The sequence below is a fragment of the Saccoglossus kowalevskii genome, chromosome 20, assembly GCF_978046115.1.
Source record: "Saccoglossus kowalevskii chromosome 20, keSacKowa6.1, whole genome shotgun sequence".
In the NCBI taxonomy this organism is placed as follows: Eukaryota; Metazoa; Hemichordata; class Enteropneusta; family Harrimaniidae; genus Saccoglossus; species Saccoglossus kowalevskii.
The window spans coordinates 22,690,833-22,835,011 of NC_140660.1; the positions used below are offsets into that span (position 1 = coordinate 22,690,833).

The 144,179-nt window shown below is 37.0% G+C and overlaps 3 protein-coding genes and 2 long non-coding RNA genes across 5 annotated transcripts; 3 read left to right on the forward strand and 2 right to left on the reverse strand.

Moving 5' to 3' along the window:
- Window positions 1-36,921: 36,921 nt before the first annotated feature.
- hox11/13a (homeobox 11/13a) lies at window positions 36,922-43,070 on the forward strand (the record flags this gene model as incomplete). The annotated part of the gene is given in 2 exon segments (NM_001164941.1): window positions 36,922-37,678; window positions 41,960-43,070. Coding segments are annotated over 2 exon segments (684 nt in total). The 3' UTR covers window positions 42,259-43,070.
- Window positions 43,071-49,435: 6,365 nt separating this feature from the next.
- On the reverse strand, window positions 49,436-74,629 carry LOC102808320 (uncharacterized). Its single transcript, XR_013420164.2, has 2 exons — window positions 74,328-74,629; window positions 49,436-49,750 (listed from the first exon to the last, which is right to left on the reverse strand). It is a non-coding gene; the product is annotated as an uncharacterized LOC102808320 (long non-coding RNA).
- Window positions 63,832-87,556, forward strand: hox9/10 (homeobox 9/10). The gene is given in 4 exon segments (NM_001164940.1): window positions 63,832-64,004; window positions 64,506-64,601; window positions 74,780-75,608; window positions 86,130-87,556. Coding segments are annotated over 2 exon segments (1,020 nt in total). The 5' UTR covers window positions 63,832-64,004; window positions 64,506-64,601; window positions 74,780-74,857; the 3' UTR covers window positions 86,399-87,556.
- A 7,489-nt stretch (window positions 87,557-95,045) lies between these two features.
- Window positions 95,046-109,622, reverse strand: LOC144350130 (uncharacterized). Its single transcript, XR_013420177.1, has 2 exons — window positions 109,516-109,622; window positions 95,046-95,298 (listed from the first exon to the last, which is right to left on the reverse strand). It is a non-coding gene; the product is annotated as an uncharacterized LOC144350130 (long non-coding RNA).
- Window positions 109,623-110,326: 704 nt separating this feature from the next.
- Window positions 110,327-113,568, forward strand: LOC100371193 (homeobox protein Hox-A7). The gene is made up of 2 exons (XM_002730729.2): window positions 110,327-110,816; window positions 113,270-113,568. Exons 1-2 carry the CDS (start codon window positions 110,357-110,359, stop codon window positions 113,566-113,568), a joined length of 759 nt encoding a protein of 252 aa, XP_002730775.1. The 5' UTR covers window positions 110,327-110,356.
- Window positions 113,569-144,179: the final 30,611 nt, after the last annotated feature.

Genomic DNA, 144,179 nt, shown 5'->3' on the forward strand with positions numbered 1-144,179 from the left:
TGGACTGACTAGGAGTGTCTCATTTACTGGCCAATAGTACACTGTATTGAATTGGAATGATTCTATTATTGACCAATTCTATATTGGACTGACTAGGAGTGTCTCATTTATTGGCCAGTAGTACACTGGATTGAATTGGAATGGTTCTAGTATTGACCAATACTGTATTGGACTGACTAGGAGTGTCTCCTTTATTGGCCAGTAGTATACTGGATTGAATTGGAATGATTCTATTATTGACAAATACTATATTGGATTGACTAGGAGTGCCTTATTTATTGGGCAGTAGTGCACTGGCTGGAATTGGAATGATTCTATTATTGACAAATACTATATTGGACTGACTAGGAGTGCCTTATTTATTGGGCAGTAGTGCACTGGCTGGAATTGGAATGATTCTATTATTGATCTATACTGTATTGGACTGACTAGGAGTGTCTTATTATTTATTGGCCAGTAGTACACTGGATTGAATTGGAATGATTATATTATTGACCAATACTGTATTGGACTGACTAGTAGTGTCTTATTTATTTTCCAGTAGTACACTGGATTGAATTGGAATGATTCTATTATTGACCAATACTGTATTGGACTGACTAGTAGTGTCTTATTTATTGGCCAGTAGTACACTGGATTGAATTGGAATGGTTCTGTTATTGACCAATACTGTATTGGACTGACTAGGAGTGTCTCATTTATTGCCCAGTAGTACACTGGATTGAATTGGAATGGTTCTATTATTGACCATTACTGCATTGAACTGACTAGGAGTGTCTTATTTATTGGCCAGTAGTACACTGGATTGAATTGGAATGATTCTATTATTGACCAATACTGTATTGGACTGACTAGGAGTGTCTTATTTATTGGCCAGTAGTACACTGGATTGAATTGGAATGATTCTATTATTGACCAATACTGTATTGGACTGACTAGTTGGTGTCTTATTTATTGGGCCGTAGTACACTGGATTCAATTGGAATGATTCTATTATTGACAAATACTATATTGGACTGACTAGGAGTGTCTTATTTATTGGGCAGTAGTGCACTGGCTGGAATTGGAATGATTCTATTATTGACCAGTACTGTATTGGACTGACTAGGAGTGTCTTATTTATTGGCCAGTAGTACACTGGATTGAATAGGAATGATTCTATTATTGACCTATACTGTATTGGACTGACTAGGAGTGTCTTATTATTTATTGGCCAGTAGTACACTGGATTCAATTGGAATGATTCTATTATTGACAAATACTATATTGGACTGACTAGGAGTGTCTTATTTATTGGGCAGTAGTACACTGTACTGAATTGAAATGATTCTATTATTGACAAATACTATATTGGACTGACTAGGAGTGTCTTATTTATTGGGCAGTAGTGCACTGGCTGGAATTGGAATGATTCTATTATTGACCAGTACTGTATTGGACTGACTAGGAGTGTCTCATTTACTGGGCAATAGTACACTTGATTGAATTGGAATGATTCTATTATTGACCTATACTGTATTGGACTGACTAGGAGTGTCTTATTATTTATTGGCCAGTAGTACACTGGATTGAATTGGAATGATTCTATTATTGACCAATACTGTATTGGACTGACTAGTACTGTCTTATTTATTGGCCAGTAGTATACTGGATTGAATTGGAATGATTCTATTATTGACAAATACTATATTGGATTGACTAGGAGTGCCTTATTTATTGGGCATTAGTACACTGTATTGAATTGAAATGATTCTATTATTGACAAATACTATATTGGACTGACTAGGAGTGTCTTAATTATTGGGCAGTAGTACACTGGATTGAATTGGAATGATTCTATTATTGACCTATACTGTATTGGACTGACTAGGAGTGTCTTATTATTTATTGGCCAGTAGTACACTGGATTGAATTGGAATGATTCTATTATTGACCAATACTGTATTGGACTGACTAGTAGTGTCTTATTTATTGGGCAGTAGTACACTGGATTCAATTGGAATGATTCTATTATTGACAAATACTATATTGGACTGACTAGGAGTGTCTTATTTATTGGGCAGTAGTACACTGTATTGAATTGAAATGATTCTATTATTGACAAATACTATATTGGACTGACTAGGAGTGTCTTATTTATTGGGCAGTAGTGCACTGGCTGGAATTGGAATGATTCTATTATTGACCAGTACTGTATTGGACTGACTAGGAGTGTCTTATTTATTGGCCAGTAGTACACTGGATTGAATAGGAATGATTCTATTATTGACCTATACTGTATTGGACTGACTAGGAGTGTCTTATTATTCATTGGCCAGTAGTACACTGGATTCAATTGGAATGATTCTATTATTGACAAATACTATATTGGACTGACTAAGAGTGTCTTATTTATTGGGCAGTAGTACACTGTATTGAATTGAAATGATTCTATTATTGACAAATACTATATTGGACTGACTAGGAGTGTCTTATTTATTGGGCAGTAGTGCACTGGCTGGAATTGGAATGATTCTATTATTGACCAGTCCTGTATTGGACTGACTGGGAGTGTCTCATTTATTGGCCAATAGTACACTGTATTGAATTGGAATGATTCTATTATTGACAAATACTATATTGGATTGACTAGGAGTGCCTTATTTATTGGGCATTAGTACACTGTATTGAATTGAAATGATTCTATTATTGATAAAATACTATATTGGACTGACTAGGAGTGTCTTAATTATTGGGCAGTAGTACACTGGATTGAATTGGAATGATTCTATTATTGACCTATACTGTATTGGACTGACTAGGAGTGTCTTATTATTTATTGGCCAGTAGTACACTGGATTGAATTGGAATGATTCTATTATTGACCAATACTGTATTGGACTGACTAGTACTGTCTTATTTATTGGCCAGTAGTACACTGGATTGAATTGGAATGATACTATTATTGACCTATACTGTATTGGACTGACTAGGAGTGTCTTATTATTTATTGGCCAGTAGTACACTGGATTGAATTGGAATGATTCTATTATTGACCAATACTGTATTGTACTGACTAGTAGTGTCTAATTTATTGGCCAGTAGTACACTGGATTGAATTGGAATGATTTTATTATTGACCAATACTGTATTGAACTGACTAGGAGTGTCTTATTTATTGGCCAGTAGTGCGCTGGATTGAATTGGAATTGTTCTATTATTGACTATTACTGCATTGAACTGACTAGGAGTGTCTTATTTATTGGCCAGTAGTACACTGGATTGAATAGGAATGATTCTATTATTGACCAATACTGTATTGGACTGACTAGTTGGTGTCTTATTTATTGGGCAGTAGTACACTGGATTCAATTGGAATGATTCTATTATTGACAAATACTATATTGGACTGACTAGGAGTGTCTTATTTATTGGGCAGTAGTGCACTGGCTGGAATTGGAATGATTCTATTATTGACCAGTACTGTATTGGACTGACTAGGAGTGTCTCATTTATTGGCCAATAGTACACTGGATTCAATTGGAATGATTCTATAATAGTCCAGTACTGTATTGGACTGACTAGGAGTGTCTCATTTATTGGCCAATAGTACACTGGATTGAATAGGAATGATTCTATTATTGACCAATACTGTATTTAACTGACTAGAAGTGTCTCATTTATTGGCCAATAGTTCACTGTATTGAATTGGAATGATTCTATTATAGTCCAGTACTGTATTGGACTGACTAGGAGTGTCTCATTTATTGGCCAGTAGTGTACTGGATTGAATAGGTATGATTCTATTATTGACCAATACTGTATTTAACTGACTAGAAGTGTCTCATTTATTGGCCAATAGTACACTGTATTGAATTGGAATGATTCTATTATTGACCAATTCTATATTGGACTGACTAGGAGTGTCTCATTTATTGGCCAGTAGAAAACTGGATTGAATTGGAATGGTTCTAGTATTGACCAATACTGTATTGGACTGACTAGGAGTGTCTCCTTTATTGGCCAGTAGTATACTGGATTGAATTGGAATGATTCTATTATTGACAAATACTATATTGGACTGACTAGTAGTGTCTTATTTATTGGGCAGTAGTATACTGGATTGAATTGGAATGATTCTATTATTGACCTATACTGTATTTAACTGACTAGAAGTGTCTCATTTATTGGCCAGTAGTACACTGGATTGAATTGGAATGATTCTATTATTGACCAATTCTATATTGGACTGACTAGGAGTGTCTCATTTATTGGCCAGTAGTACACTGGATTGAATTGGAATGGTTCTAGTATTGACCAATACTGTATTGGACTGACTAGGAGTGTCTCCTTTATTGGCCAGTAGTATACTGGATTGAATTGGAATGATTCTATTATTGACAAATACTATATTGGATTGACTAGGAGTGCCTTATTTATTGGGCATTAGTACACTGTATTGAATTGAAATGATTCTATTATTGACAAATACTATATTGGACTGACTAAGAGTGTCTTATTTATTGGGCAGTAGTACACTGGATTGAATTGGAATGATTCTATTATTGACCTATACTGTATTGGACTGACTAGGAGTGTTTCATTTATTGGCCAGTAGTACACTGGATTGAATTGGAATGATTCTATTATACTCCAGTACTGTATTGCACTGACTAGGAGTGTCTCATTTATTGGCCAGTAGTACACTGGATTGAATTGGAATGATTCTATTATAGTCCAGTACTGTATTGGACTGACTAGGAGTGTCTCATTTATTGGCCAGTAGTACACTGGATTCAATTGGAATGATTCTATTATAGTCCAGTACTGTATTGGACTGACTAGGAGTGTCTCAGTTATTGGCCTGTAGTACACTGGATTGAATTGGAATGATTCTATTATAGTCCAGTACTGTATTGAACTGACTAGGAGTGTCTCATTTATTGGCCAGTAGTACACTGGATTCAATTGGAATGATTCTATTATAGTCCAGTACTGTATTGGACTGACTAGGAGTGTGTCATTTATTGGCCAGTAGTACACTGGATTCAATTGGAATGATTCTATTATAGTCCAGTACTGTATTGAACTGACTAGGAGTGTCTCATTTATTGGCCAATAGTACACTGGATTGAATTGGAATGATTCTATTATAGTCCAGTACTGTATTGAACTGACTAGAAGTGTTTCATTTATTGGGCAGTAGTACACTGGATTCAATTGGAATGATTCTATTATAGTCCAGTACTGTATTGAACTGATTAGGAGTGTCTCATTTATTGGCCAGTAGTACACTGGATTGAATTGGAATGATTCTATTATAGTCCAGTACTGTATTGAACTGACTAGAAGTGTCTCAGTTATTGGCCAGTAGTACACTGTATTCAATTGGAATGATTCTATTATAGTCCAGTACTGTATTGGACTGACTAGGAGTGTCTCATTTATTGGGAGTAGTACACTGGATTCAATTGGAATGATTCTATTATAGTCCAGTACTGTATTGGACTGACTAGGAGTGTCTCATTTATTGGCCAGTAGTACACTGGATTGAATTGGAATGATTCTATTATAGTCCAGTACTGTATTGGAGTGACTAGGAGTGTCTCATTTATTGGCCAGTAGTACACTGGATTGAATTGGAATGATTCTATTATAGTCCAGTACTGTATTGGACTGACTAGGAGTGTCTTATTTCTTGGCAAATAGTACACTGAATTGAATTGGAATGATTCTATTATTGACCAATACTGTATTGGACTGACTAGGAGTGTCTCATTTATTGACCAATAGTACACTGGATTGAATTGGAATGATTCTATTATAGACCTATACTGTATTGGACTGACTAGGAGTGTCTCATTTATTGGCCAATAGTACACTGAATTGAATTGGAATGATTCTAGTATTGACCAATACTGTATTGGACTGACTAGGAGTGTCTTATTTATTGGCCAATAGTACACTGGATTGAATTGGAATGATTCTATTATTGACCAATACTGTATTGGACTGACTAGGAGTGTCTCATTTATTGGCCAATAGTACACTGGATTCAATTGGAATGATTCTATTATAGTCCAGTACTGTATTGGACTGACTAGGAGTGTCTTAGTTCTTGGCCAATAGTACACTGGATTGAATTGGAATGATTCTATTATTGACCAATACGGTATTGGACTGACTAGGAGTGTCTCATTTATTGGCCAATAGTACACTGGATTGATTTGGAATGATTCTATTATAGTCCAGTACTGTATTGGACTGACTAGGAGTGTCTCATTTATTGGCCAGTAGTACACTGGATTGAATTGGAATGATTCTATTATAGTCCAGTACTGTATTGGAGTGACTAGGAGTGTCTCATTTATTGGCCAGTAGTACACTGGATTCAATTGGAATGATTCTATTATAGTCCAGTACTGTATTGGACTGACTAGGAGTGTCTTAGTTCTTGGCCAATAGTACACTGGATTGAATTGGAATGATTCTATTATTGACCAATACTGTATTGGACTGACTAGGAGTGTCTCATTTATTGACCAATAGCACACTGGATTGAATTGGATTGATTCTATTATAGTCCAGTACTGTATTGGACTGACTAGGAGTGTCTCATTTATTGGCCAGTAGTACATTGGATTCAATTGGAATGATTCTATTATAGTCCAGTACTGTATTGGACTGACTAGGAGTGTCTCAGTTATTGGCCTGTAGTACACTGGATTGAATTGGAATGATTCTATTATAGTCCAGTACTGTATTGGACTGACTAGGAGTGTCTCATTTATTGGCCAGTAGTACACTGGATTCAATTGGAATGATTCTATTATAGTCCAGTACTGTATTGGACTGACTAGGAGTGTCTCATTTATTGGCCAGTAGTACACTGGATTGAATTGGAATGATTCTATTATAGTCCAGTACTATATTGGACTGACTAGGAGTGTCTCATTTATTGGCCAATAGTACACTGGATTCAATTGTAATGATTCTATTATAGTCCAGTATTGTATTGAACTGACTAGGAGTGTCGCATTTATTGGCCAGTAGTACACTGGATTGAATTGGAATGATTCTATTATAGTCCAGTACTGTATTGAACTGTCTAGGAGTGTCTCATTTATTGGCCAATAGTACAATGGATTGAATTGGAATGATTCTATTATTGACCAATACTGTATTGGACTGACTAGGAGTGTCTTATTTATTGGCCAATAGTACACTGGATTGAATTGGAATGATTCTATTATTGACCAATACTGTATTAGACTGACTAGGAGTGTCTCATTTATTGGCCAATAGTACACTGGATTGAATTGGAATGATTCTATTATAGTCCAGTACTGTATTGGACTGACTAGGAGTGTCTCATTTATTGGCCAGTAGTACACTGGATTGAATTGGAATGATTCTATTATAGTCCAGTACTGTATTGGACTGACTAGGAGTGTCTTATTTCTTGGCAAATAGTACACTGAATTGAATTGGAATGATTCTATTATTGACCAATACTGTATTGGACTGACTAGGAGTGTCTCATTTATTGACCAATAGTACACTGGATTGAATTGGAATGATTCTATTATAGACCTATACTGTATTGGACTGACTAGGAGTGTCTCATTTATTGGCCAATAGTACACTGAATTGAATTGGAATGATTCTAGTATTGACCAATACTGTATTGGACTGACTAGGAGTGTCTTATTTATTGGCCAATAGTACACTGGATTGAATTGGAATGATTCTAGTATTGACCAATACTGTATTGGACTGACTAGGAGTGTCTCATTTATTGACCAATAGTACACTGGATTCAATTGGAATGATTCTATTATAGTCCAGTACTGTATTGGACTGACTAGGAGTGTCTTAGTTCTTGGCCAATAGTACACTGGATTGAATTGGAATGATTCTATTATTGACCAATACTGTATTGGACTGACTAGGAGTGTCTCATTTATTGGCCAATAGTACACTGGATTGATTTGGAATGATTCTATTATAGTCCAGTACTGTATTGGACTGACTAGGAGAGTCTCATTTATTGGCCAGTAGTACACTGGATTGAATTGGAATGATTCTATTATAGTCCAGTACTGTATTGGAGTGACTAGGAGTGTCTCATTTATTGGCCAGTAGTACACTGGATTCAATTGGAATGATTCTATTATAGTCCAGTACTGTATTGGACTGACTAGGAGTGTCTCATTTATTGGCCAGTAGTACACTGGATTGAATTGGAATGATTCTATTATAGTCCAGTACTATATTGGACTGACTAGGAGTGTCTCATTTATTGGCCAATAGTACACTGGATTCAATTGTAATGATTCTATTATAGTCCAGTATTGTATTGAACTGACTAGGAGTGTCGCATTTATTGGCCAGTAGTACACTGGATTGAATTGGAATGATTCTATTATAGTCCAGTACTGTATTGAACTGTCTAGGAGTGTCTCATTTATTGGCCAATAGTACAATGGATTGAATTGGAATGATTCTATTATTGACCAATACTGTATTGGACTGACTAGGAGTGTCTTATTTATTGGCCAATAGTACACTGGATTGAATTGGAATGATTCTATTATTGACCAATACTGTATTAGACTGACTAGGAGTGTCTCATGTATTGGCCAATAGTACACTGGATTGAATTGGAATGATTCTATTATAGTCCAGTACTGTATTGGACTGACTAGGAGTGTCTCATTTATTGGCCAGTAGTACACTGGATTGAATTGGAATGATTCTATTATAGTCCAGTACTGTATTGGACTGACTAGGAGTGTCTTATTTCTTGGCAAATAGTACACTGAATTGAATTGGAATGATTCTATTATTGACCAATACTGTATTGGACTGACTAGGAGTGTCTCATTTATTGACCAATAGTACACTGGATTGAATTGGAATGATTCTATTATAGACCTATACTGTATTGGACTGACTAGGAGTGTCTCATTTATTGGCTAATAGTACACTGAATTGAATTGGAATGATTCTAGTATTGACCAATACTGTATTGGACTGACTAGGAGTGTCTTATTTATTGGCCAATAGTACACTGGATTGAATTGGAATGATTCTATTATTGACCAATACTGTATTGGACTGACTAGGAGTGTCTCATTTATTGACCAATAGTACACTGGATTCAATTGGAATGATTCTATTATAGTCCAGTACTGTATTGGACTGACTAGGAGTGTCTTAGTTCTTGGCCAATAGTACACTGGATTGAATTGGAATGATTCTATTATTGACCAATACTGTATTGGACTGACTATGAGTGTCTCATTTATTGGCCAATAGTACACTGGATTGATTTGGAATGATTCTATTATAGTCCAGTACTGTATTGGACTGACTAGGAGAGTCTCATTTATTGGCCAGTAGTACACTGGATTGAATTGGAATGATTCTATTATAGTCCAGTACTGTATTGGAGTGACTAGGAGTGTCTCATTTATTGGCCAGTAGTACACTGGATTCAATTGGAATGATTCTATTATAGTTCAGTACTGTATTGGACTGACTAGGAGTGTCTCATTTATTGGCCAGTAGTACACTGGATTGAATTGGAATGATTCTATTATAGTCCAGTACTATATTGGACTGACTAGGAGTGTCTCATTTATTGGCCAATAGTACACTGGATTCAATTGTAATGATTCTATTATAGTCCAGTATTGTATTGAACTGACTAGGAGTGTCGCATTTATTGGCCAGTAGTACACTGGATTGAATTGGAATGATTCTATTATAGTCCAGTACTGTATTGAACTGTCTAGGAGTGTCTCATTTATTGGCCAATAGTACAATGGATTGAATTGGAATGATTCTATTATTGACCAATACTGTATTGGACTGACTAGGAGTGTCTTATTTATTGGCCAATAGTACACTGGATTGAATTGGAATGATTCTATTATTGACCAATACTGTATTAGACTGACTAGGAGTGTCTCATGTATTGGCCAATAGTACACTGGATTGAATTGGAATGATTCTATTATAGTCCAGTACTGTATTGGACTGACTAGGAGTGTCTCATTTATTGGCCAGTAGTACACTGGATTGAATTGGAATGATTCTATTATAGTCCAGTACTGTATTGGACTGACTAGGAGTGTCTTATTTCTTGGCAAATAGTACACTGAATTGAATTGGAATGATTCTATTATTGACCAATACTGTATTGGACTGACTAGGAGTGTCTCATTTATTGACCAATAGTACACTGGATTGAATTGGAATGATTCTATTATAGACCTATACTGTATTGGACTGACTAGGAGTGTCTCATTTATTGGCCAATAGTACACTGAATTGAATTGGAATGATTCTATTATAGTCCAGTACTGTATTGGACTGACTAGGAGTGTCTTATTTCTTGTCAAATAGTACACTGAATTGAATTGGAATGATTCTATTATTGACCAATACTGTATTGGACTGACTAGGAGTGTCTTATTTATTGGCCAATAGTACACTGGATTGAATTGGAATGATTCTATTATTGACCAATACTGTATTGGACTGACTAGGAGTGTCCCATTTATTGGCCAATAGTACACTGGATTCAATTGGAATGATTCTATTATAGTCCAGTACTGTATTGGACTGACTAGGAGTGTCTTAGTTCTTGGCCAATAGTACACTGGATTGAATTGGAATGATTCTATTATTGACCAATACTGTATTGGACTGACTAGGAGTGTCTCATTTATTGGCCAATAGTACACTGGATTGATTTGGAATGATTCTATTATAGTCCAGTACTGTATTGGACTGACTAGGAGTGTCTCATTTATTGGCCAGTAGTACACTGGATTGAATTGGAATGATTCTATTATAGTCCAGTACTGTATTGGAGTGACTAGGAGTGTCTCATTTATTGGCCAGTAGTACACTGGATTCAATTGGAATGATTCTATTATAGTCCAGTACTGTATTGGACTGACTAGGAGTGTCTTAGTTCTTGGCCAATAGTACACTGGATTGAATTGGAATGATTCTATTATTAACCAATACTGTATTGGACTGACTAGGAGTGTCTCATTTATTGGCCTGTAGTACACTGGATTGAATTGGAATGATTCTATTATAGTCCAGTACTGTATTGGACTGACTAGGAGTGTACACTGGATTGAATTGGAATGATTCTATTATAGTCCAGTACTGTATTGGACTGACTAGGAGTGTCTCATTTATTGGCCAGTAGTACACTGGATTGAATTGGAATGATTCTATTATAGTCCAGTACTGTATTGAACTGTCTAGGAGTGTCTCATTTATTGGCCAATAGTACAATGGATTGAATTGGAATGATTCTATTATTGACCAATACTGTATTGGACTGCCTAGGAGTGTCTTATTTATTGGCCAATAGTACACTGGATTGAATTGGAATGATTTTTATTGACCAATACTGTATTGGACTGACTAGGAGTGTCTCATTTATTGGCCAATAGTACACTGGATTGAATTGGAATGATTCTATTATAGTCCAGTACTGTATTGGACTGACTAGGAGTGTCTCATTTATTGGGCAGTAGTACACTGGATTGAATTGGAATGATTCTATTATAGTCCAGTACTGTATTGGACTGACTAGGAGTGTCTTATTTCTTGGCAAATAGTACACTGAATTGAATTGGAATGATTCTATTATTGACCAATACTGTATTGGACTGACTAGGAGTGTCTCATTTATTGACCAATAGTACACTGGATTGAATTGGAATGATTCTATTATAGACCTATACTGTATTGGACTGACTAGGAGTGTCTCATTTATTGGCCAATAGTACACTGGATTGAATTGGAATGATTCTAGTATTGACCAATACTGTATTGGACTGACTAGGAGTGTCTTATTTATTGGCCAATAGTACACTGGATTGAATTGGAATGATTCTATTATTGACCAATACTGTATTGGACTGACTAGGAGTGTCTCATTTATTGGCCAATAGTACACTGGATTCAATTGGAATGATTCTATTATAGTCCAGTACTGTATTGGACTGACTAGGAGTGTCTTAGTTCTTGGCCAATAGTACACTGGATTGAATTGGAATGATTCTATTATTGACCAATACTGTATTGAACTAACTAGGAGTGTCTCATTTATTGGCCAATAGTACACTGGATTGATTTGGAATGATTCTATTATAGTCCAGTACTGTATTGGACTGACTAGGAGTGTCTCATTTATTGGCCAGTAGTACACGGGATTGAATTGGAATGATTCTATTATAGTCCAGTACTGTATTGGACTGACTAGTTGGTGTCTCATTTATTGGCCAGTAGTACACTGGATTCAATTGGAATGATTCTATTATAGTCCAGTACTGTATTGGACTGACTAGGAGTGTCTTAGTTCTTGGCCAATAGTACACTGGATTGAATTGGAATGATTCTATTATTGACCAATACTGTATTGGACTGACTAGGAGTGTCTCATTTATTGGCCAATAGTACACTGGATTGATTTTGAATGATTCTATTATAGTCCAGTACTGTATTGGACTGACTAGGAGTGTCTCATTTATTGGCCAATAGTACACTGGATTGAATTGGAATGATTCTATTATAGTCCAGTATTGTATTGGACTGACTAGGAGTGTCTCATTTATTGGCCAGTAGTACACTGGATTCAATTGGAATGATCTATTATAGTCCAGTACTGTATTGGACTGAGTAGGAATATCTCATTTATTGGCCTGTAGTACACTGGATTGAATTGGAATGATTCTATTATAGTCCAGTACTGTATTGGACTGACTAGGAGTGTCTCATTTATTGGCCAATAGTACACTGGATTGAATTGGAATGATTCTATTATTGACCAATACTGTATTGGACTGACTAGGAATGTCTTATTTATTGGCCAATAGTACACTGGGTTGAATTGGAATGATTCTATTATTGACCAATACTGTATTGGACTGACTAGGAGTGTCTCATTTATTGGCCAATAGTACACTGGATTGAATCGGAATGATTCTATTATAGTCCAGTACTGTATTGGACTGACTAGGAGTGTCTTATTTCTTGGCCAATAGTACACTGGATTGAATTGGAATGATTCTATTATTGACCAATACTGTATTGGACTGACTAGGAGTGTCTCATTTATTGGCCAATAGTACACTGGATTGAATTGGAATGATTCTATTATAGTCCAGTACTGTATTGGACTGTCTAGGAGTGTCTCATTTATTGGCCAATAGTACACTGGATTGAATTGGAATGATTCTATTATAGTCCAGTACTGTATTGGACTGACTAGGAGTGTCTCATTTATTGGCCAGTAATACACTGGATTGAATTGGAATGATTCTATTATAGTCCAGTACTGTATTGGACTGACTAGGAGTGTCTCATTTATTGGCCAGTAGTACACTGGATTCAATTGGAATGATTCTATTATAGTCCAGTACTGTATTGGACTGACTAGGAGTGTCTCATTTATTGGCCAATAGTACACTGGATTCAATTGGAATGATTCTATTATAGTCCAGTACTGTATTGGACTGACTAGGAGTGTCTCATTTATTGGCCAATAGTACACTGGATTGAATTGGAATGATTCTATTATTGTTCAGTACTGTATTGGACTGACTAGGAGTGTCTCATTTATTGGCCAGTAGTACACTGGATTCAATTGGAATGATTCTATTATAGTCCAGTACTGTATTGGACTGACTAGGAGTGTCTCATTTATTGGTCAATAGTACACTGGATTGAATTGGATTGATTCTATTATAGTCCAGTACTGTATTGGACTGACTAGGAGTGTCTCATTTATTGGCCAATAGTACACTGGATTGAATTGGAATGATTCTATTATTGTTCAGTACTGTATTGGACTGACTAGGAGTGTCTCATTTATTGGCCAGTAGTACACTGGATTCAATTGGAATGATTCTATTATAGTCCAGTACTGTATTGGACTGACTAGGCGTGTCTCATTTATTGGCCAATAGTACACTGGATTGAATTGGAATGATTCTATTATTGTTCAGTACTGTATTGACTGACTAGGAGTGTCTCATTTATTGGCCAATAGTACACTGGATTGAATTGGAATGATTCTATTATAGTCCAGTACTGTATTGGACTGACTAGGAGTGTCTCATTTATTGGCCAATAGTACACTGGATTGAATTGGAATGATTCTATTATTGTTCAGTACTGTATTGGACTGACTAGGAGTGTCTCAGTTATTGGCCAATAGTACACTGGATTGAATTGGAATGATTCTATTATTGTTCAGTACTGTATTGGACTGACTAGGAGTGTCTCAGTTATTGGCCAATAGTACACTGGATTGAATTGGAATGATTCTATTATAGTCCAGTACTGTATTGGACTGACTAGGAGTGTCTCATTTATTGGCCAATAGTACACTGGATTGAATTGGAATGATTCTACTATTGTTCAGTACTGTATTGGACTGACTAGGAGTGTCTCAGTTATTGGCCAATAGTACACTGGATTGAATTGGAATGATTCTATTATTGTTCAGTACTATATTGGACTGACTAGGAGTGTCTCAGTTATTGGCCAATAGTACACTGGATTGAATTGGAATGATTCTATTATTGTTCAGTACTGTATTGGACTGACTAGGAGTGTCTCATTTATTTTCCAATAGTACACTGGATTGAATTGGAATGATTCTATTATTGTTCAGTACTGTATTGGACTGACTAGGAGTGTCTCAGTTATTGGCCAATAGTACACTGGATTGAATTGGAATGATTCTATTATTGTTCAGTACTGTATTGGACTGACTAGGAGTGTCTCAGTTATTGGCCAATAGTACACTGGATTGAATTGGAATGATTCTATTATTGTTCAGTACTGTATTGGACTGACTAGGAGTGTCTCAGTTATTGGCCAATAGTACACTGGATTGAATTGGAATGATTCTATTATTGTTCAGTACTGTATTGGACTGACTAGGAGTGTCTCAGTTATTGGCCAATAGTACACTGGATTGAATTGGAATGATTCTATTATTGTTCAGTACTGTATTGGACTGACTAGGAGTGTCTCAGTTATTGGCCAATAGTACACTGGATTGAATTGGAATGATTCTATTATTGTTCAGTACTGTATTGGACTGACTAGGAGTGTCTCAGTTATTGGCCAATAGTACACTGGATTGAATTGGAATGATTCTATTATTGTTCAGTACTGTATTGGACTGACTAGGAGTGTCTCAGTTAATGGCCAATAGTACACTGGATTGAATTGGAATGATTCTATTATTGTTCAGTACTGTATTGGACTGACATGAAGTGGCCTATTTATTGGCTTGTATTGGAGTGTCTGCAGCATTTACTTGACAGAACATGTAGCCAGACCAATACTGTGTTCCACTAACCACTTTTTCGACCAGTACTATACGGAACTTAAATTGTGAGGTATCCTACTGGCGAAATGAGCACACTCCAATTTATTATAACACTCCATGTCCGCCAAGTTCATCGAATGCAGTACTGGTTAATAACGAAGACATTCATGGCAAGTCATAGCATTATTAGTCTATAAAGTAAACACTGCATGACTGACATAAATTGTCTCCATTATAGACGGGTTCCATACTGGAGTTTTAATAAATACCCTGATGATTACACAATATCATTCGTAACACGCGAAGGAGGAATTTTGTTACTATGGTTTCATAAATATGGCCGTTATGACGTCAATGACAGCTGAATTTTACCATATTACCTATCGCAACTTATTGTGTTAAAAAGATTACTAACATTTTCTATTCGGTGCCATAATTAACGATTTTAACATCCTGTTGGATCTCAAATAAATGTGGTAATAATTAAATAAAAATGACAGGAAGCACGCAGATGGGAAATTTCACACGATGGTATTCGGGAGGAAACTGCAGTAACCTGAAAGCCAGGAAATATTCACACCTACGTTCACTACTCGATACTACTAGATAATTTTTTTTTTAGTTTTTAATTATTTTATTTCAATAATTTATCACTATTTTGTCATCGATTTGTTGTGTCAATTTTATATAATTGTTGATTTGGCCAAAGTGCGGAAAATTTCATGAAAGCATTTTTGAGTGAAATAAACCGTATTCTCTTCAACATTGCAAGGAACATTAGGAAGAGGAATTATTGTAGTATGGTTGCCCACTGAACGGTTACATAGCTGCGTTTACTTAGAAAAATCACAAATAGCAGTGAGTACAGAAAATACAAACTGACTGATGTCACTTTTAAGTTGGATAAAAATAAATAATATATATGACTGACTGTTGTAAATTACACTGTGTTCCTATGTGAGTATTTTTTTCTTTGCGATCGTACTGCTAAGCCCACTGTCTATCATGGGACTAATTTCTCGTTCCAGTTCATGCATGGTATACCATGAGTGCGTAACAATCGTCACGCATAACCATTCTATCATACGCTAACATGACTGGTATACATGGAGCAAGTCTGTAAATCTGTCGTCGATATGAAAGAATGAGTTCACACAATCTCCCTTCGCAAACGAGGGCTGTATTGCGCCCACATTCTCAGTCGGTACATAGCTTTATTGTTTCCAGAACTTACAAAGTATCTCCATTCTTTGCGAATATTGACACATATATATGCAAGCACGTGACACCACAAGCGTGTCCGTTTTCGGGTATTTGTAATGGTGTTTATTTCTGTTAAAAAATCAAGTACCAGCACGAGAAATTTACAAACCGCTGTTTTCCGTTGAATTAATATTCATCTGTTTCGTATAGTAATGTAATGCGGTGAGCTGGTTTTCTTATGAGTTTAAAGCGGAAGGGTCGTCACCTGCGCACGCGCGGGAATTGGGTCCCAAGCGACGATAACAACACACGTTAAAAACGGAAATGCTCGTGGGTAGACGCTTGTTTGTAAACAATGGCACGCTATGGCCATCTGACGCATGCGCAGGTGACGACTCCCCCGCTTTAAGTTGATGTTTTGTACGAATCGGATGCTCTAACTAGATTATTCTAGTTAAAGGTGATTGCCCCCACCCCATTATAGGAAGGTAAAATTATCGTTTAGCGAGTCTCATACTCACAAGGTGGTTCACATTTGATGAGATTGCGTGAAAAGCGAACTAGAATTGTCATAGCAACCGACAATGTGACTACCACTTTTAATGTTATATAAACGTTCATTCTGCATGGCATATTTGTTTTGCGTTTTCTTCTCACAATGAATGGTATATTTTACGTGTTTTTTTTTTGTTTTGTTTTTTCGCTGTGTTGCATACGTCGAGATCAGACTTCTGCCGCGGGCATCATTGTACCAGTTTTCTTCTCATAAGCGAGCGCATGTGACGCCGACGAATAACAACAAATTATCAACAAAAATAACGTTTTTCACCATCATGGGAAAAAATACATAAATTCCAACTGATAAATGTTGTTTTGTTTTATATTGTTTTGTTAAAAAATGATTCAATCTCACTCATGGCATATACCGAATAATTTCAATCGGTGAGTGAAAATAAAAAAAAATCTTATGAAGTGAAAGAAGGTAGTCTGATGGCGAGATGACTAAGTACTCCGTTATAGATGACGTCATTCTTGTTGCTTCAGTGCTAGTACGTGCATGTTAATAAAGTTTGAACCGGCACACTACGGCTTCATTTGTTTTTATTCATATACGTGTCCGTCGGTAAAGAACACGCCGTCAATGAGACTGGATATGAACGGGCGCCCGATAATGGAAGCTAATTATGGTGTTTAATTGGGTGCGAATGTATACTGCAATTACCGACAGAAAACGTCACCCTCTTAAGAGAGGCCAATAAATCCACCATAAGTCCTACCATGCACTGCCCATTATGACTATTGTATGTACTACGTAATTGTATAAATAAAGAAATAGTTTATCTTGACGTCTATGAATACATTTTTATATTTTCTGAGCGAAAATATTGCGTGGCGAAATCACTGAAAATCAACATTTTAGAGATACAAATATATCTTGGAATAAGGCGACAGTAAAGCAACGAATGGCGAACGTGAGATGAAGTCAGTTTCAATTCGGTATCATTGACTCGTATATCCACCACGTGGCCCGGGGCTGTACTCGGAACGACGCAAAAGATTGAATATTAAATCAGGACGATCCAACTAATACTTAAAATTGAAACATATTTCATAACACTCGGGCGAACGTGTCGGATATTAGTTGGACATCCGCTCATTGTCGTTGGATGCTGTCTTCGTTGCTTGAGAAATTATTAATGGCATTGTCGTTTTCATGTTTTTTTTCAACTCACTCGCTCCGCGAAGCGAAGCGCACAAGTAAGCGCCGTTGATTGAGGAACTGAAATGAATTGAGACTGTTCGAATTTAAATTTATCGCATTTTCCCTGAGAAGTTGCGGCAACACAGATACAAAACGCCCGCCTCTGTTTGGGCGCCTGAGGAAAACCATATGTTGCGGATTTCTTAAGATATCATTTCCAGTGTGAGACATTTACACAAGTCCTAGCTCTAATCGTCGAAATATGACGAGAAGAATCGAATTCAATGGTAATCATGGTACCGCAAATACGAACACTCAAACGCATAATTTCTTTCACATGTGTTGTGAATTGTGTGTTTAATTTCTATTTTAATTGTAGATGCCATATAGATGTTCTTACCAGTATTGGAAGACTGGTACATGTTATTGAAAAAAACAAACAAAAAAAAACAGATATCACATGACCTTGTCAATGCTGACAATAGCGAATACAAATAGTAAATTGAGTGTCATTTTCCACTGTATAGATTGCAATGTTATGTAATCGCACAGGAATCGTAGCGTCACTAACGCAGGCAGTGTAAGCTGGGCCCAACGAAAACTGAGTCCGCAAAGCAGGTCGTAAAAAGAAGACACACCACAGTGAAGTTTTTCAAATGTAATGAGACAGTTTTTTCACGAGCCTTGGTTTAATCAGTCAAATAGTAACTCGTTCCGCGATGCCGGCATTTGACGAGACTACCACGACTTAGCTCCAGCAATGGCGTTGCATAGAATCTGCGATGCGCCGGTTCCAGGTTATCCACGCTCGATTTGCGCGTTCAATGTGCCGGGATCTTCTCAAATGTGCGTAACTACTTTGCCTATACACACCTTTAGCGTTGTAACAATATCAACGCTTCCTGAGATCCGTGCTTCGGTCTAGATCTTTCCAAATTGTAGATTAGTGCTTAACAATGTGGGGTAGTTGAAAATAAGACAATTTCCAACACTGAACTTGCTAGTTAACCAATCAAAAGTGCGACCGAAGGAACAAAGGAGGGCTTTTCAGGGCTCAGTCTATCATCTTTATTTTTCGCTATCGTATGCCACAGCTAACCAAACACGGGTACAGTTTTTAAAACCGCCAACATTTACGATGATTTACAGCTAAAATATACCAGTAACATTAACAACTGCGGAAATGTGGACTGAAAACTAGTTTTCTACAAAATATTGTAACATTATCGAAGTAAACATTTTATAGAATCGCGCTAGGCTTACCACGAAGAAGCCACGGTTCAGGAGTCTACGTCTACATTCACCAAATAGCCATTGAGTGGCCATCCTTGGGCTTAACGCGCTGTATTGCATAATAGCCTTGTGGAAATTTATAGTCTAAATTAGTATTTGTTCTTTTTCTTTTAGTTTTTTTAACTTTTATGTCATTTCAAACAAATTGTATGCATTTTCCCTTAATATTCATTCAGCATGCGAATTAACGAGCGTCGTGTCTTTCACAATTTGGGTTATAAACCCATGATTAATTAGAATTCACGCTAAAACGGTTCCCATCCTATTCACTCGTACATTTCCGTCTTGGCACTTTTTTTTTTCGTTTCTACTATTTCCCACCACGTGACCCCGCAGGGGGTGCTAGTAGCCAATAAGAACTGAACAACTTGATGATATACTGAAGTCAAACAACACACATAAAAACTTAAAACACATTGTCGGGAAATCACCAAACCTACACTAAGCAATTTTTATCACCAAACGTCGCAGCGTCCATAAAAATGGCATTTTTTTTTAATTCATAAATATTCTTTTTTTCTCTGTCTGTGTTAATGGGATAGTTATTAGTGCGTTTTTACTGCTGTGTCTCCGGGTCTTTTTGCCAGTGAGCCTCGGATAGTCGACCTCTTAATAGTATATATACACGGTTACTGGTTCTCCATAGGGGGTGCACCCTCCAACGGTAATGGACATTTATTAATACTCGGATAATGAGAATAAGTGAATTATGCCTATGTACGGAGTTTAGTGCACGTTTTATATAGATATATATATATACATATTACGTAGCTTTATATTTGCTGTATCGAACCACTGCTGTGAGGTTAATACTGAAAATGAAGCCCACTATGTGAAATGAGTAGAATATATGTATTCAAACTGTCAACAAACGCACGGGCGTTCACGCCCCCCCCCCCGCCAATCTCCACGTCGCACCGACTTTCTGTAACTTGTAACGCACGAAATTGTAAAGGATAATCGAGTTATCTTTAAAGGACTACAGTCGTCGCGCCGCGTCCTGTTCGATATGGGACTCATAGCGACGTATACAACGCGTGTAAAATACATTGTTTATTTACATGAAATTCGAACACGCGCTGCGCGACGACCACCGCGCTTTAGGTACAAATGCAAAATAGTTGAATACTATTAGAGTTACGGTTTGCATTATGAGTGGAATCGGATTATGTAGCAATTTATCGCGGTTACGTAACAACCACGAGAAATACATGTCAGTACGTAACAGTACGTAACAGCAAGACTTGCACCACCAGATTGTAACATGTGGAAGTGAAACATTATATATCATAATGTAATTGAGTAATAGTGTTAAAATAATAATAAATTAATAATAATAATGTAACTTAGTAACACTGTAAATATTAGTAATGTAACATTGACTATTGTAACTGGGTAACAGTGTAAACAACAGCGATGTAACATTCTATATTTTAACTGAGTAACACTAAAGACGAGTAAGGTATCATTGTAACATTGTAACAATTTAAAAATAGCAATGTAGCATTGTATATTGAAACTGAGTAACAGCGTAAACAATGGCAATGTAACATCGTATATTGTAACTTAGTAACTGTAAACAATGGCAATGTAATATTGTTTACAGTAACTTAGTAACTCTATGAACAATAGCAATGCAACATCGTATATTATAACTTAGTAAACAATAAAAATGTAACAGTGCATATTGCAACTGAGTAACATTGTAAACAATACCAATGTAACACTGTATATTGTAACTGAGTAACAGTTTAAACAATAGCAATGTAACATTGTATATTGTAACTGAGTAACAGTTTAAACAATAACAATGTAACACTGTATATTGTAACTGAGTAACAGTTTAAACAATAACAATGTAACATTGTATATTGCAGGTGAGTAACAGTGTAAACAATACCAATGTAACATTGTATATTGTAACTGAGTAACAGTGTAAACAATACCAATGTAACATTGTATAGTGTAACTGAGTAACAGTTTAAACAATAGCAATGTAACATTTATACTGTAATGGGGTAACAGTTTAAACAATAGCAATGTAACATTTATACTGTAATGGGGTAACAGTTCAACCAATAGTAGTGTAACATTGTATATTGTAACTGAGTAACAGTTTAAACAATAGCAATGTAACATTTATACTGTAATGGGGTAACAGTTCAAACAATAGTAGTGTAACATTGTGTATTGTAACTGAGTAACGGTTTAAACAATAGCAATGTAACATTTATACTGTAATGGGGTAACAGTTCAAACAATAGTAGTGTAACATTGTATATTGTAACTGAGTAACAGTTTAAACAATAGCAATGTAACATTTATACTGTAATGGGTTAACAGTTCAAACAATAATAGTGCAACATTGTATACTGTAACTGTGTAACAGTGTAAACAATACCAAGGTAACATTTATACTGTAATGGGTTAACAGTTCAAACAATAGTAGTGTAACATTGTATATTGTAACTGAGTAACAGTTTAAACAATAGCAATTTGACATTTATACTGTAATGGGTTAACAGTTCAAACAATAGTAGTGTAACATTGTATATTGTAACTGAGTAACAGTTAAACAATAGCAATGTAACATTTATACTGTAATGGGGTAACAGTTCAAACAATAGTAGTGTAACATTGTATATTGTAACTGAGTAACAGTTTAAACAATAGCCATGTGACATTTATACTGTAATGGGTTAACAGTTCAAACAATAGTAGTGTAACATTGTATACTGTATCTGTGTAACAGTGTAAACAATACCAAGGTAATATTATATAGTGGTCTATCTATCGAATATCTACAACAGGCTACCAAGGCAATATCTACATTAGATTACGAGTAAAATATCTACAATGTAATATCAATGGACATCGTCACTAGACTACCAGTAAATATCTACAGAAGATTACTTATATAATATCTATATAGACGGAATATTCGCAATAGTCTACGACTAGAATATCTACAACAGGCGACCGATAGAAATTAGACTACCAGTAATATATCCACAATAGACAACAACTAACTTATTTTTAATATACTACATATAAAATATCTGCAATGGAATATCAACAATAGACCACCAACGTTGATATGTACACTATACTACAAGCAGTATATATACAATAGGCTATTTATAGAACAGCTAATAATAGAATGTGAGTAGAATATTTACCATAATAGCTACAATAGAATACGCGTAGAACAATGGGCTGTTGATAGAATATCTACAATAGACTACGAGTAGAATATCTAAAATAGACTATGAGTATCTACAATCGACTACCAGCCAGCAGAATATCCGTAATATACTACCAACGAATATATACAATAGGATACAATAGAATATATACAATAGGATACAATAGAATATATACAATAGACCGCAAATAATGTAACTACAATAGCCTATCAATGGAATATCTGCAATAGAATATATACAATCTGCTGCAAATAGTATATCTCAAATAGGCTATAATAGAATTTCTGCAATCGACCACAAATAGAATATATACAATAGACAGCAAATAGTATGTCTCAAATAGGTAACAATAGAATTTCTGCAATAGACTACCAATAGAATATATACAATAGACAGCAAATAGAATGTCTCAAATAAGTAACAATGGAATATCTGCAATAGACTACCAATAGAATATATACAATAGACTGCAAATAGAATGTCTCAAATAGGTAACAATGGAATATCTGCAATAGACTACCAATAGAATATATGCAATAGACTGCAAATAGTATATCTCAAATAGGCTATAATAGAATTTCTGCAATCTACCACCAATAGAATATATACAATAGACTGCAAATAGTATATATCAAATAGGCTACAATGGAATATCTGCAACAGACTACCAATAGAATATATACAATCGACTGCAAATAGTGTATATCAAATAGACTACAATGGAATATCTGCAACAGACTACCAATAGAATATATACAATCGACTGCAAATAGTATATCAAATAGGCTACAATGGCATATCTGTAATAGACTACCAATAGAATATATACAATCGACTGCAAATAGTATATATCAAATAGGCTACAATGGAATATCTGCAATAGACTACCAATAGAATATATACAATCGACTGCAAATAGTATATATCAAATAGGCTACAATGGAATATCTGCAATAGACTACCAATAGAATATATACAATCGACTGCAAATAGTATATATCAAATAGGCTACAATGGAATATCTGCAATCGACCACCAATAGAATATGAACAATAGACTGTAAATAGTATATCTCAAATAGGCTACAATGGAATTTCTGCCCTCGACTACCAATAGAATATATACAATAGACTGCAAATAGTATATCTCAAATAGGCTACAATGGAATTTCTGCAATAGGCTACCAATAGAATATATACAAGAGACTGTAAATAGTATATCTCAAATAGGCTATAATAGAATTTCTGCAATCGACCACCAATATAATATATACAATAGACAGCAAATAGTATGTCTCAAATAGGTAACAATAGAATTTCTGCAATAGACTACCAATAGAATATATACAATAGACTGCAAATAATATATCTCAAATAGGCTACAATGGAATATACGCATTAGACTACCAATAGAATATATGCAATAGACTGCAAATAGTATATCTCAAATAGGCTACAATGGAATTTCTGTCCTCGACTACCAATAGAATATATACAATAGACTGTAAATAGTAAATCTCAAATAGGCTACAATGGAATTTCTGCCCTCGACTACCAATAGAATATATACAATAGACTGCAAATAATATATCTCAAATAGGCTACAATGGAATATCCGCATTAGACTACCAATATAATATAAGCAATAGACTGCAAATAGTATATCTCAAATAGGCTATAATAGAATTTCTGCAATCGACCACCAATAGAATATATACAATCGACTGCAAATAGTATATATCAAATAGGCTACAATTGAATATCTGCAATAGAATACCAATAGAATATATACAATCGACTGCAAATTGTATATATCAAATAGGCTACAATGGAATAACTGCAATAGACTACGAATAGAATATTTACAATCGACTGCAAATAGTATATATCAAATAGGCTACAATGGAATATCTGCAATAGACTACCAATAAAATATATACAATCGACTGCAAATAGTATATATCAAATAGGCTACAATGGAATATCTGCAATAGACTACCAATAGAATATATACAATCGACTGCAAATTGTATATCTCAAATAGGCTACAATGGAATTTCTGCAATAGACTACCAATAAAATATATACAATAGACTGCAAATAGTATATCTCAAATAGGCTACAATGGAATTTCTGCAATAGACTACCAATAGAATATATACAATAGACGAATCGTATATCTACATGTCTATGATATTATACTTGGTCATGTCAGTGTGGCGCTGTATTTGTTCGTACGGGAACGTCTTTAAATCGTCAATTTGATTTATGATCGTTCGAAGCTGATCTTGGAATATCTTTCTGTGTATGTCATGCCTATACAGGTGAATGGTTTAATCTTAGTATTGCAAAATCTTAATGCAATTGGTTGCAATTTAGGCGTACGTGAGCCCTTGAACTTTGACCTTGCGCGAGTACGAAAAGTTATATTCCAAAAAAACAAACATTGTCTAGCTTTAATAGTGTCTTAAATTTTAATAAATTATGGGCAATCGACGTTGCTAGTGTGACATTTAAGTTTTGACACGTAGAACATTCTTTTCATTAACAAAATTACATCACACTAGCCATCACTACCGTACTCACAGGTGGTCGCCAGTTGCATTCTGGGAACACATAAATTCGTCCAATTTTTGTAATTTCCGCGGCTTGGAATGATTTTACATTAAAAATAAAAGAGGGAAAACAATTTTTTTTGTCTACAGCAAGCTGTGAGAGTTTGTATAATATCGTTGGATGTATAGTGTTGCGGATATTTCAAACATAGCCCCGCAAAGGTAATCTTTTCGTTTAGCGGGGAGGGAGTCGAGGGTGATTTCTGTTAATTAATCTGCGTTGGGGGGTAACACGAAATGTACACATCTAGTCTGGTGTTTAGCAGTAAATATGCAAATTAGTCGGTGATAACTTGCTAGAGATACTATATTATACAACTTTACATATGCAATCAAACCATAGTTTGACATAAACTCTAAATGTGTTATCTGCATATACACGTGGATACGATGTAGGCCTTCACTTCTCAGTTTTATCATGAATGTTTGTGAAAATATGTTTTTACTCCAACCAACTCATGTTCCATTTCATTGCAATGTCCTCGTCTCGGCTAGCGTTCGCACGGATTTTGTTCTCCTTCCAGCTCTTGATAGTGAGAGGCGCAATCCGATTTCGTCGAGCTGAGTGAGTTTGCGAATTAAAAATGATATATACAAACTTTCATTGCGTTTTATTGTATTAGGGCCAAATAACATACTCGGCATCTCTCTTAAATTATTGTGTGTAGACGCAAAAGAGACAGCGCAGTAACGTATGGTTATGGTAAAACAACAAACCGTTGTTTTTTTTTCATTTCGTGAAGCAAGTGAATGTACTCTTTTTTTGCACTTGTTTGATTATATTTTCTCTCTTGTAAACTTTATTACTGAGAAGGCAAATGGGTTTAATGGAAAATAATAAATATGCTGACCTGAGCGCGCTATTTGAGTGGTTCACCTTGTTCGTCTCGCCTCGTACCAAAGAGAAGACGCCATGTCGTGATGTCAACTGCCGGTCTTATTCTGGTCTGTTCGTTCTATAAGCCTCGGCCAAACATCTTCTTCTTCGTTGAAATAATCGGTTTCCCAATATCTGTTACTCAACTGTAAGATCAAAACATTTTTTTTATCATCCTATTGTCTAATTAACTATTTATCTGATAGTGATACGCCAACATTTTTCTCGCCAAAATTTTTGTGCAACCTTTTGCCTATTTTTTAGGTATTTTTTCCAAGTTATTTTTTTCTGATTTGGAACCAAGCGGACATAGTTTCTATCTTGCTACAAGCCTTGATAGACATTTTGAAAAAAATATGAAAAATATTATGCGGGTCGTAATATGTGACGTTGACACGATTTAACATCGGCGCTCAAAATGTTAAACAAATAAATAAATAAAATAATTCTGACTTGAATTTTACAAGATACTTGTATATGAAATGAACATTAATACAATAAGCCAACCGTGCAATATTTGTTCAACTATCACCAACGGTAAAAAAAAACTGTACTATTGTGTCATCCGAAATGCGGGATAAACCATCTTAGGACTACTATCATTTAGTTTACTGATAAACGAGCTACTGTTTTTTTTTCATCGCCATTTGGAATTGGAACTAGTGTGTAAAATGCACAGCCAGTTTTTAAACGGCTACTAACAATACCCAGTATGGCGGTAAATTAGTATATAACACTTGAGCGGGGAACGAATAAGTTGACAAACTCTTTCTGTAATTTTCCATGTAAAGCACTTCTAAGTCAAGCCTGGCTTTCTATCCGCGGGATGGGTGGATCATAATCACTGACCGACCCGAGTGCAATGTATAGGGTATATTAATTTTCGGAATATTAAAGTCAAAACCGTGTACCATAAGGTTAATATAGTTCAATGCTCTGCCAAACGAGATGGTCAGTATGTCGCGAGTTGTCCCTACCAAGGGGTTGACGCCATAAATGGGGTGAGAGACCTACCTAAAGAAGAGAGATTCAATTGAGAGGGCAAATATTGCATATACATGAATATTGTAATTATTGACTAGATAACATGTCATCGACTTGTCATTTTTTTCTAGTACTAATTATTTATTATGTTTATTGTTTGTCGAATAATGTGATGTAAAAGTTGCACAAAAACAAAAAAAAGGAATAACAACAACAAACACCTTTGTTAGGCCGGGATCATGTATGTTGTATGCGTGAAAAGTAGTTCCGTGACCAAATTGTTTTCCTCGGACTGTGTGAACACAGCATAAAATGGAACCATATTGCAAAAGTAAAAATAAGATTTGTTGCCATAGTGATATTTTGATAGGTAGATGGTCAACACAGTCCTGTCACATTCTCCCGGATATCATTTTGTTTCAGTGAAAACGTTTAATTCGCACGCACATGCATACAAATACACAATTAAAACGACAATTCTGATATTCACCGACTGAATCAGCCTGCAAATACATATTAAAAATGTTCGAAAACTAATTACCTTGTTATGAGTACGTATAACTAACAACCTCACGCACGCGCACAGTCTGGGGTTCTATCCATCGGACCAGGGATCGAGAAAGTGGGGTCACATGACTGGGAATTCTCAGTCCGTGTAGTTGTACAAGAGTGTGTGATTGCAGTATTGGCCAACGTTTATCGATGTGTCATGTGAGACTTGAAAGGAACCCGACAATTGCCAGCTGCCTTGCGAAACAAAACCTCTCTAACCATATGGTAAACGTAAAAAAATATCGAGACAATTGTGTTATAGCCATGAAAAATTGAGTTGCGAGTTGACCTTTGCCCTTTGACATGAAGCAGTGCAGTGGACCCGACCTATATCAGACATTTATGAGAACAATCGCAAACCCTTATTTAAAGGGATGTCGGATATGTATGGTATAAATAGTCAGGAAAAAATATCTGTGAGTACCCACAAGTCTTAGCAATCAGGAAAACCACGGTACTTCTTCGTTTTGAAGTTCGGACGTCATGCGACTTCCTGGGATTAGATTTGCCTGGAAGATGAACGGAGAAAATCGTACCGCCTAAACTTTTTTTTTACGACGTATGGTTTGACAAAAGGACTTCCTGTATACTAGTCGACAATTGTGAAATGTTCCAAAAATGTAACAAAATATTTCTCAAATATACAGTTACAAATATACAGGGCAGGGCATCGTTTATTTTTTATCATCGCTCCCGACTTTTTTCAACTTTGAATGCAAGTACACGTGCCAACCGCATTTATAGTAAACGTTGCCAAACAAACCATAGCAGGTTGCCGACATTTATCTACGTACTGTGTATATTAACCAAGGTCCCTCCAACGTTGTATCATTTGGTGAATGAATATCGTCCAATTGCGTTCGTCTCTCAATTGAGTATGTTTCCCTCTCGCCCAGCGAAGCAGTTTAATTTTTATCTTGTGTTCAACCAAAGTAATGATTTGAGCTTCATACCTACGCACCGTTGATCCGGTAAAACGACCACTACGTTACCGGTGAACTCAAACAAAATGGTCATTCTTTTTTTTTTTATCAAAACGCATCACTGAAAAAAAAAAACTCGTCGCTAGATTTGATCACCACATAATAGACCGGAAAATGTTGTATTGTGTTATTTTTTCCAATTACCACCATTACTACCGGAGTTATGTTTCTAAAATTATGTTATGACTGCTTGTAGAATCGCTGGGAGCAAATCAGCGCTACTTTCTCTACAAAGAGATAGATAGATTCCTGAGATGAGCTGCTCTAGTGATGCCGTGTGTATTTACATTACACACTCCACAAAACATTTGAGTATTGAAGCTAGACTTTTTCGCCTATCTGAGAATAGTTGTTTGCTGCACCCGTTACTTGGTGTGACTCAAGCTTGCGCAAAACAGAGACTGATGTAGTAATAGGTACAATACATTTCTTTAAGTCGATTCGAGACCATATTTGGGTTTATTTTACAGGTTGTTCGCGTCGGTTTTCAGATGCCGAACGACTGCTAGGCAAGGGGAAGTCTCGTATATGATGTTTTTTGTATCCGTTCATTGGGGTGACCCAAGCTTGCACAAAACAGAGACTGATGTAGTAATAGGTACAATACATTTATTAAGTCGACTCGAGGCCAGATTTGCGTTTATTTTACAGGTTTTTCACGCTTGCTATAAGATACCGATCGACTACTAGGCAGGGGAAGTCTCATATATGATGTCGGGCAAGTTAATTGATATATGTGAAATCACAAAATACCTAAGTCAATGTGATCAACAAAATGGGTTTCGTTTGTACTATTGTTTCTTGTGGTAGATGCATCATTTGTTGTGTTGGATCGTCTTTATTCAAGTCGGAATTATCTGGCGCTTACATTAAATGATTTGCTGCGATGATATTTAGCTGGTATAATGAATGAAATAATTTCAAGTTCGTAAATAACTATACTTCAGGCTTTTAAAATGGTATAGTATCCGTGTTGTTATATTTGTGAAAATGTGTGTATGTGTGTGTGTGTTCTTTGGTATTAACGCTTATTGCTCCGAAGAGAACTTTGACGCAATACTCATATAACTGCGCGTTCTGTTGGTATATCTGTATTGTGCCGAAACACCACGTTAGTTAATCCAGTAGATTTTATATTAATGCGCGCGTACATGTTCAGTATATATATTGCTTTTCTCGATGAATCATATACATATACACAATTATTAACAATTGCAAAAACGTCGATTCTCTTTTGAAGATAAAAAATAAATAAATTAAAAAAAAAACTGTTGATGAAAAGACTTTCGTGTTGCTAACACGCCAACATTCAACATGAAAAAATATGCAAATTTTGATATATGGCGATGTCAGAGGTATAAAACTTTTACGGGCCTGAGACTGTCACGTTTTACCCTGATATGAATGAGACTGAATACTTTCGGCGATAGAAATACATAAAAATCGACCCCGGAACTGTCTAGAAACAAGCCTCGACAAATAGGTCACATTAGATGCCGTAACCCAGAAAGGGGATACGGTGGTGGGACTTCATAGCTTGGACGAGATGTAAACAAACCCGCGCTACATGAAACCTATTGTTTAGTTTCAACTCATCGTGTAGTTTCCATATCATCTATCGCCACCTTTTGAACATTAAAATTATTTATTTTTTCCAAGAAAGCCCATACCCGTTCATTCAAATATCGCGCAAGTAGCACCGTAAATAGCTCTGTGGTATTATTTATTTGTTTTTGTTTGTGTTTATATATATTTGTGGTTACATTGTTTTCTTTTTTTCTAAAATAAACATATTTCACACTTACTATCTTTCGAAATGCGTCGCTTACTCCACCTGACACTTGTTGTAAGATCAAATTTTTAACGAAGGAGAAAATGCAGTCTGGGCTTCAAAGCTCGATTAAATATTCATTTTCACTGCGTTTCGTATTAAAACATTCAAAATGCGACGAAATATTGTTTTGTACCCATGAAACGTTTAATAGTAATTTATTTAATCGTGATACGGGGACGATGTCGCGAGACTTTGTAAAGAGATGATGAGATATTATCGATTCATATCTGCGTATTTAGTGATTTATCGAAACACGAAGAACTGTCAGAGATGTATCGACATGAGAGGTAACAGATCGACTCAACGCGAAAGTATACAACTTTAAACACACGAAATGGATCCCACGTGACGATTCGTACTGTATCGATTAAAGATTAAAGCGCGGTGGTCGTCGCGCAGTGCGTGTTCGAATTTCATGTAAATAAACAAACAAAGTATTTTACACGCGTTGTATACGTCGCTATGAGTCCCATATCGAACAGGACGCGACACGACGACTGCCGCCCTTTAAAGTAAGTTGGCGTGTTTTAAACATGTGTTGATCTACGCGACGGAGGAATGTCTTGACTTTTTTGGCGTAAATTTCAGATGCTGACGATACATGTGAATTTTGTCGCGAAACCACACTCCTTGTTTCGAACTACGTGACAGGTCTGTGTGGCCATCTTCAGGTCATACTGGCATTATGCCAAGATAATATCCTATCCCGGGGTGTCAACCAGGTCTGGTCAAAAACAAGTATTCCCCCCCAAGTCGTATCCGTTATAATCCGAATTCACAGTGGTTTCATCCCCTTCCTGTTTAATCTGTGTGACACTTACCCAAGGTCCGCCCTTCCTGTTTAATCTGTGTGACACTTACCCAAGGTCCGGTTCAGTTTAGGTTTGGATACGATTTGAACTCAGTCACTACGCTACTGGTCACCATAGAGAGTGTACGTTCAATTTGACATCATACGCCCACCCACCCCAACGCACTCATAGTTAGTATATTAAATCGTGTCAATTTTTGCGAAATTAAGAAATACAAACATTCTGGCATCCTAGTATATTACATGATTTTACTCGTCCATATTGGTAAATCTTATTTGTGCCAACTTTTCAAAACCTGTCAATTATGCTCCGCTATATATCACTCGTGGAGATCATGTCGCCTTGGATACAGAGGGTTGGTGCACACTGATGTTGTTTCTATGGGTTACGGGAAGTATTACCAATTCATGTGTTCCCATTTCAGGGCATGTCGAATAATGCGATGTTTTGTACTTCGTTTCGTGATTTTTAGTTGCGGTGGCCAAATCAAGTTGTTTTCTCATCAAAGGGGTGTCGTTGACAGTTCCGGTTTCTGGACTAATTGGACGTAATGAAGTTTATAGTAGTAACATTGTTGTTAGAGTATACGTATGTAAATATCATGCATAATAATAACACTACTAGTATATGTATCGCATATCTCTAGAAAAATCTAAGTGAACTTGAAGTTGACACGAGCTCAGAGTTCCGGAAGACGTGTCTATCCACGCAAATCGTGGTACTGAAGCCAGAGAAACCGCACACAGCCTCGGCGATGTAACGACAGGTCCAACATCAACTCGTTCCAACTACCGGGCTTTGTCACGGCAATCTCTAAAACACGGAGTCGTTTTGTACATAACACAATGAAACACTGGGCACACAAGCACGCGATCGGTCCCACGAGGGAGAAGTATGAACGCGACGGTATAAAAGACACAAATTGTATTCTTTTACTGAATAACGTGACATTGAATTAGATTACAGGGTAGCCCAATAAAAAAAGACTGTAATGGAAGAGGGAATATATTCGACGATGTTGTTATTGGTGGGTGCAGTTATGTGTGGTCAGTTACTGTAAGGCGTGACAGTTATGTTGCGGTATGGGTTCCTTGTTCAGACGGCGATGGATTCAACGGCAATTACACAGTCTTGTTGTTTCTTTTATAATATGATTTGTCATTTGTTTTAGAAAAAAAATATGTAAATTTGGGTTTTTTAAGGGTCGCGAAACAGTAGAAGTTGATGAGACCGGTGGATGCGTGATTGTATTGTCTGGTGTTAGTGTAATGATCATCTCGGCCTTTGAGAATGTGTGAAAAGGGATCACTGCCTGGCGTACTTAGATTAATGTGTTGTCAGTTTGCGACAATGGAAAGGAAAATAGATTAGAAATAGGTATGAATTGAAACGAAGAAACCTGTTCCACATGTGGCGCGGTTCGCGGTACGTTGCAGGTAATTGTATTCTGAATAATAAAAGCAATGTTTCCAAACTTGATGTCGAAATGAGCGATCAGTCATTTTATATTTTAATTAAATTAAAAAAAAAGAAATTGAACTCGGAACAGAATATGTCCGAAATCCATGCGTTAATCGATGTCACAAGTTACTTCGATTTTAACTAATGACTACCGATTTATTTGTTTACATATTGGTTTGATGGACGCGAATATCTTTGTTTGTGCTTCTGCGCTCTTTTGAAGCACCTGAATAGTTTGCGGTGTGCCGAGGATCCCGCAAGTTTGATATTTCCGGGCAAACATACACGATAGTGAATTGTTGAGTCCCGGTAGCGGCTACGACGGAAACAAACTGACAGCGCATACACATTCTATCTTATTCTATTTATATTCTGTCTATTTTTACTATGAAATTATTAAATAATAAACATATTTCGTTATGAACATGAAAAAATAACAACGATTATAACATACTGTAGAACACGTTGAAATAGCTGCATGCAATTTTAGCGAATTTGACTCTCGGCATGAATTAACAGAATTTTAATTTAGCTAAAGTGTCGACTATCTCCCTGTGAGAATTAGCGAAATCACAAATTAGCTAAAACAACATGCTAACTAAAAAGACATGTTTTACAGTACATCGCGATGATTTCAAAAGACGGCTTGAACTTTTTTTCTACTTGATGCCAAATTTCATGAGAACTGCAAACTCCCGTCTTGGTGTGGTGGATGATTTTAAAGCCATGTGACGATACATTGAGTTAGTTATTCGGCGTACGTTTAAAGCGAGCTTGATTTCCGAGTTGCTACATACACCGCAGGCGTCATCTGCGTTTGGTGCCGGCTGTACGCTGCAGCGGTGATATAATAAATTGCATATTTCCCGCCCGAGAACCGTGGCTACATGCGACATTGGTTGCCTTGAAAAAAAAAGAATAATACACACCACGTTGGGCCGATCGTCGGTATGTTCAATACCACGGACAAAAAAAATAAACGAAACTTAATTTCAACTGATTAGTATTAGTGACTAATTGACTGTGCGAATAGGGTTTTATTAAGACACATGTATGCATGTTTTTTCTTATGAATAAGTGACCTAACAATCTTTGTCTTCCACCAACTCCCTACAAAGCTTAGTATGTCTTACTAGTACATCAGACTAAAACACCCCATCGCGCAAACACCTGGAAACCTGTTTAAAATGACGCCACGTGTTACGTCTCAATCAAAGAAAGTTTCTGGGTCGCCAACAGCCCGGTTTATAATGTTGTACAAAGCGGATTCCCCGAAAATTTTCAAAAACAAAATTGAAAAGCTGCGTGATAGTTATTCTGTGTCAGATGCAGAGTCAATAAAAAGGAAAATCGCGGATGAATTCATAAATCATAGTCTGTGTACAAAGGGTGTCTTCTTTTACAGCCTTTCTTTGAAAACCCTCCGCCGACGAATGCTAACAAACTCAACTATAAGCTACAAAGATAATTATTTACAGTCGGTTCGGATCGTAAATCAGTATTTTGGGGACTTAAGGGTGAAATATGCTACGCAGATTTAGGATTTGTGTTTAGGAAGGGCGAGCGGCTGCCGCAATCTGTCAAATTAAACCACGTAACATTTGTTTAATAATTTTTTCTGCTTTAAATCAGTATCAACAAACAGAGGCGAAGGCGAAGGCTGTCTTGTTTGATTAAAAGCATGCTAACAATGAAAATGGACGTTCAACAGTTTGTGCTAGATAGGACATGTTACTGGAATGTTACAAATTATGCTCAAGTCGCTGTACATCAAATACAAAGTAGAGAACGGAAATTTAGTCAAGGGTTTTTTAAAAATCGCTATAGACTAACGTCTACGCACTAGCATATGCCACCTCCACCATTCCCTCTACCGTCCGGGCGACATAACCTTCCACAAGCAGATTTTCACCCGCCAAAAACATGGTTACAATTTTTTTTTTCACATTTTCAGAAATTTTATTAAGTTTCAATGTTGTTAATGTTGGACAATTATGACAATTATTTTCTTACATGTTTCGAGCAAGAGTTGTAACATCTCGGTCTGTTTTTGGAAACAATAAGACAGTGAACGCAAATGACGATTTTGAGAAATGCGACAATTCGCGTTTGCAAACCTGGGTGATATGCTTCCACATGTTCAGTTTCATTATTGTTCGCTGTTGAACTTAATCCAGTGGTCCTTTCACTTGTGTGGTCGGTATTTGAAGCCGGGTTTTTTGGGACGAATTCGCTCTCTTTTATCCATTCTACGGTCGCGTCAATCTTTGCATTGTGCGTTTTATGACTTGAAACATTTGAAGAAGAAAAAGACAGAAAACTTGTCAACACAAAACATGTACTACCTTGACTTTCAGTCAAATCAATTGTTTTAATTCGCGTGACTGACACGCAATATAACGACTTGTACAAATTGTTATAATGATACCGTTGTCGTTATTGTGTCGTTATTTTTTTTTACTGTGTACTATAAGAATTAACGGCATCCAGTAAGTCTGAAAAACGCGATAGCCATTTCTTACGTGTTGTATAATCCGGTTTAATTGTGTTTTTTATTGGAAATTTTAATATTTTCGGGAAAGGTACTTTTTTGAGATAGTAATCTAGATGTATTTTTATAATTGCAGTGAATAAAATTGATGTATATAATCATTAACCTTTGCAGCACCACAGTCAACTTTTGCCCCCTTTTTCACAGATATAAATTCCAGATTTGGTATTCAAATTGCTCACCACGATCTAGTGCCAATGTGGTATCATGACTCTCTTGTTGGAAATTAACTAAGAAATTACATAGAAAAATAGTACGTAAAAAATGGGGAAAATGTAGTATCAATATATTGGTAGGGAGTATGGTAGCGCTTGGAGGGTTAATTATGTTAGAGAAAACACTGGGTTATTTCTCAACGACTTCAATATTGAAGAATCTCCACCGTCCCGCTGAGCGGCGGGACTAGTGGAACGAGCGGGGCTTATGTACATCAAGCGAGTTATTCATTTTTAGCTTAATACCGTTCTACTCTGGCAGACCTTAATAAGTTTCATCGTAAATGCCCGATGAAAATTCTATTTAAATCATTCGATTTGTTTCACTATTGCGCTCGGCTTCCGTCGTATCAGTTCTGGTTGCCCCAGGCACCCCCGTTCATCAGCAACGTAATATGATATTGGAGATGCAGGTACGTATTTGTTAAATTCAAAAAAAAAAAAAATCAACTCTGTGTAAATTCCTGATATGATCCGATTCACAGCTTACCTATTGGTGTGGTTTCTTCGGTATCCTCCGATAAATTGTCGCCATCTTGCCAACGATTCGTGTCGCGTGCTGATTTTGCTAGTTGCCGTCGCCAACTTGGTTTGAAAATAAATGACTCATTTTCGAAATCGTAATGGGAGTGTTCAGCCGGTCGCACACCGGCATGAAATTTCGTTTCGATTGCGATTTTATTGTACCAGGCTGACAAGCTCTCTATTATGACCGTATATGCTTGCGATCGACTCGTTCCCGCGTTTACGGTCGCCATAAAAAATCACAGTCTGTGCTCGGTAACAAGTTCGTGTGGTATGTTTATTCCTCAAAAAAAAACAGGTTCTGGCAAATACAGCATAACTATTTAAGTCAAAAGCGATCTGAACTTGTTTTGTTGTTTTTTTGCCACAAAGTTGAAAACCACTGAACGAATAGCGCTGTAGGTTTAGGAGAAGTAAGGCCCAAAGGGGGAATAAAAAAATAGACTTTGGTCTGCCGACAATGTTGCGAGTTCTACTAGTTTGGTTTCTATTCGCTACACCAGGGACGCCTAAGGAAACAGTGGCAGACGGTTAATATCTACAGTCAGCTTAATTAGATATTCTTTGTTAATATCTGAAAGAAGAATTCATTTTTTGCCAATCCTCAATACACGTGTCGGCATTTCTAACAGAATTACACATTTCAAGGCCTGATTTCGCTTTCTGTGTGTTGATTGGCGGAGAGTCAGTCACGTGATTTGTCGGCAAGTGTTTTTTGTGGGCTGAGTACTTCGTCGCCTCCCAATACACGTTGAGCTATAATGTAAGGCAACTTCTCACTCACATCCACAACACACTGCTTCGGCACCTCACTCGGCGACGGGCTTCCAACAGGCCCATTTTTTTTCAGTGTCGAGTATTTGACGCCTACCCCACAACCTACGCATCGTTATTGACTGAGAACAACGCCATTATTGCTTAGAGTCAAGTCTCGTGAAGCCAGCGACGTGTTTTACGGCGATATTTTACTACGCTATAGTCATCGATGTCGTAACTTCTGCGTTTTTTAGCCGACATTAGAGATTGACGCCTACAGCAGACATTTCCCCCTTTTTCCATTTGTTGACGATCTACGTACGAATAACAGTGGAGTTGAAACCGACACACATTCTACGACGCCGCAATGCAGTACAATACGCAGACCATGGCTGCATCGCAAGGGCTAACACCGCCAACCAAACCTTTTCACAGTTTAGGCGCGTTTTACGATGGGCCGTCCAGTAATAACTCATTCAATCTTCCAACTAACACGAATTATGTTGGTTTTATGAGTGGCTTTCCCTACCACCATGCAAGCGGTGGTCAGAATTTGGGATCGTACGGCAACGAAAATCCATCCTGGCATGTGCAGAACGACACGACTAATACTTCTAGTTACTTCACCAACCATACCGGTATCCTAGGTTCAAGTTCCATGGTGCAGTCCGACTTCAGCCGAAATTACCCGGTGACACAGCCACCACAACACAGCCAGGACACGACACCGAAACAACCACAGACCACACCAGGTAAGACCTCGTCGTGTTGAGATCATTTAACATTCCAATAAAAATTACTCACTCCGCGCTCCGAATAGTTAAGATTATATAGCTCCCACAAAGGATCCTCGCGATCCGGAGAAAAAAAAAATGTGACGAGAAATAACACAGTCTGGTGGTTTTCATCGCTTCCAGGTTCGGTGAAATGTTGTCAGCTCTATCCTGGCCCAGTCTACTGTGTGTGTAATATTTTATTTCCCATATAACACCAACCAAATGTACAACCACTGGATCGTAAAATTTACTCCGCCAACTTCGTCTCATTATTACCTCGTCCTGGTCACTATTACGGAACTTTACTGCCTATCTGCATCGTTATTCCCACTCTGTGAATAACATGTTCCATTTTTTTTAACAGTGAGTCGGGAATACTTTATTTCATATACATACTTCCCATCTACAATTTATTTGAGTATGGCTATATGTAAACTTACAGGCACCAACACAAATCGGCGGGGGTCGATTTAGAAGAAAAAATCAATTATTGAAAATTCTCTGAATTATAAATATTCACACCCTTATTGCCGATCTGTCTACCATCACAATACGCTGGTAGGTGTATTGCGATAAATAAAGCGATGGTACGTAGCCCTCTGTCGGTGCCACGGTGGAAATCATTCGGTGGTAAGCACTGCTGCCTAACAGCCCCGTCGCTGTGTTCCGTTGTCCATATGGGACAGAGTCGGCATGTAAACAACAATATTGTTGGCCTGCGGTCAACCGGCGTGTGTTTGTTATCGTCCATTGTTGTGGTCGTGGAAATAAAGAAGGACGGCGCCAATAACGCTACTATTTTCTAAAATTATTCAAGTTATAAATATTTAAAGAAATAGCAAGTTGATTTTTTTATCATGAATGTTGTTGTAATAAATCTGACCGTTCTATTGCTCTGCTTGTAGAGATTGGAATACTCATGAAATAGACTTGCCATGTAATATAAGGGAACGACTGTTTTGTCTACCATTACTCTACCGAGTCGGTTATGTCTCGTTTGTTATGATATTCACCGAAACTAGAATGATCAGACGATTGGGAGACGGTATTCTCCAACAACTTAAAGTGTAGTACTCCCAAATCGAGAACAACCCTCTCCTCCCAAAAAATACACAAACAAAAAACAGTCACATGAGTAAATTTTTTATTGTCATAGTTTGTCGTCTGCGGAAAAGGATGCCTCGCGCATGACTCATAGCAACTCACCTTTACATCCTGGTACTTTCCCCACGCGGCATCGTTTTATCTTTATCCACGATCAAGGTCACCGTTACTACAACTTTCTATAAAATTAATTTCGAGTAATTTATGAGTGTAGCCTGTTCAATTCCTTTTTTTTTCTTTCAACACTGTGTTCGATCGTTTCTTTTGTCGTGAAAAAATATATGTATTCTCGTCACAATAGCTCTTGTTTTTATCGCCGTCGCTTCCTCTGAAGTTGATAATTTTCGAAGCACAGCTTTCCCGACACGAATCACCTTCCGTTAAATGTTCTACATATATGTTCATTAAAAACCTCCATTACCGGGACTGTAACATCGGAGTAAAAACGCCATATACAAGAAATACCTAATTAATAATGAAATAATTAAAACTAGATGCCTTCCAGTTACCTAAGTTTTTCAACTTGAAGTATTACAGTGTTTGCTAATTTGCATAATTCTGATCCCAACGAAAAATTGTCACGTGATTTTTCCACACAAAAAAATCATGCCCAAAAATTAAAATGACAGCAGAGTATGGCCGGTTGTTGAAAACCGTAAGTCTTCCTCACAGAGGCACACGTGATGATTGCTCGATCGTGCAAAATAGTGATATGTCTTACTAGGATGTTTTTTTTCCCATGTACTATTGCTCACAGAATCTGTCACATTATTTTCCTTCCCAAGCTTACGCAAGCAATCATTAAACATTAGAAAAATCGACAAAAAAAGTAACGAATTGTTTCCAAACATCACCAGATAATTGGAAAGATAAGAAATTAAATGCGATACAAATTTCGTCCTCAGACTCTACTTTGAAGCGATTGCGCAATATGATTTATAAAACAATGTAAACAAAATCAGCGGGTTATTATTGATACCTTTTACTGTCCTGTAGTTGTGTTCATATTCAACAAGGTTCTATTAAAACATAAAGTGTCTGGCCAATTTTAATTACTAACACACAAACAATATCATATAAATAAACAATCGTATATTTAAGCGGACAAACCGTGACGGCGTGTGTTTGTTATCGCCGAATGTTGTGGTCGTGGAAATAAACCGGCGACACCCGTCATGCTATTGTTTCTAAAATTATTCCCTATACTATTTTTTTTAAAAAGTAACAAGTTGACTGTTTCAATAATTTTGTTCTAATAAATGTAGCTTTTCCGTAGTGGTGGGAATACTCCTCAATTATACCATGTAATATAAGGGATACCATTCTTACTCTACCGAGTCGGTTATGTCTCGTTTGTTATGATATTCACCGAAACTAAAGTGGTCTGACGATTGGGAGACGGTATTTTCCGACAACTTAAAGTGTAGTATTCCCGAATCGCAAAAAAAAAAAAAAAATAAAATAAAAAAAAAAAATAAAAAAAAAAAAATATTATTGCCATATGTCGTCGTCTGCAGAGGATGCCTCTCGCGTGACCCATGAGAACTCACCTTTACATCCTGGTACTTCCCGTACGCGGCATCGTTTTGTTTTGTTTTATCCACGATCAAGGTCACTGTTACTACAACTTTCTATAAAATTCATTTCGAGTAATTTATGAGTGTAGCATGTCCAATTTCAGCTTTCTATCGTCACTATGTTGGATCGCTTCTTTTGTCGGGAAAAAATATATTTCCGTCGCCGCAGTTCTTGTTTTATCGCCGTCGCCTTCTCTGTAGTCGATAACTTTCAGAACGCATGCAGCTTTCCCGACACAAAACCCCTTCCGTTAAACGTTCTACATACGTTCATTAAAATCCCCATAACGGGGACTGTAACGTCGGAGTAAAACACTCTATACAAATAAAACTGGGCATATACATGTATATGTATTTTCAGATGTGTATAAAATAAAAATAAGTTACCTTCATTTACCTACGTTTTTTTTTTTTCAATTATTGAAGTGTTTGGTTATTTATATGAATTTAACGGAAAGCAATAACATGCGAGTAAAACGGAACCAGTATATGTCCAAAAGCTGGTCCCATTAAAATGACGGCGGATTATGGACGGTCATTCAAGAATGCAAGACTTCCATACAGAGACACACGGGGTTCATGTGAGCTCGTGTAAAATATAGTGATATATAATTCTAATGTGATGTTTTCCCAGTGCAACATTGCATTTTGGAATCAATCACCGTTCCCGGCGTACGCACAAAATCATTAAAAAATATCCCAAAATGACAAAAAAGAATAATTCCCGGTAATCTAATAATTAGAGGTCAGAGGTCAATGGTAACAATTAGATACGATGCTGAATTTGTCCTCAGACCCTACTTTACCGCTATCGCCAAGGAGATCGGTAAAACAATACTATCATTTGTAAATTCCCCTGGGTATATCGGCAATGTATTCTCAATGTTCTTTCCTTGCTCCGATTCGCTTTCCACGAAATTAGGCGAGGGACGCATATAATTCCCAAACAAAATAAACAAAACTTGACAATCGTATATTTCGTTACGTCGATGATAAGTACGAGTTGAGATTACCTATATGATTTGAAGAACAATCTAGAGTAGCGACTAAAACCAATAACGGAAGTGCTCACTGCCTAAATCTCAGCATTCAGAAATCGGCTGACGATTTTCTTTCTAGTCTTAGTAGCGACTCCAAAGGATGCCAGAAAACCGTGGTGAAAGAACATCACAACTGTTGAGGGAAGATTTGTTTGCGACTTAAATTTGACGAATAATATCAAGTGGTAAAAGCCACCGTGGAGGGTACGAACGCCAAAATGTGAAAATTCACTGTACATGTAATTCTGTATCGCAATATGTTCTCGTTTTTTGTTTTTTTTTCAGGGAACTAATAACTAGTTGTTAGACTACAACCAGGCTAAGAAAATGTCTAACTCAGTGTTTCGTTCTATGGCAGCCTCCAAATATAATGTTATGATTAAAACCAAACTTTCCCAGTAGCCTGAAAATCGATGTTTAGTAGGATCATCAGTACTAGGATCATCTTAAACGTGTTGGGAGGGGTGTTACAATATTTGTGGTGAATTACGACACTAGACCTACAAAATCATATCTCATTCTGGTCCTCTTTTCAGATACCCCGACAACGAGTTCCAGCTATGTATGGATTGGCGGACAACAGCCGACCAGAAACAGGAAAAAACGAAAGCCTTACACCAAATACCAGACTCTGGAGCTCGAGAAAGAGTTCCTCTACAATATGTATCTCACCAGAGATAGACGAACAGACATTGCACGCGCTTTGAACTTGTCAGAACGTCAGATTAAGATATGGTTTCAGAACAGACGCATGAAACTGAAAAAAATGCGGCTGCGAGAAGAGAACGAGAGGAAGCAACAAGATGGACATCAACCGCAACATACCCTGGCATAAGAGACTTGTTCTGCTGCTACAAGTAGCTTTACTTTGTATCATATGCGTGCCATGTTCGGACAATTTTGACTCGTAGATGAACGACCACCTTAAACAGTTGTGAAGCAGTACATTTTTATTAATATTTGACGTTTTATAATACACAGTACTTATACTCGTTTAAATATATCATTCTTTCGTCTTTCTGTTCGCATTTCCGACAATTTCTGTCTGTCGTCTGCCAGGTTGGACTTGTTTGTCGTCTGCCAGGTTGGACTTGTTTGTCGTCTGCGCCAGGTTTTGAACTGACCACCACGTGTCTTATCGGACATTATGAGAAAACGCTGTTAAAATACTACAAACTCTTTTTAAAAAAATACAAATTCCGACTTCCGGTGTTGTCAAATTCAACGACCTAAAATCGGTGTTCTTCGGTGGACAACAAACCCGTGCGACCACCCGAATTGACGGGTTTTACTAAGCCAATAAAATGTACAGGGCGTTCAAGTTATTCTCCAGTGAATTACAATTTTGAAAATTAACAAAAAATCACAAATCTTGACAATTTTGGTTGTTCTCACAGGCTTTATTTGGATCAAACACGGGTCGGTTCACACATACAAGGATGCAAATAGAACCCCGACCACATACGAGAAACACGGATTGTTGAAATTGAAGAACTCCGGCTACCAAGTATTTAATAATATTACGTCCTCAGGATCTTCTGCTGCCATCTAATCCCCTTCTATCACGTGACCAATTTGTAAATATCTCCACTGTACTGTTTTTGTGATGTTTTCCGATATATATAATTAAAAAAAATTAAAGTTGAAGCATCATTTTTTTCTTAAAAGTACAAGCAAAACAGCAACAACATATACGTGAAGTTGACGTTTTCTCTGTTCGATTTTTATAACGTATTTTTATATTGTTTGATTGTACCTAGATTCGTACCGCTGTGGTTCCCTTCAGAGAAGATTGTCGCTGGGATTTGTTTTATTATTTGTGTTATTATTCCCACTACTTGTAACACTAACATTAGCGTGATACCACGGAAGTGGCATTCTAGATATTGCTATCGTGTTGAAGTATTTAGCGCACCGAGAGTGACTACAAAAAGTGCCCGACCTCAGTCACATTTGAGTCCCAGAATGCCCCAGTTTGGCCAACGCCGCAATGAATTTCGAGCGGACGTGTATTTGGGAATAAAAAAGACATATTTGGCGCAAAATGATTGAACAATAGTAACAAAACTTCTGGAACGCGTCAGAAATGTGCAGACTGCTCTAAATTTGATGTAGTCTGCTATCAGTCGTTGTAGATTACACGAGATCAAAACTACCGCCTGACAGTAAATCATTGTAGAGTACAGACAAAGTTTCTCTTATCAACCAGTTGAATTCAACTGGGAGAACAACTTGTCAGTTTTTAAAATATAATAATTTGACAAAATGTGGGCACCTCAGTTTTATATATTTCAAATCGAACTGAATATCTATGTTCATTGCGAATAACGCCAGCCGCCATTGTCTCTACAATCTGCCGACAACTCTAAAATTCAACTTTGCAGTTTGTTTTCCTTCCAAAATTTCTTGTTGTTATTTTGTTCTTGTTTTCCTTTCAAAATGTGTTGTTTTTATCGCGTTTTTGGTGGGAAATGCGCGGCGTGTTTATATTCCTTGATTCGTTCACCGGACATCTGTCCCATCGCATGTTTACAGCCTCTCGCAAATTTTACTACATTTTGTCTGTGATCACAAATTTCGCTGAATATTTTACGAGTCCGGGGGCTCAATTTTAGTCCAGTCGTCTGCCGCACTCAAACATTGAGCCTTGACCCTCGCATAAAACTTTCCACTTCCCCGTGTTGTGTCTTATTTTACACAATCCGAAACAGTTCGAAGTGGGACTCACGCATTAGTCAGCGCTCTGAAATTCCACGAACAAGAAAGCAAATCTCTTTCGTTTTTCAACAAGATGGCCACTTTACGCCCACATACCTACATTCCTGTATATTTACGATGTTTGTACGCCGTTTTCCTGTTCAATGTCGATATTACATACTAATTGTTTCAGACCTAAAACTATCCATTTTGATGTTTCTTTGAGCGCCAATAAACATGATCCACATTCAAGAATCTTAAATCTTTATATAAAGCGAAAGTTTTTTTTAGACTGATTTTGTTCGAGGCAGAGTACGTTTTTCAGATTGCCTCGGCGGGAAGGTGCGAATGTAAACTGAAAACAAATAATTATTTTGACTGCTAATGTTTTCTCCTGACATTTTCAGGATCACCGTTTTCAACCACAAGTATTTAACATCTGGTTTAAAAATGTAGCAACGAATTCCCCATTTCTCGTACATGCACAACACCAATATTCAATTATGGTTGGCGACATTAAGAGAGCTGTAAGCACTGTTTTTTTTTTTACGTTGACGGTAAGACCAGACACGGTGGTGTCAATCAGACCGTACGATATAAATTATTCAAGTCTATGATGTCACTGTTTAACGGCACTAACTCTCGTCTTTAAAACGGTGCGTTACAAACTATTCGTTTTAATCCATGAACAGATATCCTCATATCAATATCGTCTGCTCTTATCGTAGTTTTCTGAGTATATGGGCTCAGTGGATTTGCTTCAAAACTTTACAATGACTATTACATGATTCCTGCTAGTGGGTTTTCATAGTGTAACGTATTTAATATGCGCCCTCATATGCAGTCATAAATTTGACAGAATATCCGAGCGTGCGATCTCATAACAATAATTACCCATGATGCAACACTGTAACGCGCTGCAGGTAGAGATGCCACGGTTTACATATTAAGATAAACTTTCCACCGAGGCAAATATTATAATATTGTTATACCGATATGTTTACGACCAGTAACATGAATATCTAGGAATTGGGACGTGTATTTTTTTCTTAAATGACACGGATTCAATCCTGAAAATCAGCCTTGTAGAATGCCGTTCACCAGCCGAGATTGTTGATGTTTAACAATTTAAAATAAATTATCCAGCGTGGTGTCATTAATGACGTAGAAACGTGTTAAGTGTATTCTTCCCGTGCCCAGATAAGGTTAAGGTTTATATGGAATAATGGCTGCATAAAAAGTCGACTTCTACCATGTTTAGTTGTGTTGCGTAATCAATATTTTCTATTATTATATGTTAATGATGTTTAACCAACTTGATGTACAAGTCCGTTGCCGTAGGAAAAATGATTTCAATCAGCAAAGTGAGGAGTTCTCTTCTCTTCTCTTCTCTTCTCTTCTCTTCTCTTCTCTTCTCTTCTCTTCTCTTCTCTTCTCTTCTCTTCTCTTCTCTTCTCTTCTCTTCTCTTCTCTTCTCTTCTCTTCTCTTCTCTTCTCTTCTCTTCTCTTCTCTTCTCTTCTCTTCTCTCATACAAACTTGATTTTAAGGAAGCAGCGAGAGAAAATCGAAGTACAATTGATCTCTGGGTTTATTTTCTAGATACGACCAAGTAATCACAGACATGCTATCTCAAATCCGTTTTCTGTAGTTATCATTTTTTTAAACTCGTTGTTGTTCTGTAGCTATCATAAATAAACGGTAAATATGAGCGTAGGTGATTATCTATTTAAAAGTCGCTTCAAAATTTGCTGTTTTTTTCACAGTTCCGTCTAAATGAGTATCAGAGATGATTTTGTATAACTGCAACTTCGTCAAATGATTATTTTAAAAAATTGTTTTTCTTTATGGTTTTTCGTTTATTGTTTCATTTTTGTCTGTGACTTGGTTTTCTAAATGCTTTTTTGTACAACAATAAAATGTTTAAGTATTGAATAAATTATTATAAATACTGTTATTATTATTATAGTTTGTCTTGAACATCCATGCCCTATTGACGTCACCACGTAGTCGAGTGGAAAACATGAATATATTCATAGTCTACTCCAAATAGCATGTCTATAAAACTATTTGAACAACACTGTGAGAACATAACACATGTTACGTATCGCCTATGTGCGGCGTGCAAATCCCTGTGTGTGTATGTTTACACACAGTCACGATAATATTTGGATTCATTCTCTGCTCAATTGCGGGCAAAACTAATTATCAAAACATCATGCCGGTGTTGGTTGCGCCCGCTAATTAAAAATATATGAATAACATACTCTTTTGTTCATGTAAACTTGTTGTTTACAGCGGGTGTACTGAATAATTAGGAGCGCATACAACAGTGCGAACTCGCAGATTCATTCTCGGATGATCATATATCATCTTTTGGATGTCTTTTTCACTTGTATATGTCTTCGATGCAATCGAACATGAGACAACTCTTGGCTGGTAAAAGTCGTAGTAATGTGCATGACCTGGACTGGTAATCGGCGGACATTTTGAGCACCAACTTTGAAATAAGTTTAACGTGGATATAGTTACAGTTTAAAGCCTGAATTCACTTACAACACCGTTGCGACCGGTTGCCGGGTGATGCCGTTTCAGTTAACTTTTGTGATAGTTACACCGGTACTATCCTCCTACTATACGAGTTTATAAACTCCATTTACACCGGCACAATATTTACGCCGACGTAAGAAGAACCCATACAAAAGCAGATGTGAACATAGTAAAATTCGGTAGCATAGGCGCCGAAATGTTTTGAATGCGGCTCGCTGAGTTGTGAAGGAGATCAATATTTTATTGCACTTTTCGTAACTTCAAAGCATTTTTTTCCAACCTTAAGTTTATGGGCATACCTATCCCTTCGTTGTACAGGCATGGTATTGTTGCTACGTATAGCTAGTCGCAACATGCTCCTTCGGGCGAAAGTCAATAATTTTCGTTAGCAAAGCAGAAACAAGTCGTTTTTTTTCTATTTCGTGATATTTTGATTTAATCTGATGTATCGTTCGCTGAAAACTTGAAAATCACAGTAGGCTTCAATAGAAGTATGTACAACAATAGAACGCAGTACATGTAGAGGCTCTAGTCACAAATTAACGATAACACCACCGTTGTTTACCTTAATTAAGCTGCAAACAAGTCTTAACATTGCACCTAATGGGCAGTACAACATTCAACGTCTAACTGCGTAACCAAGCTCATTGTTAGTGTGTAATCGATTACCACGTCTATGACGCGATTACAAGATAACCTACTCTATTGATGGCGTTTTTATTAGAGTTTGAATCGATACCAACCATCGATTGGTTAACAATGCTTCAACGAGACAGTCTTCTGGTCTAAACAATTCGTTATATTTTATTAAAGTTCACTGACTGGATTTGACACCCTAACGGACCAGTTTTGACAGCAACGGTGAAATACTACGCACCTAACGAGATATACAACATTTTTGTATGCACTACTTCGCATCTCTATTTCCCCCCAGAAATATTATCTTACAAAATGAATTAATATGAGGAAAGTGGAGTAATTGTAACTTTATGGTGTTAACAAGGCCAAGCTCGTAATCTTCTTCGGAAAGTGAATTGGGTGTTTATTGTAACCCAAGGCCGGTGATCCGAAATACAGATTTCCGGACGAATACAACTGGGGTAACTAAAACACGAAATCGAATTCAGAAGAATTCCAGAACTGAGAGAGGTGTACATTAATAATTTGGAATGTACTTCTCCCAAAATATATCAACAAATGGACAATTTAATTCAGATATTCATCCTCGCTTGTTTGAAAATAATTACAAAAGAAGGTAGATTGACTCATTGCTTTCAGTGTCATGTTTTCCAGTGCTGAGACAACGAGACGAACTGAATGGAACTATATGAGAGACAGTATTTGGTGGACTGGCTGTAGATTCTGAATTTACAATAACTATGAAGTCGATCCGACAGTTGAAAAAAAAGTGCCAGTCCAGAAGGAAAAAAAAAATATTTGAACTTTCTAAAAGCTGGCATATTGTATTCATCTTAAACGCCTAATTTGGTCTAGTATTGTCTGGGATACAGAAAGTAAAAGAAAAAATATCATGTAATGGGGCATTTAATCTTTAATAAACATATAATAATTTAATCGAGTATTTGAAATGCACCTTATCGGAAATATGTAAGTGTGAGTATCGATACTTATATTAGGTGGGTTTGTCTTTCATGGCGGCTCACACTATCCAAACACGTCTGTGAGTACAGCGGTAATTCCGCTGTCTGACTATGTCACTCTCTCTGACCCTCCGATAATTGCCGTGAAAGTAAGTACATTAGTTAGTGTGCTTTTGTTGAATGGATTTTAGCTACTCCATTTTTTTTACTAAAATAGTAGGTCTTATTGGTCGTTGTCATAGTGAGCAATCTGTATAGCTGTTCCCGATTCTGTCTTGTTCCCCGTTAGAATTCACACTGATTCCAGTGCCACGTGGAATCGGGAAATGTATGTATCCCAGTTATACCACCGTGAAAACCCTGTTTGTGTTTACCGGCCAACCAAACTACCACGAAAACGTGAAAACAAAACTTCTAATCACATGAGTGTTGTTTATTGAACCAAACAGGTATCATTTTACGTTATAACCGAACGTACACACCGAAATCGCGCCTTCAAACGTATGGACTGGGCATGGGTACAAATATGAATTTTGACGTGTCTGTTCGCAGGCATTCATTTCAATCTAGGGATTGTGTGATAACCCCTTTTTTATCTTAAGTCCACGACTGAAAATAAGAATACGGGAAATATTAACCTGTATTACCGTCGATGAAAAAGTACAGCTGAAGCAGGATGTAAAACTTTGCGTCAATATTCTTCCTAAAAGATCTGAAATTCACATATTAATTAAGAAAAAAAAAATAATTAACAAAATTAGGACTTGTTCTAAACATTGTGGTCCGGCATTGGTTTAAGAACGCTTTGCCCTTCGATGATATCGACATGCGAAATCGAGTTACGCCAGAATAAAAATTGACAACTGCAAAAAGCCGCATGATGTAATTCGGAAGTAATTAATGTTACGCGATAAGCCTGCTATAAGGAGGTCAAGATGTTTTTTTTTTTAATTATAATAATTAAATTAATATATGTAAAAAAAATCAATAGACCATGTTAGCCAATAACACAATTATATTAGATTGTGCCGACTCAAAAAAAAAAAAACATATTTTTTTTTTCAATTACAGACATAATTTTATTTTGTTTTATAAGTATTAGTCACCTTTCTTCACAATAAATGACAATAACTGTCACGTGACAACATAGTGGGGATTATCTGTTACAAACAGATTAAATGGAAAGTAAATTGGTAACAAAATAACAACATACGAAACAATGTTCCGGTTCTTGTAATTCCAGCTTCCCATATTCCTTCTTCGACATTGCGGACATTACCGCGCCCACGAATATTTCCAACCGAACCAAATGCTCTCCCTCACCAGATTCGTAAAATATTCGTTACGATTAGCAGACCATAGAATTATAAAGTACGCGGTCTCCAATCATTTTGATGCCTTCGATGTTTTTCAATTGCTGCAAAAACGGCACAACTTGAACGAGTTCGATAACATAACCACCGCAATTGGAAATGTCGTAACTGAAAAAAAAAATACAAATTGTGACCGATATCATGAATAAACTTTACACCAAAATAATAGTACATTTTCTCTCGATTGAGTTTTAATAAACTTGTAGTGGCCGCCATTTTTATTCAGTACTGTGTCGAACTAAACGCGACAGTTCCAGCGGTTACGAGTTCCCACTACGTCACTTTGTGTTAGGGTTTACGATGTAAATATGGAGTCCGAGCTTTACTCCTTTGGACGGTCCAATGTTCACCGCCAGCATGTCATCGCAAAACACGTGTATCTACCCCCACGTCAACAAGGCACTAAATCCGCGCAATTTTCCAGCACCAACAGGACTTGATCAGTTTTGGGGACAAATATAGAACCATTCATGAACGTTTGTTGTGTTAAAAATACTAAAAGTCGTCTAAAGGGGTTCAAATCGTCGGAAAGGCGGATTTCGCAAGTATGAAGCCGCTTCTATTTCGTTGGGCACAGATAATATGCACCAGCGTGATAATCTTACAGAGCGGGAAATGGTGCATACGGGAAATGGAATCAACGAAAACAGAAATAAAACAGACACAAACTAGACATAGTCGACGTTTATATTTCGCCTAGCATCATATAAATAAATAAACCCAAATTTGGAGAAGATTTTTTTTTCAGTATTATTTTCAAACTCAAAAATAACACCGGGTTATCGACGGTATATTCTGCGCCAACCAAGTTCTGTCTACAGAGACAGACAAATACACATCAAGGTTAAATTTCTGTCTTCATAAATTATTTCACTGTTTGTAATATTCACTTTGTTTTACATGTTCTCATACAAAATCAACTTAAACCATTTTTTTGGGAACACGGGAATCTTTTATGTGGTTGTTCAAAAAAGCGGCGTGCTCATAGGAGTCACTGAACAACAGTTAACGAAAATGTGTAGCACATTGTAATTCTGTTCGCTGTGTTTTTCTCGTCTGACAAGAATTTGTTGTTTCCAACTACTTGTGTAAAGGTGCATTGCCCTCGTAATTACACACTTTAAAAAAGCGCTGCGATGTTTATTTTTTCCACCTTCAGGAAATTGTGTTTTTTTTAAAAAAATAACTCTTCGTGTTTTAAGTTTAATGTAAAATAGACTCTGTAGTTTGTTTAACATAACTCTGAGACTCGCAAATTTAATGAAATCACGCAATTACCTGGTCATCTTGGTCGTCATGGTGACACGACTGTAAAATCTCAATTAATATATAACTTGAACATGGGGTCATGGTAATTAAATTTTATCTTTAAAAACGTGAATGTAAAAAAAAAAGGAAAAAATATTTGTTATTTGAAAAAATGACTGCTTTGAAATCTTTATAAAAAAAATAAAGGAGAAACGTGAAAATAGTAATCGTTTATTGAGAGAATACCCGCCATTTTCTTGTTTTGAGACGGGCTTCCTGTGCGGAAGGTCAGAAAGACTTGGCTGACGTGCTGTAAAAAGTGAATTTTTATGACAGCCAACCGTTGAGTGTGTGTGTTCAAAGGGATGCCGACGATACGCCATAGACCAGCGTGACCCGCCACTCGTATATCAGACGACCACTTTCAAGCTCGCCGAACAAGCCGATAGTCTGCTTGTATTCATGTAAATAAACTTACTCAGCGGCTATTGTGGTTCAAGTGAGAAACAAACATGCGACAAATGTCGAGACTATCCCCCACATTGTTGATTTTTTCGTTTTTTACGAAGATCTGACGGTTTTATGCCTTAATCTCAAATCTAGGTCGAGATGCCGACAAAGGAAAGTGATATTATCATGATGACCCCCGCGCAGACGATCGTCACGTTTCGCAATTTTATCGCAATTTTGCGCGGCCGCGCCATAAAACGTCTTCAGATTTTCAATAAACACGTTTAAAGGACGTATAAATGTATCAGTTGTAATATTCAGTCATTTTTCTTTCAAACATATTTCTTATCAATACGATTTTGTTTGAAACAAAGTCGCCTTATTACCATATTGATGTCCTCCATATTACTGTTTATCTTTTCGTCTGGTGCGCCGTGATTGGTTGCATCCTACCACGTGACTCAGCTTTCATCGAGTTGCCGAAGTGAAACAGCTTTTAAGAGAGCAAGGTAAGAGTTTTACGATTCTAACGAATTCTCTTTGGTTTTGTCGTAAATCTTTGTATTTTTTCACGAACCCGGTCCCTCATCGCCTAACATGGCCTGGGTGGGTGTTTTGAGACTGTTTATATCGATAGTCTTCGCTCGTGGTAGCTATGCATTTGACGAAAAATGTCATGTCCTCCGCCGGGCGGGTTGTCGTCTGAGTACACTCGTATTCGCATTGACTCTTGCACGGTCGAGTTGATGGATGGGTTTTACGTAACGCCTCGCATGGTCCGCGCGAACAACATATCGCTTCTACCGAGCTTTCAAAATTGACACCGCCGTTAAATTCATTTCACCAACTGAATTCTTATGGATGACATCCTTTTTTTATACCGGTGTCGAAACATTTAATTTGATGAGATATTTTTACGATAGTTTTTCATTTTATTCACTGCTCGCAGATTCAGTAATGTTAAATGAATATGCATACTATATAGTTGAACTATGTACTAGTGAGTGGCTCGTAGCTTGCTTTGTTGTTGTTTTGTTGCCTATCAGCGTAACGACGATAATATTCCCTGTGATTTAATAACACCGCGAACACACAAAAATGAAAACACAGTTCAATAGCAGATCCCAACTGCCGACTCTATTCAGTGTATACGAGTAATTCCACCCCAATTTATGCGTGTTTTCAACGTAATCCTAATGTGTGTGTATGTGTGTCTGTGTTTGTCGCTGATATTGCTTTTCAGCGGTGTAGCGACCCCTATAGTTGATAAGGCTGAATGCACTGGGTGGTACATACACTGAGTTTGTAACACTGTCGCGTCCCATTTCCTATCGCAGTGCATTTGACACAATTCTTAAATTTGTTGATACGCATTTACTAATAAATTGCTGAAATTATGGTAAAAGTCGCTAAAATTTGCATACGTTGGGGATATTCATGAAACAAGCAACCATTTACTGGTGTTAGCCGCGTGTATACTTGTTTTCGTACTTTCATATAATATCGCGTTAAATTCAGGAAATTACAAGTTATCCCGCTATAATAAGATGAGTTTTAATCCAGATTTATTTGGACAATTCGGCCACGTGCATGGCAGAAGAAAAAAATATGCAAGCGATATGTAACTGGCTGTTGTATGGAGTTGCAGTTTTTAGGGGGTGCTATTATTTCAACCACTGCGGAACGGTATTCAACGAAAGCTTTGCCCGATAACTGTTTTTGGCAACACAACGATGCAGCGCCGCGGTCGCGGTGTATCGTAGTGATAAACAACTATTAATTGTACGGCAATATTAATTTGTTTCTCAAACTTATAATATGATCACTATGCGATTTGCGAATAATGTTATATATCAAAATATTGGGACGATATGGTGTACTAAATAACAGACTGACGAGAAGCTCCGACTTGGTCGGGTCGCGAGATTCGGGTGGTTACACGGTATCTGACGGCGACACTCCATAGCCGTTGCATACGGTAATTAACTTTAACATCAAACGTCTTTATATCTTTACTTCAAAGTTGATTATGTCCATTTCTAAGAACTTAGAATATGTTTCCTTGTTTAATATCAAAAAGTAAGCGAAAATACTAAAAAGGCATAAGTTTTGGTTCATGTTAAAAATACAGGAAGGTCCGGGGTTCAAATTCCCTTCCAATCGTTTTTCATAAACCGTTGTTGCGCGAACGCTAATATATTAATCGATTTTGTAACAGTCGGGATAAATATAAAATTAATATACCAGTTTTTCATTCCTTTTTTTTAATACTTTGTATCTATTTCTCGATGTTTTTGTATATTTTTTGAAGATCGTAGTTAAAAAATTGTAGACGTGGTAAGCGAATGTTTTGTTTCTGAACTTTGAATGGCGTACACAACAAAGATATTTATAACTCGACGCAATCATAACAAACATGACGTTCTAATTAATTTATTTATTTATCACACTATTCATTGAAGTCGGAATGAATGAATGAACGAATGAATGAATGAACGAACGATATACGGGTAATAAAATGGGTAGTTTTGCCAAGTTACCAAAGATGTTTTAGCGTAACTGTTTAGTACTTCGCGGTGTAAACGACGGCTTGTTTTTACTTGTTTAACCGTTAGTGTGCATGGCCATATTCCTGACAGTAATACGATGGCAACAGAACGTCAGATTTTCACCTGATACATTGTACTTTAAAGAATAATGTGCTTCTAAAATTGTTTTAGTTCTGAAATAGTTTTTTTTCCGATTTGTAAATAATTGAACTGATTTATTTATAGACAACGCAGGGTGGATCAAACTATTTGTCACTTTCATTCAGTTACAGACAATTTATTCCAAACTTATTAAAAGTCAAGTTCACGTCAGAGCAGATACAATAAATAAATGAAGTTATATTCAACTCGATGATATGAACATAAATAATCAACTATTTCAAAAAATCGATCTGACTGCGTTGTTGTAGATAAATACGATCTTTCTGATGTCTATTCTTGAGTTTATTTCATAAATATAACCAGAGATTAGAAATAGATAAGACTGAACAAACTGAACTGTCTATATCTCATTGCAAACGATAAACTACTCAATTGTCAACATAAACGCAAGCGTAAACTTTGTACATCCCTGAATGGGTTGGACAGATACAGTTATTAAGTATCTGTGTTTGAGTTTCCGTGATTCAATTTCATGCACTGCGTCCACATTTTTTTTTGCGTTTTTGGTTTTAGAAATCCAGTGAAAATATTCCGCGTTCGTCCAAAATCCAATCGAGTGAAACATGCTTTAAGTTCAAGCTTTTCATTGTCTTTCGCATCTCATTTTTCCGTTGTTGTTAGTTTGTTCTAGGGACATTTATTATGTGTATATTATAAGTAGTTGTTTTAATTTCGTCTGAACCGCTGGGTTACGATGCTTATGCTAGCACTACCCGAATATCGTGGGTAAACACATCTTTCCGACTAAATTTTAAAAAATTACTTATAAAAAGAAACATCTCTGACCCCAAAACGACCAACGTAAAATCGCGTCGAATCCCCTATTAAATTCTGTCTAGTTTTCGCTCTGATGTTGATATCGTTGACTGTTCCGGTTCTGGTGGTGTTAACTCCTTCATCCTCCGCCTCTCTTCGTAAGTGTGGTCTCGGTCGTTCTAATGGCCTACTTGCAGTATACATGCACGTGGGGCCAACGGTCAAATCACGGTAAACACACGAGCATACTGTGTGAAGCCGGAACGAGTACAACGTTCTACCAGGAAAGTATGATATGTCCGGCTATCAACCGACGTGAAGGTTTTATTTTTCACCTGGAAGGGAAGTTATTAACTATAACAGTTAAAAGGCAGTTTTAAGCAAGCAGTCATAGCGATGTGTGCTGCAGAAGTTCACGACGACATTTAAGAAAGTATTCTGTGAATTATCTGCGAGTATAGGCCATATTTCATTAATTAATTCTCTAAATATAAAGACACTAAAACGCACGATATTGTAATACAATTGTCATCTTTCCTTTCAACGCTGAAAGGCAACAAGCATTTGATGAAACCAACTTCGTTGTCACATATCACGGCAAGCCCGGACGCGTCCGCGTGAGTGTTAATCATCTCATTAAATACAAAGTATATTTAATTAAAGAAATCTCAATAAAACTTTCACCTTGTTCAAGCTTGAATAGTGCACGGCATCTGTTATAATTTTTAGTCGCTCCTTTTCTTTCCGTGTAAAACGTGCCAGATGAGTGCATATTCTGCATATCTTTTGAGTTTTGAATAGTTGTTCAAACGGTGGAGTAGGGTCGTCTGTGAACTGAACCCCCCTGAAAGCAGCTCAGCTAGTTTAAGAATACTGCAATATCTTCATTTGTGTATTTAGTTTCATATTGATTGGCGAACATTAAGTTACAACTTTAAACATATCGAATCTTCAACATTTTTCAAATTTGAAAAAGTTTGTCCATAGTTCTATTCACGTGGGTTTATTTTGCTTAACGGAAACCGGGGACTGTTTAAAATTTCGTTCTTATGTCAACGTCGTCTTTTTTTGCGGTGAAGCCCCGTATTCAGTTATTCGGTTAGTGGCGTTCAAGCTCATCGCTTTGTTGTCATGGCTACTACATTGGAATTTGTTTATATTTTTTGCATCGAATTAGGTATTTCCTGGCTGAATATTTATAGCGCTTTGATTAAGTTGAAGGATTTTCTTATCTGGTGATATTTGTGAGTCAGGGGGGTTGCTATAAACAAGACCCCCCCCAAAAAAAAGTAGTAGCGAAAAGTTGGTGGACATCAAGTTCGTATTTGGGCAAGAACTACGATGTACCGTGATAAAATCATTGTCAACAAACATGGACGTTTTGATAATACTGCAAAAACAAAATAATAAACATAATAAACGGATTTCAGGACCGCAAAGTATCGCAAAATTAAGATATGCAGTGATCCACTCTCTAATAAGATCTGCAACAATATGTAAATAATATGAATAATGATTTAAGAGATGTTTCATCACTCTCATTGTAAAAATGACAACTAAAATGTGAAAAAATAAAATAAAAAGTAGCTAAACTAGATAACACTTAAATCAGCAAATAACCATGGAAACTAAATTATATACAATTGAAAATAGGGCAAATACGTAGTAACTAAGTTACGTACAATTTGAAATAGCAACAATACATAGTAGCTGAATTATCTACAATTTACAATACCAACAACACATAGCAGCTGAATTAGCTACAATTTACAATAGCAACAATACATATTAGCTGAATTAGCTACAATTTGCAATAGCAACAACACATAGTAGCTGAATTAACAACATTTTGCAATACCAACAACACATAGTAGCTGAATTAGCTACAATTTACAATAGCAACAATACATAGTAGCTGAATTATCTACAATTTACAATACTAACAACACATAGTAGCTGAATTAGCTACAATTTACAATAGCAACAATACATATTAGCTGAATTAGCTACAATTTGCAATAGCAACAACACATAGTAGCTGAATTAGCTACAATTTGCAATACCAACAACACATAGTAGCTGAATTAGCTACAATTTGCAATAGCAACAACACATAGTAGCTGAATTAGCTACAATTTGCAATACCAACAATACATATTAGCTGAATTAGCAACAATTTGCAATACCAACAATACATAGTAGCTGAATTAGCTACAATTTGCAATACCAACAACACATAGTAGCTGAATTAGCTACAATTTGCAATAGCAACAACACATAGTAGCTGAATTAGCTACAATTTGCAATACCAACAATACATATTAGCTGAATTAGCAACAATTTGCAATACCAACAATACATAGTAGCTGAATTAGCTACAATTTGCAATACCAACAATACATAGTAGCTGAATTAGCAACAATTTGCAATACCAACAATACATAGTAGCTGAATTAGCTACAATTTGCAATACCAACAATACATATTAGCTGAATTAGCTACAATTTGCAATACCAACAATACATAGTAGCTGAATTAGCAACAATTTGCAATACCAACAATACATAGTAGCTGAATTAGCTACAATTTGCTATACCAACAATAAATATTAGCTGAATTAGCTACAATTTACAATACCAACAATACATAGTAGCTGAATTAGCTACAATTTGCAATACCAACAATACATATTAGCTGAATTAGCTACAATTTGCAATACCAACACTACATAGTAGCTGAATTAGCTACAATTTGCAGTAGGAACAATACATAGTAGCCGAATTAGCTACAATTTGCAATACCAACAATACATATTAGCTGATTTAGCTACAGGTTGCAAGAGCAACAATAAATCAATGTAACACGCAGATAAAAACATTCCTATGTTATCCACTGAAAGATCACAGTAAATGTCTGTACAGGAACTAAACAAAAGCTCAAAACTCGGCTCTGATTCATCGCCATTAATTACCCATGCATGAGGCAGGCCGCGTCGGCAGAGACAAACAACTAAATTTGCATATAAGTGCAATTTAGACTCACAATTTATATGTAAGTTTTTTATCGGTTCTAGGAATTAAACGAAGTCATATTTCTAGTCCATGGCATTGCGAGCTAAGAGATCCCATCACTGTCTGGGGGCTACTCATTCTCGGCTTTTTCTCATTTAGGCGCGAGTTGAAACAAGCCGACACGATCAAGCCAGACTTACCGCTCATTAGGTCGGAGTGGGAATTACGCATGCGTATACGTGGTGTGTGCGCGCGACCAATAGTATTGGTGATCAACTTTCACCAATCTAGAGCACCACGTGATTTCAATAATTAATGCGCAATAAAGTACATTCACGAACTGTGTGCACACAATACGATAAAACAGACTGACGCAATTCTGCAACAAAATTGAAATTGCGCGTGAGCTTCGAATTAAAACTGTGTTTCGAATTGCAATTAACATTCGAATGAAAATTAAATTTTCAATTGAATGAGCGCATGTTATTGTTCTGTATAGCGGTAACCAATCAGTGAGTGGGATCCTGGTAAATAATGACGTTTTTTACCTAAAATTTATTACCAAAGGTGTTAATTATACTTCAAGTTTTTGAAAATGTGTAACAATTAATTATATCCGCTAATGCTAGAGCGACACCATGAGATGTTTCATGTTGACGTCATGACGATATTACCAACATGTGCAAGGTCCAGAATTACAGTAATTCATGGTGAACTAGTAAAAGACGATACACGTTTGTATTCGGTTGGTGGCGTTGTACTATCAATAACGAACTAACAGAAAGTTGTTCACAGATAACAGTGAACAGTTATTAGCATATACACGAACGACAAATAACTTGCAGACATGAATTACTGGAGAAAAGATGTAACAATCTATCATTTTTGATTTATATTCACCTGTTTAATATGAATGTTAAAAATAACTACTTTCTATTTTTTAACCGAAAAGAAATTGTTCATTTCTCCTGGGAATAGTCGACTTTTTTGTGCAAGCTCAGGACGGACTCAAACTATCTGCTTCCGGTTAATGCGGAAGAATATCGCTGACATACATGACCTTTTGTCTCAAGCTTCCGGTGATTTCTGGAAATATCCCGCAGCCGAAATGCATCATACTGAGCGCTGATGCTAGGAATATAGTTAGACTTGATTCAAGTTGACCAATCAAATATCAGATCTTCTGAACGCCGTGGTGCATAGTTAATAATTGGCCAACTTACAAATCAAGATAACTGTTATTCTTAAATAATTATTATTAAGATTTGTAATGTTGAGTTTGTTTTGATAGTGGAATAACCCAAAATCTAGGCACCGGTTTTGAAAACAAATTAATTTTAAATAATATATGTGTCAAATAGTGTCGCAAACAAAGCGTTTTTGTTTGGTTTTAAGCGATTTTTTTGTTCGTGGAAATGTGTGCGTATTTCACTGATTCTCTGACAAGTTTGAACAACTTTGAAATTTTGCACTTCTCGCGACATACTCGGTCACGTGGTACGGCAGTATGCCAAACCATACTGCAGTATGTCTCGTTCTTTTTTTAACTGTTATGTTTTATTAATTAATTAATGTTATGTTTTAGAAAAAAAAACGACCTGAAGGCCCAAAATACTTTTACTTTAAATATAGGTTCGAAGCTCACCACGCGTTACTAACGCACCTCACCGAACGCGGGACCTGGCGCGCAAAGGCGGCTGGGAATACAAACGTTAAGTCACATGATACCTGGTAAGCTGCTTGTACTAGTTTAGCAAATCGAATAAAATAGAATACGGTGTATGGTTATCTCCTCGTTGGCATTCACCGACCCGAGAACAATCATCGATTTTATTCTAATCTCCATAGAAACGGAAGAATGACTAAATTATTGAAATCCACTGCTGTCGGCTTCCGTCTAAAGGAGGTTGCTGGTCTATAAATCAGAATTAATGTTTGAGATCATCCTCTACCGTCCATCCGCCGCTAATCGACTATGAGTCACAGTAGGGGGAAAAACGTTATTATAAAATTCCAACAATTCGTGTTTCGACTGTCGATGAATTAGCATCCATTCTTATTGGTACGAGACGTCACGTGTTACTACCCGTTTTCACAGTTTTCACAGTTCTGCAAGTCTCGGTCCCCAGTCTCGTGCAACTCGGGCGCTTGTATATTGACGTCATGGACAATTTGTCTCGCGAGACCGCACTGTTTCGAGGATTGGCGTTTGTTATCACTTCGTTCTTTTCCGTAGAAGTACACGAAACACATTCAGTCGCTGAGAGCGCCATCATATTTGATTGTATCTTGAACTTGTGTAACTTTCGATACAAAACGAGCCCACATTTATCAGCCTCGTATTCGCGTTGGTTTATCCAATACCAGCCCACTGACGTCACGTTGTTACTAAAACGTGTTATACAACAGTGATTAATATTCTATTGTATGTTCCAAAAATAATTGTAAAAAATATAATATTATTTCTGAGTACTTTAATTTATGGGGATACTTCACTCAAAAGTCGTAATAACGAAATTTCTTTTAGTTTTACCTATTCCTCATGTTACGTTGCGAGGATATAGCTAAGTTGAATTCTACTATGCGTAATGTTTTCTGGCAATAGAAGACGTTGGAGAGGCGGGGGGAAATCTACAAGTGTAGTCGCTTTGCGGCAGTGGAGGGTATTGTATCATTGCTACATTTGGGCAAGGACACATCACCGATGCAGGATGAAGGAAATATAGTGCCTTACAAATAACTTGTTGATTTCATGAAGTATTAACACATCGACTTGATTTATAGATGTTATGTTAAAACGTCTTTTTATGTCGCCCTGTGCAAACTGCCGTTACATTTGTCAATGGGTCTCACTATTGCATGTATTTTTCCCAGTAAACAAATTAAATGGAACAAAAAAAGTGGTGATTGAAATCGAAATAATCATTTAGACTTAAAAAATACATATGTGGTATGCAGCTGAAGGAGCCCGCCCTCCTCAAAAACACGTGCATGCGTGAGGCAATATGGTTGTTAGTTTTACAATGGGTTTACAAAACACAATGTATATGCTATGAGTCTCGTTATTAACCGGAAGTATCTTTACCTATGAGGAAAAATAAGCGTTTTTGTTACATGATGGATTGCATATATGATCATTTTCAGTTTGTCCTTGAGTTAATGAAGGTTGTACGATCCAAATGACCTTGGGGGTATTTTCGCATCCATCCGCATCCGTTTGTTTTTTTTGTGTTTTTTTTTTTTTTTTGTTAATTTCATTTCAGTAAGACAAATGCGTTTTTTAACCCCCATTATCGACGCGTGTGTCGCGCAATACTGTATGCTTGATGAATAAAATGTTGTAGAGTGTGTATTTTGTAGTCATTCGAAGCCCATCGCCCCGTGTCAGACAGTTTTTTTTGGTAAGTACAGTGCAATAACTCCCCGCTTACAAATGTGCAAACAATTTGGCCGTGTTTTTGATGGGACTGTGGGTCACATATTACTTTCTCGTCTGCAGTTTAATGTCAGGCTGTTTCCAGTCCATAACGGCGTTATTTATTACTAGTGATGTGGTCTTAACTCTCAGGGTCCGTCACGCGGCCACGTGTCTGGAAATATCCATATACGCCGGTAACCCCCCTCCCCCTCGTAAATGCACCCATGCTATGTATGTACAATGCAGTTCATGAACATGTATATTTACCCACGTTCCTGTTGCAATATGGCGTTATTTTTTTCTCCGTATTGTACATTCTCTTGTGCGATTTCCGATTAATGAATTGCCATGGCAACTAAACGCAATACACAATCAAAAATTACTACGTTTTTAACCATATTGTTAGTTTCACAGAAACATGTTTGGCATGAAAAATGAATAAGCCCCGACAAAAAAAACGGTGAACAATTTGTCATGTGACCACCAGGGGCTGCCAAACGGTAGAAATCTGGCACGCCTTGCATATACGCAACTTTCTCTATGGCGGCTTTTTGTCGTTCGTTTTTGGCTTCGTTCCATATTTCTTCGAAATCGTGCAAACAAGTCGGTCATTCATGGCGGACAAAGTCATCTTTTCTAGTACTAGTAAGTACTGATTTTGATCAAAAAATGAGATATATGTATATATACAATACTATGAAAAGGCCATGTCGAGTTTTTATATGATTAAAACTGGGGATGTTAATTGCCGATTGTAAAATTGTTCGCAGTTATACACGCGTGTGTAATGTTCGGTGATCTTCGTGAGTGCGCCCTCAATCGGTCACTTTCGATGGCTGTAAATAGGCTTCGGATGTCTTCATTTGTTTTTTGTTTTTATGGTAATGGCAATATTTTTATTTCATTTCTCCTGATCGATGGCAGAAATATTCTTGGCTAATTTGGAGTGTGCCTGAAGCGAAGGGCCTTTAGGAATCGACGATGGTATTAACGAGACCGTGACCATACTCGTGTTTTTTTTTTTGTGTTCGAATGTTTTGTTTTCACCGTGAGCGAATTTACCATACTTAAGATCCAAATGACAAATTTGTTTCAAAGAGTTGCCAAGCAACGAATCGCGTTTACATGAATCAGGCATTTATCCATGTTTTCCACATTTTCCCTCAATAAATGAACACTTTTCGTGGCATGCATTACCCTTATCCTGCAAGTCGACAATATTATACAGGCAAGCCTCGATTGAGCAGGTATGAGCATTGTATATCAGCGTAAGCAATAAAAAAAAGTCTTTCCCGTTTGCCGCTCCAATCGCCATTTCAAGGTTACTCGTGACGTCAACTCCGCCATCTTGCCGAGATGCCGGAGTTGGTCAGTTTCACTATGAGCGGCTAACATCTGAAGCTCATTGGAGCCAACGGGACTTTGACAAACCGCCGCCGTTAGACTCCAAGGAATCCTTGCCGAATACCACTTGAAAAGGAGAGTTCGCCAGTGCGTCGATTTATGCCCTTTTTATGCCCCTTCTGTCAACTATAAAATATTTCACAACTGGGTGAACAGAAAACTCGCCGTTTACGAGAGAAAATACGTGCGCGTTTATTTCTCTGTCAGTGGAGTAACTAAATATCGAACTATTGTGTCCATATTCATGTTTATGTTCCATACTCAACTATAAAACGCGGACAGGCAAATTTGAACATGTAAGCCATGCGTTGTGATCGATATTTGAAACAAACAAGCGTAAAAAAGAAAAAAAAAAGTAAATTAGCACCAAGTATTATTCGGCCATTGGCCCAGTTCACAACTTTAAACGATGGGGAACTTGTAGAGACAACTTCTTTTTCGACTTATTATTAACTGATCAGTCTGAAGTGACAGTGATTCCTCATCAATTGACACCGTCTTTTGTCTGGATGTTCACACCTGCGTACACTGTCGGGCCGAAATACCCTCCCCTTTTGTAACGTCGAACTGCTGCCCGACTCGAATCATAGACGGTGTATTAAATTAAACACACAATTAAACCAGCGTGGCACATTTCACCGAGTTTACTGCATCGCAAATAAAAAAAAAATGATTTGCGACCGAAATGTACACAGGTCTCGTGTCCCTTGATTTTGTTGTGGCTCGCATAGCCAATTCCTTCCCTGATGGCGCCCAGTACGTCCACGCCGCAAGGAGGCGAGAAGGATATTATACATGAAGTCTTGTGCGCTTACTAAGCATGCAAAAATATAATGCGAGTTGCATTTGATTTAGAAATTTGGAATCTGTGGAAAAAAAAAATGTCTCCGACATACGGCATGGTCCGATTATTCGTCTGTGAACGCCTTTTGAAGGCGGTTTACGACAACCAATGTTAACATATGACATACGTTTAAGGCTGCATGTCGCAATTTTGTTTTTTCGTGTAGTAACTGGTCAGACGACAAGACTGCTTAGTGCGTGCATGTTTGTTGGTTGGCAGAGGGACGAGTCTTAAACCGTTAGATGTCATCGCATTGTGTGAACTGATAGGGGTGTGATCCATGCGTTGACAGTGATATATTGGACAACCTTTTGTTTTTGTTTCGCCTCGACGATTTTCTCCTTCATCCAAGACTTGCTTAACCGACGACTACCCAGTGCGCAGACGACACCATAGCTGAGTCAGTCCCATGCTTTAACGCACGCGGCTTATTTTAAGTGTTTAAAGGCTGATTCGGGAGGCGACGTGTTTCTATAGAAACCAGGTAGGAACCCCGCCGTGTCAGTGCACATAAGGACAGGTATGTCAGTATTTTTTCACGCTGTTTTTTACGTTCGTCGGGGTAGCTTGATATTAGCTATTACTCGTTTTTTTATTTTCACGACTTGCAACCTATGTGATAGGGCGCTTGCCTGTCGAAGTCGTAACGTTTTATTTAGGACATTAATAATTACGTTAAGTCGAGAAGTTGAATCAGCGTCCCGTTCATATTTACTCCCACATCAATGAATTATGTTACATATTTGAAAGAGGAGGTGTGGGGACTACCGATTAAGTGAATATGAATTCTAAATTTAACGGCTGTGACATTTTTGTCGGCAGGGTTCACTGATTACACGGTGTGTTACGTTAATTTTATAACTCAATAAACGGGACGTTTTCCCGTTGTTGTTTTTTTTTTATTATTTTCTTGGGAGGTTGGACCTCATTAAAAATGTCACAGACAAGAACTTGTCTATTATTTTGTGTACGATTTTCATGGTTATCGGGATTATATTTGTCAACTTTTTTTCACACCCAGTATCGCGAGTTTGGCTACAGTACTCGCCGTCGCTACATTCTCGAAAATATGTGTTCAAGAAAGGTCATTTTAGTTCGTTCCATTCGATTGCTTCGGGTATGTTAGTGTTGTTTATACAGTCGATTTTTCTTCAAATGTTTGAATGTGGGGGTCGGTTATTGTTGGCACGTACGATATTGGCAAGTCAATCGTCGCATATTTGAATTCGATTGTGTGATTGTTGTGTAACTAGTGGCGTGCATATCCAGGCCGTAAGTACCGTCCGTCCGTGAGTGTTACACACGTGCCTCTAGATGAGGGGATTACGCAGTGGCCATTTGAAGTTACCATGTACCGTATATGTAGCGGTGCCAGCTGCAATGATGTACATAATAACCGTGCGGGTTCGCAGCTAATATAACTAATTTGACTGTTTGAACGTCCGCCATGATGAATTTGGTGTATTCTATTGGAAAAAGCCTGAAACAGTAAATAGTCAGTGACTGCGACCATGCAGCGTTTCGACTCACTGAGTCCGTATTCTTCGAGAAAGATAAATTTGTTGTGGGAGGACCGGCCACATTCAGTCCGTTGTTACTGCAGATAAACGTGTTCTGTCCTGTTTCTTTCCCCATTTTTTTCTACAGCCAACTTATGTACAGTTTTTTTCTTTGCTCGTTCGAATTTGATGGAGCGTTCTACTTGCCCTCGGTGAATACCTTTGTCGAGGCAAAGTCACACGATAGTACCAGAAGCGATCGAGGCAACGTGTGACCCCTGACACGAATTCAAAACTGGGCGTCTGGTACAGGGAATTGGGTTAATAACAATATTAGTGTTATTACGGGTATAGATCAATCTACGAAAATCTGTAATATATATTTTACATCCATGCAACAGTCAATTGATATATGTCCGAATACAGCGACCCGTAGCCCTGGGCTGTAGGTCCATGGTGCAGAGACACCGGCCGATGCGTCATAAAATTCGCTCAATCGGGACGTACTCAAACAAATACGACTATATTTTCAAAGTAATAAAAAGTTATCATCTAGTGTGTGTATTTAGCCAATAACAATAAATCCATTAAATTTACACCGATATTCTATTTTTGTTTTCTGTTTATTTTGAAAAGTTGTATAACTTCAACAATGCCAATGTTGTTCAGTGATTAGTTGTTACGTTTCGGTTTTTAATTTTAGCCAACTTTCGAGTTTGAACATCCGACACTCGGGGCGCTCACGATACAAATATTTTATTGGTGTAACTGTTCTGGGTCAGTGCACCATGGCAACTGCGTCCCTTGCGACATCTGCGTGCACCTCCGTCGATATACTTGTGTTGTTTGCGCCCCGAAAGTCATTCGTGACAAGTACGGTTTCTCTGACGGACATATTTTGGCAGAGCGAGTCCAAATTAGTTCAGTTTGATATTTTGTACTCTGAATCTTTCCGCCTAAGAGCCGGAAACAGACAGGGGTAAGTCCATTTTTTTCTTATTCCGACGTGGATCAGTAAACCCCGTCCATGATTTCAGGACCGTTACCAGTGTATATTCGGTAATGCTGGTCTATCATGCAATCGCAAACGCCCCGCCACAAACGCGGAGAACCAGCATGGTGGACTCCCATTGCAGCAATAAAATCGGCGAGCAAGCATGAAATCAACAACTTGACGAGTTAGTTAAACATTAACACAAAACGTGTTGAGTGGATACAGATACAAACTGTTGTTATTTCAGCATCCGGTCTGAGCTTCCGTTTACTTCCACTCCAAACGACATCAGTTCGGGCTGTTCTTATTGGAGTAAACATTGAAGGAACTAGACAGGTTTCAGTTTATCCAAACTTTCAATTCAAATGTTCAATTTACCTGACCACTTTACACTAAGTAGCAGACCTCAACTCCCGCGAGACCACTCCGGACACCCAAATCTATTAATATTTACGGTCAAGTTACGAGTAGTATTAATCACCCTTTAAATACGCAAGTTAAAGTGAGACACTATTAATATTTATTTGAATATCCGGGCGTTGAACTTCAATTGAGAGAGTGGTCTACCTTCTTTTTTTTTTGGGGGGGGGGGTATTTTACCAATATTAGCTTGGCAGTATGTATAATGTTATATGCAAATTTCTTGAATCCAAATATATGTCAGCAGTGAGGACAATGAATCTATAACAGTACTATGATCAAAATGTAATTTTAATGTGACGTTTTGATAGTCTTCTCACATATATGAGTGAAAAACACTCGACCCCCAAACCGAAGCATGGAAAGCATTATGGACCATGTGTAGGGTTCCCCAAAGTTGTACATTTCGGCTTCTTAAAATCAAAACGACTCGCCCAAAACTACAGCTTTCATATGTATTGATCGCATAAATCGAGTTTCCAGATAGATAAAAAAAAAACTTTTTCATTCACAATATCGGCAAGTTAGTAACAAGACTGTTCCATTCAGCTTTTCAAAACTCTAAATGCAGACAAGTCGCGCGTCACATCCAAATTCGGTTCCATCAAAGCGTTGTTTGAAACAAAACTTTCACGCGTTTCTTGCAAATAATCCCCGCGTATATTACCTATTCTGTTGTTAAAAAATATCCGGTTCGTTTCGATGAGACAATGGAACAAACGGAAAACAAGGAAGCCGACATATTGGTTCGCATTCACGTTGGTGTTCGATGCGTTAATTGGAACTCTCCGGGGTGTATTTAATCACCAATCACAGGGCAAGTTTGTCTCATTTGTTTCTGTTCACCGATTCAAGTTAATAGCTCACATTCCTCACAAATTAAGACGATACTCTGCAAGGAACAATTGCGTTGTTTTTGACACCTCTTAATAAGGAGATAAATGAACGAACGATACGCATGCGCAGAGAAATTAAACAGCAACTCTTTAAAAAAATCAAGAACTCGCGACACTTAGTCTTTGAACGATGTGAATTTACCTATTTTGTTGATGACGTCATTGGTAACATTCAGAGAGTATACTGACGTCATGGTTATGTCTAAAAAGAAAAAAAAAACTTGTTGTTTCAGAATGATTTTAATAAAACTTTTCATAAAAAGTTGATAGTATACTTAGCTAGCTAGTCTTATTAGCCAGCATGTTATTTTAGCTAATTTAGCTAATCCGTAATTTAGCTAATCCGTAATTTCGCTAATTCAAGATGTCGCTCATTTAACAGAAAGTATATTCTCACAGGGAGATAGTGAATACTTTAGCTAAATTAAGATTCTGTTAATTCATGCCAAGAGTCAAATCCGCTAAAATTACATGCAGCTATTTCAACGTAGTCTACAGTATTACATTGTTGCACTTATTGCTATGCACGGAGGTTGGGTTGCCGCAATCCGTCCCTCTGTGAATCGTGAAAATACAATATGGCCGATGGACGCATGGACGGTCGTTAACGGGATGAGATGTCTTTACCTACGGAGTGATACAAGTTACCGAAATATACGGGATATGGAATGACTATTAGGAAACCTAATTGAACACACACAAAACTGGCAAAGCACTGATTTGACAATCCACATTCATCAGAATTTTTGGAAGCAACGAATTACTTGTCGTCCAATAACGGTTTCTGGCGCAACGCACAGTATTTACCGTTTACGACGATACGGTATACAGCTCGGTTATTTGTCGGGCGTCGTCTTTAATTTCGCATGTTCCGTTGACAACTAAATGCGACAAATCACCGCTACAGACTGACTCGATATCAACTATCAAATAGTAGAAAATATAATTTGGCGAAAAAATTTATACTCTGTTCGCGGTATATTAAAAAGCAAAAAAAATGAAGCAAAGCAGAAAAAAAAAACTTTTTTTTCTGATAAACCTCATTACTGAAAGCATAGTAATATTTTTTCCACTCTGACCCTAACTTAGGGCGATCAGTGACTGATAAAAAAGTTACGATCACGTGATATTCTACTTTTTTTTCGCTTTACCGATGTGAAAACAGATAAGAGAGCTCGCCATCGCCCCCTCGACATGATTACAATCCGCATTGCGTATTCATAAGCCAATGTAATTATTCCGCCAACTACAGTGTTATAAAAACAGATTGTCATTTCTGTCTCATCGTGTGAGCGCAGAACATACCACCGATGAATTATTACATGTGAGGTGGCGTCCACACTTTTTCTGGCGTCTGGGTGATGAGCGTTTTCGGTTTTGAATATTAGATGATCCTTTCGAAACGTGTCTATCGGTTAAATTTATGTATCTAGATATTGCGATAAGATGTGTGCCTTGGTAAGTTCGGACAAATTCTGGTAATACAAATAAGCGAAAAATTGTCAGCATTTGAAAATACAACATTATTGGTAATCATTTAACTTCAACGTCACATAAGGAATATTTCTGAATTTCTCTTCATGGGAAAACTGCTTCGATTCGTTCTTAAAATTAAGATGGTATATTTGTTTAGCGCACATGCCTTCCCTTGTCCTCGGAGGACGTTGAACGAAAGAAAGTGGCGTTAGTCATTGTAATAATTTGGATGTCTAATAAAACAATTGTCCATTGTCGTTTGCATGCCATTAATTTAACTAAACAATAGTCTAATGTGATTGGATATTATTTTGGGATGAAATCGAGTATGACAAGTCCTCTATGGAAATTGATAGTATTGAACAAAAGATGTATTGTTTCAGCGGAAACGAGTTTCTTGTAACAACTTAATTGCCTGGGGACTCACACCTTCAACCGAGCTGGGAGATGGACGCCGGTTGTTCGTACAGTCAGCCATTACTGATTTAAGACGTCATTTAGCAGAAAGTTAATAGATGCGACCACGTATTTTGTAGTGGGAGATGACATTGACTGCTCCGTGGGGAGAGAGGTATTACGGCAGAAATGCGATGCAACACTATTGGTTTACTCAGCCCATATGTTATGCATACTCACTCACGTTAATTCCGAAATCAGCAGAGGGGAAAACGGTGATTGCATAATCGTTTAAGTTGGATCCTGACCCGGTTGCCGTGGGGGAAATTGCGGCGCCACGTGTGTCATAATACCGGACGTGTTTACGTGATAGTAGTTTTTCTTAGAGCCATGGTATTATGATGTCGATTCGTATTTGAAAATTGGAACATTTGAACTGTATGTTACTCCAAGCTTTATTAGATATTGTTCGATGTTGACAGAGCTGAATTTACATTATACTGAGCTTTTACATTTCATGCCTTGCTCAAAGGGTCCCCGTCACGGTGCACGTGGTTGCTGCTGCCAGGGATAGTTGACCTGCCTGGTCGCCATGTCCCATCACATACCACTCGTACCATCAAACACCCTATGGTCTACGCATAGTGCATTCCGACAACGTTCTCACCCGACCAAAATATACTTAAAATATACTCGAAGTAATCTCCCGACACTGGGTAAATCTCTACGGAAAACTCAAATTTACTCGGGGGGGGGGGGGGGGGGGGGCTAAACAAGACAAATACGATATAGCGCCACATTCGTCGCGCTGCGGTTCCAGTCTCGTGTATAGAAACTACGTGTATGTGATTTTACACGCGTTTATATATTAATAGGCTGCGTGGGTCGCACGTCGAACGCGACGAGGTGCGTTTGAACGCATAAGGGTTTCACAGTGGTACGTTTGGCGCGGCGCGGTAGTATCACCTCTATCAGCACATAGGCGAGACCTTATGAAAATCGTCTAGCCCGCCGTAAACTTTGGTGGGATATAGTTCGGAGAGGATGGATATTTTAACACTTATCACATCCCGGCATGTCACGTGTTTATATAAACCTTATTATCGCCATTGTGTATAATGCACGTTGTACATGCCATTCGAATTCATTACGCCACCGTGATTGTTCAAGATGAGGCATTGCTGATCAATCCTCATGAAAAAATACTCATATTTTTGCCAATTGTGTTTGCTACAGTCGTTAAACCGCGTACTGTTATATTATTTATGAAATAGACGGTAGTGTCGCCGCGATTTCGTGACAAATGTCTGAAAAATCAGATCGAGATGGCAATCCTCAACATACGGTGGTAATTGCTTTGTGTGTGCCTGTATACTTCCCCTCACTAAATTGTCAAGAGTAGCCAAGCTACATTAAATACGTATCAATGTTCCCACTGGGTACACGCTGTGTGCAAAATCCGGGACAGTCTTTGGGCTTCTTGGTGCAACGGAGATCGCCAGGAAAGAACAGGATGGGATGATCTGGACCACGCGTGTATGAGCCCTGTGATCCGGAATCACTGTATATAGATCAAACCCTGGAAAGATTACGTGAATAGGGCGTTTATAATTAATATACGTGTTTAACACTCGGTGGGTTACAACGTTCCAAGTGCCCCCAGTGACATTATTGGGCTGACATGAGATTATCTCGATGTGTCCATGGAAGACATATCCTCCATGTGATATGGCTCTACATCGATATCACAAGTGTGGAACACGTGACGAAGGAGACATTCTACGAAGAGTCACGGGAGAGTACGAGATGACAATTTACCCCGCCCCTTTTGAAGCGACTGTGATCAGGCATAGTATTGATCTAACGAGCTTTCTGAAACTAGCAAACATTTTCTACCGTGGATAAATTTGCTAAATACAAAGTGGAACGGATCCTAATATTTTGTGATCGAGTGACAGACGCCGCGAACTTGGGAAACAACGCCACCATCGGCATTCGTCGATGGGATGTCGTGTTGTTGTCGTCTTCGTGCGAAAAGAAAAAAGATCAAAGATGATGCTCTCACATGAACTTGAAAAATCACCGTCTTCTGAAATATATATATATATATCCGTTAAATAAACACACACGCACGTAAAAACAATATAACAGCGTGTCGATTAGATAACAGACAGAAATATAAAAATAAATGTATAATGGAATCTAGGCTATCTTACTAATAACTACGCGATAGTTTTGAACCATTCGCGGCATTATTAGAGAGTTTATTGCCGTCGGCGACCTTCGACAAAGAACGGTTAAGCCCATAGCGCACGTGCGCGGCGTGTTAATTGCGACTTGGGTTGTTTACTAATTCTAAAAAGGGATAACATGTGTCAAAGTCATTGTCACGATGAGACTAATTACTTCACACACAGTGATATCCATGGGCACGTTTGTACTACACCGTGTGTGGATTATTTCCACACTTTGCTTCGAAGGACATAAATTGATTATCAACGCCCCGTTTTACAGAATCGTTTTTTTTTCTCCAACATCAATGTCGGAAATTTCTTCAACCGTCTTTATTTTAAATATTTTCCTCTGACTTAAAAATCGGGGAAGGGAGCATTTGTGAAATGTCTGTTTTGAACGAAATAACATTAAATTTGAAAAAAATATAACTGTGTACAGATAGTTGCTACATAATGTAGTGATGGGGTATATTATATTATATATTATATTTGAAATACATATCACTTTTCTGAGCCGCCGTTGTCACATTTCACAATAACAACGAAACCTGCGCTGAGTTATCTCTACATTTGTAATCGGTTAGAAATCTTCCTATCTTCCCTATCCACTGTCTAGCTACTCTGTTGTCAGAAGATAAATAACGAACCTGTTATTTTAGAAGCCGGATAGCTCGGAGTACAATTCTAAAAATACGAAGCCATTGGGTCTGTCTGTCTGTGACGTTAGTCCAAACGGTGTATCAAGTTTAAGTACACACTTATGCAGTCTACTTTATAAACACAGAAGGTAATTTCGATTTTTGAGGGAAAAAAAACAATAGATATATGGATTGAGAATACGGGAAAACTAGACGATGGATTTAAAAATCTTTGTAAATATTATTTTTTTAACATCATAATGTAATTGATCCCTTTAAGTGTTATTATATCACACGTCATTTTTTCATGCTAGAAGTTAGTAATTACGACTGTTTTTCAAAATGTCTTGTATCAAGCGAGCATTCTTACAATATGGTCGCTGTAATAGGGCCTTTTTCAATTACAGACTATTATATCGGGGTCGACCGTCGAGTGCCACATCTTGCCTTGTTGCGATGTGTTTCCGCAGTCCGACGGACAACAACACTATTTTAAACCCCTACTACTTTACAATTACCTCCAAAGCAACACTGTAAACACACTAACACTTTCTATACTATCTTGTCCGCCCTGGGCGATGAAAACAAGTCAATTTCCGAGTCGTTTCTCGATCTGAATCCGCTTTTTCTCAGACTCGTTTAGTTGGATTGATACAACAGATTTGTTGCGTAGTAGTTCATTACATATGAAGCATGTTAAATAATAAACTACTAGTATTTTAAATTAAACTTCACCAAGCGTTGGTCAATTTGCGTAAGGTCCACGACACGTCATAACACGTGGCTCGGCATCTACGGGACCCAAAGCTTTGTTTGCCACATAGCGCTCCCAAAAACCTGTCGTTTTGGTGAAATGAATTATATTTTTATAACTTAATATTGACTGTAATAACCAACGTAAAAGGGATCCCAGACCAAGCTGTTCGCAATCTGGTGCACAAAAATCAATAAGTAGTCGTAAAACCAATCTTTCGCGGCTGCGTGACAAACCTCATAGCTAACACTTCACTTATAGCTACAAACAATCCACGGTAAACAATAAAACGTGTTACATGTAAACCTGTGTTTGGTTTGCAATAAAATCTCGACAGCTTATTAGGGGGGAAGTGTCACCAGAATCAGTGTTATGAAAGCCGGTAACACCACCCTTCCTTCTCCGCCGACCACCGCCACCCGAACCAGACCACCCCAAGCATTAAAACTGAGTGTTTCTCCGATATAGACACCCGCTCTCCTGTCGAACCATACCAACATATATACTGTATTTAAAAAAAAAAAAAAAAAACAATAACAAGAAAACGTACACATATGATCAACTCAGACCATTTATATATTTATAATGTTCACAATGTTAACCCTTTTTTAATATTTAATATAAATTAAACTGCGTGAATTATTTTGCGTTGGCTTGGGATAATCTAAGGACGAGGCGTTACGAGCAGTTTGTGGTAAAGCGACCACTATCGGGCAAACGCAGAAATTTTTTTTTTCTCGTTCAAATACTGAAAACATTGCGATTCAAAGCATGTGAGAAAGTTATTTCATATTCATGTTTATAGTTGGAATTTCTACTACAGGTTGGATAAGTTAACGAAAAGGCGTTTTATGTATGTATTGTGTGCGCGCAGCTAAGTGAACATTCTCGTGACTGCGCCGCCATAGGACCATTATGTGCACATTTCATCAACGCACATTGAATATACATGGCGGTGAGGAAATAATAGGAATTCAGTGATCGACCATTTATTATGTTAAAAGAAACCTCGGGTTGAAGTTCACATGCATTTTCTAAATGATTAGTAGCTGGTACGTTCATTCACTTGTTGAATATTTCTAGTGAGCGGCCACTGGAACCGATTGACTTGGATGCATGTTGTACTTTTAACTTGTCGACCGGAGAGTTTGCATTTCTAAGCGTAGTCTTAATAGTTAGTGCGCAGAAGGATGCGATGACGAATCGTTCTGGGTTGTTATAGGCAAACGCAGTGTCTCAGTACGTTTCCGTTACGTTTGATTCCGTCACGGCGAATATCGACGGTATGTGGGTGTTGTTGTTTTTTGTATCGTAACGTGACCGTACTATGTGCTAACGTGAACAGATTTTAACAAATAGTTTAGTTGGTCGAGCTTTTTTTATTTTTCGACGGTAATAAATTCAACTTGAATTTCACTGAATTCCAGAGCACGTGTACAATCGATTGTGATTCTAGCGAGCCAATCACCACGATTAGGCGCGCAATTGAAAATTACGTACGCCACGTTGAAAACAAAATGCGGTGACTTTCCCTACCTTATGAGATGATCCACAGTATTCGGAGAACGCGGACAAAGGCCGTATTTTCCACAGGAGCCCACGTTCATATGCGGGCACGGAGACGACTGTCCCATGTAACGGTCTATAAGCGATGTTATAAGAGGCAACAAAATCAAACAGTGACTTGCTCGTCGCTACTAAATCTCCGATTGATCGTTATTTTTTACAGAAATACTAGTCTTTATTCATCCAAAACGGCGAGCGTTTATTAATGTATCATAAAATGCTCGGGAAGTGTTCGCAGTTAACGTTATCGAGAGGGAAAAAGTCTCGAAATTTACGACTACAGAAAATACGCGTTACGACGGAACCCGGGATTCATTATTGATATGGGTGGCGACCGTGGGAAATTTATCATTGACACAAGCGACGTGATTGGTTCGTCATTGACTCTGACAATTTCTACCCTTTTCTTTTATGCTAATTAGGGTCATCTGCAGTTTTATCACTAGTGACACTGTATTGACTGGCTTTACCGTGGTGAATATACGAGGCGAACATAAAAAATGACAACAGCGGGTTCGGCTTTTTGTGTGAATTCTCTCATCAGCTCGGAGGAGAACGAAGCATTGCTGCGGAATCCGGCTGACATCCCGTCGGCAGGGAACCAGCCGATCGACTCAAAATGTGGACTGCTAATCCCCAAAACAACGGAGCCGGCGATGGCATCTGCAGCCGCCCAGGGAATGAGCCTGCACTCGTCTTCAGCAAATCTGTACCCGAGCGGCGGCGATCAAAACACCTATACGAACGCCTGGTACTACCCGAGCACGGAGCAGAACTATGCCTCGATGCAAGTGACTGGACTTCACGATACAGAGTACGACTCAAATCCCTACGGATTTTCAATTGGAGCACAGAAAAACTATGACTCCAGTTCCCTGATGTCGTCCAACTCAAATTTCTACCCGTTTCAGGCGAGGCAAGGATACGATCGCTACCATACGAATGGATACCCGACAACCAACGGAACAGGGATACACCACGTCGAGTACGGAAATCTCAAGTACAACACGATAACACAGAGACAGCGATATTCGGGTTCATATCCGTATGAAAACACCAATTCTTACTCGTCGCCAATGTCTTCGTCCTCTTCGTCAGCGTGTCGACTCCAGAACTCAAAGACAAACTTGGCAGCTACGAGTCCAACCAGTACTGGCAGTGAAAGCCGCTCGCCAGCCAAAAGCGAAGGTAGCCCCATCGGCACCAATAATAACAACAACAGCACCAATTCTACAACACCGAAAACAGAAGGTAAGATACCATTAATTATTTTTATCCTGGCGTTTCCATTTGATTGCTCGACCTGTTTTGTCCGATTCATTTTGTCGCGCTGTACCACTGACAATCGACTTCGGCATGTAGCGCACAAGAACGGTTAATCACATGCCCACTGGACTTACAGACAGATATTATTCGGCTGGCTATCTCAAAAATGTGTCTGAATTTTGACCACGGTCTTGAACTGTTTGCGGACCTTCTAAAAATTAGCGTACACGCATAGATACAAGCAACAAAACTGTCAGTGAGTTGTCAACCCCGATAGCCACAGGCAAAACAAGGAGGTCAGTCTTGTACACGGTATATAAGCTACCATGTATGTAAGTAGCAACACGCTGTTAGGTTAATTTTACCGATTCCCCTCCCGTGTTAAGACAGATAATTTAAGTTCCTGGAGGATATAGTTTGTTATGTGGGCTGAGAAACTGTGTTGTTGTTATTATCATAACATTTCATGTTGTGAGAACACGTCTCGCACACCCGTGTGTGTATTGATTTGTGTATCGCGTATTGCTATGTACAAGACTGTGTCTTCCTGGCGTACGACGATTTTAATAACACAACATGTTCCGAGTATACAGGATAGGAACTGGGTCTTTTAATGGTTTTTTTTCACCGATTACAGCTCAGTTGGGGGTGTTCGACTCTTGTTTCGGGCACCACTCGAGATCAGAGAGACCGACCGTCGATTATTTACCTGTTTTGCATTCCTTCTAGGCATTAATGGTTTTATAACTTTACAACTAGGCGCGATGTTCTTGAGAAAGCTGGTTTTATTACCGGCGTTGCATAACGAACGGGGTTTGGAGGCGGCGAAGTGGGGGTAACACAGAGCGTACACCGACCATCTGTGTCTCCCTAATAGGTACCGTACTTGTACCCATACTTTTCCCATTGTGTTAGGCCGATCGTAGTGACAAAACGAGTCGGCTGCTATAAACCACGTTGTAGCGAGAGAGAGAGAGAGTGTGTGTGTGAAGCTAATTTCGTTGTAGACGTTTTAATTACACGCTGCCTGTGTACATACGGGCCTATTGCGTATGCTGATGTCGGGGACCCGTGTTTTCTTTGGTACAACGTGACAGTGTTGGGTCCATTACGCATGTACCGTACGCGGCATGTGCTGATCGCTCGACACTAAAACGTTGGGCAACCTCTGTATAGTTCAACGCAAACACTATTCTAGAAAATAGTTCTAAACGAATGCGATGACGTCACCGTGGCGCATGCACCATTAAGTATTATTGGTAGGATAGTTGTTTGGTTTAGGAATAATCCGGGAAACAACAGTTTTATTTTTTCACAATAGGTCAAAATATGGTAAAATTGCAGCGTTTATTTCATAATCGGGAATGGAACATTCGGGGATTCTCTAAACCGGTGCTACGACAAGTCAAAAGAATTCTCACGTTTAACATGTATAGATTTTCGACTGAAAAGAATATATATATATATATATGTATATTATAGAGAGAGATACAAAGACCAATTGGAAACTCACTACCTATTACGGATCTGCTGTGTAGTTGCTCAAATATTCTAACAAAACCGCAACATTTCCAGAAATGTACGACTAAATTTGATAGTCGCTTTGCGCAAGACACTGTATATGCTACGACGTTGGGACCATATGTACAGGAAAAGTTAGTTAGGTATATATTCAGTAATAACTTCAACGTTGAAAAAACAACAACACCCGGAATGGTAAATATACCGATTCAAACTACAGAGAATTTATTTACGAATGAAGGAATACATTACTATTTAGTTTGCATTGATACGCTGCGTTGTTTTAAATTCGTAGTGCATAACACGGAAATAAACAACACCCAGTAGCCATCGTAATGTCTACAGCACTAGTCAGTTGAAAAACGTTTTATCGTCTTAATAGTTTTTTAAAAATATAGTAAATTGCATGCCCCGGTGTATTTTTTTTCGCAAAAATGGGGTACTTAACGTCAAATTATAAAGTATCGTGGCAATACACCTAGAGGGCCAGTGAGAATGATGTGTACACGATCTGCGTAATTGAAGTACGCCTGCAGATATGAGTTGCACTTTTATCGTGAAAATGAGGGATACATATTTTGGGAGCAGGCTGGTTATATGATAAGATGACACTAAATTGCGACCAGCAGGTGCGTGGCATTCGGGTAATAGCGTCCATACTAATTAAGTTTATCGTTGATTACGATAATTACGGTGGTAATTTTACCTGTTTTAGCTAGCTAGTGGATAAAAAAAAACTGTACTCAGTCTGTGTTCTAAGTGGAACGCTTAAAGCGCAAAGCCCTTGTTACTTAGTCCGGGGGCGCAAATTTTGGGCGACACATGGCGGGGTAGAGTGCACCAATCTCTAACGTAAATTGACTCTCTTGCGATAAATAATCAAATAAATTAAATAATTTCTTAAACTAATTTCATAAGTATCGAAGCAGCATATTTGAATAGGCATGTTTTTTTTTAGTTTCTTGATGTACTGGTAATACGAAAACTTGATCGATATATGTAAATCTGTCTGTAAAAATGACGTTCGATCATATTGATATTTGGATGAAATTACGCAATCGTCATATTTTCACGATTGTGATTGAGCTGAGATGAGCTGAAAACAGGTGTGGTTGTGAATCTGTGTACACGTAACAGAGAACGTTATCACGTGACGACTCACACCTGGCCGCACGATCAGAACGAAGACGTGTAGAGAATCCAGGAAGATTTAAACCCCGCACGACACGTGGTTACTACGTTATCATTACGTCACATTGGATGGCTTCGGTGAATCTCTGTCACTCAGTCGTTCGAACAGAGACGCGCCCCAACCAGCGGTTAGAACGCGCGACCACAAATATTACATCAATCGTTTTCGTTTTTGATGCTGCGCGTTTTGTGGTATCATAGCATTGTATGTTATTACTGACATGTTGTTGCTGTCAATCAATGGAAACTATTTCTAAGAATGAAATACATTTATTAGTTTTATCATTATTATTATATATGACGATTGCAGTGAAATCAGAAGTCACAATGTTTGATTACGTATCATTTGATCCTATCATTTTGAATTTAGTCTTTCTCGCACCGCTGACGCTAAGATGGCAAAACAACTACAAAACAAAAGTTATTGACATAAGTCCATCTCGGGGTTGACTCGATGGATCTCCAAGTATTGTACATGTGTACTGTTTAACCTATTTGTGTTAACATGGGGTCTGCGTAACACCCAGCTAATTGAGTCAGATCTTAATACTACGAATGAATCTGATATTACTCCGCCATGCTACAAGGTTGGTCGCGGCGGCAATTCACGCTAATCGGTTGGTTTAAACTATTACGCCGCTCGCATCTTCGTATTTATGACTTTTAGTCGAACTGCTTCTAATAGTGTCGTGACAACAAAAATTTAAATGTCATAATTTTCCGCTGAAGTTTCCGGATGTAGCGGACGGAGAGAGATGTCAGAGTTGGATTGAAGGTTGGTTGGTATTTGTGTTGGAATTTGACATAATCGCAATATTGTCCCACGTACCAATGGTTGTGTGTTTCACTGCATCTCTCTTCCGTCTGCAAGCAACATTGGTTTATTTTAGTGGCTATAGTGGCGTTGTCAACATGACCGCTATCACGTGCCTATTGATCGATTTAATTGCGAGAGTGTTTGGCTCGCCACTCCTTACTGAATTTCAAGTTCTGAATTTCAAGTTCAGTTATTACGACTGATTTCCCAAACTTGCCACAAGCTGGAATACTCTGCCATGAAATTGCTGTGTCAGTGTCATTCAAGTTAATAGTGATTTCCCCCGAAAACACCAGGTGTGACGATTCGGGTAATGCACGAGACTAAGAAGTGGCGGTCGTCGTACGTCGTACACACATTGTGAGTGACGTCAGATTAAACAATAATAAACAAAATTCTTCACGATAATCGGGAAAAAAAATGCAATTTTTCTTATGCTCAACTACTAGTATATTTCACTTCTGTGGTGTGGGCATGTGACATAAACGTACGAGTAACCACTTCTGTCACGTGGTCTCTCTGTTATGGGTCAAAGTTGATGTGATCATGTCTTATCTCCAGACTCGAATTGATGGTCAGCACTTTCGATTTTGTATCAGACCGTCAAATTTGTAGCAGTAATTTTCAACTGTTGTTACTCAGAACTGGAACTAATATTAGACTTGCTGTAAAATATCATTTATTTTTACGGGTTTCTATGGAAACGCATTGATAGCCACTCTCGTATGTGCCTTGATTTACAGACCCTTTATCGTCATAAGTATGTACGCCTTTGATTTAATCACGTGGTGTGTTCCCATGGCGATTGTTAAGTTTTATGATTTTCTAGCAATATGTAGATAGTTTCAAGAAAATATATTGAAACGGGTAGTTCATATCGTCATTAAAACGGACTCCGTCAAATCAGTTTCGCGGTCACGCGGCAGACGAGTCTGACAATCAGGGGGTAAGAACAACAGGAAATATACATATGCACTTCCCAGTGTACTTTCAATAGTTCATCTGCAAAGTACACAAATTCACTTGTTTATGAAATAATCTTCGAAAAATCATATAGTTCTGGGCGTAAAACACGAGTTCTATCACTGTGTAGAAATTGGGATCAAAATTAACAGTGTTGATGCGAAAATTGCTTCTCAATTTTTCAAATATCCCCTATCAGTGAGAAACGGAAAGTTAACGACACGATCGTAATCAGAACGGCCTTGCAGGGCTTACGCGTCCTTCCTGGATCACACCCACGTGACCTTCATCGGGCGGGAAATATTCATCAGTGATAGTAGCATCCGACTTTGATGTTTCCCGGCTGAACAAAAAATCGCCATATTTCACCGCAAAATTGTATTTATTGTCATCGACTGCCAATAAACCCATTTTTCATCCATTGTACTCGAACTCATCTCGTCTATGATCTTTCCCGCCCTTTTTTTTATTTGTCGTGCAGTGTACGTCGTTCTCATACGTTTGTCGATTTCTACTAAGTCCCGCCGGACGACATTTATAGCGTTTTCGCTTTCACATTGTTTACATAGTGGAAACGGGCTCTTGATTTTTAGCCCTCCCAAACCATGAATAATTTACGATCTTCCGATTTTAACATTTGGTAATTTCTCAGGCTGGAATATTTTACTTATTGTGTATAGTTGGAGTACGTATCCACCGCAAATGAACGAGATGAACGAGATGAACAAGACTTAACTATGATGAATACTTCCGATATTCACATTCTATAAATACATCCGACTTTGATCGCCATTACTCGATCATTAATGTCCCCTAAATGTTTGAGAGAAAATAACTTGAAATGTGTCTTATCGCTCATTGGGGGGGGGGGGTCCCACACCGTCCACCCAACTTCACGAAAATGGGAACAGGAATTCACTCCTTCACTGCAAAAATATGAGCATTTATGGAAAAGAACAGGTCTATTTTAAACGAAATATACAACATATTTGAGACAGGCTGGTGGACATAACTTCAAATGAAGCTTTACTCTCGAAAAGGACCAGGAGCTATGACCGCTGTGTGTGACCTTTAGTTAGAGTACCAGGATGTGTGACCTTTAGTTAGAGTACCAGGATGTGTGACCTTTAGTTAGAGTACCAGAATGTGTGACATTTAGTTAGAGTACCAGGATGTGTGACCTTTAGTTAGAGTACCAGGATGTGTGACCTTTAGTTAGAGTACCAGGATGTGTGACCTTTAGTTAGAGTACCAGGATGTGTGACCTTTAGTTAGAGTACCAGGATGTGTGACCTTTAGTTAGAGTACCAGGATGTGTGGCCTTCAGTTAGAGTACCAAATTGTGCACTTGGGTCTAATTATCGTTAAATAAGGCGGAAACAGATATAATATGAAGGCAGGTACATCCCCAATATCACGGTCGACGTGCTCTTTAAATCCAAGGGATCAAGTCTCGAGCAGGAGATCACGTTTGCGTGTCATTTACCGCCCCATTTATGCATAAATTCAGTTATCTTCTAAGCTCCGGGCCAAGTTCAATTTCGCCTAAAAGCATTCGTAACCGGGCCATTGCTACGCGGCGTTTGTTTAAAATGTGTCTGCTTGCGACTTTCCAGACAAATTCGCTTTTATTAATAATCGAGAGAATGTTATTCAAGGTCTATATCAGGGGTGCAAAGTTCTGCTCATTTGGACTATTTAAAATAAACTTGAGTTTTCAAATTTTTTACTAATCACCACCGGTGACTCTTTCGATGCCTTCCAATCACCTAAAATACCTAATTAAAGCTTGGTAACGTCTCAGTTTGTACTCGTTGATCTATGCAAGAGAAAATTTGACCGAGGTGAGACTCTTTCAAACGAGCACAAATCCAAATATTTATCAAATATTTATCTACAAAGTTACTAAATACCTTTCTACTCTTATATATAATTGATTGATGCAAACATTTTAGAATTCTACGCTTGAATTTCGTAGACATGTTCTAGACCCAATATTTCTATTCAAATGTACCAACAACACATACGAATCCTCATATATTTTGGGGGAAAATCCTATTTATGTTTCTGAGCGGGTTCTCAGGAAGAACGTCTATTTTAAATCGGGCATTTCCTGTATTCATAAAAGGATTCTTTTAGCACGTATGTGTGAGCTTTTTAATAGCATTGCTAATGATTTCAAGTTCTTTTGATTTTACCGATACTTTTTTACTTTTCTGTGTAGTATTGTTTTTGTTATGTTTTTTTTTGTTTATTTGTATCAGATGTTTTTAATTGGACTTTTTTTCCTGATGGAACAGTTATGAATAAAATAAATAAATAAAACAAAATTCACACACAGTAATGTATATTATGGTCAAATTTGGCACGACACCGTACCTTTCAGCTAGACACGTGCTGCCTGGAAACTATCATTCGTATATTCACGTGTAAACGTCACAAAAAATATAACCAATCACTGTATGATTTAGGAACGTCTGCTTGTTCTGTTGACACAACTATCCACGCCGACCGACACTTCAAATGAGAAACTTCTCAGTTCTATTTACAGTCGGAAAGGTAGTCCGCCATCTTGTGACGTCACACCCAGTCCCGGTAGAATCTATTTGATTGGCTTTTCTAGAAACAGAGCTGGGGGATCTGATACTGAAATACACCACTGAAAAGAGGCTCCCTTATGTGAAAACCGCCAGGTGCCGCAAAGAGGCTACCGCAAGGTGGTGAGTCTGCCATGCAATAAAGAGTAGCATACGGGGGTTGCCCGGGGCGCAATACCAGATTGCCTGTAGAGCTGTAGAGCGTATTTATTATTTATTATTAATTGTTTGTTATTTATTTATTTGTACCTCTAATATAGTCATGGAAGCTAACTTTTTGTGTGCTGGGAACGAGGCTGCGAGTTGTCGATTTAATCTAATTAGCTAAATACCTGGTCGACCATTGTTGTTTCTTAAATTTCATTATTATTAATAAAGCTGTAGGTATATCAATCACGCTACACAAAGAAAGTAATTCCCGGGTCGTACGTTGATGGTTTTAAATCCGAGTTGGCGTCCACGTCTGTGAGAAAGTGCTTGTGTTTGAGTAGGCCTGCGTAGCGTATTATAGGGAGGCGGTCGTCGCATCACGCATGCGCGCAATATGGGACTCGTATAAATAAACAAAGATGGCGACTTTGACTTTTGCGCAGACCAACGAGTATAAACTGAGACGTTACTAAGTTTTAATTAGGTAATTTATTCGGTGATTGGAAGATATCGAAAGAGTCACCGGCGGTAATTAGTGCACTTTACGCCTTTGTCAAAACACATTCTCGTGATTTCCATTAGAAGAGCGCATTGGATTGTGGGAAAATTAATGTTTATCAACACAAATGTCGCACATGCGCGGCGGGACGACCATCCCGTCTTTTGAATTGTCATTTGATAAGAGGTTCGGTCGTATAGTCCAGCCACATAATTCCAAGCATGGATGGGGTTTGTACGACACAATCGATCGTCATCTTTAAACAGATCGGTAGAAACCAACTTTAAAGTGACCCTCAGTGGGCCAGTGTCCGGTAAAATTATGAAAAACATCCGTCGTTAAATTATTCAATATCACTTGAACTGAGACAATAATGTTATATTTTCTAACTTCATATTAAATAGTGTGACCCGTATTTTAGTATGAAAATGATAAATGCGGGTTATACTTATAAGATGACTCTGCTGTTATATTTAGCGTCCCGCCTGGTAGGAATGTAATTAGATAAACAAACTCGACAATAAAACAAAATTACTAACAAGCGATAATAAAGTTTACAATTAGGGTCATTATTTGATAACATGTTTGTAATCCTAAAAGTTTAAGACATATGTCAATGTATAAAACAAATAATGACAAATGCGACAAATGAACAACAAAAGGATTTTGGGTCGGTGTTCTAAGTGAGACCGTCGATGGTAACGACAATCAGCGGGGTTGTAGATATTTGTTTATATAAAATTATTGGCGCGTGCTCTTCACGTAGTTCGACCTATATTGATGAAGACGTCAGCCGGGCGGCAGGCGATAAATTCTTGTCTACGCGCATAGCGTTCATACATACATAGCCTTGCCCACACTGAGAGCAATGTGACCTGGCTGACAGCAATTCAGCGTGAAACAATGTAAACGGTTTCCCGGTGTGCAGACTGGGGCGTAAGACTAAGCGACGGTGAAGGTAATAGTGTAGCGAAGTATCGAATTGTTTATCTTTCTATTCGACTACTTAACGCAAAAGTAGAATCTAATAAAGGTCACAAATCAAAGGTCATTATTGGGTTGACCTCTGAACCTATTAATCATAGCAACGTCAAAATCAATCAGAAGACTATGATTGTACATAATGGATTGCAAGTGAAATACCGAATTACCAATATTGGGAGATTATTGTAACAAAGGGTCGTTTCAATCAAAATTCCCACCAAGATTGCTTTTACAGTAGAAACACTGGTCATTGAATAACGCGAAGAGTGAATGAAGTTACTGCAACGAGTGCGCTCATTTATTTATTTATTTATTTATTTATTTATTTATTTATTTATTTATTTATTTATTTATTTATTTATTTATTTATTTATTTATTTATTTATTTATTTATTTATTTATTTATTTATTTATTTATTTATTTATTTATTTATTTATTTATTTATTTATTTATTTATTTTCTTCCTTTTCTCCCGAAAAACATCTACACTTTCTATTGTTTGACTATTTCTACAAATATGGTGATAGTTTTTTTTTTGGGGGGGGGGGTGTTTTCTTCGATAACGGTATAGATAACGGTACCATCTGTCGTGGAGTGATCACTTGTCATGATCCGTCACCTGCTCCAGTCCATTCAATGGTTTACACAACTGAAACAGTGCAACACAGAAATAGATAACTAAAAGTAGTGTACACACTGCCTGTGTTATTGGTGAAGGGAAATGAAAGCAGAGAATTGGACTATGTTGCCTGAAACACTTACCCGAGCAGTTAAAAAACAAACAAGCACACGTTGTGCATAGTTCTATCTCCACTCCTCTAGGGTGAAATACGTATCATGATATGTCAAATGATTAGTTTCGTGATCGATGAATGGTCACGTGGTGCAGATGACATATTCTTCAACGTTTATCTGGTGTTTCTTCATCGAGAATAGAAATGTGGATGTAGATCAGACCGTATTCGCCGAGGTTGCAACTCTCACTATTAAAGCGGGGGAGTCATCTCCCGTGCATGCGTCAGATGGCCATAGCGTGTCATTGTTGACAAACAAGCGTCTACCCATGAGCCTGTGCGTTTTTAGTGTGTGTTTTTGTCGTCGCTTAAAAACTCAATTCGGGCGCGTGTGCAGGTGACGACTCTCCCACCTTAAACCAATACTTGGACAAGCAACACTTTTTGACTGTAGTCACGTAGCCTTGACAGTGGTTGGACACATATTGACTGGAGGGTACCCATTTACTGCAGTTGCATATACCCTGTAACTGCAGTTGCGTGACTTTGACTGTAACCCTTCGGACACCAGTTTCATACCATTTAACTGCAGTAGCGTACCCTTTAACTGCAGTAGCGTACCCTTTAACTGCAGTAGCGTACCCTTTAACTGCAGTTGCGTAGCTTTTAATTGCAGTTGCGTACCCTTTAACTGCAGTTGCGTACCCTTTAACTGCAGTTGCGTATCCTTGACACTGGTTGCGTACCACGTGACTAGCACAAATCATCTATTTCGTAGATTATAATAACATACATTACCGACATACTACCATTTACTACAATAGAGTTTGTCTTTTTTTAAATAAAATAAAAAAAAAATGTTTTGCCTTTCTCAGACATTTACGACAGTATTCTATATTTAGTAACGTAATGAATACCCTTTTACGGCATAGTATGAAGTTTTTCCGATGCTAACAAGCCCATCTAGATGGAAAGATGGTAGGAAAAGAGCGCATTTTTTTTTTAAGTTCATAGTATGCAAATTAACGTCTTTTTTATTTTTCTTGCAGTGACCAGAAATTCACCGTCTGATATTGGCGACCAACCTACGTGGTTGACAACGACAGCTTCTGGGCGCAAAAAGAGATGTCCCTACACCAAATTCCAAACACTCGAGTTGGAGAAGGAGTTCTTATTCAACATGTACCTAACGCGAGAGCGAAGGGTGGATATCGCGAGATTACTGAACCTGACCGAACGACAGGTCAAAATTTGGTTCCAAAATAGAAGGATGAAATTGAAGAAGCAGAACCAACGAAATGCCACTATGCTTCACTAATTATCAAAGACATTGTTAAACTTTGAACTTTGAACTATTTAGTATTACTTCCGGCGTTGCTGGATGACTCGCTCTGATGTTTGAATTCCGGTGTCGGTGCGCAAATGTCTTCTAAACACACCGTGTGCACGCATGCCATATTTGTCACATGACGAACGCTGGAACGAGATAAACTATTCAGTATAACGCAGTCGTATAACAATGAACAGAATGTGCGTGGAGTTGCCATGGTGATGTAAAATGAACTTATTTTAAAGTGATGTTTTTCCTGCATATTTAAAAAAAACCTACATGGTCAGATTATAAGAGAGGGAGAGAGAACTTTTAATCATGTGACTGACATGTGACTGACATGTGACTAACATTTCAAAGACTACTCAGCATGTTACGTAGTCTAATTTTAATTTGTATTCTTGTTTGTGGGTATCTTGGGTTATTTTAAATTGTACGAGAATCCTCGTAATTGTAATAGTAGTGGCGGCGATTATAATGTGCCCTGGATGTGTCTATATTGGCTTTGTAAAAAAAATAAAATAATAAGTAAAAAAAAAACTAATCTATGCTTGTTGGGTCCCTTACTGCCATATTATACACGTAGGTCTTCAAATAAGCCATATAAAGTAATTTAAATGCCATATAAGGTGTGTAGATCACCTTATATGGCAAATAGATTGCGATATATGTAAATCAAGTTACCTTATCCGTCAATGTGACATGTAAGGGGTAGTAGTTTATTTGAAATGTCACGTGACTCTGCACCATTTATTTTTATTCAGGTTTATTCAAATTTTGTTTACTTAAAATGTCGTCTGCCTCCTACGCATCCCTTGACGTAATTTGTTTACGTACAGAACTATGTGAATATTTTCAGTTTAACTGGTCTTAATTATCGTTTAGAAAAACGTATATTTATAATTTAATTTTTGATAGCGAACATTTTGAATTTGTTTAATGTTTTACGGTCGCTCTTTTGGTAGCAGTATCGAAAGCCCTTTTTAACAAGGTCACGTGGTCTGGGGGAATTCAATGGCTGCTTTGCGCTCGGCTGTACAGGCTATCATTACGGGTGTTGCTTTCTTTGTGAATGGAGGAAGGTTAAATGTTTACTGTGTTTCTGTTGTTTTTTTCGAAGTAAAGACATGTTCTGTTTACCTATAATTTATACGACTACTGTATTTTGTTCTAAGTTTCGACTTAGATAACTAATAATATTATTAAAGCGCGGTGGTCGTCGCGCAGCGCGTGTTCGAATTTCATGTAAATAAACAATGTATTTTACACGCGTTGTATACGTGGCTATGAGTCCCATATCGAACAGGACGCGGCACGACGACTGTCGCCCTTTAATGCAACTGTATTAGTTGTCTGAGTTTTCGAGAAGCCGTATATCCCGCTCTTCCATCGTCCTCACCCGAACAACACAGTGTATTTCTAGTTAAATTTGTTTATTTTATTTATCAGAGATTTTTGTGAGTATTCGCCGTGCAAAGAAATCGTCTGATATGCCGGAACCTGCTATCAAGTTTGGATATCTGTAAAATAGACGAAAATGGTACTTGGTAAATATAATGGCATTAGAACACCGTCATTATGTTTCAAGACCTTCGCGCCCACGGGAGATTGCTTCAATTTACCCCTTGTCTACTGTGAAAATATATATATATATTTATATTTAGCTAACGTGATATCTTAGCTAATAAGGTAATGCATAATTTCGCGGCTAATTCAACAGGCTGTTAATTTAAACTACAATCACACTGAGATTTTTAGCAGAATTAGGATTCTGTTAATTCACGCATTCAGTTAAATTCGCTAAAATTGAATATAGCTATTTCAACAGGTTCTACAATATTCGACTATGCTTCTGAACGTCTTTACAATTGGTGAAATACTTGTATTTATTTATTTAGTCTGGCGAGATAACTTAAAACACTGGGTTTGAATAAAATTGAGATTTCCACATCGCGAAAACTGCATTTTCTAAAATTGTTCAACGTTTCAGAAATTTTGAAAATGTTCTAAAAATGCAGTTTTCTAATGCAATACGGAACACGGGCAGTTCGATTGATCACGAACAGACAAATGTCTCTTTACGCATTATCACTAAAGTTGTGGATAGGCTCCAAATTAAACCCGGCGGGTACACTCAAATACACAAATAAGAGATGTATGTCACCGTGGCACGTGATTTGAGCTCGTAGAAAGCCTGTTTTTAAAACAGATTAAATACCTTTAAAATTCTCATCCGAATTCAGATTGCGATATAATTAAATTTCATGTTTGGGGACGTAACGACATGTTTCAAGAATTTCAACTGAAAAGCACAGGCATTCTCACTGTTCTAACGATAACAACAACGCAGGATGATAAGCCGACATATTAAGTCACGTGACAACCTGAAGTGGGTCGTTCATCCCCACATAACTGATGATGCTTTTCTGCGCGAGGATACCCTGGAGCCTTATTACGTATTCAATGCATGTCACCTGTATTGGCTTTATGAATGGAGACATACCACGTGACCCTACTGCGCCACATCATTAAAAAAAGAAGGTTGATGACCGTAATTTTGGCGGGAATTCTCTTGCTACCGTCACCGTAAAACGGCCATAAATCACGGTATTGAATGGAATGAGCGGTTACGTATTACTTGCAAAACTAATAATAATTGTCTGAAATTGTGTCGCGGGGCACAGTTCAGCGAATGAAAATAGACTATGCCGGGGACGATAGGTCTGGCAGACTATAAAAAGTGATAATAAAATCCGAACCGTCAAAAACCGTAAATTGTTACGTGCACAGGGACGGATCATTGTTAACGCTATCGGTATGTGCTTGTTTCAGTTCAATATTTATTCAACAAGCACCCGATATTTTGTTTTATTTTGATTCATATCTTCTGCGTCTTAGACATTTCGCAACCATTTTGTCCGACTCGAATGCCTGGAACGAGGCTGGCACTTTTGGAAAGGGGGGGGGGTGATTTCTCGCTGTTTCCGATAATGGGTAAGTGGTATCATAGACGACAATTTGTATGTCGGTAGTATCGTGCTCACTTAACGACGATCGTCATTACAGTGGGGTCACCTCGGGTCATTCAGTGATTCATCATGTAGATGCCGGTCGTCCCCCCAGTTGGGTTTCCATTATTCTTACTCGAGACTACGTTTTCACCATTTTAAAGATAAAAGGAGTGGTATTTACTGGAACGTGATTGTTTACAATTTTACTGGTTTCTGATTGAACTGCGTGAAACCACCCACTGTATGGACGCTGACGCTGGCGTGGATATGGCTGTTCTTTGTTCGCCACATAGGGTTACAGTGCCTCACTATCTTCAGATACGTTTAATATTAATTTGTATTGTCGCGTCTATTGTTGATCAATGCCATCTATCTTACGCGTTCAATGCGTCGCTGGGTCGTTCTTTATTTGGGCTGTCTACTTCCTTACAACAGTATTTCTATCACCATTTACGTACTGCGAAAACAATACTAGTCATAACATTGTTGTTTTGTTTATTTTTTAAAAAAATCAACGGAATTGCAAAACAAGAGAAAAGCAAAGTAAGTTAAATCAACAATTAAACATTTACAAACACCCAACTTGAAATAAATATTTTATTTTTATTTTGTTCATAAATACAAACCACAGTCACACAGTTGTACCACCTCGCTCTCTTTCTCTCTTTCTAAAAAAAATAGTGTTGAGAAAAGCAAAATACGTTAAATCAACAATTATACATTTACAAACACCCAAACATATATTTTATTTTTTATTTTTATTCATAAAAACAAACTCCTATTCATGATTCACAGTTGTACCACCACCTCTCCCCTCGCCCCCCTCTCTCTCTCTCTCTCTTTCTGAAAAAATCATGGTGTAAAAACTGTGGTATACGACACTTAAACTTATCAACCTTGATTTCAAACTGAACAGTAAATGCTAATGTGTGGAATAGCGGACGGTATTCACGGCGTAAACTCACACACATCGGGCTATTAGGAACAATAAAGAGTCGTTAAGAATTTTCCAGTCTTTATGGGGGCGTCTGTTATCTTCTAAAGTACAGTTTCGGTCTCTTTCAACTGGCGGAATTGTTCCCATATTTTCAGAACCATTAGTACTGGAGATCATGCACAAGCCCACCTTCAGTGTTCCTCTAGACGCGTTATACGTAAGGACGTCTCACTTGCATATGCGCTGTGTGGCCGTGACTGTATCAGAAACGCCCGAACTTGACGCTAATGCGAGGGTTTCACGTGCCGATGTTACGGATCATTAGTAAACGACTCAGGTAGTATGCCTGTGTCTGGAAACCAGACTTTCCCATTTGTAGTTTGGTCTGAAAAATTATGATGACATAGTTTTAGCAACTATTAACGAGTCGGCACGTGGCTCCCATCGAGAACTGAGGCGCAGTACGATTGCTAGTCATGTTCCGTCTCTGATTTCGGCTCGAAAACGGAAATGTTCTGAAACTTTGCTGAATTGTTATTTGTGATAGGGTGTTTTAAATTCCGTAGAAAAAAAAACATGGTTACTCCAACTGGTTTTTTAATCATGAACCTTAATTCTGCCATTTAACGCTACAGAGTAATCGCAAAGTCGTTGTTTCCATGGAAACCAGTTTGGTTTTTGCACTCGGCGAAATATTAATAATACACAGGAAAAACCCGGAGAAGTTCTATGTATATTTGTTTAAATCTTGCGACTTGATTCACATTAGATTATGGTGTAATGCAACCCTAATATTGTTTTGTCTCACACAAAATATTATAGGTTTCATGATGAAAAAAAATGAACATCGTAATCGCGCATGCGCTGAGATTTACTACTACGTATTTGTAATTCAAAATGCATGCATAATTGCGAAGTTTATTCCATTGTGTCTCACGAAAGCATCTTTTTTTGGTTCAGAGTCAACCACGATACAGTGGCAAGTAGTATGGAAGAAAAATATTGGAAACAAACTTCAAACAGTCAGTTCTATTGCCTTCCACACGTCGTCGTGGTACACGCTACTGAACGGTACTAAACGCCGTGGCATATGTTTTGAAATTTGCTGCCGGGCACAGCGTTAAAAGGGGAGGTGTTGAACCATTTGGTATATTTGTTTTTCAATTCAAGGCCCAGATTACGTTAAAACTGGGGATAATTCGTTCCGAGTGGTCTATTGTGTTCGTCGAGCGAGGCTTCAGAAGAGACATGTAGTCGCCATGTCGTGAATGTCGTGGCAAGACAAAATGGTTTATACAAGAACAAAAAATAACGTTTTGAAGTTAGCGGGTACTGACTGCGCCAGAAAAAAATAAACAGCGTCGTAAAAATCATCCGAATTTAACCTAATTCGATTAATTAAAGCGTCATAGTTTTGTGTGAACAGAAAAACCAACAAGCAAAGCATATTGCACGCGTTGTTTAAGTCGCGTGGGTCCCACACGGCGCGTCACATTCGCAATGACTGTGGGGCTTGCTGATATTTTTTTAATAATAAATAGGTCAAAATAAACGAATATTAAAAACAAAAAATAATTAAAATGTGCAAATGGTTACACCACAATGTTCAAAGGATTAATCTGATTGGATAGGGGTGGGGAGAAAAAAGATACTGTAGTGGTGGTGAGATCCGACAGCGGCTGAGTAACCGATCTGTACTGATCGTGGACCGTCTTGTACGTTCGAATGAAATATGACAGCGTTTATTTAATTGACAAATGACCAATATATTCAGAATATTTCTAGTTAGATTATTTAGGAAATATGTTATTCAACTATCGTCTTGATGTGTATTGTGAGAAAAGGAGATACAATATCCCATTCCCTCCCCCGTGAAACAAACGCAGAGAAAATGTATTCTTAGTTGGCAATTCGTCGCGCTGCCCCCTCATAATTGTTTTTATTTGAGGCATACTGGGGTTTTAATCTTTTTGCTCACCCCAATTGAATTAAATATATAATCCCCGGGAAAATATCAATGTTACGAGAGCACTCGGAGGGAGTATGCTTGGTTATTGAAACAGCCACTTGCGTCCTGCATTGATGGCAATCTTATGAAGTTATCGCGAAGAGATTTGATCGTTATTGATAGGAAGGGGGTTTGCGATGCTATTGTCGATCGATGATGGCAATCTAAAAAAAAAGGTATCATTTAAAGAGTCCGCCATTGTTTAGGGAAAGGGGACTAAAATAAGTTACCCCAGTCTCAGTTTTCGTGCTCGAATTTCGTGTAAACTAACAATGTGTTCTTTACACGCGTTGAATAGGTCAAATGACGAACAAGACGCGATGCGACGGCTGAAGCGCTGCAAATAAATGTCAGGCAATACTGAATATATTTGAAATATATCTCATTGGAAACTAATAATTAGAAACATACATCAATGTATTTGTTTCTTATTGTGCAATGACTGATGGGAACTCAGCATCGTTTACTAGGGACTGATTTCATACATTTCAGACAAAGGTGGCTATATCTGTAAGATATCGCTGAAAGATTATATCATCATTTAGGAAAAGGACTGCAATGCGTACATTGTGCGTCGATCTTTTAAATAAATCTCTAAAAGATGTAATTGTTCTTTAGAAACGAGGGCGGCAATCATAGTAACTGGGGGGGGGGGGTAATACAGAAATCAAATGAAGTCGCTTTGCACATCATCAATGCCTATAGTACAGTTTTAAGGAAACACAATCGTATATAAAAAAGTAAAAACAAAATAATGAAAAATGTAGGCCAGCAACACATGGACTATGTTCGATATCAGTAAAATATTATTTTGATAAACGCTCGTTATCAAATGCATATTTAAGCAAATACGAATCCCTCCTAATGAAAGATATATTTCGTAATCTATTAAACAATGCAACTACAATAAAGTGGCAATCATTTTTTATTTATAATTCCTTCCTTTGCTTGGTGGTTTAAGAACATTTTGTGAGCAAATTCTGCAATTCAGCAAAACCGCGCAGCCCATCCCCGTCGGATCAGATAAGCAATCCTCGTCGTAAATGAAATGCCAAAAAAAAAGATAAGGACCCCGACAATGAAATAGATGGGGTGGGTCGAAAAAATGGCAGCTGCTCTACCAAGTATAAGGCAGTCTTCTTAAAACGTGGTACGGAAACACAGCTAGCATTATATTAAAAATAGGAATATCAAACAGGAGATGCGAAAAAGTTCAACTCACCCCCTTCCATTTCAATTGTCACTCTTAAATCTGTTTCAAGGGGAAAACGTTCCACGCCCGTTTCGGCGAGGATTCTTTTCTGCTTTTTTTTTTTTTACTTTTCCTCATAATAACGATAATAACTAAGAGACACACACGAGTAGCAATCGTGAAATCAGTGTATTAATTTGTATGTTTTATAGTAATGCGATGTTTATTTTGTTGGTAAGTAATCACTGCGCCTTGGAGGTGTGCTAGTCCGCCATTCCGAAATCCACTATTTCACGGAAATTTCACGAAAAAATCACGGAAAAATTCACGAAAAGAATGTTTTGTATTTAATTGTGCCATTGTAAATTTGAAATTGAAACACCTTGCAAGAAAGTGGGTTGGAAAATGATGAAAAGGACATTTTCCCAATGCGAGCTCATTCATGGATACACGTCGGCGGTGAGAAAACCGACTGCTGACACCATAATATCACTATTCCCTTGTCTATATATAGGGGCAGTATATGACGCAATTGTCTGGTTGTTGTCTGACTGTTCCAAAACATACCCAATACCCTTACACATAGAATTGCGTCCAGAATAATTACATTTTAATGAAATTGGTTGTCTTTCAAGAAAGACGATGTATATTCCCAATGAGAAGCCCAAGTTTCATGTTTCGTCCAAGCCGAGGTATAAGCACATTTCTGAGGCTATACGGTTCGCGTATACCTATCTGAACCGTATACACGTGTACGTACATAGAGTAATACGAGCCTAGTACCATGTTTTCCGCGGGACTGAATTTTTTAAAATTTTCAGATGATTATTCATTTCATTTGCATGTTAATTTAGAGACTCCAGTCGCCGGTGTACATCTCTTCCGCATCTGAGCAAATGAATATGCTAGTTACGTTCAGACAGTTGAAGCAAAGCTTATTTTACAAGACATGATTTGATACGTCGAAAAAAAAAAAACTGTGAATAAACAAACTGTTATTTGATTGGTCTGACTCAGTGTTAGTGGTGGCTAGCCAATCAAGCACGATATAATCTGCGACCAATCAGAACTCCTCTTATAGAACGCTTTCACGTAAGGCGCTCTCTAATTGGTTTACAAATCTCGTGCTCGAGGCAGTTAGAATCAATGTACTACAGTGATAGGAGCCTTCCCGTCATCTAATTCAATCAGCCCCGAGGCGCTGCTGACTAGACCCTGTGATCCTAGCTCATTTAAATGATATTTTTGCCACACTATTTATATCCCATTTGTTGTTCCGATACCTTCGGACCCCATCAGTATCAATGGTTTATCCCAAGTGTAAGGACGTACGAGCCATTACGTGCCGGGCTTGCAACAGTCGCCCAACTACTTTTCGCACCAAAAAAATCATCCACGCAAATGGCGATTTTTGGACGAAAAATCCGTCATATCTCAAAATTTCGTTCGATACAATTGATGAAAAAATTCATATGTAGCTGTAAACATTATACTGTACATTATTTTATTTGTCACAACATTTTCATATACAACCTGTTGCGAAATTGTAAATTTTTACATTTTTTAGTGAAGTTTCCATCCATGCGTAGTATCAGTAATGTGTCTCAATAATACATAAAATGAAGGTTATATATGATTCGCGTATATAGTCTCTGGAATTCGGCAAAAAAACGTTGTTCTTATCTACCCAGTTGTATCGTCTTATTATCAAAATGGCGGCGAACCCGTCCTGTGGAGTACCTGTGAAAACATAAAAAAATACATGAATATTAATTAAATGCAAATTAGTAACATTGTTTCTGTATTAGGAGAGCATAACAACTATTAACAAAAAATTTTGTCAATTCCACTATCCTGAAAAAAATATAACTTATATATTTATATGAAGTGTTTAGTGAGAACAGAAATGACGTCACTTTCAATTCCTGGAATCAAAGTTGATTGGTGGCGGAGATGTGTGAGTGTGTGTGTGGGGGGGGGGGTTGTTACCGGGAATGTCACTACATTCTTTATGTGTAGCAGTCAGAGTCGTTGCAGACGGATTGATGTATTGTGCACGGAGAAGAAGAGAGCGAGGAGATAATGTCCGTGGATGATTCTCGTCCATCGACTGTTGAATCTGACGGATTTAAACCCTGTCAAATTCCTTACTATTTCTATTAATCGTATTCCACGTGACACGGCTCATTAAGCACGCCGATGATTTTTTCCGCGCGCGTAATTATCATCAATATGGCAAGTAGATACAATATCATTTTAATTAGTTCCCTTGTTGCTATAGCGACAATGTGAATACGAGGAAAGGGGAGATTTGGCTACATGAGCGATCGTGTAATCAGTGAACCTGTGACGGAAATAGAAAAACTTATTAAAAGAAAAATAAGATAATATGCCATTATATCACCACCACTGTGGCTCCACGATGGTTGGTTAGCCAAGCGGAGGGGACCGTTTTTTCATTCACTATTCTTGTTAAAAAGTAACGTTTTATAATCTAACACCGAATGAAATCTATGAATGCGTTGTCGAAGCGTATTTTTTAGAATGACTGACGCATGCGCATATGCGATTCCCGACACACAAACAATTCCTCGGCATGCATCGTTACGCAGACAGAACTGCCTCTCGACCAAGAAGTTAAAACGACAAATACAGAAGGAAAGTTATTGCGGTGTAGTGACTGGCAATCATAAAATAGTGATTATAAAACGATAAATTATATAATTACATTTTAGACCACCCTTGCTCCGAAATAAACCGAGAGATCAACGATAATCGCCGATTATATTACATTCGTGTATCATCTTGATGGTTTGATTCAACTTTTCAATACCTGATACCAAACATCACAACTGAACCAAACATGACCACGAAACCAAACATCACAACTGAATCAAACACGACCACTAAACCAAACATTTTCACCGAACTTAAAGTGGGGGGGGGGAGTCGTCACCTGCGCATGCGTCAGATGGCCATAGCGTGTCACTGTTTACAAAAAAGCGTCTACCCACGAGCCTTTGCGTTTTAGCATGTGTTGTTATCGTCGCATGGGACTCAATTCCCGCGCATGTGCAGGTGACGACCCTCCCGCTTTAATTTGTGTGACTAATACGTCTACTGAACTAAACTTGGCAACCGAATTCAACATGGCCGCGGACCATGACCACTGAGCCAATCATGGCCACTGAAACATTGGAACAGAACATGTCCGTTGACAAATATGGCCACTGAACTAAACACCGAAGTTGACAGAGCATTACTCAGACGTGATACAAACACAATTCAAAAACCAAATTAAAGCGAAATTAAAAATAAAAACAAAATCGGATTCACTGGATAATTTGTTGAGATACAAGAAACCAAAATAAAAAGAAAGTTTGTTAAAATTATCATACTTACGCTGGTTTTTATGGTGACATTATTTATTTATATCTCAAAATTATTGATATGGGATGAAAAAGTCGTATATTACTATTATTATTGATAAGAAATCAAACATTTCAAAGAATTGAATTGAGTTTCCATGGTGATAATAGTTTACCATTTTATACAATGAGAGGTTATTTTTTATAACAGGCGCAGTAGTGCAAAATTTATACTCTTGCTCAAACTGCCTTAAGAACATGTTATTCGCGACAAGGGTTGTGGCAACAACCGGACCAGGATCATGGCAGAACTTAAAGGGCAGGAGTCATCGCGCCACGCATGCGCGAGATATCTGGGTCTCATATCAACAAAGATGGCGACTTTGGCTGTTGCGCAGATCAACGAGTACAAACTGAGACGTTCCAAGCTTTACGTAGGTATTTTTTAGGTTATTGGAAGGTATCGAAGAAATCACCGGCGGTAATTAGTGCAAGTTACGCCCAGGTTAAACCTCATACTTGTGATTTTCATTAGAAGAGCGCATTGGATTATGAGAAAACCAATGTTTATCACAAATGTTGCACAGCCCTTCAAAGACGACACAAGATAAGAGAATAATGATATATATATATATACTTGGCTGGGATGTCATTGTGTAAACTGGAAACTAAAACAATAGCGAGTCAGATTGTATAATACAACTAAAATTAGCCTATCGACGGTGAGAAAATAATTGTAAATTGTACTTAGATTTTTCCCAGTAGTAAATATACCATTTAAAAAAAAATATTGTTGTAATTGTTTCTGTTAAAATTTTTCATTTTTTTTTTCAAAATAGGTCATTACCTTCTTTAATATAGTATCTAAATTAAATCCAAAAAAAAATCAGTAGAGTGGTTCTGGGAAAATATTTAAAATTCATTGTATTTTGTGTTTTTTTACATATACCGATCTTTTGCAAAAACGGAAACATTCAATGAGGAATTCAGTGATACTGACGACAATGAGAGGCTATGGCCGGCGTAAATGATTGTTCGATTCAGGGGGGAATATATCACGAACAAACAAACAGGTTGTAAAAAAAGGTCAAAAGGTCAAACGTATTTACTTATCTGAACTTATGACCGATGCTCCAGTGTAGCTATAAATAGTGTGACTGCCGCGTTATGTAGCAATAACATTGGGACCAGAAAAAAAATAAGCATGAGTTTGGTAAAAGCGCACGTCAGATAACATACGTGTTTCACCTTTTTGAACGTTTTGTCAGATTTGTCTAAAAAAAATTCCATGAACAAAAATTTATACCCTCATTTCAATGACAATTTGAATTATATTTGTGCACGTTTTGTCAGATTTGTCTAAAAAAAAAGTGAAAAAAATATTTCCATGAACAAAAATTGAAAGCCTCATTTCAATGATAATTATAATTATATTTGTGCACGTTTTGTCAGATTTGTCTAAGAAATGTGAAAACAAATTTCCATGAACAGAAATTGAAAGCCTGATTTCAACAACAATTTTAATTATATTATTTATTTAAAAAAAAATATGTTTTTTAGTTCTAGAATTTAGCCTCGTCGCTTTATATTTGATTTCGGAAATTGAACACGTAATAACGCTGACACTAACTCTGTCGAATTTTTCGTCAACAAAAAAAAAATTTAATATTGTATTTAAAAATAATATTTCTTAAAATAGTTAACAATCAAACGCCAGCAATTTTGGAAAAAATGCTATTAGCCTCGAGGTCCATATATCATTCTTTTGGACATTAATTGTTGTGAATGCTTCAAGACTGTTCATATTTCTCTCGTGTAATGAATTACACATTGACCAATGTGTGCGTAATGTACTCGGTTCTATGTATATTGTTTTTTTCTATGTTCATGGTACTTTGTTGAAATCCCTATACATCTATTGAAAATAGATTAATAGATGTGTATGTCAGTGTTTTGTTTTTTTAATTTTATCGATTTAATTAGTTTTTTTTTGTTTCTAAATTTGCTTGGGGTAATTTTTATCAGTCCTTATCGGATTCGCATTCTTTTCTTATTTTCACCATCCATAAGAGTACTGTATTAGGGCCGGGTGTGTGTTGTTCTGTTTCAATGTTTCAGTGGCCATGATTGGCTCAGTGGTCATGGTCCGTGGCCATGTTGAATTCGGTTGCCAAGTTTAGTTCAGTAGACGTATTAGTCACACAAATTAAAGCGGGAGGGTCGTCACCTGCGCACGCGCGGGAATTGAGTCCCAAGCGACGATAACAACACATGCTAAAACGCAAAGGCTCATGGTTAGACGCTTGTAGTTTGTAAACAATGACACCGTGACGCTATGGCCATCTGAAGCATGCGCAGGTGACGACTCCCCCGCTTTAACTTATTCGGAATGTAAACACTTTATAAAACAAGCTTTATGATTGGCTAGCACTACCAACGCTGTAGAACATTTTGAATATTCATTTACTGTAAAATACTTTATTTTAGTTGGAATTAATTTTCGATGAAAACAAATTTTGAGTGTTTTGTGTGGATTTTATTTTCACTGATTTTTGAAGAGTTGAATTTAAAATACATATTAGTTAGATTTTATTTTCATTGAATCATTCCTTCAGCGAAAATAGCGAAAATTAATTCCAAGCGAAAATATTTAAATCGTAAACTATAAGTAAAAATATAAAACATAACAAAAATCAACAATCAAAAAAAAGTAAGTTAAAGAAAAACCTATCAAACAAAAGTATAGCTTGTCAAAGTGCCATCATGCTTTACTGTGATTTGATAAAAGAATAATGACGTGAACAAAGTAGGGGGTCACTAAACTTATGCTATGTGAAAATGGGGGTTACCAACTTACAGAAATGATCAACAATGTTTTAAAATTTAAAAATACTTTGATCATTGTTTTTCTTTCATGTGTCATATACAAAAATATTTATATATTACGTAACTGCGTGTATTTTGTATTTTCTTGTAATTTTTTTCTTCTTCTCGATTATGGGTTTTAGAAATAGGTTAAAGGGCCGCAGTCGTCGCGCCGCGTCCTGTTCGATATGGGACTCATAGCGACGTATACAACGCGTGTAAAATACATTGTTTATTTACATGAAATTTATTTTCATTGACTATCGCGCTTTAACCATGAAGTATTACATTTTTTTGACATAAAAGTCTCTTCAAAATATAATTTGGTTCCACACAACATATTGTTAGATGCTCTGGACTGACAACACAATGTACTGTTTTGTAATATTTTAAATATGGTCAAGTCATCTTTATCATTTTATCCTGATTTATTGCCAGCCACATTAAGGAGGTCAAAGAATACAGCATAATGCAACACAATAAGTATGAACAAGTATTTGCGAACCCTGGAGTCTTTTGAATGATGAAATGTTCTTACAGCTTGCACCAAAAATGTTTTCCATGGAAACAAAGACCTCTAATATCGCCATGCTGTAAATCTTTGAATAATTTGAGAAATGCTCGATAACGTTTTGGTTATAATTTTAAACAAAGCCAATAATTTTTAGGAGTTTATTTGATGGTCCATTTCAAAATCTACTTGTTGACCACAACCACCCCTTTTGTAAAATGGTATAACGCAAACCATGATATATGAAGTCTAGACATCGGTATGGTGGATAATATTTACTGCTCTGTTTTGTTGTTTTTGTTCCTTTTTTATTATTATTGATTTAATTTTTTTAATGTACAATATGTCACCAAACACGCAACATAACTATTCACATTGGCCCTAAAAATAGTATAATTTTCATTTTGTAATTACTAGTAGTCTAATTTTTTTCATGGTTTTTAAAAAAAATATAGCAAATTTATGCAAATTTGTTTTGTGAGAAAGAACAAAAGTTGACGCTGACGTTGGAATCGTTGTAAACAAATTTCGTCGAGTTTTTGTGAAGTTTTATCGATGTTATGGTAGCAGAGTGTATCAGATTTTAGCCCCCATTCCTCCCAGAATCATTATAAAACAGTCCCCATTTAAAAACACATTAAACGTGTTCTTGTTCTTGTTTGCCAAAATCGACCACGCTTGTGTGCGGTTTTTATTTGTTATGTTATTTCAAAACTATTATGAAACATACGCTTTTTTTATTTTTTTTTACTAAAATTTTGATAAAAACAAACTTTTCCAGGTTTTGTAGGTAATTTAAACTAGTATATTTGGGACACATTTGTGACTGCATCAGTGCCGTTTTTTTCAAAGATTACACTCCCCTTTCTTCATCTTGCCATGGGATATAAATTACTTTCACTCTGTTTACTTCAAACAATGAAATATTAGTTATTCAGTTTCTGGTAAAAAAAATGTTGGTTATGTCAAATATTACAGCGATGTTTTTAAGTGTTATGTGGGTTGTCCGAGTACGTCATGGGATATTCCATTTTGTTCATTCATCCTCACAGCTAGTAGCAAAATGTGGGTGTACACGAGCCGACTATGGGTATACACGAGCCAAATGTGGGTATACACGAGCCAAATATGGGTATACACGAGCAGAATATGGGTATAAATGAGCCGACTATTGGTATATACGAGCGCTATGTGTATACACGAGCCGAATATGGGTATACGCGAGCCAAATATGGGTATACACGAGTCAATTATGGGTATACATGGACCAAGTATTGGTATACACGAGCCGAATATGGGTATGCATGAGCCAAATATGGGTCTACACGAACCAAATATGGGCATACGCAAGCCAAATATGGGTATACACGAGGCAAACATGGGTATACACGAGCTAAATATGGGTATACATGAACCAAATATGGGTATACGCGAGCCAAATATGGGTATACACGAGCCAATTATGGGTATACATGAACCAAATATTGGTATACACGAGCCGAATATGGGTATGCACGAGCCAAATATGGGTCTACACGAATCACATTGGGTATACATGAACCAAATATGGGTATACGCGAGCCAAATATGGGTATACACGAGCCAAATATGGGTATACATGAACCAAATATTGGTATACACGAGCCGAATATGGGTATGCACGAGCCAAATATGGGTCTACACGAATCACATTGGGTATACATGAACCAAATATGGGTATACGCGAGCCAAATATGGTTATACATGAACCAAATGTTGGTATACACGAGCCGAATATGGGTATGCACGAGCCAAATATGGGTCTACACGAATCACATATTGGTATACGTGAGCCAAATATGGGTATACACGAGCCAAATATGGGTATACAAGAGCCAAATATGGGTATACACGAGCAAATATGGGTATGCGCTGATAGTGAAATACAAACATTGTCTGAAATATAGGTTTTTTATCTCCGCCATCAGTTTCGTTTATTTTTCAGTTCATTAAATTCTCTATTAATCTGATGACTATATTCCAAACATCGAATTATTTGTAATAAATATCCAAATTTTATGTACGCATTCTGACGTCATGCATTTTATGGAAGAATGGACACGTGACGTGGGACCACTGATTGTAGCGATGATATCGATGATACACGGACATAACGATTATTCTCCCATCGTGAATTCATATCGATGTCCATTCTTTTGTTTAATTCCATTTTCATTAATTCAAACGTATTACGAGTATCGTGTGTTTATGTTGTATAGCTAGGATTGCGCATGCGCACACCGGCTATGACTACTAGTATGTTTTGATGTTTGGAATTGAACACGACGTTTTCTCGTAATATTATCGAAGTAGGTCAGCGCCAAGGATCAGGGCTTGTCGATAAGTGGTTTGGTCATTAAAATTAACAATTCATGGTTAATATGCACAAATGGAGTGCCTTCCAGACTGAAACGTAATAATATATCGAGGGAAGTCGGTCGAGGTTACTATGTCCATTTGGCACCCACGGCGCTGTCGAAACCGGCGAGATTCTATTTTATTCTCGACCGCGGGACATTCAGGTGTACAACCAAACAATACAATGAAATCACGTTCATTTCTGACCACAGCATTCCCGAACAATACAAATAAGCATATGGTCCCATATTTTGAATAAACAATTCTACCTCAGAGTAAAGTTAGTTATCTGTCTATTCGTGTTTCGCCCACGTGTTTTGCCACGTCTTCCTCGGTGCGTGAAAGCCACACAGACTGTCGCCGAATCCGTCAGTCCGCCGCCGAGAATAAAATACTGTCACCTAAATTCCAGACAATAGTTGCGGCCGCATTCGACAGAGCGCATTTGCGACAATTAACCGTATTGCACGTTCAGGGCTACGTGACCGTAGTTTGATTCTAAGTCTCCGCGTCAAACAAGCCCCGTCGAACACAGGTACCTGTGTAGCGTCATCCGATGTCCCACCAATGCCGTGAATCTCCGTGGATCTGACTCCTCGTTGAGTGTACGCCACAATCACCCGGGGTTGGGGTATATTTGTTGTTATATTCAAACAAGGTAGCTTGAAATCGAATTTAGACCGATCATGGGTCTCATGCAACAAATCACTGGTATCGGAAACTGGCGAGATATACTAGTGAACTGTGTGTAGTAAGCAGTGTTTTCATTTTCATTTTTAACAATTTTGAAATAGAATTTATCGCGAGACTTTCTCACTATAATTGTCAGAAAAAAGGTCTCGATGAATAGGAATGTTAGAGTACTGTACAAACTTTAAAAATAGGACTATTTTACAGTTAAAGTCAACTATTATACGCATTTTTAAATTAACAAATTGAAAAAAAAAATCAAATAGTAGTAGTATTTTCACAAAATTTACATAGCTACAGGCAATATTAGAAAGTTGACTAAGTTTGTTTATTCGTCATTTCACAATCGGTCAGCTTGCGATTAGATTGCACTTCCAACTCCTAGGTTCTGGTTTCATATTTGATACAACAGTATACTGGCTCCTGCAAAAATGTGTTGAACAAAACGGGGGAGATAATACCACGACTTTACAGTAATGAAGTAAGTTTTGTAAAAAAAACAGTGGGCTTCATGTACTACGGAGCTATTCGGCAATTACTCATTATGAGGGTCAGCCGGCTGAACGTGTAGATCCCGGACACCAATTTACAGTGGGGCGCCCCGCACCGTGACCGTGGAAGCGTATAGAGGCGAAGACATTTCGGGATCAATACCACACAATTTTGTAATCTTTGCATCTACATGTTAGGTATTAGTATATTTTTTCTTAATTTGACAAATCCTCACCTATATAACGTGGACAAAAAGTACGGAATTTGACTTCGATAATATTAGTGTTACGGTAGAAACATACTCAGAGCTCGCGTTACGTAACCGTTTGTCAGAATCGAAACAAGAACAACCAACAATAAAATGATAATAACAATAATAATAATAATAATATAAACAACAACAGCATTCGGCAAGTTTTGTCTACATTTGCTAATTCTATAAAACCCTCTCTATAGCGCTATATTTTTACGTTACATCATAATAATTTTGGTGTGTCGTTGCCAGCGTGACTTGCGAGCTCTGTAGTGTTTTTTTTCCCCATATTACAAAGACTGACGAGCTGTGGCTATCGAAACTCAACAACATCAACAACAACAACAACAACAACAACAACAACAACAACAACAACAATACTTAACGGTCTTCTTGAAGCTAATCTTCTACTACAGCAATTTATTAGAATATCTCCAAATTTCGATATTCTGTAAAACCACGGATGTTTATTTACACGGCAAAAAATGACTATGTGTGATACCGGGCATTTCAACACTATACTCCAAGAGTCATAGAACTGCATAGCGGTGCCGTGAAATAACCGGTGTTGCGGCGTCAAATCAACAACTGGCCATTTGACGCTCACACATATTCGCTCGATAATATTGGTATTTTATTTTAAGCTTAATAATGTTATCCAAATCCGCGTAATGCCTTGATATTCGTTTTTTCCCAGCCGCGTGGCGTCGCCATGTGGATCTGTAACCTGTAGCGTGCTAACGCCACCACCACCACCACATAATCGTCGTATTTCTCGTAACACCGAAGAAGACGCGCTTCAAAAGTACAAAATAACACAAAATTAAAAAAACAAAACAAGATCGTAATTTTAGATATACATCCATCGTCATAGTAATATTACTTGTAGTTTTATATGTTGTGCAACTGCTTGTCATCCGATGACAAGTGTAGTTTTTTGTCTCAGTTTTACATAATACTGTTGAAATTTGGATTATTAAAACAACGTAACACCAATAATGTACTTCATCACTGATTGCGTGAAATATCTAAGTAAATTACGATGTAAAATTATTTATATGTGATTTGTTTTTTGTCGGTATTATTGAAGAATACTATTTTGAAGGATAAGTAAACGATTTATGGAAATGCACGACATTTCGTCTCTTTTCAACATTCGTCACGGTGATATATCTTAAATTTTCTTAAACAAACCCCAAACCTAAACTACCCGAATACAAAAAGCAGAAAATAGTTTACGAGGATGTGTTCGTTGGTGGCACGGCTATTCTGGGTGTGTTTGTATTAAAGCATACATATGTCCTGTGTGTACATACCGTGGTGGGATTGACGGGCTTGGCGGAAACTAATCACAGCTCGTTTTTGAGCTCCTTCCGACTAAAAAAAAATGATATAAAAAATCCCTGTTACAATTTTAACGGAAGTTCGGTTTTAAAAATTTATTTAAAATTTAATTTCAAAAATAAATTAGGTTTTTGTTTGAATAACAATTTTGAACAACTCACGCCGAAGCCACTAAATATGTGCGCGACTTAGAAAGTCTCTTAGAAATCAACAACTGTACTCGATTTCGTTTATAACAGTGAATAAACAATTCGAGTCTAGTCTTTACGCCACCGTGTGTGTGTGCAGTATCGAAGTGTTCTAAAAATTAACAACTAAAATAGATCTAATTCAAAATAATTGTGTGACCATACAGTTAGTATTGGCATTCACGTAGTGGTGGGTATACAGCCTGATTTAAGCAAAGGTTGTACATTACAGACACATAAACCCCGCACGATCCAAGTAAGGTACGCGAACATGCCCACGTGGCTCGGTATTTCACACATTTTTTTAAAAACATACACACGAATTTTCTTATTCTTTTAAACTCATTCGCTGTCTTCAAGTTCCAAGAGAAGCTAAGTGAGCCGAATGTTGAGGGCGACTGCTCGATAAAAAAACGAGTTTAGGTACACTTGTAATTCCTTCGCAATGGTGACCTGACTTACAACACGACGGGCTGTGAAGTTGTTTTGAGAACTATGACGATATAGTACTCTTGTCAGTGTCGGGCTCCCAACATTTGTATAAAGTCATAATTTTGCCTGTCAGTAGTTGTGTATGCAAGTAACCGCAGTAATTTCTAAATTTTCTCTAGTCTTAAACTTATACACAGAAATGGACATGGTTTGGAAGCTGAGTATTAATTAGAATTCGATTCGAAACATTTTCTCATCTGATATTCCTAGTATATGAAATCTAAAAAAAAAATTATCCCAGGATTTAGGATTGATCTGATGCGGACGTGATTTACATATGTTATGCAGATTTCAGATAATCAAATAAAGATATTGCATTTGATTAATATACTGATTGATACAGTGCTGCTAATCAAAATGCCACACTGCCGGGTAAAAAAAAAACTATCTCCTGTACTTTAACACTAGTTTGCCTGGTGACCATTCACCGGCAGATTACAGTCTAATTCATCTGTACAGAAATATACATGTTTCCTCAAATTCAAACTGCCCATCTACCGTTTAAAAAAGTTTGTATGTGTTTGGATTGCGCTTTCAAATTAAAATTGCAGTATCTATTTACTAGCATTTAAATAAATAAATGTTATTGTGTTTTTTTAGACCCAGTGCACAGAAAGACGAATACATATATATCGATATTATCAACCAAACGATGAAAACATTAACATTATCTCAAACAAGTTACAATTTTATTTCGGGCTGAATTAATTAAAGGGAGATTTTGTGACGGAATGTATGCAATCCCGTAAAAATAATTATGGGTTCTGAAATTTATCACTGAGCAAACAACTAAAAATTCCATTTACAAATTATTTAAATAATTGTGTATAATGTTTCCCTTGCATTGTAACCCACGTAGAGATGTAGGAATTATAATATATGACAATAATAATATTGACAACTATGCGCTTTTATTTCATTCGAGACTGAATTACATGAACGTACACATATAAGTATCAGCCCCGACAAAAAATAAACTAATAAAACTATCCCAGTATGGATTTGTTGTTGGTTTCAAGGCAATTGTCATTTGTGTCCCCCACTGAAGTGGCCTAGGCTGTTTAATTACAACTCTGACTTTTTCCGTCAAACATTACGTATATTTTATTGTAATTACAATTAGTAGATTGTATTTAGTTGACTTACGTAACACATTGTGATCAACTGAAGTGACGTAATCAGAATACACAGGGTGTCAGCACCCACCAAACAATTGACATGTTTCTGTTGGCTGTGCGCCTCTGCTGTACGCGTCACTGTTTTTTATTTGTTTATACTTTTTTTTTAATATAGAAAAAATTAACAAAACCAGATTTTGTTCAATCCATGAATTTGAAAAAAACAACTTTAAAAAAATTCTGTTTTTTTTTTTTTAAAAAAGCTCATTTGTACACTGGCTTATGCGCCTTTGGAGCGACCTTACGGTTTGTGAGTGACTATTTGTCTGGTTGACGCAGAAACAACAACAGCGACGACAACGATTTTAACAAATTGAAGAAATAAATGGTGCTGTGCTGCCACACTCCACATTAGACACAACTAAATATACAATTGAAGCAAAAATTATACAAAAAATATACATACATATTATTAGTCTAATGGATCTAAACATAATAGGGGATATGTGAAAACATAATACATATACATAAATATGTTATTAATTGCGAACCACGTCTGTTTTTGGATCAGTCTACGTCAAATGAAAACTTACTTGGACATACGAAATTTATAGCATTTGGGTCATGTGACCTCATTTTGGAGCTTCTTTTAAGAAAAAAAATATGATATGGACACCATACGAGGAGATTCGAATTCAATGCGAACATAGAGACTGTGCTTTTAGTTAACAGAGAGTTTATTATTATAAGTATTGTTCCTTTCATACTTTAAGTAAAATATCTTAGTGAGGAGTATTTTTCTTATTGGCGGATTATATGTTAAACACATCGTATGTGTCTGCGGAATTTAATGTTCGCATTCTATATGCTCATCCAGATCACTACGCCGAGTTTCGTTCCCAACGTTCCCACCTTCAGCATGGATACGAGTGTTAGTGTGCGGTGACTCGATGCTGGAAACCGAAAATAAATATCTACATTTCTGTACCAGTTTAATTTGCATATTATCGCTGGCGATAATCTCACTTTTGAAGTGTATATTATTAATTATATTCCATTTTCTGGATGTTGAAAAAAAAAAGTTGAAAAGAACCCTCGTGGTTTCTGTGTAACGACTCGCCGCTAATTGTAGTGTTGTTTGTTGTAAAACATTTCGTTCTGAAAAAAACAAACACGTTACGATTTTAAAGTATCAGCGTGGCAGACTATCAGGGCGAAATGAATGAGTCTGTTTACCGAGAGAAGCCGTCAGACCACGTCAATCGTTCGCGACATTGAAAAAAAAACACAATCCCGCAGTAGTGAAAGAAATAAAAAAACGTAACGGCCCTTGAACGAAATTTCCATTCAGATATCGCTTAATACAACTTTCCACAGTTGAAAACATAGATATATGTACAGACCCACAGTCTTGTTTCCGAAAACAACGAATTTTGATTTTTTAGTTGCATTGTGACGGTTTAATCACAGTCTGTACGTTTAAATGAAAACTGCCTCGCTGGGGTTCAGTGAACTTCGCATCTAAGTGTCGTTTTCGCCAGTTCTCTGGCAAAATGCGAACGGTCTGATAAAAGGCCTTGTTCGAATAAAAAAAAATGGCAACTGGCGACGAGGTGACCCAATAACACATCGCACAAGGTCGCTGCATTACAAAACAAAACAACAAGACTCAAAAAAAATAATAATAGCAAGACATTTTCTCACTGCGCAGGAGATATTAAACGTGACATTGGTTTTAAAACGCTAATTTGTTCTTTTAATGCACTGTTTGGTACCCTAGCAGAGGATGATCCAAAGAAAAAATTGTCGGTTGGTGACGAAATCTAAACAGCCTGCAGACAAAACCCACAACACGGCGGTAACACATAAACACTGTGTAAACAGACTACTATAGCGATACTGGGGACTATGTTGTCTTATTTATGCCTCTTGTATCGGACCTCACACCAAGAAGCGAGTACTCTAACCTCAAAAAAAAAAATACTACTGACAGTAATTTCTCGACTGCTAGCACAAATTGTCGTCTGCGTTCAGTTCCCGCCAAACGACCCAATGCGAACAAATTTCACGAGGACAACAAGCCGTGTTTTGACATCGAGCTCCACACCTGTTACACACGAGCAATTACGTTCATATTTACGTAATTTCGAGAACAATTGTATAATGATTTAAACAACAAAAAATACTCTCAGCAAGGTGTTTGCGCTGGCTAATCAAGTGAAACGTAGTAGATTCCTACCGGTTTGATCGTCTGTCCACTGACGACGCTAGGGGGGTGACGGCCTATATCCGGGGAAATGCGAACATCGCTTGCAACCAGGACGGGGTACATATGACGCAAGGACGGCATAGCTGCCTAGATACTACTAATATAAGAAAAGTGTCTAAAGTACGGGAAAACATAATAATCTCGTAAAACTTCTGAAGTTGCCGATTTACGTAGTTGTTATTTGTTCACTCTAGCTGCCAGGGTCTCATCGCCTTCAACCCCGTCTTATTTAAGGGGGTGAACATATAAAGAGATTAGTTTGTGTCTAAAAGTCGGCCATTAAAATATATAACTGTATACAAGAACCGTTGAATTCCTTAAACATACCAGGGTTGTTGAATTGGGCCATAAAAACAGGGAATTTTTAGGTCGCGATGGAATGTTTTTAAACAGACGATTGTCTTTTTCGAAGAGCAAAATTGGAAAATTTCTTACGGCGTGTATATGCATTCTGACGGGTAATTGCAATGCTAGAGGGGGGCTAGAGGGAAAAGGGGCCCTGGAAGTGGGTGATTTGTTCGACTAAATGTTTAGTTTTTCAGCAGCTGTAAAGAAAGATATAAAACCCCCCATTATTATCATATTTAACGTCCCGGGTTCCACGCTATAAAATTTTATAACCCTTTCTTCGATTGGTCGTTGGGGACTTCAAAGGATCTAAGCACCGCAGTGATTGGTCGATGTTGACTTCACAGGCAAGCCGCTATCACATGATAAAAGTTCAAGCGGTTTTACGACCGCTCCGAAATCGTAAAAACTTTTCAGTGGAGAATCATAAAAGCGGCCGAAGCGACCCTAAATCACCTAGCAAATGACTTCTTACTTCGTTAATTCTTTGATTTCTAAATACCAACCGGGAGATGCTTGGTTTCCGAGTGGTTTCGAGCCAGTTCCACCATGCAAAGTTAAAAATAGCTCCGCCTGTTTAAAGAATTCCCCGTGCTCGTTCACAACGTATGGGGCTGTACAACTCTACCAACCGACCACGACCGCGAGCAGCTACCAACAGCATGGGTATGTACAGGCATGTAACTACTCGCACATGGGCTATGGTGACGTCACAAACTACCCTACTATCTGTACCACCGTGTCGGGGAACACCTGGGACGGTAGGGGCTACGATGTACGCCCAGAACATTATCATGCTACGGCAGCCAGCATAGCAACGGGGCATCATTTTAGGAAAGTGTGTCTACCGCCCTCAATGGATTCTCCAATCAGTTCGCCACAGAGTGTGAAAATGCCGGTGTACAGTTGGATGAAAGTCCCAGGTAAGTATGTGGAATCCCGAATTAAAAAGAAAACCCCTGTAAAAAAATAATATCAAAAACTTAATTTTTCAACGTACTCAGGTGAACCAACCGCATTTGTATTTTGCATCCAAATATATTCATATAATTTTAAAGATACTATCTCATGCAAAATTAATGAAATGGACAATTACGTGGCAGACGTTACGTCACCTGAAAATCAAAACTGCAGATATTAAGTCAAATAAGTTTGAAAGGCACCCTGTACTTTTTTTTATTTAAAAAAAATTATGCTGATTTTAGGAAATTAACACAAATTTGTCTTGCGCGTGCATGGTGCAATGTATGGATACAACAGGAAATATTTAATTAGAAAATCACTAAATGGAAAGATACCTTTGTGAAAAAAATAAGTCACATAATAAATTAGGTTGTGACATTATTTTTAGGAGCGAATGACACGTTATAATTTACAATCAATTTACGGTGTCGAGTATTTTTTTATTGAAAGCAGGTCAGATGATATGAACAGTCGCCGTCGACAAATTTTAAAATTCAAATATCATAAAACGAACTGTATAAAACATATTATAAAATTTAAAATTAATTTTATTTAACTCAACTTGTCCGCACACATGGTCAGATTTTCGTGGTAATGCGAGAAAGGAGTGAGTACTGTATCAAAAACACAGTTATTATTGACGAGCTGTCTACACTTTGTAACGCTGATGCAATAAAAACAGAATTCAGATTTTATTACCTTGATGAATATGGGACGGTTTTAGAAAAAAAAAGGACATAAATTTGGTGTTCCCCGACCGAATAAAAATGAAAAACATTCGGATGATGTGGTCATTCCGACGGCACGGACGTGACGTGTGATCAACGCGGGTATGCTAGAACACGTGTAAGTATTCTTTTGCAGTTTGCAACAAACTGTCATTTTTTATCATTGTGCAAATTTCAATAGCTCAAAATCGTGTTTTATGGTGCAGCTTTATCTTTTAAAACCATTTCATCGTTTTTCATTTTAAACTTTTTAATTGAAATAACTTTGTTTTTAAATTTTAAATTATCTATATAGAACACAACACTGAATACATACCGACTCACTCGATATTATACAGAGACGGAGGAAACGGTTATATTTTTCTCTCCCCTAATCGCATTTTTTTTAGTTTTCAAATATTTTTAACAAATACATTATTTATGTGCCTAAATTTTAATGGTTTTAAATTGTAAATATTTGGGTTAATTATTTGTTGTGTGTAGAGCATAAAGATGTTGAATGTCAGTCATTTGCATTTGATTAAAAATAACGTAACAGATTGTATTTGAAAAAGTCGCAGGTACGCACGTCCGTGTGCCAAATGTATATCTACGCGTGAATATACAATATACGAAGTGGTTTCCTCATCATTTCTTGTATCGCGTTGCTCTGCGTCCAAACTTTTCATCCTACGGATACATATGTCGCCGTCATCAATTTAATGTTTATATGCGTTCGTTTAATTTAATGCAGTAGTTGATTTTTTTTTTAATTCTACAACAAAGTTGGTTGCAAACGAGTTCCCACGTGCATCTTATTAAATGGAGTGCCAAGACCGCGTGTATTCGTGTTTATTTCGAGTTAGTTCCCAACGTGACTGTTCTCGGCATCGACCCTGGATCACTGACACGCTGGATCAATGGTACACAGCGATTTTTACGGTCGCTGATCTGAAATCTCACCACATCTGTGTTTGCGAACGTCTTCTGAAGAAAAAAAAAACAATGCGGCTGGCACGACATTATAAACTTCCAGAACTGCAACTCCTACTAGAATATACCGTTTTAGTGTATTGCGAGGTCTTTGGCCCTCCATCGCACACAGATTAAAAATAACAACAACTGCTGAAGAGTCGTCGTATACGTAATATAATAACATTATAATACCATATAAGCTTCCTGTCAGAAAACTTTCTTAAACAAAAATGCCGACATTAACAAAATAATAACATTGTCGCATTTAACTGTAAAATAATATATTTTTAAAAGATGCAATGTTTTATCATAACTCATCTTCAATGTTAGATCCTCCATCCTATCGTTATATGTTAGATGTTCCGCCTTTTTTGCGAATTTACGTTGAATGTAGCTACATGTTGGCTCTGTACACCGACATAGTCCGCCTCCCACATATTCGCTAACAAATATAACAAAAAAAGACTTAAAGACAACCAGTTTAAAACATGTCCTTTCTGATATAAACTATGTTTAGCATTCAGTTGTGATTGGGTTCTATCGGGGTAAATGCTAAAGATGTCCAAAATTGGAGGATTCGCGTTGTTGCCAATTTTCTGGCCATCCTGCTTCCATGTCAATTTCAATATTATTGCGGCAAGTAATGATATTGTACTCAGCCTGAAATGTGAGTAGTGTTGTAAAATGCAAACAAAAAATGTGCTCATTGCGGTGTTCTTTTTTCTCCCCAGGTACCCAGATTGTCGGCACAGACCGACGCCGCGGGAGACAGACATATACGCGCTACCAGACTCTGGAACTCGAGAAAGAATTCCACTACAACCAGTACCTGACGCGTAAACGGCGCATCGAGATCGCACAAATGGTAAACTTGACGGAGCGGCAGATTAAAATATGGTTCCAAAATCGACGGATGAAAATGAAAAAGGAAGGAAAAAAAGGTGCGAATGAGAAGTCATCTGACGACGATGAAACTTACAGAAAAATGGACGGGGACGATAAAAGTGATAGCGATGCTAGTGATGTTTAGTTTTCTTTCAAAGTATTTTTTTACACTTTCCTCTATAGAGCTTACTTTGCTTCACCCCTTTGCAGGGCGGCTCCAGGGTTGTAATTTACCCGGTTTGGTTGGCTGTAAAAACAAAACAAAAACTTAAATATTATTTAAATCGAGCTTATGAACTTAGTAATCTCTTGGATCCGCCCCTGATGGATCTTTCGCAACAACACTTTCGGATTCTTTTTTTTTTTTAATTTAAAATTTATTAAAGTACCAAACAAGTGGGACCGGAATGAAACGATTTCAGAATACGGCAGCCGCCAGGGTATATAATATTAAAAAACAAGTTAGAACAAAGTAAATACAAAGATATAATTAGTCTTCGCGTGTTTTAGCCTATTCAAATATAATTAAAAAGGGTAATTGCCTGAAAGGTATATTTTCTTGAATAATTGCGAACTCAAATTTTTAGATATACTGTAACTAGGTATTTTGTTTATTCATTCGCTCAAATTGTAACCAAAGTTTCCCATTTTATCGGATATAAACAAAATGTAAATATATCATTTTTTTTTTATTTCTAAAACTTAATATGTATATTTCCAGATTTTTTTTATTGTTTTACATAAGTAAATACATTCAGAGTTCATGGCAGTTTATAATACTAGAGGCGGCAATCTGTTGTTTTTCACTGCCAACATAGAAATGAACATACTACTGTTTAGTAGCTCAGGCTAAGATATTATATTCTTATATTTACTTATTAATAACGGTATGTTTATTCAATACTTTTTTTAGCATAATATTATAACTATAAACACATTTTTATATTCACTTATTAATAACCGGCATGTTTATTCAATATATTTTTAGCATAACAGTATGAAGACAAATATACGGCGTATACGTTTAAAACTGCCTCATTGAACAAAAGCAATATTTAAGAATTATGCTCAGAAACGTAACTATTGGAACACCAATATTAAAACGTAGAGCATAAATATAAATTAGTTGTAGGAGAAATCATACTCATATGTGACGTCATAATAATCAGAAAACTTATTTTCACGTATATATATATAATATAAATCTGTTAAATATATTTTATTTCTTGACAAACCTCATAATAGAAACTCGTATAATTTGTATTAATAAGTATATTAGCTATAAGTCTCTTAACAGTGGGAGTAGAGAATCAACAACTCCATAATGTGGAGTGTTTTTTTATGCGTTACCATTCGACAGTTTGTGTTCGACTTTATCGCTGAACACGTCATTTATCTGCCCACCTTAAGAACGCTGTTGTTATCCAGCCAACTCGACCCGGTGTATCCTTTGAAAGACATCGTGTGTGCTTTGTTTCTTTTTACGATCTGACATGCAATTCCTCGCTGCAGGATCGGATAATATACAGAAACTCGTTTATTGAATGTATAGTTGTGTGCATTGTCCACAAGGAACTATTCGATGTAGACGGGCATGCACAGCTTCCTCTCTCGTCGACTGCCCCGCCAGGGTCGTAATTCTTTCCCGATGTTTGGATTTTTAAAATATTAAATCATAGTATCTGTGTGTGTCATCGCAGCACAGTAAACACGTAGTCAATATACCGCCCAACGCGATAAGGAAAACAAGTCAGTGTGGAGTAGATAAATAGAATCAATTTATTGACCGTCTATACCCAGCCATACCGCCGTAACCCGTATCGAAGCGTAATGGGAATGCCTCGCGTACTATACGTGTGTGTGTTGAGTCTGTTCGTGCGCGACTATGTGTATGAGACACATGTACATTTTATTTTTTTTTAAATCAAAATTTATTTTCATAAGGGTGACAACTTCTACTTAAAATACTATAAACTTAGACGTAAATATACGATTTTGTTTACTTCCAATTTTTGGCGGTTTCACGCACGACGGACACTTTAGTGTTTTATATAGCTGGCCTGGGAAGCTGACGTGACTGTGGACAAAGTTACTATGTCCGATCGGGGCCTACCACGACCCATGTCGGAAATTTCCACTAGGTTCGTCTATCTTTGTTGGCGGATGATGGCTTTGCCAGTTTTTTCCTGTGTGGTGGTTGATTACAACTACGATAAATAATATTCCTGAGTAATTTTTAGGGCAGTCTAAAGCAAACGCGGCATGATTTTTGGCAAATTTTAATAACGTCGGCGACAATTTTGATGCCTATTGAGCAGAAGCACGCGTGTAGAATGGGATTATTTCCCGTAAACACGAGGGTCGTGTATCCAAAATAACCAGTTTTGCCAGCCCGAATAACGTGATCTCCTTTTTTACTGACGCCGACAAATTCAAAAAATGCGTCAATTAAACTGCGACCGAGAGTAATTGGTTGGGACTTTGTTAAGTATGTTAATACCGTGTGTGTATGTATGTATACGATATACCCATCGTTGGTAGTGGGTGCATTCAGTCGGTGAGTGATCGAGACAGGCCGCATTGCGAACTAGTGCAGAGTACAGGGCATATGTACTCATAAATTCATAGGGATATTACAAACATAGTAATTGAAACATTTTACTGGGACGGATGAAGGCTATCGGGTTTCCACCGACACAACATGATCAATCTGTCAACAATGTACAAACCATACACTGTACACGACGTTGTTAGATCGTTAGCAGTCGGTACTGCAGCGACGTTTTTCGTTTTATGTTGTGCGTGCATGTGATTTCAATTCGTTGACGGACGCGTGCTGCGTCTTTATAGACGGTCATGAGATCGGTGGACTATGAGTGCATGTAAGGGGATGCCGTCGAGATCTGGACATGCACCCGTGGCGACAAAACACCCTACAATCTAATACTTCGGTTCAACCATTTTATTGGCGAAATCATTTTTATTAACAACCTCTCACAAGTGCCCTACATTTTTTTTTATAATTCAAATAATAAATTTAAACACTCAGATAAGAGCTTCCCCTATTTGACCCTCGTGGCAATATTTCTTTTGAGATTCTGAATTGAGTTAGATTGTTAACTTATTTCCATTAAAAAATAGAATTGTCAGCGATATTTTGGGCTTCATTCAAGTTAGCTTTTGACCTGTTGCTTGCCATTCAACTCGATTATTCACTGTAGTCGGTATCACGGTATTTCGATTTTTTCTATATAAATGTTACCTGACATTGACATAATTTATTATATTTTATATTTTCCTTAAGTTTAGTTTCTCTTCGCTCTAAAAGCATTACTGTCATTTGGCGCTAATAAGTATGGATTGCCAGCCTCAAAAGTTAATTGGAAATTCACAACAAAATTAGCCTAGGCTGCTCCACGTATCTCTGCTGTTTTTGTTTTTTTTCAAAATGCAGTGTAACACTAAATTGCATTGCGACAGAAGGTTGTATTTACGTTTTCTATGTGGGTGGGTGGGGGTTGCGTCGGTCAGGGGAGAATCGTGGATTTGGAATCGTGAAAAATTTGTAAATTGCGAGTGTTAATATGAATTCTCTTAGCAAAGTCGGATAACCAAGGGAACGTGAAGTAACTTCTTTCTTTTATTTAAAAATAACGTGCATAGTTTATGTTGCTAGTAGTTAGAATCTATTTACAGCCATGGGCACTCGAAAGGTCGCTTGTAGTGAAATAAATAAATATATATATTTTTTAAACCGGAGACATGGATATAAGCAAATAAAACAAACACTTTTTTTTCAATATATCAAATAATGGTGCTTAATTATTTTCTGTTCATGACGTCATCTTTATGCAATTTAACAAACAACATTTTTCAGAATCGGTATGTGTTGTATTTCATGTTTTTTTCTCTGTTACATTTTTTGTTGAATTACGTTGTAAGACCAGTCGCATTGTGTGTTTTTTGTTTGTTTTTTGTTTTGTTTTATATCTAACTTTTTCTTTAAAAAAAGTATATATAACTTGAATATACTTAATGCCAAACGCTGCCTATATCGATTATTTACATTCATTAAGAATTTTTGTTTTATTTCTGTAAAGTTTCTCAGAGAATTAAATAAAAACTAACATTTACTATAAGTTGGTCGATCGACATGGGTATATACGTGAGCTTTTGCGAAAGTGTGCAATTACTTGAACGACTATATATAACCAATCTTGTTGTGAACAACTAAATTTGTTTTATTTTGTAAATCTATTTTGTCTGTCCCGTCTAAAACAAGAGAATTTTAACAAAGCTAAAAAAAAAAGTTTTTTTTTGTGAAAAATATTGTGACAAAACTAGAACATTAAACTTTACTATTATATCAGGCGCTAGTCGGGTAAGGGTCGATTTGGTCACATGACATCCTTTCTCGTCTCATTTGGATTTACATCCATTGACCTGATTTTTATCGAAAAACTCAGGAGAAGAAATTGCAATTGCTTTTAGAATTCTCGCCGAGGGCTAATCGAGGCGGTGTTCCTTTGATGTTACACCGGCAATAGCCAGATGAATAGCCAAGCGATGAAATGAAAGCCGCCGCTGGGACCTCAGGCTCGTTCGCAGACAAAAAGAACGCCGTAAATTCTCCTCTAATATGAAGTTGTTTTATAGCTTGAAGATTTGTTTCCAGTGCTAAAGGTGTCGGTGGACGATTATACAGTCGGTGCAATTCCCCTTGTCTTTATTGCAACAGTGAAATTGGAATTTCTAAATAATAGAACCCTGGAGAGTGAACCAGGCAAAGACATGTATTTATCAATATTATAACATTTTTATATGGCAGATATGGATATAACTCAATCCATTGGTTTTTACATTTTGGGTGGAAATTAATTGAGGAGGGGCAATTAAAAGCGTATTTTGGCTAACGTCTGGGGGTGATTCCGTGTTCTTTGTAAATGCATCAAAGGTTGCGCGGTGTCGGCGCCACGCATTCGTTTTAAAATGGTTATATATATATATATATATATATATATATATATATATATATATATATACTATGACGAAATCAGATTTAACACCCTCGTAGGATGGACCTTGGTAAAATATTTTGCTGTTCAATAAAATAACGCAGTGGCTAATATGTTGCATTATTCGTTGAATTAGTATGACGTATAGTCACTGATAACCGACTCGGACCACGCCCGTGTCAGTATAGAACGATTGCCACTGACGACTTCCTTTCCCGAAATATTTCGTACGTCCTGAGTTATTTCAAAAACTTGAGCAGATTACTATATTTTTATGCTCATGTGTGAAAGTTCGTTTTTTTTAAGGTCTGTGTGAAAGTTCGTTTTTAGGGGTCATGCAAAAATGGACGCTGAAGAGATGAGCAGGTGTGGTTCCATCTATTAACTAGTTACGCTTGGAAAACTGCTATTCCCAACCAAAATACACAACGATCAACCAACCAACCTATATTTGAAATGTATTTTAAAGTAGTGTGAATAAATAAATAAATATTTTAATCATATTTACGTTAAATTCGTTTATTTTCATCAACCAAAGACCCGTGCATGGAAGACGGGTCAATGCTAGGCCGCGGTCAGCATAGCGATTTTAGTATTTTATTGTGAACCCAGTTTTCACATCTCAGAGTTATCGATTAGTTTTTGCAACATACTATCAAAACATACACTACTATATTCTATATTAAGTATGGGGTTACAGTGAAACTAAAGTATATCTATTTCGTTTATCAAAGCTCTTTTTAAGAAAAGCAAATCAACATACAGGCTTTAGAAATGACCAGGAAACCGCGTTTACGAGACGAGTGAAGCGACTAACACCGGCAATATCAGTTCATTCAACGGATTTTATTCAGTCAACACCGTCCCGGCTATTACTGAGAACGACCTTTTCTCTAATTAGCGGCAGAGTTGAACTAACAAGCCGATGACAGTACGCGTTTGATGGGCTTAATTTTATCACGTTGTTTATATGACATTTACATTTGCCAACTACACACCGACTTCGTTGAATATGAGACAGACAAGACGGCGGAAGTAACGTTATCGATTGAAATGATCGACTCACGATGATATCTTTGTTTTCGTACCGCGATACAGGGTAGCCTTAGTTCGTTGAAACGAATGCCGCCGTATTTTTTGTGAAATTCGTGTTATTTTAAATCAAAATTATTTACTATAATATTTACCTTAAACTGTGAGAGAATATAACCATATATATATAAACATACATACTATATATATTTTTTTTATTTTAACTTCATTCATATTTGCTACAGCATTTCGCGAAATATATAATACAATCGATCTCTTTGAACTCTTTCCTAAAACTGAACAATACATGAGTTATTCGTTGTTTATAGCAGTACAAGCCACGTTCAAGTTCTCCGTCGGTTTATAATGTAAAATATGTCCTTATAAAAACGACGTTAGCATCTTATTTCGTTGTGTTGGAGACACATACCAAATACAGCAAACCGCGAGATAAGAAGATGCTGTCACGGTCGCCTCGCTGTAGTACGGGTCAATCGAATTTGAGACGAACATTGTTAGCGTAATTTTTATCGCATCGAGTTTAAATTTGCTGTTGGGTGAAATTCAGTGAAAATGTATTAAACACACAAAATCGCATGTACACAATAGCTCACAATAATAACATATTCTTTATTTCATGGAAAATATTTTCTTTTAAATGTATAATTGTGACATTTTTATCAGTAGCAATAATGTTCACAGCTCTAAGACGGTGACCAGCATGTAAAGATACCTACAATGAACTGAAAAGTTGAATTAAATTTGGTCTGTTCGCCCAAAAAAATTGCATGTTTTCGTATTGTAATGCAGACAATGTTTCTGTCACTTTCCGCAGACGATGTATATTTTCGTTTCTTTGCGCAGACGATGCCTATTTCGTTTCTTCACGCATACGATGTCCATTCTCGTCACATTAAGCAGACGATTCTGGTTTTCGTCACTTCACGCAGACGATTTGGGTTTTAGTCACTTCACGCAGACGATTTGGGTTTTCGTCACTTCACGCAGACGATTTAGGGTTTTAGTCACTTCACGCAGACGATTTGGGTTTTCGTCACTTCACGCAGACGATTTGGGTTTTCGTCACTTCACGCAGACGATTTGGGTTTTAGTCACTTCACGCAGACGATTTGGGTTTTCGTCACTTCACGCAGACGATTTGGGTTTTAGTCACTTCACGCAGACGATTTGGGTTTTAGTCACTTCACGCAGACGATTTGGATTTTCGTCACTTCACGCAGACCATTTGGGTTTTCGTCACTTCACGATGACGACGTCTATTTGCAGCCGATAAAATTTGTGTTCGTAAAATTATGCAGACGAAATATATTTATTAAATTTTGTATTTCCAGGGTGTTATTTTATGATACCGTGACAATGTAATAAAAATGCACTGAAGAACATTAAAATCATTCGTTCCCAGGTCTTACTTAGGATGAATAGAAATATTGTTTATATTGGCTTGTTGTGTCTGTTTTATTACAGAATGTCCGCTGAAGAACCCGGAATTGTTATTATGTTTACCATTCTTAAATTATTAGTTGAGGTGTCGGACGAAGATTCTTTTTCTTCCACGTGCGAGCGACACTGTGGATTCGGACGGCTTTGTTTATTTTTATATGCAAATTAGTCACCTTTGAAAACGGTCAGAAAAATGTGGGTAAAGTACGGTACAATAAAAAAAGAAAACTCATTAGAACGCGCATGAGCGGGGACCTATGGCTCAGACTGCGATAAATAACATGTAGTCTGCTGACAGATTACAAGATTTTAACAAAAACATGAAATATTGTAAATTTACAAAATCTGGCATTTATTTTCAACCATACGGCCGTGAAAATATCAGAGAATTTCCGAGGTTATACAATACCAACAGTCACGTTTTTATTTTGCGAATTATTTAGTGCGGCAAACAATGATGACTGCGCAAAATTGTAGTAAAAATGGCAGACGGATTCAATCTCACCTGAAAATGGAATGGTTTACATGACGTCACATTTTAACGAAGACGGTTGACGTATAACGAATATCCACTCGTTTACAGTTCTAGAAATTACCGCAGCTGTGTACAATTTAGCTATAATGGCCGGCCTTAGACAAAAAACAATTTATGCATATTTAAATAGGCATTCATTGTCTGCAAGACTGGCGGGCTTCACACACAGCAAAAAAACGGCGGCAAATGCTGTCGAGAGCGATGCTTCAGTTACGTATGCTCGCGAATATTAACGAAATTTGAAGAGTGCGTCGACTACGCCCAGTCTTGTTTGTCGCTTTTCATGCTGACGATGTCTGTTTTCGTCAACGCGCGGTCGTCGCTGTTGTAATCGGTGCCAGAGGTCTTCCATTTGACGTGACCTTCCACTATGTGCTTCCGGTGTCAGAGTGAGAGTAAATGGCAACGTGACCGAGTTCGCACGCTCGCACGCACAAAAACATCGAACATTCCCGTAATTCTAGCGAGGTTTTAATGTTTTTTCATTAAAAAATGAGCATTAAGTTTTACGAAAAATTATTCTATGGCTTAATTAAATAAATTGCTTTTCTGTTTACTGTTAGAAAGCACGCAATACGGATATTATTTTATTGCGCCATGGCATGATTTGGTTTTCTCCCTTGTCGTTCATGGAGTAATTTATAGCTCTATGTGCGCTTTATTATAGCTGTAACCGACTCGTACTAGTTGCTGTCTGTCCCTCTTTATATAATTTCGAAATTTTATTCTGTATTTTTTCAAAAATGCGAATATCGAGGCCTTCAAACGTGCAATTATTCGTAAACCGACACCACCGAATAGACCGTACAAGACTGTCTCTTATTGCCGTGCACCACTCTCGGTTACAGCGGTTACATTTACAACGAATAAACAGCTCCCTGAAGATACAAAAAATCCGTATTATGAGTGAATTGCAACCACTCTTTCTTATTTTCGCGATTTCTATGATACAGACGAGTTGTAATTTTGCCAGCATTTTCCTGAAATCATAAATTACACGTCATCGACAGTTGGCACCGTCTCAACCAATCAGAACCGTCTCCCGTACAGCCAGTTCTGTGGAGTCCTCCAATCACAACGGCCATAATTTATCTAAATTCGTTTTATTTACGACCAGTTTTTAACCTTAATGTGGTTATAAACAGAGTGTGAATATGAAAGAAGCCGACACCATGAAAACGTGCTTCGGTATCCATTTGTGTTTGAGAGAAAATGATGTTATGTCGTCGGTCTTACGAGACAACCAAGGTCACTCCGCCTGTTAACGGGAAAAATGTTTTTCTCTAGCCCGCCACCAAGGTGGCTTCTCGCGTGCCGATCTGTTCACAAACACAGCGATAGCTTCCATACAGTGCCCCCAACGTTCTTTACAAATATTTTGGTTTTTAGAAGGTGTTGGCGCATGTAAGGATATCAGACATAATATTTGTTTTCAAATTATTTTCTCTTAAATTTTTGTATTTACTATAATTTATTATAAGTCGACAGTTTCAACGTCCCGGTTTTAATGTTTGTTTTTTTTTAATCATGATTAATTTAATTTTTTTTACCAAGCCGATTGAATTTGTCTATATTGAGTTTAATTCATTTTTTCATATTTTTTAATATAATTACAATTTCAGTATTCTTTTCAATATTTTTTAATAACCCTTTTATTTTACATGTGTGTAATCATAATTAATTTCATTTTCTCGATATTTTTTTCTTATTTTTTTTAGTCAAACACATGTTTTATATATCTATAAATTGTCTATATTAATATTTTTTAAGATTATTAATTTTTTAGGATCTGTTTTAGATCTTTATAGTTTCTAAATAATGTGTAATTATAATTAATAATATTTTTTGAGGTTTTTAAACAGTTATTACCATAATATTTTTATTTGTCTTATAGTTTTTAAATAGTGTGTAATCGGAATAACATTTCGTTTTTTTTTTTTTAATTCTACATTTTTGTCATGTTATTTTAGGCAGAGGTTATGATCGATTGATATCACCTAAGTATGTTATCATACATATCCATATCTCGTTACCATAACAACAGACAAACAGTAGCTGGCATGAAAACAACTCTGTTTTAAGAAAATAATACTAAACTGTTTTTATATTATAAGTTTACTATTATTTGTACATATATTGTTTTATTTAATTTCGAAGTGTTTATCGGGAAAACTACGACAATGCACAAATATTATCTATATATTAATAAAACAGAAATACGGCGAAAGGTTTATTTTTAGTAACCGTACTGACGTTAAGGAGAGTGATGACGAATGGGTCGATTCAAGTTCAAACATCGCAGCAACGTTGATTAGGTGACTGAAATGAGACATGATTTACGGGTAATTTTTTTTAATTTCTCAATTTCATTAAGTTGTCCATTTCAAGTAAAGCACTTAGAGCAAGGTATCTTTGTTTGTGTCGCGTGTGAAACAAAAAAAAGGTGGCGCCCATACCACATCACGTGATATTTGGACGTCGTATGACCTTACGTGTACGTTCAGTTCATTGTCTTGTTTCATCACACAACTTAGCGTCATCAGTGACGTCACCAATCTAGCACGTAGACAGATACGTAAAAGGTCAAGTTGAGTTGAATCGTTTAGCAAACATGGCTATGTAAATTATGATGACGTACCTCAGTGATTGGAAATTGACGCCACGTGATTTCCAGCTCATCTCTGAGTGACAATAATAATATTCCAAGTGTATCATACTACTTCCGGTTGTAAATGCAGTATTTGAGTACTTCCGGATCCGGGTATTTATATCGTATCATGTCTTATTTATTTGTGCAGAATTAGAAAAAAACACAAAAACAAACAAACATTGTTTTATTAGATTTACACTCATATGCCAGAGGGGACGGTTTAAATCACATTTCAATGTGGATACCTTTTGTTGGGGATACAGTTGTATTTGTACTGGTTACCTAGGCAACGGCCAGTCGACAGGGTTGGAATTCATCTTACGTCTATGAAAAATGGGGCGCTTTCAATCAATGAGAAAGTCGACCTGGCCTGCACGAATACACCAAACGACGATTACCCGAACTAAGCAAACATTCAACGCGTTTATCATCCACTTGTATATTACACCATACCCGAATGGGCTTCCAATATCTCACGTGACGTCCACGTCACTTCCGAATAATCATTTTATAAACTGAAAACCGGAACCATGGATAGTCGTTATTTGCGACGATATATTTGAATACTTAAGCGTTAAGAGTTATTCATGAGTGACCTTTAAAAACAATAAAACGATTTCTTCATTTAACCCACTATAGGCTATAAATTGTATTCCAATCTTAAATCACCCTCCGGCTGTCACAAATTGATAACCACTTTCTTTCGTTGCGCTTCCATTATTTTGACTCTCTCGTACCCATTCAAAAAAAAATGTTCTCCCGGCCCCATAATCAATATTTATATTTGAAATTGAAAGCAAACGTAATTTAAATGATCAATTGCAATTAATGGCGTTTAATTTCCTGTACAGAGGTCTCTTCGAGCTGTGCAAATAGAAAGAAATATTAAAATAATAAAGAAGGAAGTCTGTGAAGACCCTGGAAACGAGTATGAAGACTCCAGCTAGGGTTCTCGATAACATGCTTTATGTGCACTCTAGCCAATTTGTATATTTCACAAACGAAATGTACTTACTTGTATGACCCCGTATGTAAATCAATATTATTAAACACATACTAACTAATCGAATACGGACGGACTGCTAAAACATTAATTTATATTAATGACTAGAAACTAAAAAAAAAGAAAAAATGCTTGCGATATTTATGTTGATGACCGACATGCTGAAAACGTTTTAGGTCAATGTCACCGATTTGAACTGTAAAACGTGACTCCAGCAATTAAACCTATTCAAGTTGGGATATGTTTAAAGGGCGGCAGTCGTCGCGCCGCGTCCTGTTCGATATGGGACTCATAGCGACGTATACAACGCGTGTTAAATACATTGTTCATTTACATGAAATTTGAACACGCGCTGCGCGACGACCACCGCGCTTTAAGTCATGCAAATAAAATCCTTCCAAATAAATTAACGAGATCAGTCCGCATACTTAAATATGGTTTTGATTATTTATTTCAGCTTTGAACAAAATCCAACTCCACCATGACATTTACCGGGAACATTTCTGATAAGAAATGTTATATTTATCTAGATTATTTCAGTTAACGGACATCAAACGACTTCCTGGAGAAGAAAATGTCATACGCTGTCCATCTCCATGGTGTGGGCAATTAAATGGCTTAATCACGTACGTCCCTGGGGTCAAATGACATTTTACATAAACTTTCAAGAAGTAATCTTAAACTTATCGGTAGAAATTAACATTGAGTTAAGCTGATAAGCCAGAAAATTGGCATTTTTAATGTTATCGCTCAAGTTGAATCATCCTAATTACATTTCCATGGCAACAAGGGGTAATAAACCCAGCCAAGCACGGAAAATGGTTTTGACGGGTATCCATGCAAGGAACCAGCACCTGGGCGCGGTGAATCTTTCCCAAATGACTCATGGCGAATCGAAGATGATTGTTTCACCCGGAAAGATAAATACAGAAGTAGTCACTTGCATCAAATTAATTAACCATATCGCCAAGGAATTTATTAGCAGTCGTTGATATTATTTTTTAAATAAAATTATTAAATAACAAAAGGTAATACAATATTATTTATAGTTGAAATATTGGTATTGGTGATATGGATTGAACAAGTTGTTGTTTAGTACTAGAATGAACTAGAATTAGTTATCTCTGTTTTTCTCCTTTATAAGGGGAGACACTTTAACAAAAACGTCGGATTAGTTCCGATCTAATCTTCCATTTTATGCACATAAGTTATGTACATAATCGTGGATAGATGGCGCCATTGCAATGCGTTGACACATCAAATCAAAATCTGACCTTTGACACGTAATTAATCATGGGGATAAGGGGTCATGCAATTCTGACGTCATAATAGACTGAATAACCATAACACACATAAAGCACACGAATAAGCCCAAACGTGGATTAATAAAGTTAATATTTAATTCTATAAACATAGATCAATAAATTATGATCGAGTGAAATAGTTCACTGTCATGTTCCCATCTGTCTTAAGCAAGAAAGCATACATCTATTTTCTAGGATACAAAATCATTATTTAACGAAATGTCTCAATATTTTTGTTTTAAATTGATGTCTTTGAAAGTTATTATTTATTTATTTCCCTTAAGAATACTCACAGAAAATACCCGGATGGGTGACCTTTAGGGGTCATTTAAAGTGAAGATGTGTTACCTCGAAATAAATTCTTGGACACCGCGAAGATTTTTTTTTGTTTTCTCATCAAATAATAAATAGCAGGAAAATAGATTCGAAGATAGTCACGTTATACAACACAAATATACATAGTGGCCGACGGAGAAAGGCAACACAGAGAACACAAACAATGATACGTAAAAATTATTATAATAAATTAATTTATTCCTCATTCAATAATAAAAATAAATAAAATTGGAACAGAAATTCGGATTGATAAGTTCACAGGCTGCGTTTTTGTCTCGTTATTTTGGATTCTATGCCACACTGGGCCGAATGACATCTGTAATACCAAACAAATAAACACGTGATGATATGTCATGTGACAGCATCTTTTTGCAGCTGCCTAGGCAATGATTGCATACTCATAGGAAGAACAGTTCACTACGTGTGTGTCCATTCACAAAGGTCGAAGGTCATTACACCTCAGTATTACAAGAATTCAAAAATACAAGAAGAAATTGCAAAAACGCAGCATAAATAACAATGTTGAAAATATCAATTGAAAATAAAAGTGGGAACTCCTTTTTGTGTCAATGCGGAACGATTCGCCTTTTCACAGAAATTCATGTAGCTTAAAGCGGGAGGGTCGTCACCTGCGCACGCGCGGGAATTGAGTCCCAAGCGACGATAACAACACACGCTAAAAACGCAAAGACTCATGGGTAGACGCTTGTTTGTAAACAACGCGGCTATGGCCACCTGACGCACGCGCAGGTGACGACCTCCCCCCCCCCCGCTTTAATTTGACACGAATTCTGACCAATCATGATCGGGGTAGCAGTTCATCTGAAAACTCGACAAACATGTTGTTGTTGGCAACCGGTAAATTCAAACAAACAATGTAATTTCAACACATAGTTACGCTTTAATGTGAAATATAGTGCGTGAAAGAGCTGATAATTATTCTAAATCATTTAACAAGTTCAAAAACTGTGCCGGCGACTGACTGCATTTAGAACGTGTATTGAGAAAAGAAAACTTTCGACTGTGTGCACGAGAGCAAAATCTAACCAATAAGTGATTTTCCGTTTACTGCGAGATCTCGCATAATGCGTGAACGTAACGGACCAAACATCTGCGGCACAATTTGGATGATTTGATTTTGAACTTGAATTTCTTGTTTATAGTTCAATACCGAAATGTAGATCTTTCCGAAAGGAATATGGCATTGAAATACTCTTACGTCAGCAAAATCGACCCTCAGCGTGGAAATAGTTTGTGGAATCTCATGGCAAGTTTTGACGTAACCACGACGATTTGACCTCACGCAGAACGCATCCTGCAGAGAACAGAAAATGGTTGATTATTACAGGTTCCAACAACCAATAAGTTTAAAGCAGAATATAATAAGAATTTGTTGTGAATATTGTTGAACACTGGGACAGTGTTAATACTAGTAGTTTTCTTCAGAGTTTAAAAACTTTATAGTTAAAGGCATATTGAGCTTAAGTTATTATTTGTTGTAAAATAAAAATAAAATACAATTAAAAAAATAAATAAATAAATAAATAAACGTACAGAAGAAACAGGTTTTTTTTTGCTATGTTACTCTTTGCGTTCAAATATGACTGCGATGTTAGTAACGATAGTAAGACGGGATTTCTAATACTGAACGTATCGCATAATTGGTTTGTAAAGTAAACGAAATTAGCATGGACTATCGATTATAAGAAAGCCGTGACGTAATAATTACGTCCATGCTATTATTAGTACCCTTGTATTAATAATATAAATAACAGCAATGATTCAGAGATTATAAGTAACTTGAAACAATAAAAAGTTTTGAACTGACGAGATATGATATATGAGTCGCCTATCGCCTCGTGATTTCAAAACTATGTAAAAGTTTTCATGAAACAAATTAATTATTAGTTGAGATATTCTTCAATTGAGTGGATAATGAACTGTTTTATATCGTGAGAAGTTCTGTAAAACGTAAAATAGCTAAGATATTTTATTTGAGGTCCGGCGAATTAAGTTATGGACAGCTCGATATTAGTAACGTTAGCGGCGGCTCTGCATTTCATTCTGTTGGTAGGCATGTATTGGCGTACTTGCTCCATATCAATGGAATTCACACTGGTTTGAACTAACCGAACGAACTTTCTGGGTACTTAGTAGGTGTTAAATAGAAGTCAAGTCCGTGTCGTTGACACGCACCACGGGTGCATAATGCACTTATGAACAGTTGAAAAACAACATACAATTGTTTTTTTTTTTTTTACGGCGTGTTTTTATCGATGCGCTGCCTACTTCTTTCCGGGTGGTGGCGACATTTATCCACAAGTTTCACACGGTGGCGTTTGCCGTGAAGTAGGTCGATAATACGAGTTCAAATACGTACGTGACTCATACAGCGTACCTCGTGCCAGACTCGAGGATCAGTTTTCCTCTGATCTCACCGACGACCTGATTATCAGCATCGGGATTCGAAGATGTTTCCATGTCCGAAATCGGAGATCGAGTTTTTCAACAGGGCGGGCGGCTTCCCCACCCACGCGTTCATCCATGCGACTGGCTGCCTACGTGACCAGTATCTTGTTCGGGAAATTCCTCAAATTCCAATACACAGTTCGAAGCGGGCGCTATAACCAACATATCTGAAACAGAAAACAGATAGAGTTACGTTAAAAAAAATGCCCTGTGGTAAGGTTTTAAAGCTTTTAACAGTTTTTCGATGTTTTCAATTATATTAGCCCAAAATCTATGTTGTGTTGTTCTCTCTTTATAACTTTTTAGACCGGACCTAGTAAGCCACCCATGCAGTCGTCGTTTCTGTGTTCCATTGTGTTACGATTTTTTGATAAAAAAAGTAATAATGGCGGCGGAAAAATAAATAGAACGAGAATGTAGTAGTTAGAGAAGTGGAGACAATTAGACAAGTACGATTTTTGCATATTAAAGGAAAGTGGTTTTCGTTTTCAACTTGATTTGCCTCACAGACTTTACAATGACGCTGGTCTCTCTCAAGTGTTCCCTCACAGTGGTATCCAAAAGTAATTTGAGTAATTAGGTTGTGAGGGCGCTCTTGTAGAATAAAAGCGATGCCGATAATGGAGTTCCAATTGTGGATTGACAGATATCAATCTGTACTGGGATAATTTTTGTGTAATATGAGGGGTTGTTTTGATTTATTTTGAAAACTATAACTCAACAAAACCGATATAAAATATAGTGATTTGTGGCTCGGCAGAATAGTTAGAGATGACCACTAAAAGCAACACCATCTTAAGATGAGGAGAACAGCATATTTTGGAACTACGTCAAAACGAACAAGCTGTGAATCATATGTATACCACGTAGAATAACGAATTCCTGGCACGCGCACTGCTGGTAATTGGAATTCAGAGATACCCTATTTGATATTAAAAAGTAAGATGGAAGAAGAAACAAATTTGTTATCTATCATGCTGCGCTATCCTAATTTACGATTATTCCAAACCTTAAAATTAACACGCAATATTGCCTTATCAAGTCACGTGTGATTATAGCATTAAATAGTATTTTGGTAATTACGTCACTCTGCGCTAAACTTAGCGGTTTCGGCGAGAATCGTGGATCTATGGTGATGTGAAAAATAGGGAACATTTTACAATGGCCTGTGGTAAAAAGCGGGATATTCGAGTATCCGTTCAGTTTTTTTAATATACTTCGTTCTAACAAACTGTAGTATTTATACATCGATCATGTAATCCGGGTCAAGCGAGGGTCACGTGATTTTATATACCCGGATGTGACAAAATATTTTATTCATTATTTCGAGGGGAGAGGATATTGAAGATGTTTCCCGAATTTTAATTCGTGCTACGTTTTTTTTTTCTGTTTGCAATTACTGTGATAGTACATATGGATTCAGGGGTAATGTTCCAATGAGAGAACCGCTGCGGCTGTTTGTGTTGATAAGTTAGATATAAATAAATATTTTCAACTTTCGTTTCGTACAACTATTTCTAATAATACTAGTAAGTGTGTGTAGAAAAAAAAACTGTTACAGCATTCGTTTATTTGATAGATTTAAAATAACACCCATATTCAGAGCATCATTTTTTCGGGACCCAAATTTGCTTTAACTTTTTTCTCCGTACAAATTTATATCAACATTGTGTCTATGTGTATGTAGTTACTACAATTATTTTCATAACTGTGTATAATATGGATCCAGTTTTCAATTGATTTTGATCAAACGTCATGGAAAAAAAGTTAAAACAATTATACAAGTTTTAAGTTGTAACAAAAGTTGGCATGACGCTGAAAGTCACCCAGTCTGTTTATTTTGAGTAATTGTTTGTCAAAACATTGCATATCATGGCCGCGTTGTGGCGCTATGTATGAAACCGGCGTCAGAAAGTCGAAGAGGTTAACCCTGGCAGATTAACCTCTCTCCCTATTGGTTTACACGAGAGAAGCAATTTACGTAAATTAATATTAGTACATGAGACAATAAACAACGCGGCATTTCCAGTCGTTTCATTCGCCTCATATATTTTTGGCTGGAAAAACATGTAAAAACCAGTGAGCGTATTAAAATAAATAACTATATTAGATAAATATTGTGTTAAAATAAAAACAGGAAATCAATAATTAAAACGAATAAATTGAGACTAAAGTGTTGTGCTTCAATTATAGTTATAAAATAGTGCACAACTAAGTCAACTTTCCTTATCCATTATGATTTTTCTGTCAACAAAATGAATGTTGATGTGAATTTTGATCATATGAATCAATAATCGATAATTATAGAGAATATTTAACCAATTTTTGTTTGAAAAGTAGTTCGGTGGTAAAATTTTGTTATTTGGGTTCTGTCAACAGCAAGATAATATAAAACAATTCTGAAAAGTTCAAGGAAATCTGAAATACTTTAATAATGGCGGGAAAATGATTATTTCAACGAGAGTGTTGAAATGAAAATTATTTCCCGAACTTAGAGACCAAGCAATACAAATATGCAATACGACACACTCTTTAATTTGGGAGCAGCATCCCATAATCTCACCACACAAAAACGTGACGTCACAAGAACGAGACTAACTCCTTGCAGTGTCAAAGTAAACTTTTTCACCTTTTAAAAAAGAAACCTGCATAATAATTAAAAAACTCTAAATATTTTGGGTTTGATCTGTAACAATGGATAATTATGTTCATCAAATCCGAAATTTCTACTCAAATTATGAAAAAAATGTGGGAAATGTGACACCAACATTTTGAGAAAAACCAATAGTGATTATTTTAAGTTCGTACTGCATCTTACAGTATGTATATAGCCATTCACACATTTGTTCAAAGCGGGAGGGTCGTCACCTACGCATGCGCGGGAATTGAGTCCCAAGCGACGATAGCAACACACGCTAAAAACGCAAAAGCTCATGGGCAGGCGCGTGTTTGTAAACAATGGCACGCTATGGCCATCTGACGCATGCGCAGGTGACGACTCCCCCGCTTTAATTTAAATACCTATACCCAACGTGAAATTACGACCATTTGGTCTAAATTGATAATGAAATGATTAAAAAAATACATCAAAATGAAAAAAATGGGACACTAAATACATGGCTGGAAAACTACTAGCAAAAGGCCAAGTGTTTTATTGTCAAGTGCAAAACTATAAAACCCATCAAACCCCAGGTTGTAAACATATACGCACTACAGGTGTATTGATTGCGGCGTATACGTGAGCTTAACACTCACGCTGATGGATTACAAATTAATATGCATTGCATTCGATCGTTTTGAATCGCATTATTCTTTTTTTTTTGAGCTGAGAAATGAATTATTTATCAAAATTTCTGTTTACCATCGATTTGTGAATTCACGTAAAATTATCATTAAAACCGACACTATCAGTATTTCGAGGTATGTTTGTTCGTTATTGATGCCACTGATTACTCGTGTGTTGAGTGGAAAACCAAATGAACACATGTCATCAGAAACTAATGTCTGCTATTATAATGCCCAATAACGTATACCTCACCAATAATCACAACTTTCGAAATTATAATATTTGTTTTACGTAAAAACAGTCGTTGATTTTGAACTACATTACTAGTAATTGTTTAAACCATAACTCGTATAACATTGTCTTCGATGACACGTCACCAACTTGTGTGATTTGCATAGACTCAACCGCAGCTGCTAAAAGAAACAGACATGCGCAGTACGAACAAAGCAATCTGTATGGTAACTATGGGCAGTATTCTCCTCAAAAGTATTTTAATTCTTGTTCTCTCTAACGCTGACCACTTATTACAAATACATGTAATACTTTTGTGCCAGACGCATAAAAGCAGTTCCTGTCATTGATCTTCACCGTTCCTCCCCCTCTCTCTCTCTTTGAAGTCAAAATTGCCAAATTTTGCCACAGAAGCCATATTCGATGTTTGGTCTGTGTGACCATCTTCCAACCAGGCCAGATCGAAAACATACGCTTGCAGATCTTAACACACTCAAAGCAACGTCATCGTCAATGACTAGGTTTAGTGGTGGTGGGTTTGGTCTCTCCATTTTGCAGTCACCTCAGTGTTTCGGCGCAATAGCTTCTATGCCATGATTACCGCCACACATTATGACCTGCGGGCCATTATTTCTATTAGGCTACACGTTTTCTCTTTCAAAATGTATTTGTAAACAAGTAAAAGTTAAAGTTAAAGGTTAAAGGTTAAAGGGTTAAAGGTTAAAGGGTTAAAGGGCGGTGGTCGTCGCACATCCCGTGTGTACTCCGCCACTCTAACCGAAGGGGAACAAAATGCTAATTTCTTTGCAATATTCGATAAAACATGGCATCAATATGAGCCATTACACGATCTTTTACAGAGTAAGCACGCCCAGTGGAGATTTGGCACAGCCCTGCCATCTTAGAATTACGTCATGTGGGATATTTAACTGATGATATTATAATACCAGGCAATGTCTGTCTGTCTGTCTGTCTGTCTGTCTGTTTGTCTTTCTGTTTGTCTGTCTGTCAGCGTGTTTGTTTGGAATTGTAATTTTCAAATACGAAATCAATTTCGTTTTTTGGTAGGGTGTGATATTATTTTGTTTACCTCAGAATGGCGGGGAGGGAGCTATATGATTAATAGGCATATTCTAAGAGGGTAATGTAGTGGACGTAGGGGGCGTGTGATGAATGGCAGCGGAATTCCAAACGATTTGGGCAAGATGTCGTGAAGAGTAAAATAATAAAAGAAATAAGTTCTGACATAATAGGGGTAATTAGACGACGTGGTTAAGGGTTGACAAGATGGCGAAGGTTTACATGTCTGAGAAGTGATGAGTATACAAGCATGACGTATTACGTGGGCTTGACAGTGATTAGATGGGCTCAATGGTGACTGGATTGGCTTGACAATGACGAGATGAGTTCGACAGCGACAAGACGGGCTTGGCAATGACTAAATGGGCTCGACAGTGACTAGATGGGTATGACAATGACTAGATGGGCTCGACAGTAACTATATGGGCTTGCTAATGAGTAGATGGGTTTGACAATGACGAGATGAGTTAGTAGTGCTTTAGCTGTGAAGATGTTTAGATGTTGGTATTTTTATCAGAGTCGAGTATGGAATTTAAGCAAATAAAATCAAATTGCTTAGTGAATTTATGGTGCTATAAGTGCGAATGATGTTTGGATGGTTGTATTTTTTATCAGAGGTGAGTATGGAATTTAAGCAAATAAAATCAAATTGGTTGGTGAGTTGGTTGTGCTATAGGTGTGAAAAATATTTGGATGGTGGTATTTTTATCAGAGGTGAGAATGAAATTCAAGCAAATAAAATCAAATTGCTTAGTGAATTGATGGTGCTATAAGTGCGAATGATGTTTGGATGGTGGTATTTGTTTATCAGAGTTTAGTGTGAAATTCAGGCAAGTAAAATTATTTTGCTAGAGGGTTTGTAGTGAGTTGGTAGTGCTATAGGTCTGAATAATGTTTGTATTGTTGTATTTTTTTATCAGATGTGAGTATGAAATTTGAGCAAATAAAATCAAATTGCTTAGTGAATTGGTGGTGTTATAGGTGTGGAAGATGTTTGGATGGGGTATTTTTTTATCAGAGTTTAGTGTGAAATTCAGGCAAGTAAAATTATTTTGCTAGAGGGTTTGTAGTGAGTTGGTAGTGCTATAGGTCTAAATAATGTTTGTATTGTGGTATTTCTTATCATAGGTGAGTATGAAATTTAAGCAATTTAAATCAAATCAAATTGCTTAGTGAGTCGGTGGTGCTATAGATGTGAAATATGTTTGGATGGTGGTATTTTTATGGGAGGTGAGTATGAAATATAAGAAAATCAAATCAAATCTCTTGGTGTGTTGGTAGTGCTATAGGTGTGAAAGATGTTTGTATTGTGGTATTTTTCTTATCAGAGGTGAGTATGAAATTTAAGCAAATAAAATCAAATTGCTTAGTGAGTTGGTAGTGCTATAGGTGTGAAAGATGTTTGGATGTTTTTTTTGTTTTTTTTTTATCAGAGGTGAGTGTGGAATTAAGGTGTGAAAGATGTTTGTATTGTGGTATTCATTCACCAGAGGTGAGTATGAAATATAAGAAAATCAAATCAAATTGCTTAGTGAGTTGGTAGTGCTATAGGTGTGGAAGATGTTTTTTTTTTTTTTTTTTTTATCAGAGGTGAGTGTGGAATTAAGGTGTGAAAGATGTTTGTATTGTGGTATTCATTCACCAGAGGTGAGTATGAAATATAAGAAAATCAAATCAAATTGTTTAGTGAGTTGGTGGTGCTATAGGTGTGAAAGATGTTTAGATGGTGGTATTTGTTTATCAGAGGTTAGTGTGAAATTCAGGCAAATAAAATCAAATTGCTTAGTGAATTGGTGGTGTTATAGGTGTGGAAGATGTTTGGATGGGGTATTTTTTTTATCAGAGTTTAGTGTGAAATTCAGGCAAGTAAAATTATTTTGCCAGAGGGTTTGTAGTGAGTTTGTAGTGCTATAGGTCTGAATAATGTTTGTATTGTTGTATTTCTTATCGGAGGTGAGTATGAAATTTAAGCAATTCAAATTAAATCAAATTGTTTAGTGAGTCGGTGGTGCTATAGATGTGAAATATGTTTTGATGGTGGTATATTTATGGGAGTTGAGTATGAAATATAAAAAAATCAAATCGAATCTCTTGGTGTGTTGGTAGTGCTATAGTTTGTATTGTGGTATTTTTCTTATCAGAGATGAGCATGAAATTTGAGCAAATAAAATCAAATTGCTTAGTGAGTTGGTAGTGCTATAGGCGTGGAAGATGTTTGGATGGTGTTATTTTTATCAGAGGTTAGTGTGAAATTCAGGCAAGTAAAATTATTTTGCTAGAGGGTAGGTAGTAAGTTGGTAGTGCTATAGGTCTAAAAATGTTTGTATTGTTGTATTTCTTGTCGGAGGTGAGTATGAAATTTAAGCAAATAAAATCAAATTGCTTGGTGAGTTGGTGGTGTTATAGGTCTGACAGTTTTTTGTATTGTGGTATTTCTTATCAGAGGTGAACATGAAATTTAAGCAAATAAAATTATGTTGCTTAGCGAGTTGGTGGTGGTATAGGTTGGATAAATGTTTGTATGTTGGTATTCGTTTATCTAAGGTGAGTATGAAATTTAGGCAAATAAAATAAATTTGCAGGAGGGTGTGTAGTGAGTTGGTAGTGCTATAGGTCTGAAAAATGTTTGTATTGTGGTATTCATTTAGCAGAGGTGAGTATGAAATTTGAGCAAATAAAATCATGTTGCTTAGTGAGTTGGTGGTGCTTTAGGTGTGAAAGACGTTTGGATGGTGGTATTCGTTTATCTAAGGTGAGTATGAAATTCCAGCAAATAAAATAAAATTGCTTGCTGAGTTGGTGGTGCTATAGGTGTGAAAGACGTTTGGATGGTGGTATTCGTTTATCTAAGGTGAGTATGAAATTCCAGCAAATAAAATAAAATTGCTTGCTGAGTTGGTGGTGCTATAGGTGTGAAAACGTTTGGATGGTGGTATTCGTTTATCTAAGGTGAGTATGAAATTCCAGCAAATAAAATAAAATTGCTTGCTGAGTTGGTGGTGCTATAGGTGTGAAAGATGTTTGTATTATGGTATTCATTCACCAGAGGTGAGTATGAAATTCAAGCAAATAAAATCAAATTGTTTAGTGAGTTGGTGGTGCTATAGGTCTGACAGTTTTTTTGTATTGCGGTATTTCTTATCAGAGGTGAATATGAAATTTAAGCAAATAAAATTATGTTGCTTAGCGAGTTGGTGGTGGTATAGGTTGGATAAATGTTTGTATGGTGGTATTCGTTTATCTAAGGTGAGTATGAAATTTAGGCAAATAAAATGAATTTGCAGGAGGGTTTGTAGTGAGTTGGTGGTGCTATAGGTCTGAATAATGTTTGTATTGTGGTATTTCTTATCAGATGTGAGCTTGAAATTTAAGCGAATAAAATCAAATTGCTTGGCGGGTTGGTAGTGCTATAGGTGTGAAAGATGTTTGGATGGTGGTATTCATTCACCAGAGGTGAGTATGAAATTCAAGCAAATAAAATCAAATTGTTTAGTGAGTTGATGGTGCTATAGGTGTGACAGATGTTTTGATGGTGGTATATTTATGGGAGTTGAGTATGAAATATAAGAAAATCAAATCGAATCTCTTGGTGTGTTGGTAGTGCTATAGGTGTGAAAGATGTTTGTATTGTGGTATTTTTCTTATCAGAGATGAGCATGAAATTTGAGCAAATAAAATCTAATTGCTTAGTGAGTTGGTAGTGCTATAGGCGTGGAAGATGTTTGGATGGTGTTATTTTTATCAGAGGTTAGTGTGAAATTCAGGCAAGTAAAATTATTTTGCTAGAGGGTAGGTAGTAAGTTGGTAGTGCTATAGGTCTAAAAATGTTTGTATTGTTGTATTTCTTGTCGGAGGTGAGTATGAAATTTAAGCAAATAAAATCTAATTGCTTGGCGAGTTGGTGGTGTTATAGCTGTAAAAGATATTTGAATGATGGTATTTTTATCAGAAGTGAGTATGAAATTTTTATGCAAATAGAATCTATTTGCTTTTTGAGTTGGTTGTGCTTTAGGCATGAAGATGTTTTGGTGGTATTCGTTTATCTAAGATGAGTATGAAATTTAAGCAAATAAAATCATGTTGCTTAGTGAGTTGGTGGTGCTATAGGTGTGACAGATGTTTGGATGGTGGTATTCGTTTATTTGAGGTGAGTATGAAATTCAAGCAAATAAAATGAATTTGCTAGAGGGTTTGTAGTGAGTTGTAGTTCTATAGGTCTGAAAAATGTTTGTATTGTGGTATTCATTTAGCAGAGGTGAGTATGAAATTCAAGCAAATAAAATAAAATTGCTTGCTGAGTTGGTGGTGCTATAGGTGTGAAAGACGTTTGGATGGTGGTATTCGTTTATCTAAGGTGAGTATGAAATTCCAGCAAATAAAATAAAATTGCTTGCTGAGTTGGTGGTGCTATAGGTGTGAAAGACGTTTGGATGGTGGTATTCGTTTATCTAAGGTGAGTATGAAATTCCAGCAAATAAAATAAAATTGCTTGCTGAGTTGGTGGTGCTATAGGTGTGAAAGATGTTTGTATTATGGTATTCATTCACCAGAGGTGAGTATGAAATTCAAGCAAATAAAATCAAATTGTTTAGTGAGTTGGTGGTGCTATAGGTCTGACAGTTTTTTTGTATTGCGGTATTTCTTATCAGAGGTGAATATGAAATTTAAGCAAATAAAATTATGTTGCTTAGCGAGTTGGTGGTGGTATAGGTTGGATAAATGTTTGTATGTTGGTATTCGTTTATCTAAGGTGAGTATGAAATTTAGGCAAATAAAATAAATTTGCAGGAGGGTGTGTAGTGAGTTGGTGGTGCTATAGGTCTGACAAATGTTTGTATTGTGGTATTCATTTAGCAGAGGTGAGTATGAAATTCAAGCAAATAAAATCAAATTGTTTAGTGAGTTGATGGTGCTATAGGTGTGACAGATGTTTTGATGTTTGTATTTTTTTCAGAGGTAAGTATGAAATCTAATTGCTTAGTAAATTGGTGGTGCTATAGGTGCGAATGGTGTTTGGATGGTGATATTTTTATTTAGAAGTGAGTACGAAATTTAAGCAAATAAAATCAAATTGCGTAGTGAATTGGTGGTGCTATAGGTGTGAAAAATATTTGGATGGTGGTATTCATTTATTAGAGATGAGTACGAAATTTAAGCAAATAAAATCAAATTGCGTAGTGAATTGGTAGTGCTATAGGTCTGACAATTTTTTGTATTGTGGTATTTCTTATCAGATGTGAGTATGAAATTTAAGCTATTCAAATCAAATTGCTTTGTGAGTTGGTGGTGCTATAGGTCTGAATAATGTTTGTATTGTTGTATTTCTTGTCGGAGGTGAGTATAAAATATAAGAAATTCAAATCAAATTGCTTAGTGAGTTTGTGGTGCTATAGGTGTGAAAGATGTTTGGATGGTGTTATTTTTATCAGAGGTGAGTGTGAAATTCAGGCAAGTAAAATTAATTTGCCAGAGGGTTTGTAGTGAGTTGGTAGTGATATATGTCTGAAAAATGTTTGTATTGTGGTATTTCTTGTCGGAGGTAAGTATGAAATTCAAGCAAATAAAATCAAATTGCTTGGGGAGTTGGTGGTGTTATAGCTGTAAAAGATATTTGTATGGTGGTATTTTTATTAGAAGTGAGTATGAAATTTGTATGCAAATAAAATCTATTTGCTTTTTCAGTTGGCGGTGCTATAGGTGCGAATGATGTTTGGATGGTGGTATTCGTTTATCTAAGATGAGTATGAAATTTAAGCAAATAAAATCATGTTGCTCAGTGATTTGGTGGTGCTATAGGTGTGAATGATGTTTGGATGGTGGTATTCGTTTATCTAAGGTGAGTATGAAATTTAGGCAAATAAAATAAATTTGCAGGAGGGTGTGTAGTGAGTTGGTGGTGCTATAGGTCTGACAAATGTTTGTATTGTGGTATTCATTTAGCAGAGGTGAGTATGAAATTCAAGCAAATAAAATCAAATTGTTTAGTGAGTTGATGGTGCTATAGGTGTGACAGATGTTTTGATGTTTGTATTTTTTTCAGAGGTAAGTATGAAATCTAATTGCTTAGTAAATTGGTGGTGCTATAGGTGCGAATGGTGTTTGGATGGTGATATTTTTATTTAGAAGTGAGTACGAAATTTAAGCAAATAAAATCAAATTGCGTAGTGAATTGGTGGTGCTATAGGTGTGAAAAATATTTGGATGGTGGTATTCATTTATTAGAGATGAGTACGAAATTTAAGCAAATAAAATCAAATTGCGTAGTGAATTGGTAGTGCTATAGGTCTGACAATTTTTTGTATTGTGGTATTTCTTATCAGATGTGAGTATGAAATTTAAGCTATTCAAATCAAATTGCTTTGTGAGTTGGTGGTGCTATAGGTCTGAATAATGTTTGTATTGTTGTATTTCTTGTCGGAGGTGAGTATAAAATATAAGAAATTCAAATCAAATTGCTTAGTGAGTTTGTGGTGCTATAGGTGTGAAAGATGTTTGGATGGTGTTATTTTTATCAGAGGTGAGTGTGAAATTCAGGCAAGTAAAATTAATTTGCCAGAGGGTTTGTAGTGAGTTGGTAGTGATATATGTCTGAAAAATGTTTGTATTGTGGTATTTCTTGTCGGAGGTAAGTATGAAATTCAAGCAAATAAAATCAAATTGCTTGGGGAGTTGGTGGTGTTATAGCTGTAAAAGATATTTGTATGGTGGTATTTTTATTAGAAGTGAGTATGAAATTTGTATGCAAATAAAATCTATTTGCTTTTTCAGTTGGCGGTGCTATAGGTGCGAATGATGTTTGGATGGTGGTATTCGTTTATCTAAGATGAGTATGAAATTTAAGCAAATAAAATCATGTTGCTCAGTGATTTGGTGGTGCTATAGGTGTGAATGATGTTTGGATGGTGGTATTCGTTTATCTAAGGTGAGTATGAAATTCAGGCAAATAAAATGAATTTGCTAGAGGGTTTGTAGTGAGTTGTTGGTGCTATAGGTCTGAATAATGTTTGTATTGTGGTATTCATTTAGCAGAGGTGAGTATGAAATTCAAGCAAATAAAATCAAATTGTTTAGTGAGTTGATGGTGCTATAGGTGTGACAGATGTTTTGATGTTGGTATTTTTTTCAGAGGTAAGTAAGAAATCTAATTGCTTAGTAAATTGGTGGTGCTATAGGTGCGAATGATGTTTGGATGGTGGTATTTTTATCAGAGGTTAGTGTGAAATTCAGGCAAATAAAATGAATTTGCTAGAGGGTTTGTAGTGAGTTTGTAGTGCTATAGGTCTGACAAAATGTTTGTATTGTGGTATTTCTTATCGGAGGTGAGTATGACATTTAAGCAATTCAAATCAAATTGCTAGAGGGTTTGTAGTGAGTTGGTGGTGCTATAGGTCTGACAAAATGTTTGTATTGTGGTATTTCTTATCGGAGGTGAGTATGAAATTTAAGCAATTCAAATCAAATTGCTTAGTGAGTTGGTGGTGTTATAGGTGCGAATGATGTTTGGATGGGGGTATTTTTTTATCAGAACTTAGTGTGAAATTCAGGCAAGTGAAATTAATTTGCTAGAGGGTTTGTAGTGAGTTGGTAGTGATATAGGTCTGAATAATGTTTGTATTGTTGTATTTCTTATCGGAGGTGAGTATAAAATATAAGAAATTCGAATCAAATTGCTTAGTGAGTTGGTGGTGCTATAGGTGCGAATGATGTTTGGATGGTGGTATTCGTTTATCAGAGTTTAGTGTGAAATTCAGGCAAATAAAATGAATTTGCTAGAGCGTTTGTAGTGAGTTGGTGGTGATATAGGTGTGAAAAATGTTTGTATTGTGGTATTCATTTAGCAGAGGTGAGTATGAAAATCAAGCAAATAAAATCAAATCGTTTAGTGAGTTGATGGTGCTATAGGTGTGACAGATGTTTTGATGTTGGTATTTGTATCAGAGGTAAGTATGAAATCTAAGCTATTCAAATCAAATCAAATTGTTTAGTGAGTCGGTGGTGCTATAGATGTGAAATATGTTTGGATGGTGGTATTTTTATGGGAAGTGAGTATGAAATATAAGAAAATCAAATCAAATCTCTTGGTGTGTTGGTAGTGCTATAGGTGTGAAAGATGTTTGTATTGTGGTATTTTTCTTATCAGAGGTGAGTATGAAATTTGAGCAAATAAAATCAAATTGCTTAGTGAGTTGGTAGTGCTATAGGTGTGGAAGATGTTTGGATGTTTTTTTTTTGTTTTTTATCAGAGGTGAGTGTGGAATTCAGGCAAATAAAATGAATTAGCCAGAGGGTTTGTAGTGAGTTTGTAGTGCTATAGGTCTGAAGAATGTTTGTATTGTTGTATTTCTTATCAGATGTGAGTATGAAATTCAAGCAAATAAAATCAAATCAAATTGCTTAGTGAGTTGGTGGTGTTATAGGTGTGAAAGATGTTTTATTGTGGTATTCATTTATCAGAGGTGAGTATGAAATCTAAGCAAATAAAATCAAATTGCTTAGTGAGTTGTTGGTGTTATAGGTGTGAAAGATGTTTGGATGGTGGTATTTTTTATCACAGATGAGTATGAAATCTTAGTGAATTGGTGGTGTTATAGGTGCGAATGATGTTTGGATGGGGGTATTTTTTTATCAGAACTTAGTGTGAAATTCAGGCAAGTGAAATTAATTTGCCAGAGGGTTTGTAGTGAGTTGGTGGTGCTATAGGTCTGAATAATGTTTGTATTGTTGTATTTCTTATCGGAGGTGAGTATAAAATATTAGAAATTCAAATCAAATTGTTTAGTGAGTCGGTGGTGCTATAGATGTGAAATATGTTTGGATGGTGGTATTTTTAAGGGAGTTGAGTATGAAATATAAGAAAATCAAATCGAATCTCTTGGTGTGTTGGTAGTGCTATAGGTGTGAAAGATGTTTGTATTGTGGTATTTTTCTTATCAGAGATGAGCATGAAATTTGAGCAAATAAAATCAAATTGCTCAGTGAGTTGGTGGTGCTATAGGTGTGGAAGATGTTTGGATGGTATTATTTTTATCAGAGGTGGGTGTGAAATTCAGGCAAGTAAAATTAATTTGCCAGAGGGTTTGTAGTGAGTTGGTAGTGCTATAGGTCTGACAATTTTTTGTATTGTGGTATTTCTTATCAGAGGTGAGGATGAAATTTAAGCAAATAAAATCAAATTGCTTAGTGAATTGGTGGTGTTATAGGTGCGAATGGTATTTGGATGGTTTTTATCAGAGGTTAGTGTGAAATTCAGGCAAGTAAAATGAATTTGCTAGAGGGTTTGTCGTTACTTGGTTGTGCTATAGGTCTGAAAAATGTTTGTATTGTTGTATTTCTTATCGGAGGTGAGTATGAAATTTAAGCTATTCAAATCAAATTGCTTTGTGAGTTGGTGGTGCTATAAGTGTGAAAGATGTTTGGACGGTGTTATTTTTATCAGAGGTTAGTGTCAAATTTAAGCAAGTAAAATTAATTTGCCAGAGGGTTTGTAGTGAGTTGGTAGTGCTATAGGTCTGAATAATGTTTGTATTGTTGTATTTCTTATCGGAGGTGAGTATAAAATATAAGAAATTCAAATCAAATTGCTTAGTGAGTTTGTGGTGCTATAGGTGTGAAAGATGTTTGGATGGTGTTATTTTTATCAGAGGTGAGTGTGAAATTCAGGCAAGTAAAATTAATTTGCCAGAGGGTTTGTAGTGAGTTGGTAGTGATATATGTCTGAACAATGTTTGTATTGTGGAATTTCTTGTCAGAGGTAAGTATGAAATTCAAGCAAATAAAATCAAATTGCTTGGTGGTGTTATAGCTGTAAAATATATTTGTATGGTGATATTTTTATCAGAAGTGAGTATGAAATTTGTATGCAAATAAAATCTATTTGCTTTTTGAGTTGGTTGTGCTTTAGGCATGAAGGATGTTTGGGTGGTGGTATTCGTTTATCTAAGATGAGTATGAAATTTAAGCAAATAAAATTATGTTGCTCAGTGAGTTGGTGGTGCTATAGGTGTGAAAGATGTTTGGGTGGTGGTATTCGTTTATCTAAGGTGAGTATGAAATTCAGGCAAATAAAATGAATTTGCCAGAGGGTTTGTAGTGAGTTTGTAGTGCTATAGGTCTGAAGAATGTTTGTATTGTGGTATTTCTTATCAGATGTGAGCTTGAAATTTAAGCAAATAAAATCAAATTGCTTGGCGGGTTGGTAGTGCTATAGGTGTGAAAGATGTTTGGATGATGGTATTCGTTTATTTGAGGTGAGTATGAAATTCAAGCAAATAAAATAAAATTGCTTGCTGAGTTGGTGGTGCTATAGGTGTGACAGATGTTTTGATGTTTGTATTTTTTCAGAGGTAAGTATGAA

Excerpts from the sequence above, each read along its gene's own strand:
- LOC100371193 (XM_002730729.2), top strand. The coding sequence starts at position 110,357 with ATGACTTCTTACTTCGTTAATTCTTTGATTTCTAAATACCAACCGGGA. Across the intron at positions 110,817-113,269 it reads CAGTTGGATGAAAGTCCCAG|GTACCCAGATTGTCGGCACA; the intron begins GTAAGTATGTGG and ends TTTTCTCCCCAG.